This window comes from Trachinotus anak, unplaced genomic scaffold (genome assembly GCF_046630095.1).
Source record: "Trachinotus anak isolate AG129_WGS33_773 ecotype Australia unplaced genomic scaffold, CSIRO_AGI_Tana_v1 ptg000032l, whole genome shotgun sequence".
Taxonomy (NCBI): Eukaryota; Metazoa; Chordata; class Actinopteri; order Carangiformes; family Carangidae; genus Trachinotus; species Trachinotus anak.
The window spans coordinates 15,977,233-16,099,128 of record NW_027273883.1 but is presented as its reverse complement, the minus strand read 5'-3'; the positions used below and the strand labels follow the sequence as shown (position 1 = coordinate 16,099,128).

At 40.1% G+C, this 121,896-nt stretch overlaps 14 protein-coding genes across 27 annotated transcripts in view; 2 read left to right on the top strand and 12 right to left on the bottom strand.

Annotated features, from left to right (window-relative positions):
- Positions 1 to 1,101: 1,101 nt before the first annotated feature.
- On the bottom strand, positions 1,102 to 12,998 carry LOC139613771 (zinc finger protein 660). Of its 5 annotated transcripts, none has more exons than XM_071470655.1 (3): positions 11,817 to 12,998; positions 9,841 to 9,942; positions 1,102 to 2,896 (listed from the first exon to the last, which is right to left on the bottom strand). In XM_071470655.1, the coding sequence occupies exons 1-3, from the start codon at positions 11,932 to 11,934 to the stop codon at positions 1,578 to 1,580; spliced, it is 1,539 nt and encodes a 512-aa protein (XP_071326756.1). In that variant the 5' UTR covers positions 11,935 to 12,998; the 3' UTR covers positions 1,102 to 1,577. The 5 variants fall into 5 exon arrangements, with proteins under 5 accessions (XP_071326756.1, XP_071326755.1, XP_071326754.1 ...); XM_071470654.1 differs by having other exon boundaries at positions 8,353 to 9,942; positions 11,817 to 12,576; XM_071470653.1 differs by lacking the exon at positions 1,102 to 2,896 and having other exon boundaries at positions 4,381 to 9,942; positions 11,817 to 11,977; positions 12,073 to 12,326.
- A 148-nt stretch (positions 12,999 to 13,146) lies between these two features.
- On the bottom strand, positions 13,147 to 19,055 carry LOC139613774 (uncharacterized). Of its 2 annotated transcripts, XM_071470661.1 has the most exons (3): positions 18,618 to 19,055; positions 15,104 to 18,339; positions 13,147 to 14,941 (listed from the first exon to the last, which is right to left on the bottom strand). In XM_071470661.1, exons 1-3 carry the CDS (start codon positions 19,006 to 19,008, stop codon positions 14,741 to 14,743), a joined length of 3,828 nt encoding a protein of 1,275 aa, XP_071326762.1. In that variant the 5' UTR covers positions 19,009 to 19,055; the 3' UTR covers positions 13,147 to 14,740. The 2 variants fall into 2 exon arrangements, with proteins under 2 accessions (XP_071326762.1, XP_071326761.1); XM_071470660.1 differs by having other exon boundaries at positions 13,147 to 18,339.
- A 275-nt stretch (positions 19,056 to 19,330) lies between these two features.
- On the bottom strand, positions 19,331 to 23,345 carry LOC139613786 (uncharacterized). Its single transcript, XM_071470684.1, has 4 exons — positions 23,221 to 23,345; positions 22,184 to 22,922; positions 21,288 to 21,713; positions 19,331 to 21,174 (listed from the first exon to the last, which is right to left on the bottom strand). Exons 2-4 carry the CDS (start codon positions 22,437 to 22,439, stop codon positions 20,270 to 20,272), a joined length of 1,587 nt encoding a protein of 528 aa, XP_071326785.1. The 5' UTR covers positions 22,440 to 22,922; positions 23,221 to 23,345; the 3' UTR covers positions 19,331 to 20,269.
- Positions 23,346 to 24,174: 829 nt separating this feature from the next.
- LOC139613811 (trypsin-3-like) lies at positions 24,175 to 25,530 on the top strand. The gene is made up of 5 exons (XM_071470727.1): positions 24,175 to 24,331; positions 24,422 to 24,584; positions 24,749 to 25,002; positions 25,093 to 25,229; positions 25,327 to 25,530. Exons 1-5 carry the CDS (start codon positions 24,292 to 24,294, stop codon positions 25,474 to 25,476), a joined length of 744 nt encoding a protein of 247 aa, XP_071326828.1. The 5' UTR covers positions 24,175 to 24,291; the 3' UTR covers positions 25,477 to 25,530.
- A 1,474-nt stretch (positions 25,531 to 27,004) lies between these two features.
- Positions 27,005 to 28,417, top strand: LOC139613812 (trypsin-3). Its single transcript, XM_071470728.1, has 5 exons — positions 27,005 to 27,127; positions 27,287 to 27,449; positions 27,614 to 27,867; positions 27,958 to 28,094; positions 28,192 to 28,417. Exons 1-5 carry the CDS (start codon positions 27,088 to 27,090, stop codon positions 28,339 to 28,341), a joined length of 744 nt encoding a protein of 247 aa, XP_071326829.1. The 5' UTR covers positions 27,005 to 27,087; the 3' UTR covers positions 28,342 to 28,417.
- A 404-nt stretch (positions 28,418 to 28,821) lies between these two features.
- Positions 28,822 to 38,172, bottom strand: LOC139613775 (zinc finger protein 184-like). Of its 5 annotated transcripts, XM_071470663.1 has the most exons (4): positions 37,600 to 38,172; positions 34,833 to 35,832; positions 34,181 to 34,306; positions 28,822 to 33,661 (listed from the first exon to the last, which is right to left on the bottom strand). In XM_071470663.1, the coding sequence occupies exons 3-4, from the start codon at positions 34,295 to 34,297 to the stop codon at positions 30,131 to 30,133; spliced, it is 3,648 nt and encodes a 1,215-aa protein (XP_071326764.1). In that variant the 5' UTR covers positions 34,298 to 34,306; positions 34,833 to 35,832; positions 37,600 to 38,172; the 3' UTR covers positions 28,822 to 30,130. The 5 variants fall into 5 exon arrangements, with proteins under 5 accessions (XP_071326764.1, XP_071326767.1, XP_071326763.1 ...); XM_071470666.1 differs by lacking the exon at positions 34,833 to 35,832 and having other exon boundaries at positions 37,507 to 38,172; XM_071470662.1 differs by lacking the exon at positions 34,833 to 35,832 and having other exon boundaries at positions 37,600 to 38,171.
- Positions 38,173 to 39,581: 1,409 nt separating this feature from the next.
- Positions 39,582 to 42,661, bottom strand: LOC139613785 (uncharacterized). Of its 2 annotated transcripts, none has more exons than XM_071470683.1 (2): positions 42,214 to 42,661; positions 39,582 to 41,767 (listed from the first exon to the last, which is right to left on the bottom strand). In XM_071470683.1, exon 2 carries the CDS (start codon positions 41,721 to 41,723, stop codon positions 40,092 to 40,094), a length of 1,632 nt encoding a protein of 543 aa, XP_071326784.1. In that variant the 5' UTR covers positions 41,724 to 41,767; positions 42,214 to 42,661; the 3' UTR covers positions 39,582 to 40,091. The 2 variants fall into 2 exon arrangements, with proteins under 2 accessions (XP_071326784.1, XP_071326783.1); XM_071470682.1 differs by having other exon boundaries at positions 39,582 to 41,770; positions 42,214 to 42,659.
- A 1,056-nt stretch (positions 42,662 to 43,717) lies between these two features.
- LOC139613770 (zinc finger protein 616) lies at positions 43,718 to 78,462 on the bottom strand. Of its 4 annotated transcripts, XR_011686823.1 has the most exons (5): positions 77,462 to 78,462; positions 65,572 to 65,656; positions 64,841 to 64,907; positions 50,573 to 64,752; positions 43,718 to 47,300 (listed from the first exon to the last, which is right to left on the bottom strand). XR_011686823.1 is itself a non-coding variant. In XM_071470648.1 (3 exons), the coding sequence occupies exon 3, from the start codon at positions 47,245 to 47,247 to the stop codon at positions 44,308 to 44,310; it is 2,940 nt and encodes a 979-aa protein (XP_071326749.1). In that variant the 5' UTR covers positions 47,248 to 47,300; positions 50,386 to 50,462; positions 50,573 to 50,902; the 3' UTR covers positions 43,718 to 44,307. The 4 variants fall into 4 exon arrangements, 2 of the variants coding, with proteins under 2 accessions (XP_071326749.1, XP_071326750.1); XR_011686822.1 differs by lacking the exon at positions 65,572 to 65,656; XM_071470648.1 differs by lacking the exons at positions 64,841 to 64,907; positions 65,572 to 65,656; positions 77,462 to 78,462 and adding an exon at positions 50,386 to 50,462 and having other exon boundaries at positions 50,573 to 50,902.
- A 6,692-nt stretch (positions 78,463 to 85,154) lies between these two features.
- On the bottom strand, positions 85,155 to 94,374 carry LOC139613781 (zinc finger protein 791). The gene is made up of 2 exons (XM_071470678.1): positions 94,230 to 94,374; positions 85,155 to 87,847 (listed from the first exon to the last, which is right to left on the bottom strand). The coding sequence occupies exon 2, from the start codon at positions 87,676 to 87,678 to the stop codon at positions 85,750 to 85,752; it is 1,929 nt and encodes a 642-aa protein (XP_071326779.1). The 5' UTR covers positions 87,679 to 87,847; positions 94,230 to 94,374; the 3' UTR covers positions 85,155 to 85,749.
- A 4,069-nt stretch (positions 94,375 to 98,443) lies between these two features.
- On the bottom strand, positions 98,444 to 100,502 carry LOC139613805 (chemerin-like receptor 1). The gene is made up of 2 exons (XM_071470714.1): positions 100,030 to 100,502; positions 98,444 to 99,771 (listed from the first exon to the last, which is right to left on the bottom strand). Exon 2 carries the CDS (start codon positions 99,756 to 99,758, stop codon positions 98,739 to 98,741), a length of 1,020 nt encoding a protein of 339 aa, XP_071326815.1. The 5' UTR covers positions 99,759 to 99,771; positions 100,030 to 100,502; the 3' UTR covers positions 98,444 to 98,738.
- Positions 100,503 to 103,573: 3,071 nt separating this feature from the next.
- Positions 103,574 to 106,391, bottom strand: LOC139613801 (chemerin-like receptor 1). Its single transcript, XM_071470710.1, has 3 exons — positions 106,362 to 106,391; positions 103,874 to 106,087; positions 103,574 to 103,839 (listed from the first exon to the last, which is right to left on the bottom strand). The coding sequence occupies exon 2, from the start codon at positions 106,070 to 106,072 to the stop codon at positions 104,981 to 104,983; it is 1,092 nt and encodes a 363-aa protein (XP_071326811.1). The 5' UTR covers positions 106,073 to 106,087; positions 106,362 to 106,391; the 3' UTR covers positions 103,574 to 103,839; positions 103,874 to 104,980.
- Positions 106,392 to 107,198: 807 nt separating this feature from the next.
- LOC139613803 (chemerin-like receptor 1) lies at positions 107,199 to 110,219 on the bottom strand. The gene has a single exon (XM_071470711.1). It carries the CDS (start codon positions 109,112 to 109,114, stop codon positions 108,029 to 108,031), a length of 1,086 nt encoding a protein of 361 aa, XP_071326812.1. The 5' UTR covers positions 109,115 to 110,219; the 3' UTR covers positions 107,199 to 108,028.
- Positions 110,220 to 114,097: 3,878 nt separating this feature from the next.
- Positions 114,098 to 116,781, bottom strand: LOC139613804 (chemerin-like receptor 1). Its single transcript, XM_071470713.1, has 2 exons — positions 116,537 to 116,781; positions 114,098 to 116,207 (listed from the first exon to the last, which is right to left on the bottom strand). Exon 2 carries the CDS (start codon positions 116,192 to 116,194, stop codon positions 115,148 to 115,150), a length of 1,047 nt encoding a protein of 348 aa, XP_071326814.1. The 5' UTR covers positions 116,195 to 116,207; positions 116,537 to 116,781; the 3' UTR covers positions 114,098 to 115,147.
- A 3,324-nt stretch (positions 116,782 to 120,105) lies between these two features.
- The window catches only part of LOC139613796 (chemerin-like receptor 1), a 2,925-nt gene continuing 1,134 nt past the window's right edge, over positions 120,106 to 121,896 (bottom strand). The window contains exon 1 of the mRNA XM_071470703.1: positions 120,106 to 121,896. This exon is cut by the window's right edge and continues 1,134 nt beyond it. Within this exon, the coding sequence (XP_071326804.1) occupies positions 121,095 to 121,896 (802 nt within the window). The 3' untranslated portion in view covers positions 120,106 to 121,094.

The following is a 121,896-nucleotide window of genomic DNA, read 5'->3' as shown; positions in this document are numbered from 1 at the left end:
ACATGGAGCACAAAGGGAACCAGTGACATCATCAGCCTTGTGAAAGCCCCTCCCAGAAGTTAAAAATACCTGGGTCTCCACACCAGATAGTTGGACCAGTCCCAGCCAGGTCAGGTGCGAGAAAGAACTGATGAAGCCTCTTGGATGAGAGGTGAAACATCTTCCTAGACAAATAACCAAGTCCAGTCGCTTTCGATTCAAAACTCCTTTGATATAAAGTAGAGGAAAGTAGCAGAAACTAGAAATACTCAAGTTCCTCAAAATCATATGTATGTAAGATATACTTAGTAAGTTTGCAACACCAACAAGACCTATATCCTTCAACCCTATGTAAATAAATTTATATTCTAAAACTGTTCTATATTTTATATACAAGTACATTATATAGATAAATGTGCAATGTACTAAATGTAGAGGGGGTATTACATATACTACTGAGACCACTGAACTAAACTACCTACCAGTATGTGTAAGTGACTGAAGTTTTGGGTCATTTTGAGAAATCAGTTTGTTTTGAGCTACAGTTTCTTTGCTTGTTTGTTGGGCTTCGGCTCGATACTGACTTAATTCAAAAGACTTAAAATAGCTTTGGTGAGCATGCGGGATTTTGATTTTATTCCATCACTCACATCTTCATCTGAGTTTCAGCCATCTCTATTGAAATCTTCACGAAGAGATGAAAAACGGAGAACAAGGTAGCCTAATAAGGCTGAATATCTCATAGATCACATGTCATAGAAATGAAAGTCTTACAGATAAAACGACATTTATTTATAATAAATGTTTACATTTGTAACTTTAGTTTGGCACTTTTGGCAAAAGTGGTAAAAGATCAGAAAAGTTATTTGTATATTGTGTGAAGAACTATGTAAAACAATAAATTTGTAGACTATTCACACTTCAAATATGAATATGAATATAAATATTATTCAAAATTATTGCAGCCACAACTCTGATATATCTCACAAATATTTCCCTTTAGCATAATGGTTTTATGCTAAACAGTCCACAAGTGTCATATACAGTGTGTGCATACACTGCATTGTGTATAACAGTCCAAAATACATTATTTTACCCCAACACATGAAGACAAACACTGAAAACATTTTGAATGCATTTTATTTTATTTAAAGTAGAATGAGGTAGCTTTACTTCAGTATTTCATTTCCTCCCCTTTCCCGCTTTCATTCCTGACATTTTGCAACATATAGTTTTGATCTCAGTTTACATATGAGCCATAAACATTAAAAACATGCAGTATAATCTCCTAGCATCAGACTGTTGAGACTTAGTCTGTTGTAGAAAATCATTATCAATCTCCACAAGAATATTTCACCTTAAAGGTGTGAAACACAGTGACTGAGATTGGAAACTTGAACTTCAAAATTCAAGTTTCACAGTAGTTTATTAACCCCTTGTTTCTTCACCAAAACCATTCATCTTTGACTATGAAAAGTAAAAAAAAAAAAAAAAAGGATAAAATAAGGGATAAAAGCTATTGACTGTCCCAATTTGTATCAACATTACTGGGGGCAAGAAAGGCAACAGTGTGAGAAAATAAATGCCTCTAGGATCCTTCATCCCTCAATATCATCCTGTGGAAAAGGCAGCTCCCCGGTAGCATGTTTTATATAATGCAAATGCAGGCTTGCCACATCATCAAAACCCATATCACATTCAAAACACTCCCATTCCCAGTATTTGTGCCCTCTGTACATATTTGTTTCCTGCAACTCACTCTTGTCCAACTCCTGTCCTGGTTGTGGTTGCACCGTTTCTGATTTCAACTCATCAGGTGGTTCAGACCCAGCCGTGCCCACCAAGTAATGTACAGGCTCTCCACAATCTGACTCTTCAGAGTTGGTATGATCCCCAAATGCAGCACCTTCCTTTTGAGTTTCACTTCTCACCACACTTTCTTCCTTTTCCTGCAGCTCTTCTATGTTTATATCCATTTCTGGCTCTTCTTGAACACTAGTGAGAACAGGTCTCTTCTTTTTAATCATTCGCTTCTTTGTGAAAATCCCAGAATTCTTGTTACCAAGAGGCATCGTGCTGGACCCAACATAAACTCTAAGATGCTTTTTTTTGTGTGTACTAAGATTTCCAGCATAAGAAAAGGTCTTTCCACAGAATGAGCACTGGTAAGGCTTTGCTCCAGTGTGGGTGTTGTAGTGATTCATAAGCTGAGCAGACGATTGGAAACTCTTGTGGCAAATGTCACACTTATGTTGCCTCAGACTGTGACTCTGCAGGTGTTTATCCAGTGACACTTCATCTCTGAAGCCTTTGGCACAACTTAAACACCAAAATGGTTTCTCTTTGTGAATATCACTATGACTCATCCATGACTTCACAGAGGTGAATTCTTTGTTACACTGATCACATCTAGGAGGTTTTGATTTCAGTTGTCTGCGTGACCTGTGAACTCTCATGTGACCAAGTAGCCGTGTTTGCCTGATGAATGACATCCCACACTCTGGACACTCATATCTATGCAAATTCTGGGCACTCTGATTTTCTGCCACAAGGGACCGGTTTTCGTGTAGCTGTTGATGTTTTTGGTAAGAAACCAGGTATGTATAAACCTTCCCACAGACCAAGCAAGCGTAAACTTTTTGAAGTTTCTTCTTCATTGAGGCACTTTGTATTAAATCTGAAGGATTTGTTTGCAATGAGCTGCTTGTGTCACACCCATCAGCAGCACCACCCATGTCTTCGTCTCCGTCTTCTCTCCCAGGGAGCAGTTCTGCTGCAGGGTTTCCGTTGTCTCCTGTCTGAGCGTCTTCCTCCTCTTCCTCCTCTTCCATGGCATGCTGGTGCAAGTGAGTCTTGAAGACTTGCCAGTGTGTAAACTTCAGTCCACAATCCTTACACACAATGCTGCACTGTTCGACTACAAAAGAAGAAAAAGAACAAATACTTATTTAGATATTTTATAAGAAGTCTTCAGTTAATGTATCACCTTTTGAACTTCATGTATATAATAAGCTAAAATATCATCTGATTTTGTCAATCATGTGGGAGAAATAATTATTCTATGATGTTCCAGCTGACAAATTGCAGTTTGGTAGAAAAAGCCTGGTAATTACTGGTAAGTTTACTAATTTTTGATTGCAGCAGGTAAAACAAAACTTACAAGCCTGAGTCGTGGCTCTTCTCTTCATCACAGTTGATCAGAACATCTTAACACTCTTCATAAATGCAATCTCAATATCAGAGCACCTCACTTTAAAACATTTCTATCAAGCATTGCTGACCATGTCCGTAGAGCAACTGTTTGTGACCTAAAATGAAGCCTGGAATGTGACACTAAAATTATTATGGTACTGGTACTGGTACTGGTACTGGTACTACTACTACTACTAGTCTGTAGATTGGACTCCAATTATTTTAAACTGGTACATTTGATGTACATCTTTAAATGAACACCATCACAATATGGAAACAGTAAATATTAAAAACAAGATAAGGCTGCAACTTATCTTTATCAATAATATATTGTTTTCTCAACAAGTCGATTAACATCTCATCTGCCAAATTTAGACAATGGAGACTGACGCTTGGAGACAGAGGCAATGTCTTGAAATGTCTTATTTTGTCTAATTTATGGTCTAAAACCAAAAGATGTTTACTTATTTATTTTACTGTCAAAAAATGAAAAAGAGAAGCAGCTAGAGCAGGGGGAGTTTTGCTTGTTATCAAAATAGATCTTTTTCCGGTTAATCAACTAATCAAACAGTAAACAAATGAATTGTGAGATGAAACACTGTATGAGCAGCAGACAAATTACCAAATGGGATAACAAAGTGGTTAATTTAAAAGAGGTTTTAAAACTTGTTCCGTTTTTAAATTCGAGGTATTAATTGATTTTCATTAAAAAAACAAATGTTTAATAATTATTTTTTCTTTTTATTACATAAGTAGAATAGAATTTTAATTCAATGTTTTTAATTGATCATTCTTTTTCAACTGATTATAGTTAAATATGGTAAATGTTTGCAGCACACTTCAGGATTCATACTTATGACATGCTTGTATGAAACAGACCAAATCATTTCCATATGAGGACTAATATTTTGTAGTGATGAGTGAACAAAATGCTCCTTTTAAGGTTATGTTACTTTGGTGAAAAATGATTCTGCTTTGTGATTAACAGATGTAATTCATGTCAACATTTATTTTTATGTCTAATGCTCTGCTGCATTGAGCATGTCCTCAAAAAATACCCCCTACGCAACCCACATCATTATCAATAATGACAAATCAGTCAGAGGACGAATGCCAATAGGTGAACTAGAAATATTAAACCAGACTAATGAGTCTACAAACATGCAGAACAACTAAGCTGAAGCTGAATTAATCAGACAATCCAATAAGTCACGAAAAAAAACGCATCAATTTATTTTTTACTTTTTAGTGAACATTTACATCTATTTTGTTCCAGAAACAGCAAGTTAAACAAATAGTCAAAGGATAGATTGGTCATCTAGGGGAAAAAAGCTTTTCATAAATTAATTTAGCAAAGTAACATCTCTTGTACGATACAAATAATATTTCCACTACATGGAAAGTGGTGCAGTAAACTACCAACTATGCTACATGAACATAAGCACTATTTTAGTTTAAGCAATGAATAATCTTTCCACAACATAGAATTCTAACACGGAAAAGGAAAGAACATCGGCGCTTATAAATCAATTAATGCAAACTATATTGTACATAACGTACAATAGCTCAGCTGCGCAATTTATTTTATGGTAGTAACTGGCTGTAATGTTGGACATCATGACATCTTTGATGGATTCAAATAAACGGTGCACAGTCTGGAATTTCTTGTATATTCATCTTTCTCTGAAATATGCAAATAGTACCTCATTCAGCCAAACTTCAGGCATTTAAAATGACAGCAGCAAAATTAGTTTATATATATATATAAATGTGTGTGTGTGTGTGTGTGCGTGTGTTGTGCAGAATTGTTTCATTTTCTTCATAAACTTCGCAATAATTAGTGCATCAACAGCACCATTACTTTTTCTGGGAACTTTAAATGGAAGATGACAGACACATGCATGCAAATGTTTTTTTTCTTTTTGATACATGTTGTTATGAACTTCAACACTTCAGCCAGTGATCACCAAAGATACTAACAAGGTTCAACTGACATTCATGACAGGTCTTTTCAAGAACTGTCAAATCAACTGGTGGCTCAGACAGAACTATGCATTTGTGACATCTCAACACAAATTCATGAAAGGGATTATTCTAACCATTTGTACATTTACTAATCCAGTGTAAGAGAAAGCCTGAGAACAGGAAAATAACCTAAGGAAATGCTTTTTTTTTTTTAAATATAAAAAAATTCAAATAATATAGGAACAAATAATGAAAACATGTATCTACCTAGCCTAAACAAAGGTCTAATAAAGAACTTTCTAGCTTAGCACATGTGGCAATCTCTAAAAGAAAAACATAAATCCACAATCTACAGTGTCTTCGTTTCAGCTTTTTTCAGTTTATTTGTACTCTAAAACGCTCCATGGGCATGTTCAATATAGTGCTGGTGCAAATCAGTTTCTTGACAAAAAGTAGTTCCACATTCAAGGCAAGTAAGGCCATTGGTATCTCCTGATGAGATAGCAGCAGGAGCATCACTCTGCCCTTTATAATCACCGATACATTCCTGGTGATGATCAATAAGGTCCTGTATTTCACTGAAGGTCCTGGGGCAAATGGAGCAATGATACGCGTCATTGTTACAGTGCTGGGTTTCATGTTTTTGTAATGCAGTTGGTGAAAGAAAGGCTTTGCCACAATGTTGGCACTTATGGCTACTTTGTGACTGGCTGTCTGGGTTAAGTGTAGGTCGGTTCAGTGTAGAAGATGGAAAGGACTTCCCCCTGTTGGCAGCAGAAGGGATGTTGGGTTTAAGAGGCTTTGAAGTCATAGCAGCACTGAGCCTATAGCGAACCTCATTTGGGAGACGACAGCGGACTTCATCATGCCAGGCAAGGTGTTGCTGCAGCTGATTCTCAGTCCAAAAGCCGTGACAGCATAGAGCACAACAATAGGGCCGGCTCTTTGCCTTGGTCTTATGGATGGATAATTGTTCCTCTGTTTGGAACGCTTTTCCACACTTATCGCACTTGAAGAGGCATTTGGCTGTATGCTCTGACAGACGGCTGAATGGCGGGGAAACCTCAGTTGTGGCTTCAGGAGTCTGGATCTCTTGCTTGAACTCCTGTTGTACCTCCAAGCATACTTTCTTATGGTCGAGGAGTGCGCCTGCCGAACTGCACTGTTTCCCACAGTCAAGGCATGAGACAGATTTCACAGGTGGGGAGGCAGATCCGGTTTTCTTGCTCCCTCTGTCAATAGGGCAATTTTTCTTTGCAATGAGATAACTGCCCTTCACTGAGGTGTTGTCTACAGCTGATGAATCCCCTGTATTTCTTACTTCACTGCTTATGGCAATGGACTCCTTACTTTTGCCTTTTGAGCTGAGCTTTGAGTGCGCCTGCCATTTGTGGGCACGCAGACCTCGTGCTTTAACAAAGGTCATAGAGCAGAGGGGACACTGGTGAGCTTTTCCCTTCAAGGTCAGTGACATGGATTGACTCCCACTGAGACTGATATCAACCTGTTCTGGGACCTGGTCTACTGAGACGAGCTGATCTCCTTGATGACCTGCAGCCTCCCAAATTTTACTATGCTCATTTTCATAGTGGATAGCTAGAAGCGAACCTTGTGCAAAGGTCTCATTACATTCAGGACATGAATTTTCCGTCAGTCTGCTGTTGCTTGCCACACTTTTGCTTGAATCAGAATCTGGCTCAGTTTTGGTTTGACACTGAGGATTAAATATCTGGTGCCGCTGGAGAACACAATGGTTAAAAAATTGTTTGCCACATCTGTTGCACTGAAAAGGTCCGTCCTCTGTCTTGTGGCTAACAGATTTCAAATCCTCATCTTTTAGTGAGGACCGTGACAATTTCTTTTCTTTGTGCCATCGTTTGTGGGAGCCAAGGGCTGAGTTGGACATGAATCGCCTTCCACATTCTGAGCAGTGAAACAGCCCTTTACTTGGCTCTTCCTGTTTAGGTTTCTTAAGCATTACTGACACTGCCAATTTTGCTTTTGTTACAGATTTGTAACCCTCAGCATGAATTCTTTTATGAAAATTCAAAGCTCCAACCACTGAAAAGCTTCTGTCACACTTTTTGCATTTGTATTTCAAATCTGTTGTACCGGTATGATCTTCCCCACTGTCCATTTCATTCTTTACTTCAGTATTAAGTGTTACGTGCTCAAAGCTTTTCTGTGTACTTACATCCTTGTGCAATTTTAGAGTTACATTATTTTCTATGGGTTCTGTCTTACAATGAACTGCTTGACTATCTCTTTTCATGCAAAGTTTCTGATGAGCCCGCAACGAGGCCTTGTTGTTGAAATGTGCGAGGCATGTTGCGCACTGGAGATCTTCCAGCATGACTGTAGATCTGGGTGATGACAGTGAACGCCCAATCTCATAGCCATGGCTTTTCATGTGAAACTGAAGTGCTTTGGCCCGTGAAAACAGCTTCCCACAGTCAGGACAGCTGTATGTGTTTTTTTTCAACTGCTCCACCTGATGCTGAAAGGATTTAATGGGCGGTGGGAGTAACTGGTCATTATGCACAACCTGGTGTCTGAGGAGGCTGGAAAAAAGACGGAACGACCTGTTGCAGAGTTCACATTTATGATTTCCATTTTCATGCTTTCGCATGTGCAATGCCATAATGCCCTTGTGACGAAACTTTCTACCACACACTGGACATGCAACCTTTATACTGGAGCGTGGATGTCCATTAACAGAGTGCAAAGATCCTGCAACACCTTTTCTCAGCCGTAAGTCTGTACACTCTGTCTGATTTTGCTTGTGGTGGGAATAAGCTCCTAAAGACCAAAAACCCTTCCCACACTGTTCGCAATGAAAAGTCTTTGGGCCTAGAAGGGTTTTCTTTGGATTGTATTCTTTCTTGGTGACTGAAATATTCTCTTTCTTTTGTGCGGAGCAGTTTTTCATATGGTTAAACAAACTAGCTGCATGCAAATAAGACATCATGCAATCTGGGCATTGAAATTGCTTTCTTTTGGGATGATGTAACTGATGAGAAACTAAAGCAGACAAACGTGAGAAGCATTTGCCACACTCACTACAAGTCAAGCTTTTCTTCTCTAATCCCTCTGTGTGGTGCAGTGCATCATTGCTTGTGTTTTCAGCATTGTGTTGCTGTATGTGACTGCAGTGTGCTGCATAGCTACTGGATTCATTGCCACATGTGTCACATGTGTAAACTGCCACTGACTGACCTTGTGACTGTTGTCTTCTCTTATGAACGCCATGCCACATTCTGTGAACGCGCAGTGATGAAGCACTAGAAAACCAACGGTAACACTCTGGACAATCAAATCTTTCCCCTGTAGTCTTATTCTCGGTCTCCCTCGCTATCTGTGCATACTGCTCGTCAGCCTGCTCGTCAGCCTGCTCAAAGTCAATTTGTACAATTTTCAAGTCCATCTCTGGCTTGGAAACAAGACTACTGGGGGAAACTTCAGTGTCACCATCGTCTCTTACTTCCTGATCTGATTCACACAGTAGCTCAAGATCAGGATTCAGGTCTTGGACAGGCTCGTCCTCAGATTCACTTGCACTGATCACTTGAACATTAAAGTCCCCAGGTTCATAACTTTCCATGTCTTCATCAGTCTCATTTTCTTGTGAGTCTTCTTCCGTAACACTGGTAGGAAGCACTCTATCTGAGTCCACATTTTCCTCCAAGTGCTCAGTCTCTTTTCTTTCACTTTCCAAACTTTTTTGTTGAGGTTGCAGAGGGGTGGGCACTTGGGCCTCTTTCTCTGTTTCTCTGAAAACATCTGTGTGATGAAGCTGATGGGAGTGAAGTGCTGAAGCCCTGGAAAACTTAAGCCCACAATCTTTACATTCAAAGGCCTTCTTCTGTAGCTGACACACTTGATGAAGAAACGACTTTGCTGGGGTCTCGTCACTGTGTGCCATGCGCTGATGCCTGTAGTAGAACGTTAGCGTCATGAATACTTTTCCACATTCCTCACATGAGAACCTTTTTGCAGAGTCATCTGAGTGATTAGCATGCCATCGCTGATGGTTGAAGAGGGCAATATGGCCATTGAAAGACTTATTACACTCACTACAGTAAAACTCGCTGCAGTTTTTCTTTGGTTTTTCTTTCATTTCTTCTGGAGAACATTGACTGTTGCGGCTAAATCTTTGATGTGTTTTCAGACGCAACAGAGCAGAAAAGGCTTTACCACATGAACACTTAAAAAGTTTTTCAGAAGTATCGTCTGCCAGAGTTTCAGGGTGTTTGGCTTCAACTATTGACTCTTCAGTGTGAAATGAATCCCCAGAGTTCCTGTTTCGTGACTTGACTAACTTTTCCTCATGACAACGACGGTGTGCATCAAGAGCTGAAGCACGAGAATAATTTCGCCCACAAGATTCGCACTGAAATGACTTCTTTTTCAAATGTTCAAGGTCATGAAAAACTGATTTCGAGGCTTGTCTGTGTGAGCGCTGATGGTTGAGAAAGTGTCCGATCACACCGTAACATTTCCCACAGTCTTGACATTCATAAGTGTGTTGCTTTGTTATTCCAGAATTCATTTGAACACCAGTCTCATTTTGGGAGGTTTGACCGTGGTTCGTCTCCATGTGCAAGAGGAATTCACTCAGTTCAACAAATGACAATGAACATAAAGTACAAAAATTAGCTGTTTCACTGTCCTTTTCTGGATCATGTAAACCATCCAACTGGTCACCTAAATGCACATGTTCTTGTAGGTGCTGATGGCGATGCTCCAAGTAGGCTGCCTCTTCTCTGAAGGCTTCTCCACAATCCTGACAGCAGAAAACCCCAACCCCTAGAAATAGAAAGGGGAAAATAGGAGGTCAAAGCCACTCCTGTTTCCAGAAAAAGAAAGAAAAAAAAAAAAAAAAAAAAAAAAAAAAAAAAATCACAAAAACAAGTGCAAATAAGGCCTTTATTTTAAAGGTGATTTGAGTTTACAGTATAATCAAACAAAAGAAGACTTTCCAAATTAAATGAAAAAAATAAATAAATAAAAATAGAACACGTTGATTTTTTCCCCCTGCAAACTTGATGGTACTTTGACAATCAAATCTACAACAGCCCTAATTTAAAAGGATATAGAATTAATTACAGCCATTTCTTTACAACAATAGGTTGGCTTATTATATCAACACTGACTGCATTTTAACCTCTGAATCAGAAAATTATTAAAATTATTTTGCTGATCAAAGCTGAAGTTGAAATTAGCAGTAAAGTGCTCTTGATAGGTGAAATTAAAACAGCCATATTTATGTCCATTAAAGCATTTCTTACTGACAGAAAGGCACAGTGATCACCTGCACATCTAGAAAAGCTTATTTTAGTTTATTCATACCAGCTGGTAGAAGAGGAAACAACAACATTTGAGATATTCTGAGGCTTTTGATACAAATAGTTAAATACACAATAAACCTGGAGTGAAAACAGTTTAGTAGTAACAACTTTGATGACCAAAAAACTCACCATTGTTGTCTTTTCAAAATCACTAAAAGCTTTTTTGTTTTTGCACTGCTGTGCCAAGGAAAACCACAAGTGACTCCCACTAGCTCCATCACTGCTAAGAGTGCCCTTGTACTTGACAACAATTTCAATTAAGTTCTAAATCCAACATGTGTACGCCGTTTACGTGCATGATTTACATGGAGAGTCCATATAAATTAAGGCTACCATAACCTCATAAGTACTTTGGCCTCTGCTCTGCCAAATTATCATTTGAGGCTATTTAAGTTTTGCTGGGCTGCAAACAGTTATATGATCTTGTCAAGCTCTTACAAAGAATAAACTTACACCCTAAGTTAACATTACTTATTATACCCTTCTTACAAATCTTTAATAGTCACACACTATCAACGGGTATTCATTTTAAACCACTTATCGCATAAAATGTGAGGTAAATGGAGAAAGTAGTACTTTGCACACACAACAGGTGCCTGAATACAGTACAAACTACATTATCACATCATCAGGTGTATGTTCCTGGTGGTCTGTATCACGATCTGCGTCAGGAAGACTGTTAATGAAGCAAGACAAAAAATTTAAGCCCATGAAGATCGGATATTCAAGATGAAGCCTGTATAGTTGTTGCTGGACAGTTAATACTGACAAAGCAAATACCATGAGAAAAAACAATATCCAATTTCCAAAATGGTTTGTTGCTCAAAAAATACTAATAATTGCAAGTCAGCATTTCATCTGTATGGTTTCCCCAGCTTGGCCTGGCCAGATGTTGAGAGTTGTAGCATTTTCCCCCAACATTACATGAGTATACCGCTTATAAACCATTTATTGTAAACAAGCTCCTGTGGCAACAGCCCAAAATCAGACTTAAATGCAAACATTCTTGATAAAAATCCAACATGTATACTACCAACACTTTGTTATCCGTTTCCAGACGGGTGAGATCCGCTTAGTCTGTTGACTGTTGCAAGGTTTGTTTGATAAACAGAGTATCAATAAAACACGAAAAAGCCAAAAAGCCAAAAAGATGTGGATATGCAGCAGTGCAAGTTGATGCAAGTTTATACTAAACTGTCGGCGTTTGGTGTTATTTTCGAGAGGTAACACAATTTCACGTTGCTCTGCTGAGGTTAGTGTAGGGGGTCACCACGCCTGAACATGCCGGTGCTAACAACCTTAACGTTTAAGTGGCGGCTGCCGGATACTTACTGTCACTTGCGATGTCCTCAGCCGATGGGCCGACGTTGTCTTCTGATGCTCCGTGTCCATCGAAAGGTTTATTGGCAGCTTCGTCCTCTGTGATAGCCGCGGCAGCAGCTCCGTCCATCTTGGTGTGGCTGTTTGACGGTGCTAGCTTTCTCTAGCTAGTCCTCGTTAGCATAACAGCACAACGGTTATTGAAGTTTTCCTTATCGACACAAAGCCAGTCTGAAAACGAGAGAAAGCGATGTAAGTGATAGCCTACTTCGTCACCGCGAAACAGAGCAGCATCTTTTGTTGTTTTCACCAGTGTGAGTGATGATGAACGGCGCGGCTAGCTGAGTAGCACACACACCTGCGCTGTGCGGCTGTGCATCTGTCGGCGGAAGTGGATTCTTCTTCTTCTTCTGTTTTGATTCCTCCTACGAGACTGGACCAGCAGCGATTAACTCTGCATATAAATAATTTTATCCCCAAAGGTTTATGCAAACAGCTTCTAAAAACACAAAGAAACTACCATTCTGATTCTGTTTAGATAATTAATTACATTTTTGCACAGTAACTGATTATTTCCCAGTAAAATTCACACTAAGACAGGAAGCAATTTAATTTTCCACAAGTACTTAAGTATGGCTTGATTATTTTAAACTATTTTATACTTCTACTGCACTACATTTCTGAGGGGAATATCGTACTTTTTACTGCACTATATTTGTTTGACAGCTTCTCTTTTTCAGGTTAGGATTAAAACACGTAAACTTATAAAACGTAATACATTATAAAACATTTAATACCTCATAAATAACAAGCTGGTTGGGCCATTTTCTACATTGAGTACTTTAGCTTTTAATACTTTATCTAAATTTTCCTAATAATATTTAATTACCTTAAGTAACGTGGATAGTAACGTCTTGAATGCAGAACTTTTACTATTCAGTACCTTTTTTTCCCACAGAAGCAGATCTGAATACCTCCCCCACCATTGTTCACTGCTAGTGTAATGCTGCATGACAGCAAATTAAATGGAGTGTGATGAAAATAATTTGTTAAAGTAGGCTTATGTATGGGGGATTTTAGTTTCAATTTAACAGATAAATGAAAGTGAGTCTTTGCTGAGCAGTTTATCCGTCAGGCAACATTTCAGAGAAAAAGCTGACATTTTATCAATCTTGATGCATACTTGTTATTTGTACTTATAATTTTCACCAACCAAATTTAAGACTACTTTTTCCACAATTTTGTTTCGTAAAAACAATGCTAATATTTAAATGTTGGTTAATCATGAATTAGGTTTAACAAGTGCTGAAGAATTTAACAAGTACTGCACAACACAACATAGTAACCAAAGGCAAGTTTTATTTAATCCAATATGTAGACATCATGGGAAATTCCTATTTCTTTCCATGCTAAAACAGTGGATAGAGGTAGAAGGGCACATGTTTTTATATGTTAAGACGCTGATTTTTTTAAACGCACAGGAACTGTTTTTTTTTTTTGTCTTTTTTTCTTCTTTTTTAAACAAATGGACCTTGCGTTTAATTTACAGTAGTAATGAAGATTTTCAGTCACTAACTGGGTCACCAAAGCTTCCCAAATGCCCATTTTTATAACAGAGGAGATGGGATTCTGTAATCATCTACATCTACAGTTGTGGAATTAAATCATTCATTATTCACAAATAATACATTGAATTGCACTCAAAAGTGGACTTCATTTTTATAAAAAATTGGTACATTCTAATCTGAAATAGTAATTCTGGTAAGAGATACACATTACATGGCACTCATCAGTTTACAGTAGGTGCTCAGCACCGCCACCAGAATCTGTTTAGAATCTAATTATCATGTGTATGACATAGTGAGAAAAATTAGCTGAATTTGACTGGATCGATTAGAGCAAAACATACATTTTAGATCGTGAATTTCATGTTTGTCTTGCCATTGTAAACAAAATTAATGACAAAACATCATGTAAATCCAAATTGAATTTATTACAAAATTCACTATTTGACAACAGTGTCAGAAATAATTGTGTAATGACACTACTTTCTCCCTCTTTCATCACCCAAAAGTTACATTCACAGAAAATACTTACTGTGAAATGACCTTAAGTGTAACTGTCACCGTTTGTTTTTGAATACTTTTGCTCTGACCAAATTATCAAGATGAGAACTTTTCTTACAAGATATTGGGACTCAGCCAGTGGTCCCGTGAATAAAAGTGCTTCCTAACAGGACTATACCGTCGTCAGCTTTTCACTGTATACTCTGACACAGGTCATCTGTGAGCACTACAACTGCTCCCCAAACTCTCCCCCCTCTGCCCCAAAAGCAAAAAGATTTCTTTACAGTATCTTAGAAAGAGTTGCTCTGTGTTTTGGGAGTGAGGTCACATTGTTGAGTCTACCTTAAGCACAAACTAGGCCTAGAATACCAAGACAGCAGACATGCAGACTGTACTCATTAAAGGCACACAGTATACTGTACATGAAGAAACACAGTTCAAATGGTTCAGGACATATGATCAGAACTATAAAAGTACTAATATTATCTAAATCTAAATGTCATTGGCAATAACTGAAATGTAGTTCACAGAAACTCATTAACCTGCAACCCTCAGAAGCTATTTAAACCAGAAAAGTATTTGGATAACTGATAATGCATTTTTTAAAAAGTGAAACTAATTTAATGGCACAAGTATACACCCCTCTATTTCAAGCGACACTGTGAATTAATTTAAATGAAACGGGCATCAAGTGTGCAGACTAAATCAAGTTTCACTTCTATCTTTTTGTTTCTAATGCCCATCCACTCAACTGGTCAAAGTGCACATCTGAGGGTCAAATAAATGAAGTTCCATTGAATAAAAATTATATATATATATATATGTATATATATAAAAACATAACTAAGTCTTGCTGCTATTGTAGAAATGTCAAATCTCTCCTTGTGCATGTTGCAAGTAATGCATCTGTAGATCAAGCTCTCGCGGAAGAGAGCACCCGCATATCATGCACTGGAGAAGTCGTTCTGGGGCAAAAGGCAAACGGGGTCCAAGTTTGTGAGGTTCTGTCCGCGGGGCAAGCTGAGGTAGGGGCAGGGTCTGTGGCATGTGTGGCCTCTCGCTCATGACTGCCTGTGGTGTGAAAAAAATATTTGGGTGTGGAGGTCTTGGAAGTGCACCAACTGCGACAGAGTGAAGAGGGTGAGGGCCAGGCAAAGCAAGAGGAGGGAGCGGAGCAAGTGGAGGTGAGAAAAAAGGAGAAGGCTGATTTATTATTATTTGAGTGCCTGTTACCATTGGTTGTTGCTGCAGCTCCTGTCCATTCCCTGGTTTGAGTTGCCCAGTGAGCAGTGTTTGAGGACCCACGGGATTACTTTGGAAGCCCCAAACTGGTGTTCCCATCCCCTGTCCAAACCGATGAGGCTCGTATTGAATGGAGATAGGAACCTTCTGTGTCGCTGTCTGACTCTGTACATTGGCCCAGCCAGATGACACCTGCTTTTGCTGCAGCTGAAAATCTTGATTATTTACTAATTTCTCAGGAGCGTTTATAGTCTTTGGAATTCCCAGTGGTTTTTGTATGTCCCACAAGGTGCTACCTACCCCGAGAGAAACAGGAGTTGAAATTGGCATAGCACTGCTTTGGTCTATTTGAGCTGAGGTGGATGCACCTGCTAAGCCTGAAGCCCACTGCTTCTGCGGCTCACAGCCGTTCCACGGCTTCTCTGGCTGGCTAACAGTCGACGGTATTATTTGAGGATTATTCATGTCCCATACTCTACTGTCCTCTTTTTTAGGCGGCGTGGATGGCTCCTTTTTTGTTGACACTGTGGCACCTGGCCATCTTGGCAGCTGAAGCTCTTGACCAAGCTTATTTGGTGAATTCCTTGAATTTGCCAGTGGAGCAGGTCTGACACTCCACAGAGCTGCCCCGTCAATGTAGGAGGTGGGAACAGAAAAATCATGTTGCAGAGAGCTCGTGGAAGCTAGCACTGTGGATGTAGGTGTATTACTCCAAGTAACGGGCTTGGCCTGCCTGTGCTGCTCCATCTCACTCACTGTTAAGGGGCTGGATTTTTTTGGCACAGACGCCAGGTGGGAGCTGACAACAGAAGCTGTATTCTCCTTCATGTGTGATGACTCTGAAGTCTGAGCAGATATGGGGCCTGACTGAGTTATCAAAGGGCTATCTGCCCAGCCTGAACTTCTATGATGGTGCTGCTGTAGGCCTGGTTGTGGAAGGCTGTCAAACTGTGCTTGCTGTGGAGCTGTGTGTTGCTGCTGTGATGATGGGACAGGCATTACCTCTCCACCATCTACCTTCCACTGCACCGGTTGAGGGTGTAGCTCGGACAGCCACGGCTCCTTCTGCTGCCTGCTTTGTAAATCCATGCGAGATGAGAGCATGGAAGACTGTGGCTGCACTGCCCTTCTGTGCAACTCAGCCTCTCTTATTGCAGAAACTTGAAAGAGAGATGGCTGAGAGTTAACCATCCCTGAGCCTCCCAATGGTCTGGACCAGCTCCACATGGGCCTCCCCCCTCTCCTCCCCCTACTGCCCCTGCCTCTCATCCTAGCACCAATTTGGAAAGAATTATACTGGCTGAAACCTTGGCGCTTGCGAGCATGAATTTTCTGGTGTACTAGCAGGCTGCTAAACCAGGAAAAAGTTTTGTGACACTCATCACAGCGATGAGGTCTCTCTCCTGTGTGTGTGTTCATATGATCACGGAGAAGATAGGCCAATCCAAAGCTTTTCTCACACAGGTCACACTTATGAGGTTTGTCACCATTGTGTGACAGCATATGATGCTGCAATTGGGTCTCGTCGCTGTAGCCTTTACGGCAGCTAGTGCAGCGGAATGGTTTCTCCTGATGCAGCTTTTGATGTGTTTTCATGTTCTGCAGGAAGGCAAAGTCCTTCCCACAGTCGGGACATTTGTATGGCTTCTTGCCTGTATGAATGATGAGATGTTGCTGTAAGTAGCTACTGAATCTAAAGCCCTTTCCACACACTTTACACTGATAAGGCTTGTCCTTGGAATGTATGCGCATATGTAGCTCTAACACTGAGCGATGGCGGAAGGTTTTCCCACATTCAGAACACTTGTACGACTTAATACTTATGCCATCACTTCTCAGTTTTGCCTGTATGTTATCACTACTTAACAGATTATATTGTTTTTTAGGTGGCGCTGCCACCTTTTCTAAATATTGTGCTACGGACTTGTGGACACTTAACAAATGTACATTTAAACTGGATTCATCACGATAAACACATGGGCAGTGTGGACAAGTGTGTCCTTTTTCCCAGTACTTGTTAATCTCCCTTGGGGGTCTGGGTGTTCTCTCCAGCGTCTCATACTCGGCCTCGTGAATAAGCATGTGGGCTCTCAAGTTAGCTGGTACACAGTAAGTCTGGGGACAAAGAGGGCATTTGAATGTGCGTTTCGGTTCCTCGCTCTGGTGTGTGTTCTCTTTCCCTAGCCCTCTAACTGCCTCCTGTATAGGCACAGGGGGCTGCTTGCAGGGCTGCTCACTGGAAGAGTTGGTTTCATGCAGTCTATGCTGGCGGCAGTGTGCCTTCATGTTCTGGGCAAAGGCAAATTTTTTGCCGCATTCAGGGCAACGGAAGGGCTTCTGGCCTGTGTGAAGATACTGATGCTGATGGAGGAGACTACTGTACTTGAAGGTCTTACCACAGATGTTGCACAGGTGAGAACGTGTGTTATCTGTGTGTTTGCGACGGTGGTCTTCCATGACAGAGTAGTGTTTGAAAACCATGCCGCACTCAGGGCACTCATAGGGCTTGAGGGCGGTGTGACATCGCTGGTGATAGCGCAGAGCCATGGTGTTTGGGAAAGTTTGATTGCACTCTTGGCATGTAAACATGCTCTCCTGGGAGTGGGTCATCATGTGCTTAGTGACTGACACCTTAAACTGGAACTCTTGGCGGCACAGGGGGCAGTGGTAAGGCTTTTCGACTGTATTGCTGCAGTTGTGGTCTCTCAGCTTATCCACTGTAGAAAAGATCCTCCTACATTCTGCACATTCAAAACTGCCTTCATCCATTGCATGCACCTCCTTCTTTGGAGTGACAAGTTGCTCCTCCTTCTCTTTATGTTCATTTCTGTGTTTAATGAGGCTGCTGCGGTGCTGAAAGGAAAGGCCGCATTCTTTACAGGTGAGGGGCAAGAGTTCATCCTCATGTGCATGAAAGTGGCGGTGAAGGTTGAACATCTCTCGGCGGTTGAACCTCTTCCCGCACTCCTTGCACACCAAACGACACTTTTTTGGCTTAGTAACCAAATCAGCATCCCCCTCGCGGTCTGCCTCCTCCTCATCTTCAACGACATCCTCTGTCCCGTCCACATATCCCACCAACTCCTCAGCCAGTTCCTTCTCTGTGCTCCTCTTATCATTGAGTAAGTTTTCCTCCTTGTGGACCTCTTTTGCATCAGTGCCAATGTTATGATCGACATGTGCATCCTGCTGCACTTTTTCAGCACTCTCTGTAACGTTACCGAGGTCTGGAAGAGAAAAAAAGCACATCATAATAATAACTTAAATACACAGCAAACAACTTATCTGTTGATAACCAAACAAACTGCATGCAACTAACACAGCTATCCACTTTCAGTGCAGGTAACAGTCTACGGTGCAGGATTGTGGCGGCTAGCTTGGTTTTGTTAAGGTAAATAACGTTAGCGGAGTTGACAGGGTGTACTGAACCTTTAGTGAGAGCTACAGCCCAGGTTAGCCTGGAAGCTAAAGCTAACAGTAAAACACATTAACACTGTTAGCATACCACACTTATCATTTTCGCCCCTCCGTGTTTTCGCCTCTTCATCGTCATCCTCAGTTTCGGACCAGTCGAAAGCCCGCTGGTCGCTGCCAGCAGCCTCGGCCATTTTTTCAGCCAGCGTTAGGTCCTCCCGTGAATTACATGTCGTTTTGTCGGTTCCAGCACCGGACTCGACACTAACCCCAGAATGGCTGGCAATATAACCGCCGTCGTTACCAACATTGGCTCTCCGCTCATCGTCGGGGCTCTCCGCGGTTTTATTACATGTTGTTTCGTCTCTCTGATTTAAGCCGCATCCCGACTCTACCGCCTCGGTCTTCTCCCCAGATGTTTCCACCTCCTCCGCAGGGGATTTCTGTCGTTTTGGAGACTCCGATGGGTCTACGGCGGCCATGTTTCACCCATGCACCCCCTTGTCCAGAGCACACAAGGATCACGTTAGCCAGCATGAACAAGGAATGAAATTTCCGGGCAAAACTTTCAAAATAAAACACTCATTGCTGGCAAACGGCTGAAGTTCATCATTCAGAAAATATAATTCAAAGCCCTTAAGTTATAACTTTCCCTGACTGCTACTGCTGCGAGTTTGTTGTTGGACACACCAAACACTCTCTTCACAAGTTAATTAATTCAACATAAACTTTTCAACATAACTATTAGCAATACATCAACGTTTTTTATACGCACTGTGACAAATTCACAAGTGATCTGCTGGGTTTACTTGCGGTCCATATCTGGCTTTTATTAAAGTTTAGTTACATTTCATCAGAACAATAGCTATCTACAAAATATAGCTTGTGCAAAACTACGTAGATGATGGCCATATGCTTGTTCTCAGCAACTATCTACAAACACATCCATCATACTGCATGCAAGATTATAATAAATAGCCCCCACATACTTATGTATGCTTTTAAATTCCAAGAGAAACATGGTTTTAAGTCTGAAGCCTACTGTGAGGTTATGTCTGATGGTTTTTTTGTTTGTTTTTCATAATCACCAAAACTGGCAATTTTTTTGAATGTGATTTTTTTTGTCTCAAAACGCACTGAACAGAACACAGTCTAACTTTATTGTCCAACCAAAGTTGGCAAAGTTTGTACCATGACACTTAAAAAAGCACAAGCATACATTAGCAGGTAATTACAATAGCTGTATACTACAATGTATGGTAACAACTGCAGATTACAAGTAGTTTATGACAATCTAGTTAATTTATCAGGAGAATTGAGACAGTACTGAACTAGTTAGTACGAGCATCAGGAGCTTTGCAGTTTTTCCGCAAAGCATGTACAGTGACATGCATTTTAAACATCAGCACCTACAGTATGTTGTTGTCTGGGAATTGAAAGTGTCATTCGTGAAGTTGTCATTCCACAGAGGAAACTGTTTCTCACAAAGTCTTTTAGCACAATATGTACGTATGTCTGAGGAACCAAGCTAACGTTAAGGCCAACCCATTATTTAATGTGTCAAATTTTCTCATCCATTTCAGTCCTCTTTGAAGACAAATTTAAGTGCGAGATGATCACCAGTTTGGAGTGCACAGTAAAACTCCAAACAACTCAGTTTATTTTAACAGAAATACTGTCAATAGAAAAAGATCATAATTTCTTGTCACATTTTGATGAGGATGTGCAGGAGTTTTTAAGTACTCAGCGCCGTCTTCTGCGTCTGTGATCAACAGCTCTTCCTCGCCGTGGCCTCTGCACACTTCCATTTGTGTCTGTGGGTGGATCAGAGGGAAAAGTGCCATGTATGTCAGGGGACGATGGTGCAGGTACCACAGCTACAGCTGACTGATTATTTGGATGCTGGGTGATCTGCGGCTGCTGCTGTATTTGTGTTTGGTGCTGTTGTGACTGTTGTTGTACAACATGTGACTGCTGCTGATGCTGTAGCTGTGACTGCTGTGGTGTTTCATTTCGCTGTTGTTGTTGTTGTTGCTGCTGCTGCTGTTGTGGTTCTATATGCTGCAACTGCTGCAGAGCTGGCTGTGGCTGTAAGTGCTGTTGAGATGTTTGTGATTGATGCGCTTGTTGTACACGATGTTGCTGTGGCTGTGGTTGTTGTTGGGCCTCAAGCACTCCTAACAGCCTTTGTAAGAGGACATTGTTTTGTTGTAGACTGACTGCTAATGCCTCTTGCGAAGCAACAAGTGTTCTCATGTCTTGTCTGAAACCTTCCCCAAACTCCCGCAGACTCTTTTCTACCCGATTTCCCAGTTGAATTGCTGCTTCTCCTAACCCTCGCAGCTCATCTTCAAGCCAGGAGCTGCGTGGAGGGGCTTCAAGAGGACCCTGTTGTGCTCCAAGTGATGGCTGAGGACTGCTGGGCTGAGGGCTGCCATTGAGGAAAGGAGCACTGTAGAGTGGGGAAGGAGGCAGCCATCGTTCTGATGGAGGGGGTGGTCCAATGCCCAGACCTAATCCTAATCCTAATTTGTCCTCCATGCTGTTCTCTACTGGTTCACACTCAGGTTCTCCCATGTCTCTCTCACGCTCAGGATTGTCCTCGTCTTTCTCCAAAGCATCTCTCTCTGATCCTTCCACTCCTACACCTGTGAAAACAATTTTAAGTGGACATAACATAATGTTATCTTAGTTGCATCTATATATTCTACAAAGAAAATGCATCTGAGTAATTTATTTTACATATTTAACTTATTTTTACCTGTATCTGAGTCAGGGAAACATGGGAAACTGGGCTTTGGTCGGGTGTTTTGCTTTTGCCTGGCTTGCTGAAGCCTGGGGCTGGGCTGGGAAGGACGTCCAAGCATTGAGGCCCCCCTGCTGGATGGCAGGTAACAGCTGCGGTGGCGGGCATCTGCTAGCCTACCGCCATTGCGCCTCTTTAAGTCGTCCCAGCGCTTCTTCACCTCTCGAAGGGTACGCGGGACTCTGGACACAGCATTGACTCTCTCTAGGATTCCTGCCCAGATGCGCTCTCTCTCCCGCCGCCGGAGCCTCCCCGCAGGACCAAAGAGTTCTCCTTCACACCGAGTGACTTCTGAAACCAACACCTCCAGCTCTGCTCCACTGAAGCGACTCTTTCTTTTTCCTGCACCACCAGCAGCCAGTGCAGCTGACATAGCTCTGTCTGTAGAGATACAGGTGAGAGAACAGCCCAAAAGGGAGAGGGAAAATATCCAGCTAAATATAATGTATGAGGAAGAGAAATATGCTTTAAGAATGTCTTACTTTGTGTTACTTTTTACTGTGCTAATCCAAAATACATTCAACTATAACTACTTTTGGTAACATCAAGTATTTATCTCAATTTAACAATATTATAAGTTAATTATAAGTTTTCATGTCATTAAATCATTCTTCTCTGCAAAATGCTGCAGGTGTCTGCATAGATAAAATCTATTAATGCATATCCTGACTTTACTTCAGTACACTTGTAACACTTTATACACAATAAAATAATTTTATGAATTATTTCTTATAAGTGTACTTATTTTGCACGTTGTTCCCATTAGGCTCTACATGCTCTACAGTTTATAAATAAACAAGGACCTGGTCCATCCAGTTTCCCATAATGGTCTTAATCTCATTCAGGCTTACTTTGTTCAATGGACAAGAGGTCATCTGAGGACATTCCAGGTGCCATGATGTTCGGATGCACGACTACCACATTGAAGGGGAGCCCCCCAGGTAATCCACTGTTCTGGTCACAGCTGCCCTCCGAGTCCTCATCCTCCCTGGGGAAGCCGTTTTCTGAGGCTCCCCCTCCAAAGGGTCCCTCCGGAGACTCCACTTTGATGTGCATGGGAGGTGATTGCTCGTACAGCAGCCCCCCCTCCTCGTAGTACTCAGTCATGGGTCAGACCTGATTTACAGCAGAACTGACTGGCGGGCCAATTCTGATTCTGACAGCTGCTTCTCCATCAACATGAGTTCAAGGTATAACTGAGCCTTCTGCTAAAGACATTGCAAGTCTTCAGTATACTGCATCAGATAACTATGAGCTGCCACACACACACGAAGGTGATTTCTTAGGAAATATAGACTAAGTATCTGTACATGCTGTTTTTAAACAGTATTCCTGAAATTATTCAAGTCATTGCTGCAGCTCATTGAGAAATACAATCATGTTGTGTATGATTGGAGCATGAAGTCCACAGACTTTTCCAGCTAGCTGCAGCCCCTTAAATTCATTTCTGTCATTTCCATGTATACTGATAGGTTACTGAAAACATCTGTACAATGTGTAAAAACACCTGGAGCAGGCTGAGAGCTACATCTGAACGTCCAGCTGTGTTACAGCGAGAAGCATCATCCAGGCAGAGAATCGCCTCCAGAGCTGAAATACAACAACAAGACATAACACTGCTTACAACTGCGGTGCATTTTTGAATATCCACGTTCGTATTTCTCAGGGACGATCACTTCTGTATTCTGTCGCATCGATGCGCATTTTTTTCTGCACCACATCCGCAATGGTTGCGCATTCCGCATACATTAGGTGCTGATCTTGCAATGGAGCTAGCTGTTAGCTAACGGCTAACCACAGCTTCAGGTAAAGCAACAGCTTTATCTGAACTGCCAGCGACAACTGGGCGGAATTGAAGAGAAAGCTGACGTTGTTTTGTGTTTCTTACCTCATGATAACGGCACATGGGAGGCAAAACAAAACCAAAACATAATTGGTGCAGCTGTTAGCTCAGCAGCCGATACACAAACCGAGCGCAGTCGCTTTCTGTTGACGTCACTGAACGGGGTCTATTCAGGACCAATCACAGTTCGGACGTGTTGCACAAACGGACCTTGGTTTCATTTGTACTGGTCACGTAGTTTTCTCTAAATTCATAGAAAGGAGCTTATATGCAGTTGTTCATTCAAAACAAGGGCCCCTGGAGGATTTGAGTAATTCCGTCTTAATTTTAGGGAAATAGAGACACTGTTAAATGGTGACCCCTCAGATAAATTAATTCCAATTAAAACCAGATTAGCTGAACATGCAAAAAATATGACGTTTGTCCAGAGGCAGTTCAAAAATAAAGAGAATAAATATGTGATATAGAGAATAACGTCTCTTGATGATGACTTAATGAAGGATTTAAGTAGAGCAGCTCTATTCACAAAACCTAAATGACAGTCGCAATATTTTGTCTTTATTTCCCCTATAACCCATACCAGTTTACATCACATCTTTCAGAAAACTTTCTGGGACCTTCTTAGAAATGTACCTAATATATAGTAAATAGTAAATAATTTGATTTTTAAACTATAATAATTACTGACATTCAAAAAAGTAATATGTTGTAGATGAACGTTGTGGAAAATCCCCCTGATAATCAGTCACCTGTTTATGTCTAATATCACTGCAACTACACACTTGACAAATGAGTTTGGTTTGTCTGTGTCCCTCCACCCTTGTCTAACGTTGTCTTCCTATTTTTTATTCAGTATTTAATTCATAGGCATGTATTTTAAGACAATAGTACTAAGGGCTGTATTTCTTAAAAATAGATGACTCATGGAAATTCATGTGTTCTTCTTTTTGACCAAGCTGCTGTTTCCCAGGTGGGATAATATTTAAACATAGTTCACAGTGCATGGGAAAATCCTTGAGAGAGGGTTAGATAAAGAGTTGTCGAGTTAGCTACTCAAGTGGTATATAAGCCCACTCATTCCAGTCCGGTGGTGTGTGAATTCACTAGGTACAGATCATGAAGTACTTCATTCTCCTGGCCCTGTTTGCTGCAGCTTGTAAGTTCTTGAATATGTTGTTTGTGTTCTTTTTAAGTTTGGATAAGTTTGAGAACTTAAAACTATCATAACTCTCTTTTTATATCCAAGTTGCTGCTCCCATTGAGGACGAGGATGACAAAATTGTTGGAGGCTACGAGTGCAGAAAGAACTCTGTGCCCTACCAGGTCTCTCTGAACGCTGGATACCACTTCTGTGGAGGCTCCCTGATCTCCAGCACCTGGGTGGTGTCTGCTGCTCACTGCTACAAGTCGTGAGTATAGATTCCAATAAAACCATAAGCCTGTCAACATTCATGATGAAACTACTTCTTCTGGTTCAAATTGGAAGAATTGTTTCTCCAAACACATGGCGTATACTGGTCACCACACTACAAGTGAAGATGAATGAATTTTTACCCTCATGCCTCTCTCTCAGCCGCATCCAGGTGCGTCTTGGTGAGCACAACATCGCTGTCAACGAGGGCACTGAGCAGTTCATCAACTCTGCCAAGGTCATCCGTCACCCCAGATACAACAGCCGCAACCTGGACAATGACATCATGCTGATCAAGCTGAGCAAGCCCGCCACCCTGAACAGCTACGTCCGCACCGTGTCCCTGCCCTCCAGCTGCGCCAGCTCTGGCACCCGCTGTCTGATCTCTGGATGGGGCAACACCAGCAGCTCTGGAAGTCAGTAGAGTGCTGCAAACATATCTGAAAGACAACTTGCTAGAAGTTAGTGTATGAACAACATCACATCTTGTTTTTCTTCCTCTCTAGGCAACTACCCTGATCGCCTGAGGTGCCTGGATGCCCCCATCCTGAGCGACAGCAGCTGCAGGAGCTCCTACCCTGGACAGATCACCTCCAACATGTTCTGTGCTGGATTCCTTGAGGGAGGCAAGGACTCCTGCCAGGTACCAGCTAAAGTCATCATCACTGTTTCTCCAAGTGGACGAGTCAAACTTCACAACACCCCTACTCACGTCTTGTTTTCTATCTGTGTCCTGTCAGGGTGACTCTGGTGGCCCCGTGGTGTGCAACGGTCAGCTGCAGGGTGTGGTGTCCTGGGGTTATGGCTGTGCCCAGAGGAACAAGCCTGGAGTCTACGCCAAGGTCTGCAACTACAACTCCTGGATTCGCAGCACCATGTCCTCTAACTAAAGAATGTCAGTCCATGACAGTTTCAATAAAAATAAATTATAAACATGAACCTCACTCTCTGTTGTTCCCTGTTTTGTGCTATTGAATAAACCAATGAAGAGAAGCAGCAGGAAGGGAAAGAAGAGAAGTAGCATCTCTTCTCTCTAGAAATGAGTAGAAGATAAAGATAAATCACTCAGAACTCTGCATAAATATGAAAAATAAATAGAATATGAAAACTATAAATCTACATATCGAAAACGAATAAAAGTGCTGCAAAAGGGGCGGCCCGATAGTGGAGTGGTTAGGGGGCGTACCACATGAGCTGATGCTTCTGGCAGGTGAGTGCTGGTTCGACTCCCGACCAGCCCGACTCTTTCCTATGTGTCATTCCCCCTCTCTCTGTCACTCTCTACTGTCCTGTCAAATAAAGGCAAAAATGCCCCAAAAAAATCTTTACAAAGTGCTGCAAAATGAAATAGTTCTCACCAATATTTGAGAAAAAAATACCTCATGAAATAAAAATGAAAAGGATATATGTGTTTCTGCACGTCAGCAATTAAAATGTTGAAAAGGCAGAGTTCTGTACTTGCCAAATAAACATTAAGGGATTGTACAAGACTGCGCGGCATTAGATGGATTTTGAGAGAATGACTGCTTAAGATTTCTTGCTTCATAAATAAAGGTAAATGCAGACTGCTTAATGTTCAAATCACTAAAAATATATATTACAATTTAAGGTAACTCACTCACCTTGGACGATAACTACTGTGCTTATTTCATCACCCTCAGGATATTTAAAACAAAAAGAAAAATGTTGCCCTGAGATATATATATCCACGTGTTTGCTTCAGTTCACTGGTGTGACAAAAGAGGACAGTAATAAATACTGTATGGGAACCTATGATTTCACATTAAGATTCAGATGTTGGGTCATCACAGCATCCACAGTTATTAAAAACAGAAGCAGTGCAAACAACCCCTGAGACATATTTGAGGACAAGTGTTGTTCCCATTAAAAATAGAGAAATTAATTAAGCATGAACACAGTATTAATAATAATGATGTGTGACAGTAATGGCACAGAAGAATTTCTTGTACGTTTGCCATTAGACTGCATTAAAAAAAGCAGTTTGAATATTTTACACGAGTCACTACCTTGTTTGTAAGTAAATGTTTTATGAAACACAGCCCTAGGAGAGAGACATTTAAATGAAAATCTTTAAATAGAAGTTTAGGTGAAAGCATGAACACTATGAATTAAATACTGGCCACTGATGAATACTTTCAATTTAACGTTAAAGTTGGTGTTTTCCTCCAAATTACTCTTGCATGTGGCTATGAGATAATCCACTGTAGTACAACCCACTGCAATCATTAAAAAAAAAATTAGGTTATTGTTTTGTTTTTTTTCATTAATCAAGAGTACATGACTGGTTGTGGGACTAAAGCATACATTGTCAATGTCGTGGCCCTCGTCTTCCAGATGTGTTTTCACACAGGCTGGTCAGCAGCAGAAAGATGAACATGGAAGTTCATGTCCTTGGTCAATCAGATAACAGAGGGACAGAGTGGGTTTAAAAGGACCTGCAGTGGAGCTGAACAGACACTGAGGCTCAGACACAAACCACCATGAAGGCTTTCATTCTTCTGGCTCTGTTCGCAGTGGCATGTGAGTATCAGTATTGGTTTTTACTCAGTTTTGAAAGTAATTTTGTTCATTTTATGACAGTGAAGGACTAAAACACATTTTTTAAATACTAATTAAGAATTCTTTGAAAATTGCTGTCCTGCAGAACATAAACTGTGTCTATTTCTCTACTTTTATCAGTTGCCGCTCCCATTGAGGACGAGGATGACAAAATTGTTGGAGGCTATGAGTGCAGAAAGAACTCTGTGCCCTACCAGGTCTCTCTGAACGCTGGATACCACTTCTGTGGAGGCTCCCTGATCTCCAGCACCTGGGTGGTGTCTGCTGCTCACTGCTACAAGTCGTGAGTATAGATTCCAATAAAACCATAAGCCTGTCAACATTCATGATGAAACTACTTCTTCTGGTTCAAATTGGAAGAATTGTTTCTCCAAACACATGGCATATACTGGTCACCACACTACAAGTGAAGATGAATGAATTTTTACCCTCATGCCTCTCTCTCAGCCGCATCCAGGTGCGTCTTGGTGAGCACAACATCGCTGTCAACGAGGGCACTGAGCAGTTCATCAACTCTGCCAAGGTCATCCGTCACCCCAGATACAACAGCCGCAACCTGGACAATGACATCATGCTGATCAAGCTGAGCAAGCCCGCCACCCTGAACAGCTACGTCCGCACCGTGTCCCTGCCCTCCAGCTGCGCCAGCTCTGGCACCCGCTGTCTGATCTCTGGATGGGGCAACACCAGCAGCTCTGGAAGTCAGTAGAGTGCTGCAAACATATCTGAAAGACAACTTGCTAGAAGTTAGTGTATGAACAACATCACATCTTGTTTTTCTTCCTCTCTAGGCAACTACCCTGATCGCCTGAGGTGCCTGGATGCCCCCATCCTGAGCGACAGCAGCTGCAGGAGCTCCTACCCTGGACAGATCACCTCCAACATGTTCTGTGCTGGATTCCTTGAGGGAGGCAAGGACTCCTGCCAGGTACCAGCTAAAGTCATCATCACTGTTTCTCCAAGTGGACGAGTCAAACTTCACAACACCCCTACTCACGTCTTGTTTTCTATCTGTGTCCTATCAGGGTGACTCCGGTGGCCCCGTGGTGTGCAACGGTCAGCTGCAGGGTGTGGTGTCCTGGGGTTATGGCTGTGCCCAGAGGAACAAGCCTGGAGTCTACGCCAAGGTCTGCAACTACAACTCCTGGATTCGCAGCACCATGTCCTCTAACTAAAGTCACTTTACAGTCATTTGTTGTTAAGACAGGAGAGTGTATATCCCTTTAATAAATAAATAAAACTCAATACTCACTCATCTGTTTGGCTTCTTGGCAGAGCACTACACATTGCAATCAATCTCATGGACTTGGGCCATCAACACATGCTGCAACAGCGCTGTAATTAACTCTGAACGAAATAAACCTATTCTTTTTTAATTCTCCCAAGGGATTAAGGAAGCATTTACCTAACTAGCTTTTTTAGTCTACAGGTATAAAATCTGACCCACTGTATATACAATTCTCATTTACAAGTTACTTATCTTATCAGTTTATGTAAGAATAAGTCCTTCTTGCCTTAAACTTCAGCATCATATCGTCAGAAAAAATATTTTGGGATTGCAGCAGCAGCATCTCATGGTTATCTTCAATGTAAAGGTGCTTAACTATTCACAAATAGCCACAAAACCTAACCATGAAATAACAGGAACAATCAAATATGAATACAAAAGTGACCTTTATTGTTTTTAAGACAAACTATAGCATAAAACTATATACAACAGATCAGGGTGCCCATGTGCGAAACATCTTTTGAAGTACTGATTTGTGATTTCAACAAAACCAAGTCTGACATCAAAGCATGGAAATGTAGTTTTTCAGAGGCATTAAACAGCAATGGATGTTCAACCAAATTCACTTTGTGAGACAGGTGTGGACTGTGCATTTGTCAGTATACTGTCTAGAAGATTTAGCATAACTTGATTTCAGCCATCATATTACAGGTCCACAACAGAGCACACTCTTAGACAAACATGCTGCATGACAGAAGCTGACACTCACACTTCTTGTCGACCACAGGAAAACAAATTTGGAATCAGTACAACACATCCTCTGATACATTTTGAGCAACAGACTGACTTATAAGAGACCTGTGTGATATTGATATTTGAGATCAATTTCACAGTTGTACAACAGTAAGTGAATGCATCATGAATGATGCGTATTAGTGTGTTAGTTCAGTAAAATTACTATTTACTAAATAGATCATAATATTCATAGACAACATCATGAGAAAATCTGCACATTTAATATATACTCTTGAATGTATTGCTGCAATGTTTTTAATATTTATTGTTGTCAAGTTTGATAAACAAAACTTTTGTGACCTCTGATCAGTTGTTGATTTTGGCACACAATGGATGGGCAGTGTACTTTCCCCAAATATAAATAATAATAATAATTAAAAAAAAAAAAAAAGAGGCCCGGAGGATGCAGTGTAACCAGATGAAATGAAGATTCAAAATGTTTCAGAGGTTATGTCACAATGATCATCCATTTACATACAGTACAATTTCAGTGCTCAAATACATTGTTATATGGCCAATTAAATTATTCCAGGGCTGAAAGTGGGTGGCAACACCCCCCTCCCCACCCCCCAACACAATCCTCCTTTAAGTACTTTTACATTTTCTCTCCATCTATATCTCCTCTGTTCTTTTTGATTGACAGAAATGTTAATATAGAAACCAAAGAAAAGCTTGTTGCCTAATGAACTTCATTAAAACAGACAGCTTCATTACTTTGTACATTCAGTGTACATCTTCATAATTTGGAAACTGATAAACATTATTGGTTTAATAAGCGACTGAACAAATCTTCCAAATCATTTGAGTTGCCCTAAATTTTCCAGGTATGTAACAGACAATGTTTTTTTGTTTTCTGCTCTAGGACTACAGGGCCCCTGTATTAAACAATGCAGAACAGTTCATGTAAATATAGAAGGGGAACCAGATCTCCATTTAGGTTATTACACCTGGCCTCTAGCATGCTGCAAATAGTGGTGATAAAGGTCTGAAATGGCAGGATATGCATTACCACACACAGCGCACTTAATGCCATCTGAAGATCCTTCATTTGATATGCTGGCATTCTGGGTTGCGTGTCTTTTCACAGTTCTCAAAGGTGTAATGGGTTTTCCAAGTGCATGTTCAACTATACTGTCATGACTGGATTCTCTATCTTGGACTGAATGTGTGCTGCTGGGACACAGGGAAGTTTTATCCAAATCAAGAGCCTGATTTTGGACTAAAGAAACCATGGGCATTAGAGGGGACGATGGAGGAGCTGGTTCTGGATATTTGGATAAGGGGCTCAGGAGAGAGCTGCTGTCCTCAGGTTCAGGACGAAACATTGCTATATGGTTGTTCGTGGAAGGGCTTAATGTTTTCTTGTTCACTTGTGTACTATGATCATCTATGGATAAATCGAAAGCAGAGTCCTTGTGAATGTCTTGCGTTGAGGAATGGCAGAGCTGGTGGTTGAACAGCAAGTCTAGAGTCTTAAAGCTGCTTCTGCACTGCTCACATTGATAAGGCAGAAACACTTTCTTAGGCCTGACCTGAACCCACTGGAAGTCTGGGTGCTTGCTCATGTGTTTCCTGTAAGGCTCTACAAACCGAAAACCTTGCCCACACTGAGGACAAGTGAAACGGCCGCGTCTCTGTCGGTGGACTCTCTGGTGATGCCAGAGTTTTTTCCAGTTTTCTAGAGTCTTACCGCAACAGGCACAAGTGTAACCTTGACCTGGGGCGTGAGTCAGCATGTGGGCTCGGAGTCTGCCCATGTGTCTGAATAGTCGCCCACAGCTCGGACATAGATATTTCCTGGGGTCGGATCTGTTATCTAGTTTGTTTAACTTAGACACGAGGTGTGAGAGATGGTGAGCCGGTATGACTGTGGACTGGAACGGTTTCTTGAGGTTAGCATAGCGTTTCTTGCGGCTGGTTTGTGTCTGTTCTTTCTGTGTTTCACAGTTTGCAGCTGTGAGAGGAGAAGCTGAATTGTGTCCTGATGAACACCTCAGAGCAGGCACTGTGTACTGTATTAATGACATTGTCTCTTCCTCCTTTATCGCTGAGCTGGAGGCGTTTCTCTCTCCCATGCACTGATTGCGATGGGTGTTAAACTCAGAGAGCACACCAAACAGCTTGTCACAATACAAGCAGCGATAAAGCTTTGCACCAGTGTGGGCTCTCATGTGACTGTTGAACTCCTGCAAATGGTCAAAGACATTCTTGCAGATGTGGCACGTGTACGTTAGAGAAGGCTTTACGCGTCTGTTCGGTTGTGAGTTGTCGCCACTTCCTGTAGGTCTACATGTGTGATTTTTTGCATTGCTATAGTGAGTGAATGACTTTTCACAGCGTGTGCAGTTGTAACGCTTCACAGACCAGTGTGTCAGCTCATGAACGCGGAGGAAATAGGCCTGACCGAAAGCTTTGCCACATATATCACATTTATAAGGCTTCTCCCCTGTGTGGACACGCACATGACGTATGAGGGCAGACTGAAATGGGAATGTTTTACCACAGTACTGACACACTTTTCTTTCTCTCTTCTCTGAGGAAACTGGTGTATTAAGTCCCTGACTGTTTTCACGGTCGCTCTCTCTGCTCCGTTTTTCAGAATTCTTGTTCTCAGAGTCCTGGTCCAGCTCATGTGCATGCATCTTCATATGAGAGGCATACTCAGAGCAAGAGAATTTGATCTTGCAAAATGGGCATTTTTGATATATATTGCTCTTTCTGTGCGTCTTGAGATGAAGATTTAAGTTTGAGTTTTTGCTAAAACCTTTACCACATTCAGGACATTTGAAAGGTCTCTCCCCTGTGTGAATCCGCTGATGGATGATGAACTGAGACAGGAATTTAAATGTACGACCACAGTAACCACATTTCAGCAGAGTTTTACCTCCTTTTTTAGTGTAGATCACATTTGTGTCGACATTTGGTTGATTATCTATGTCATCATTGTCTGCTTTTTGTTCAGTTTCAACGGTGCCTTCATGGCCTTCTTCAAGCTGCTCACTCGGTAACAACACATGATTTATTCTCCTCCTCCTCTTGCCGCCTCTCTTGCGCCTGAAAGTGTTTCGCTGACTGTTCGGACCCTCAGACTTCACTGTGGTTTTGGCACTGTACTGTAAAGATTTAGGACTGTTTGACTCTGACACAGGATTTAAATTATCCAGTTCTACCTCTATATTCTCAGTTTTCACAGCAGGGGGGCTCCCAACAGGTTTAAGTGTTTCTTCAGAGGATGTCACAACATCAGTACTAGAGGGTTCTGTATTCTGTAAGTTTGCATTCTTTGGAGAGTCAAGATGGCTTTTTGATTGTAAATCATCGCTGCCATCCACATCCACTGACTGTTTTATTTTAGGTTCGTCACTCTGAGTAGGACTTGTTAAGCTTAGACTGTTCAAATCCTCTGAAGGAGTAACTTCAGGCTCAGCTGCTGCCTGGGAACTCAGTGTTCTTTGTGGTGATGCGCCTTCCTTTAGTTCTGTTTGTTGCACCTGATCTTCCCCAGACTGTGGGGAGCTGTGACTCCTCTTTCCATCTGCATCAGTCCCTTGTTTGTCAGCATTTAGTTCCACCTGCTTATCTGTCTCTGCTCCCTCCACATAGCCTGTGTCATTGCTCAACACTGACGTGGTCTCCTGGGAATCATCCAGTCTGGACACCTTAGCTGGAACTTGCTGATCGGCCAGTTTAGGCCTTCTTCTTTTAACAGCTTGTAAGTTGGATGTGTTACGATTTTCTGGAGGAGTCAGCTCAGCTTGCTTGGGGTCTACCCTGCTGTCAGATTCAGTGCTTCCCTCTTGTGTCAAAGGTTGCTGCTTTCCTCTACTCCTCAGCCTCCGTGCAGGACTGTTAATATTATTAACATGAGCGGAAGCAGCGGGGGCACTGGCAGCAGCAGCCTTAGCAAAGGTGTTTTTAAAAGATGTGATTTCTATTTTTTTTGGCCTTCCTCTTTTTTTTTTTTGTAGAGCGCCTTCTACTTCATTATAAGAAACTGTGTGAGGATCAGAATTATTGGTTAAAGGACCATCTACAGCATTAGGCACATCACCACTGTTGTGGTTTTCTAAGCATGCTGGCAAAGGTATTGTCGTGCTGATCTCCTTGTGCTGAACTGCGTCAAGACCAGCAGTGTCTGAATCTTCTTTGTCTTCAGTCAACAGAGGTGTTCTTTTACGAGGGCGTCCGCGTTTTCTGCGGACCTCCACAGGCTGTCCATGACTGTCTGTTGTCGAGCTGCACACTATTGCAGGTGTCGCTTGAGGCTTTGCATCCATCCCTACCTGTGATGATATGCACTCATTCTGCTGACTATTTGTTCTGCCTACTGTTTCAGAGTTAACATGGCCATCAGGCTCCAGGTGGGCTGATGAGCGGCACTCAGAGGCAGTTTCAGTCAGTTCTGTTGCTTTCATTTCCTCTCCCCACCTGGAGTCCAGGTCTTCCTCACTGCATCTCTTATCCTCAGGTATCTGTGAAAGGAAAAAAAGTATTTGTCACACATGTAACAATGGTAATGTTGCACCTATCCTAAAATACATTATATACAAAAATAAAAACATAATAAAAAAGCGTCATGCATTCACTTGAAAAAAAAGAAATCAGCTTTGTCTTTTTTTTCTCAAGAGAATGCATTATGCTTCTGTAACATAAATATAGAAAAAAGCACGAATGTTAATGTCTCTATAATTTGTTAAACTATACATATATATATATATATATATATATATCGTGACAAATAAATACATCTATCAAAACAGAGTCAAACTATATAATTAAATCTGTAGTTTCATTTACGTACAGCCTTCAAATGCCATTGGACCTACATAAACATTACATTATAATTCAAAGCCCTTCAAGTTTAGAAGTTTCAATGCAGACAGTTCATCCATATTCCATTTACAAATGTTACTCCAAAGATTATGCTGTATACTGTAACAGACGGCATAATTTTTGGGGGGATATGTCTATTTCTCTTTCTCACTAGCTACCTGCTTGCAGTCCGAAGGAGCATGAATGGAATTGCGAGGCTGAGGTGTCACAGAAGTTAACTCAGAGACTGTATTTTGGTCACTGCTTCCTCTGCTGAAGGACATTTTACTCCCCATGTCAAGAGTCTGTGGATTAAACAGTGACAAGGAGGTTGTAACTCATAAACATGGTGACATGTTTTCCTACAGCAAAATGCTGTCACGTCACAACGCCTGAACTAAAACGTAATTTTTCCTGGACTAAAAAAATCACAATTGTCCATGCTATGTTAATTTGTCACAATAACTGGCTGCATTATGATTGTTCAAAGGTAATAAACCCCCCCGTCCCCCCCAACTCTTTCAGTTTACCAAATTTTTACTCCACTACATTCACATGAGCGTTACAGTTAGTAACTCTTTGAAGATTTATGTTGTAATAGATTTTAATTGTAAATGATGTATCATTACATTTTATAAATTATATAACATTTCCATCAAAATTACAACATTAAAATGCCACTTATGTGTTAGGGCATCAGTAATAATAATAATAATCTACTAACATGACATGAAATAATAGTTAAACATATTAAAGCAAAGTAGCAAAAATCTCTCTATTCTGCAGAATGACTACTTTGGTACATTTTGCTGATAACACAAGTATTTTTACCTTAGTAAAAATCTCAGTGCAGGAGTTTCACTTGTAATAGAGCACTTCTGCATTGCAATAATGCTCCGTTTGCAATGCAAAACAGAGAGCATGTTAAGTATGTAAATACTTATGGGTCATTCATACCAACTCCCCTAAGACCTCCCAGTTCATGTCACCGATTTTCTTAAAAGAATTAATGTGAAAATGTCTGCTTATGTTTCACTAGACTGGGTTGAAATTTGTACTGAACATCAAAGAAACCCAAAGGAAAAAGCTGTAAATGTTTTTAATAGTTGCTGTGAATGCTTTACATCAATCAAATAAATAAAATCAAATAATTGTGAAGAAAGAAGAATCTATAATTTTAAAAAATTATCCACCAGGTTTAACTTTCTTACAACCAAATTTTGATTCTACATTGTATTAATATACAGACTCAGACATTTGTAGTTATTTGGTACTGCATAACAAGTGCCACAGATTTAGCTTAATATAGCTTCTGAGCTAAAAAGTCCACATTTTAAGATATTTTGATTGTATATTTTCCCTTGAATGATTGTTTTAATTTTCTTGATACTTTTTTATGGGATGTGTTAATATATTCATCATTCACTCCTTCATACATTAATGATTATTTTGAAAATTGCTAACTACTGAGTACTCATAGGTCAGACTGCAAAATGTTGACAGGCGTTGTGGCTGGTCCCTCTAGTATTTCACAATTTCAAGTTTTTCTTTACTAAACAACTAGTATCATTAAAAAACAATTAACCAAGTCTGGGCTAATCCCACCTGAAACAGGTTTGGGCAAATTAAGTAAAATGTATTTCTGCAGGTGTTGGTGTGTACTCTTCGTATTCAGTCTTCCGTGTTTCAGTTTTTGTTCCAACACTGAATTCTGAGTCCTATCACACATGGAGGACGCCACATCTGTCCAAGCTTGATAGACCTTCCTTTCCGTGTTGTTAGCTCCCTTGCTTTCCCTGTGTTTGTGATCCTCAGTGAGCGACTCCGTTTGCTGTTGGGATGCAAGTTGCAGGGATCACAACACTGTTTCTGAGGAAAGCTAAATTTCACCAAAGAGCACTTCTGGTGATGCAAACAATCTGTGGCATTATCTGTCAAGTCAGAACACCCAGTTCTCAACTTCAATAGTTCCTTTTCTGTTCCCAACTCAGCCAAACGTGAAAGATCAACTGTTCCACTAGTGTAGGCTGTCTTATGACAGTCATCTTATTTCTCTAAGCTTTTTCCAACAGAGCAGGGCTCCATGATCTCACTATCACATCAAACTGATAAATGAGGAGAATTATGATTCCACTCTTTTATATAGTTCTGGGTGTATTGCAATCCAAAAGAAAACAAGCCATTATAAGCTGTAACTTGTAACTCTCTGGAACCCAGTGAATATTAGGCTCAACAGATATCACACAGAGCTAGAAAACCTTTAATTCTACATAGTACAAACACAGACATGTGAAAATTAAAAGAAAAACCTGAAAAATTTGTGGAGAAACATGATGAAAATGCCCCCATCCATGGGACATGAGGGGTCAATTAATGAGTATGGAAATGATGTGAATCACATGCTATGGCCCTCTCACCCTCGTTAAACACCTATGCGTGTTTATGGACTGACATGATAGACAGCGCTCTCCACCACTACAATGGTGAGCTGTCCAAAAAAATACATCTAAATACATCAGTCTTTTTTTTTTTTTTTTTTTCAGGCATGTGCGTTTCTTTACTGGCCCTCCTTGTGTGCAAGTTAGTGCACAGGAAAATGTGCTAGATGCATGTTCCAAGACTGGGCTCACTGGCTAGATATAAAACTAAAATAATAAAGCTTTATTAATAAAACACAGAATCAAAATTTGGTTGCAAGTCAGAGAAAACTAAAGGAGAAATGAATGCATGGAAATTAAAGATGATTTTTTCTGATAAAAAATAATTATTTTTATCAGTTTGATTACTACCAAACATTCAGCAACAACCATTTACATGAATCCAAAGCATCCTTAGGGTTTTTTGGATGTTCAGTACAACTTTTAACCCAATATGGGATTGGTGAGGCTAAGAACACACACACACAAATAATGATGAAAGAAAGAAGATAAAATTTAACTTCAAGCAACAAACTTCATAACTAAAAAGGTATTTGGACATGACATGAAGTGGAAAAAGTTGTGAATACTGTGTGAGCGAGCATGGCATGACCCCTCTTCCACAGCTGTTCACAACAGATCACACATTACACACACTTTAAGGTTACCCCATGAACCACGTCTGAACCTGAGATCATCCTCTGTACCAAGGCTCAAAGTACTAGGTGCACATAACAGGTAATGCAATAATGATAATAATAATCTACACTGGTTTTGTGCAGATACACGGGGGTTTCTATCGTCAGCCTGCCTTTCATCTCCCCTGCAGACACATTTCATCTCTGATGCACACAGGAGCAAATGGCTTTTAATTGTGGCTATCAATACTCACACATAAACCCACTGAGCCCGAGCCCCACAATATATATTTTTAAACACCTATCACCAATATTTCAGTTATCATTAAAAGCCACCAGCTACAGGACCAACAATGTAGGCGTTATCTGTCGGTAGGCCAGATTGCTAGCCTCGGTTATTTAACATTACAGGCCACACGGACCTCACCGTTAACTACAATGCCAACTCACATGTCTCTCTGCATAGCTAGTAAGGCGTATGTAGACTATTTCTCAACACCGGTAACCAAATGTGATGGGCGGTAGTAAACACAAACTGCTTGCCTGCGTGGGAGAGAGTCAAGACTGGTCTCTGCGTAGCCATGCACTGACCGATGCTCCACTAGCTAGCTACTGGCTAGCTCCAAGCTATCATCTGCTCTGTCGTTACTTGGCTGCTTGGCACTTTTTCTTTACAAGCATGCATTGATCGTGGAGCTGCGCTACTAATGTTGACATGGCTTTCCCTTCCTTTCAGAGCAGTTTGCAGCGGTAAGCCACTCGACATCCACGCACAAAGCAGCCCCGAAGAATAGCAATCACGCCGAGCGCACGGAGTGGATACTTTACTGCCGTGGGAAATATCAGTGTTGCGAGGTTCTTCAGCGGAGTGAGTTCAAAAGAGGCAAACACGACACAGACATGGGGGATTCCTTGCGAAAGGTGTATTGGTGACATGTGACATTTAAAGACATACAGTTGGGAAGCTGGAAAAGTGATGTACACGGAGAATTTGCAGGTACATAAACTATCAAAATAATGCCATAAACTATCAAAATAATGCCTGACATTCCTCTTGGTTTTACGTTTAAATAGAGTGGGTCAGTGCCACATGGGCAGACCATATCAACCCAAATGTTTATGTGCCGGTTTCGGTTCTTCCGACATAGGTGTTTGATCTCTGATGCTTACAGAGGATATTGAGATCACAGGCAAACAGCACTCGAACGCCTCATGCATGTATTTGGGTTTTAGCTCATGATAAATGGACACACAACAGCGCCTTGTTTTTGCTTTGAAACCGCCCCCTCTGGTGGAAGCACAGATAATATACCCTGAATACATCACTGAAGAAAACGGGCTTTCATCAGCAGGAGTTTAGAATAAAGATGAGAAATGATGCACCGAATCAATTGCTAAAAAGGATTCATGCATTTTTTTCTAGAGAAATAACAAAAGAAAAAGAAAAAAAAAACTACATGTAAAGTCTAGATAAGCACACCTAGCATTTGTGGAACTGTAAACACAAAAAGTTGATTTGTCATGATTTTTTCATTTTTCTGCTACCAATGCAAACACAACATACACACACACTGCCAAATTTGTATATTACCTAAATCTAAATTACAGGTCAAAAGTTTTTGAACAAATGCATTTTTCCAGCTGTTTTTACAATTCCACGTCTCATTGTTTGTGAAATGAAAGCATAGAACAAATCAGTAAAGATTATAAAAACAAGGAATCATGGAATCATCTAGTTCGGCCAATTTTCATCTAAATTCAACAAACTCATGATGTTCAAAGATCATCTTAGATCCTAGATCATCTTGATGGGGTAAGTCATTACACTGTGCCACCATCAAGTTCTTTTTTATGGCTCATTATCTTGATGTAGGATGAACTCTTCCTTTTTTACGTTCCCTTTTCCCAGTATTCTGATAGCAATTCACATACCACTCCCTGCAGTACAGTATTGTTCTAATAATGCATCAGAGGATGTATTAACAGTTTGTTCCAACACTGGTTACAAAGTTTGTAAGTCATCACCAGAAAGTGGGGCACGTGTAGGACGTTTTTGCATGAACTTAATTTACTTCCATTGCTGCAGGAAGGCTGTAAATTAACCAATTTTGTAATCCCTTAAAAAGGCCTGTTTTGATTAACTAAATCTGTTTTTGTTATTTTTCTACCTGGGGCAGTTTAGTGCTTAATGCTATGCCATTTAAGCTTATTCTCAGGACCTGGACCACTGAAACGTCAAATAAAGACTGAAAAATGAGTGTGTTCTAAAACTTATTTTACATATTTTTCTAATTGCATCTTCATTTTAGTATTTCATATGATTAGTTTTTTCTTACCACGCTTGTCTTATGATCTCACTTGCATTTACTGAATCTGTTTACTGTACTTGTCAGGCACCATAAACTGCAATTATCTGTTTCAGTGTTACATATTTGATTAGTTTAGGTATTTGCACTGCTCAAATAATAATGAATAACCTCATTAATAATATAGCATGCTGCATTACCATATAAACACACACACGGTGAGTTTGAAAATATAGTTTAATACAACATATACTGTATTCTTGGAGTCTGCTAAAACTGGTAAGAACTCACAAGGTATCATAGTCAGTTCCCACAGCCTCACAACACATTCTGATCATACTAAAACATATTTAAAAAAAAAAAAAAAAAATTTCGATGCAGTACCTGGTTACCCCATCAAACATGGGTAAGCCATGCACATAAATTAATGAACATGAAGGGATTTGATTTACATCTTCTATAACCACTGCAAGGGCACCAACTTTAGATTTGTGTCCATCGTTAATATGAGATTGTTTGCTGTACTGGTGAGAGAAATCCAGTTTAATTAAGATGCACGTTTGTTGTCACTATACATCCAAAACTCAAGTCTTTTAAAGCAGTTTAGAACATTTTGTTCCTGTGTGATGAAACCAATGGATGTGGTTCAACAGGGAGACTGCAATCTTTATGCACTTGGTCCATAATTAACATAAAATGTTACATGCAAACTGGAAGTCTCTAGTTTTGTCAAATTTTAATAGGAACAGATGAAGTTACTTGGTAAATCATCTCAGCAGGTTTGTCTGGTCCACTTTCAACAATGTAACAATCATCGTCCATTTTCACTCCTGTCTTCCCATTCACAGGATCCACACCTTGCCCTCTGTCCAGACTTACAGCCACGACTTGATTTTTCTTCATGTTACCAACAGCTGAGACCTCCAGTTTTCTCTCACCATTCATCTGAATAGGAATGGGGCTTGCCACTGGTGTCACTCTCTTTAGTCTGTATTGTTGCTTGCCACCTTGCAATTGCTGTGCCATAAACTCCTGTGCTTTGACACATTTGTGCCTCTGAAGCAGCTGAGCAGTTTCAAAAGGAATATGACAGACTCGACACGTGAACCCTTTTTGTGCAGAGGACATCTGCGTAGATTTGCTCAATATGCCTGATGCAGAGTTTGTGGGTGTCTTCACCTTCACAGAGGGAGTGACAGAAAGTCCCAGACTGTTTTTAGTGGATGGACTCAGATTTGGACTCAGACTCTTTGATGGAAGGGAGACAATGGTATAAGGCTTGGATGTACTGGGATTCCAACTGTTTGACTGCAGGGATGGAGTGACATGACACCCCTGATTGTTTTTATTGTACGACCTGATATTCTGATTTTTCAACTGCAGGATGGAGGTGACACACGATGTCTGAATGCCTTTACTGGCTATACTGGGATTCTGCCTTTTCAACTGTACAGAGGAAGTGGCCTGAGGTTCCTGAGCACTCAGGCTCTGACTCCTGTATGTACTGATTTTGTTTAGCCTACTGAAATGCAGCGGTTTTGCAGTAATGAGTTTGAATTTGGTAGCAGTGTTGGGTGAGTTACAAACATGGAAGCGAGGCACTACCTTCTTGCTGGAGAGCAGCAGCCCACATCCTATACAGCCAGAAACTTTGTCTATGGCATGAGAGTTGTGATGGGAGATTAGAGAGGTCTTTGTTATAAAACACTGCCCACATTTACCACAAGAGTATGGCTTTTTCTTGTTAAACCTGCGCACTGTTTGCAACACGACGACGGGCTGGTAAAGTGTCCAAAGATCCACTGTTGGTGCACCTACACCTGCAAAAACATTCTGCATGTCTGTTGCAGAGGTGACAGGATTTGGGTGGAAAGATGCTTGTGACATAGAGGGGTACAACTCAGGCACTTGTGAGATCTGTGCAGATTGCATGGGAAGTGGCATATGAGCTGATGTAATGGGTACTTGCAGCATAGGATTCACTGGCCTAGAAACTGGCACATTGTTCGCTTTAGGTGTTTTCCAGACAACCTCACCTGTCTGCAATCTTTTCAGCTTCTCCTCCTCCTCAATGCGCTTCTCAATTCTGCGCTTCTTTATTGTTTCGTGATCAAGCACTTGGTGCCCTGGCTCATGTGTCGTGCTATGCTCCAACATGTCATTGTACTGGGTAAACTCAGTCCCACAGGAGCAGATGTAACTTGTAGCAGAACAAACGTGTTCCTCCAGGCTTTTCCGATCCGAAAATATCTGCTCACAGCTAAAGCAAAACCGGCCAGCGTTGATCAAATCTGTGCTTAATCCATCCTCCAGGACATTTAGCAGTTTTTGCTGTCCTCTCTCCATGATCAGGCTAGGCATGGATGTGTTCACTGAAGATGTGGAGCCCTCCAGAGCACCCCGTTCTGCTGATGGAGATAAGTTTTGGAATTAATACAATTAAACAGAACATAAGTGAATTGGACAAATGTTCAATTCAGGTACACCCCGTTATTTAATGGTACCCAAAATCATCTGACTCTGAGGAACTAGCTATGCTAATAGGAAATGCATGCTACGCTAGGAAGAGACGACTGTAATGTTTCATAAACACTTATTTCCCCTTAAAAAAAATACGTCATTTGTTCGTTGTTATCTGACTAAAACTTATGAACCGAGATGATGAACTCCACCAGGTAATTTCTTACTATATACCCCGTACCTTGTGAAATACACACCACCAACTAATACAGCGATGTCTATGTGTGTAGAGTCTATCTTATTCTCCAGACCACTAAATGTTTGAGAAAATGCTTTAGCGAGACACGTTTTACAATTTATAAGGTGATTTATTTGTTGAAACCGCGCTTACCTTGCTATGTTAAAGGAATATCATGCTAACGTTAGCCTCAGTTAGCTCATAGACAATAACGGTAGCGTACTTTCATATGGAAATCAAAGTAGCACCGTATCAATAGTCTGGTATGTCCTTGCCGATTGTCTTTTCGTGAGACATTCAGAGTCGGGCCAACTTGCCGGCGTTTCACAGGAGTAGGTAGCAGTTAGTCCATTAGCCACACCAAAACGTAAAAAAAAAAAAAAAAAAACCCCTGTCTTCTTCTTCTACGGATGGCGCGTTTCTACAACGAAACGTCGCAGCTTGCTTCGTCACACTGACACCTATCGCCTGGAGGTCCTGGTTCACCCTCAACGTTATGGCCATGGTCACAGTGGGTGAATTTCAGTCTTGACCATGGAAACAGCTCAAGGTCTCAAGCTTTCAACACAATCCCCATCAGCAGATTGACAGCTGCCCCGGTTGCCATGGAAACACAGATGTTTCAGAGCATCCCTGGGACTCATCCATGTTGACTTTGAAGATGAACTTGACGGTTAGTTTTAGTCCTGGATGTGGACTTCCTGAACAAGGGAGGACAAGCACTGTGGCCCCTAGAGTATAAACATTTTGGTTTTTGCCCCAATATGTATCTAGGCCTTGATAAAGTTTCTCAGGAACTGTGTAAATCAGTCAACATCTCTACCCTTACACTGTAAATGATTTGCTTACGAGTGCAGCTTGGTATATTTTTTGTGTTAACCCTCTTGTTTGCTTCAGGTTTCTTTTAAATCTGACTTTAAAATAATGTTAGTCTCTGTGGACATTTAATGTTAATTGGAATTCAACTTATTGTGGATTTGTGTGGCAACATTAATGTTATAAAATACCATGGCTTGATTAAGCTGCTAGGGGCTGCAATTAAGCCCTGTTCCCCAAACTCTCAATGCAATGTATATGGTTTTTATAATCCAGGAATACTCACTAGCCCAAGATCGGCGTTGTGGTAATTTGATTTAACACATCGATTTGGGAATATGCAACATGCAAGCACAAAAATTACATAAAGTAGGTCTTAAAACTGGGTTTTGACACTTGGACCCTCTTCACAGCCTCACGACAACTAAGCAGAAGCCACTTTAAGGCCCTCATCCTATCAGTTGATGTGCTTTATCCCAAATTTTCAATGAAATAGCCCAAACCATTTCACACAGTAATCCTCAAGCCCCCCCCCCCCCCAAAAAAAAATAACTACACAACAAACTCATGTGCACACAGGAAATTACATTAGTAATAAACAAAAAAAAAAAAAGCCTGAAACAGTAGAAGCCATCTTAAGGGTTGGACAAAATACAGTACCTACAGTCAATCCTGTGTAGTTAGAGTACAAGGCCCAGTGATCACAAGATTTGTCAGTGTCTAGTTTTTAGCTTTTCACTGAGATGCACTGTACAATTGCCGCAAGCAGCAAAAGGTGTACATACTCCCTGGCCTTACAGCTTCAACCTGTATCTTGATGAATAAAACCCAGACATGAAGCTGTAAAAAGATAAATTCCAGGCTTTATTAACTGCAGTGATTCACGTAAGTTTGAGGAATATAAACCTTGGTCATTGTGATACCACTCACTAATCTTCATGTTAAAACATGCTCTGTACACACAGTTTATGAAAAAAACACCCAAACATTTCTTGCGTTAATCCTGCACTTAAAACCTTTAAGGCAGATATAAGATCCCATATCGCACAAAAAGATGTAGTGTACATGTTTCAGATACTGGTATGTTTATTAACACCAGGAACAACAACAAGCTATATCACAACCTCTGTGATAAAAATTTGATTACCAAATACTCACACATTTACAGGCTAATAATGTTATGTAATATAGGGATTAACTTGACAGAACTAAAATGTACACTATATCAAAGCTTTTGTTTTTACAGTGGCAAGCTACTATGACACACTCCTAAGAGTTACTTAAAAAACATCACCTTATGCAGCTGTACAATGTTTCCTGGAAAGTAAAAAACAAGTGAAGTTCAACTGGCAAATATGGAAAGAACAAACTGTAAAAAGACACGCTCTGTTCTTAATGCACCGCTCCCGTGGTAGACATTTTTCAGTGTCATTAAGAAGTCAGCTGTTCTTGTGTCTGTGGCTTAATGTCTCCAGCCATGATGCGATGAATCCTCCTGCGGTGGTTTTTGAGCGATTTAAGGTTTGGGTATGTACCCTGACAGACATCACAGCGATATGATTCAGACTGTTTGTGTGTAAGCAGGTGTTTCTGCAAACCGTCCACAGTGCTAAACCAGCGGAGACAAACAGGGCAACGCACAGGCTTGATGGCTGGCTTGCAAGCCCCACTCCTCTGATGAAATGTCAGACTGATTGTGTTTGGGAAGTCAGAGTTGCAACGGGAACAGTGATAGGTTTTTAGTGCATTTGTTGGTAGATTTGTGAGGCGTCCACCTTTGCATCTATTCCAAGATATATGCCTTCGAAGGGAACAGCGAGTGGCAAACGTGTTGCCACATCGTGTGCACACAATCCGCTGCTGCTTTTTTGTGGGATTTGGAAGCTGCTCTGAGTGCGGTTGTTTCTGTGGAGGCTGATGCACTGACTGGGGTGGCTGCTGCTGAGCTGGTTGTTGCTGAAATCGAAGCAATAGAGGTTGGGATCGTTGTGGTTGCAGTCCCTTCAGCAGCTGGTGATGAGGATGCATATGAATCTGCAGATGAACTTCATAGTCTGCCCAGGAACTAACAGTCTCTCCACAAGTCGGACATGTGTAGGATTCCTGAGCATGTTTCTGTAGATGCTCCAGGAGAAGCCTTGGAGATGTAAATCCAACCCCACACTCACACGTCACCCTCCTTGGAAGTACAGACGGCAGTGACATGATGCCCCAGTTGCCTCCATCATCCTCCTGGGTTTGACAGTCTGCTGCATTGCCTGACAAACTCTGCTGCCCAGTCCCTTTATCTGCATCTGCCATTGTTCGTTGCAACTGACATTTCTTACTGTGAACCATCATGTTATCCTTGCGATTAAAGGTTTTCCCACAGACAAAACAAGCAAACATTGGTTTCACACTATTTGCATTCAGTGAAAGGGCACCTTGACTACCACTCTGTGTTACAGTCCCAAGTGAACGTGGCCTAAACCCACATAGTCGGAGATGGCGCCTCAAAGTAGATGCCCGACTGTAGGTTTTCTGACACCTGTTACAAGGGTAACGTTTTACACCATCTCTGACAAAGTAGCGCAGGCTAGCGGGTGTCGTCTCCGCATGTTCAACTGACAAAGGTGTTTTCACCTCTCCATCGTCACCAGCTTTCTCTGCAGAACTTAGCACCTCCATTTCATCATCCAAGGGCATTGTCCACTGTCCTTCATTACTGTCTTCATCATCAACAGTTGCTGCATCCCAGCTGTTTTCCTCTTCTTGCTGCAATGAAATTCCACTCAGAGAGGCATCCTTGTGCTGCTCCATCAATGAATGTTTGGGGTAGAATGGTGAAAAGCCTTTTGCGGGATGAGTCCAGGCCAACTGTGAAACTGCAGACTGGTCTGAATTTGGAGAGGTCACCTCTACCTTGATACAACCAGTTACTTCAGTTCCCACAGCAATACTTTTAGTAAGCTGAGATCCAGCTTTAACTTCTGTGTCTGTTTTTGCTGTATCCTGTGATCTCAATACTATCATTTTCTGAATGGGGGGATTGGCTTGCTGAGAGAGGGCTGAGCCTGTGCCCTGACACTTGTGCATTTTAAGGTTCCACCTGCGTGCATAGCTGTGCTTGCACAATGGACAAAAGAAAACCTTTTTCGTGTTGTTGAGCCTATGGAATGCCATTATTTTTGGGGCAAATGGTAACTTGTTTCTTAAAGAACTTGAGGGCTGTATAGTCTTGTTTCCTAACTGAGGACATACATGATTGTCAGGGAAGGGTAGCCGCCCAATGATCAGCTGTTTGCAGCGACGACAACATTTAATCCTCTCTTTTTTGTGCAAGAAATGATGCTCTGTCAGTCTGTCCAGGTTTTCAAAGACCCTACGACAGCGGCCACATTGATATGTCCCATATGTACCATTACCCATAGCATCCTTTAGCTTTTGACGGGTTTCCAGAACCACAACAGGGGAGAAAGTCTTGGTCAGAGAGACAACCCTCTTCTTACTAGACTCAAGAATCCTGCTAATAGATGGTGCTTTTGTCTTTATACCGGGTTTTGCAAGTAGTCGCCTCAACTGTGCAATAGAGAGATCGTTGATTGGGCAAACCTCAGTTTTTGCTCTTGGTGTTATATCAACAGGGGCAACTTCTTGTTTGGGGGTAACTGTGTTATTGCTCAGAGACCGATTAGGTGAAAAGCGCTTCATGTATGCTGATGCCAGCAACTTCATTAGGGCATTACTTTTGGGCAAACAGTCACTCTTTTCACTGCTGAGAACAGAATTAGTTTTGTCCTGGAAATGCATGTCCTCTACAGTCTCTGGTATTTGCTCTGCTGTGGCCGACATGCTGTCAAGTTTTTTTTCACTGTCATCCTGGGGGGGTGTATAGTGGCCTTGAGAAGTGGTTGCAATGGCAATACCATCCCCCAGGATTACATCCGCTTTATGGTTTGTTAATGTGGGCAGTTTGACAGGTGGGGACCTCGAGGTTGAGGGGCAGCTAACTGCCTCCCCACTTGGGAGAGCAATATTGTTATCAAGAGGCTGCAGTAGTTGAATTTGAGAGACATGTGAACGCTTATGCTCCAGCATAAGACCGAAGTCCTGAAATTCTTCTCCGCAATCACAAATATAAAAAGAAGGTGAAGGGCTCTCAGGCAAGAGCGGTGGTGGACTGGGGAGTTCACCAGATGAGTCCATACTTGCAAACAGTGTTTCATGTGGGCTTATATTAGGCTGTGGAGGAGGGGCAGGTACCTTGGAGAGTGCACTTGCATGGGTTGCTTGATGTACTAGCAAGGAGGCCAGTCCAGTGAAGGTGGCTGAACATGCCACACAACGATACACTTTGGAGGATGAAGTATTTCCCTGTAACCCAAGCATCATGGGAACCACATGTACGAGGCAATCCAGGTGTTGTGGTCAAGCAAGGCAGTCCCCTGTAAAACAACACACATAACTGTCACTGAAAACAACATTTTAACATTGTTTGCAAACGACTTAAAGACACATTTCTTAAGCTAAAATCTTTCTGCTAAATAACGACTTGCTTTTATATGCCAAAACACTTTTTCTCATTCATTTAACTGTTGAATGTGGCAACTCATTTCAAACACGGGTACTAATGCAAAGCAAAAGAAACATCAACTGTCAATTTGTTTTTAACAAGACAAGCAATGTAGTTTGTGCAAAGAAACATTTCAAAATTTCCTATTCAGGCAAAACATTGTTAGGTGATTGTTTTGCCATGGCACAGCTGGTACAATGCCTTACAGCCCTTTCAAAGGGCCCTAAATTTAGACCAGTAAGCCATATATGGACAATGCCATGATTGGTCAGTGCAGCCTTTTCTCCCAGCATCTCCTGTGAAAACCTAAAGGATGCCCTGGTTTGCAACATGTAAAGTGGTAGCTCCCTGCCTGCCATTGGTCTGCAAAACTATCAAGCTCTTCTGCAGAAACTGGATCACATCCCACACTTGTAGATTTACACCCCATTTCCCCTGGCTATGTCTAGCATGCTTTGGCCGTGTCATGATCAGGTGCATTTCCATTTTATCCACACAGCAGAGGAAAAAAAAAAAAATCATGCAGACTTGTGATACAGAGATTGTGTCACTGAGCAGGGCCAAAGCTGTACATTCTTAACTGAGCTGTGTTGTATTAAAAAAATCTAGTGGCAACAAATGTGGTCACTGTGACCTTGACCTTTGGCCACCAAAATCTAATCAGTTCATCCTTGAGTCCAGGTGGACATTTGGGCCAAATTTGAAGAAGTCTGTTTGTCTAGGCGAGATACTGTGTCCACGAGAATAGGATGCATATACGTACGTCCCTATGTATGTACAGACGGACAACCCGAGAACAATATGCCTGTCGCCGGCACAGAGGCATAATAAAATCACATATTAACATTAATACTATCAATCAGCTAATTTTAGGGGCGATGTATGTTAATAATGTGTGAATGCTCCAAGGGGTGTTTTTCCTTTTCTTCCTATTGTGCTAGTCCAGTGAACAACACAGCAGTGTAACACATCTATATCTGAATGACACAAAACATTATACATGCTCTTTATAAATAACATTCTTTATTTGACCTAACAATTGGCACTTGTCACTGCTATGATTAGTAATTTATATATATAATAAGCAATTTTTTAAAATTATTTTTGACAGTTTTTTTTCTGTATATTTACTGATTTCATTTGGTCCCTTCATTTTTCCATGAAGGGAATGTTTTTAACTTGATGTACTTTCATTCAAGCTCACACTTGTCTACATCTTGCTCTGTGTGCTTGGTGAAGTAACCTCCATGGACAGCTGTTCAAATCAAAACAAATCTCCCTATGCATAAATATGACATAGCTAGAGATGAAATATAAAATCATGGTATAAAAATTCTGTATCACAATTACAGTGACCAAAACTATCATGATTATCAGCATTACCGCAGTACTGTTAAAATGTGTTGAAAGTGTTGAAAGAGTAATAACACACACTGAAATAATTTCACCAAGTGAATGTTTGCACACATCTGTGTCACTGATGAGTACAGGGAACCAGGACCTAGGTTTACCTGGGTTTAAAAACACGCACTCAAACGCAGTAGTTTTGCTGTACTGCACTTTACTTGTCGCACATGCACCAGGGAGAGTGTTGCTGGTTAATGTGAGTTAAATTAACCACATTAATCAACCATGGTTATAGTGATAATTAAAATTTTAATAGTAAGACTAACTGTATAGCATTTTCACTGTGATTCAGCGTGAAATGGGTAACTATTTCATATGTAGCTAATGCCAAGTTAAATGTTTCCATTTGCACTGACACTGCAAAGCTTTTACTGTAAAGCAGCTACTGGAAGTGCAACTGTATTCATTACCAAAGATTACATTCAGTCTGCTGAGACTTGACATTTTTGCACGGCACCGTTTTATTTGTGACAGATGCTTTTCGCAATTTGGACAAATGTCATACCTCCAACATGTCATGAAGGCACCACAGAACTGAAACATCAGCACTAAAAGTCCCATATTAGGATAGGATAAACTCTAGCTCCAAATGATATACAATAATGTTGGAGGAATTGCATGAAATATCCTTTATCATACAAGTAACAAAACAAAAGGAACACTGATTGTTTCAAGTAAGCCTATTTGGGTGTGGCACAGAGACCTCATGTCGAACAAAAAGGTCTAAAATATTAGGGGAAGATGGTTTACATAAGGATTCAACAGTTTTGGGTGTGAAGCTCACTCCTCCTATGGCCAGTATGTGTGTCACTTCATGATGCTCCATAATTTTGAGGAGGAATGACAATGACCTGTTGCACAGATCTATCTTCTATCACAATAGGTAAACTTAAGATAGTTGAAGAGTATCATGTCCTTGTTTGACTTTTAATTCTGACAGGTGAAGTAACTCTCATACATATAGTCATACCTGTGTGATATCTACATTAATGGTTTAGTGTAGTCTTCTACTTCTCTAAATGCACAACAAACAAATGAAGTCTTTAATGGCATCATCAGAGTCTGATTAGTTTTACCTCTTTAATGTCACACATTTTCCAGCATGTTTGGACCCCTCTTTTTAGGACACATACATTTACAATTCTAAGCTTGTTTGATCAGTTATTTAAAAAAAAAAAAGACAACAGCATACACTTAAATCCGTAAACCTGAACAACTGAGGCATGCATCATTTGAATGAGCAGCACCAAACATGAGGTGGACCTAAACACAACACAGGAACGACACCGTCACTTAGAGAAGAAAAAAATGAAACAACAGCCACCCCCAGTAGTCACTGGGGAGCTCAAGCTATGCTAGCTTGCTAATGCTAGGCACACTGCGAACGGACGAAATGTTGTTTCACAAAATAAAAACAGTCTATCGTGGCACTGCTTGGAGCTCGTTTTAGCAAGCTCCAGTCTCAGGGAAACGGGCTTCTCACATTAGCTTTATTGATCTACCACATGTTTGCTAGCTTAGCATCAGACCCTACCCCTTCATATACATACCCCCTTTACGTCTTGTCCACATATCTCAGATGGGTTGCTAGTGAAAGCTAACCAGGGCGAGGTGGTCGGCCCCATTCCTGAGGAAGGCCGGAGAAAGGGACAACTAACGTTAGCAAGCTAGCTGCCATGACCTATGAAGCTGCTGCTGCTGCACAATAACCAACCGCTCGTATCTTCACCAACTCACCAGGCACAGGAGCCTTAACGATGTCCTTCAAAGCGGAGCCACAATGGCTGAGCGGGAGGAGGGGGAGACACGGCTCGGCACACATCTGTCCATGCAGAGGCACAAACTCTCGAGGGAAAAGCGGCTCAGCAGAGCTTTTGTGGGGAACAAATGTGATGCTGTGCCAGGAGGAAGAGCACCAAGAGCCGCAGCTGCAGCAGGCGCGGAGCGACAATGTAGGTCTATACCGCGCAGGCGCAGTTAACCCGTGCTTTTCAGGAAAGCTTCAGGTTGTGCGCCGCCGTGCCTGCGGTGCGCTCAGGGTGCGCTGCGATCTGGTGCTGTGGCCACAATAGGAAAAGCAGGTCATGTGAGGCGATCTGTACCACACAGACGTTTGCCCACGTCCAGCAATTACACTTTTGCATTTGAATTTTACCTAATATGTGTAAAATTAGGTGTGCTATGTGCGTGTTAGGGGCCCTAATAATGCCTGAGAAGATTTTTTCCTGCCTACCAGGTGCCAAGAGCAGTCTCAGATTTTGGGTTGCATGCAGACACACAAATTGGGCTGCAGATGCTTGTAGACTTGGAAGAAATTTACGTTATACATGCCCTCTTAACAAGACACAAAACATGAATTGGCCTTCAACTAGTAATTATTGATTAGCTTTTAACTCAGGGTCCCTATAAGATTGGGACTCCAATTTAGATGTCACCTTAATGCCCCTATAATTTCAGTTTATGATATGCTTTGATGGTGCACACAGTGACAAACTTAATTTGCAGTTTATTAAATTCTCACAAACTATGTGCCATATGGTGAACCCTCTGTGGGTCTGGCGCCTTGAAGCACTTATCCATTTACCCAGCTGGTGATTCAGCCTCCACAGCCTTAGCCAATACTGCTCTTTAAGATGAAAATGGAAGAGGTGCTCAAGTTCAGGTATCTTAAGGTGCCATTCTTGACTGAGGGTATCTTTTGCAAGAGACAAGGGACTAGTAAGGCAGTCACAGTATAGTATATTAACTGTGGTGGTGAGGAGAGACCAGAGGCATTGAGCATGGCTCTTGATTGAATGAGTGACAGCACCAACTTTCACTTGCAATTAGAGGATTTGAGCACAAGTAGAACAACTCACACTGTAAATAGTTGGTTGTGGTGGCAATTTCTTTAAATAATGGACTCACTCAAGAAAAAGTCTTCTGTGAATTTATTCAACACACTTGCAAATGGACTACAACCAGTGACATGGAATGTGAGAAGCCTTAAGCATATACAGGATGTCAAACGCTGAGAGCCGTTTCCTCTCACCTTGGTCTACTTTTATACATATCTCACACGGGTGCATATCATCAAGTTGTGGCATCTCTTAGAAACAGAGGAATAGATGTTAGCTTGACACGGAGCGTAAGAGAATCACAACTCCATACTTGGTAAACGGCCTTGAAAAGGTACAGGAAGAAATGTACTGGGTTGGGAAAGACCTGTAGCGCTGCTGTGAGTGCTGAATCCTAGTTGCACTTAGCTGAACTTTATTTGCACTCTATTTTCCACTACACTAATATAAGATTGTTTGCATACCTAAGGATGACGCCCCCAGGCACCTTTCTTGGAAATCAATCAACTGAAACGAGACCCAGGAGATTCAGCACACAGTTCAAGGAGGACAGCTTCTCGGCTATGGGAAAAGCCCACTTTTCTTGTATCCTGGGCATTTTTTTATTTGAATCAAGGTCAAGACCGTGAATAACAGGACAAACTGATGGTGTTGGTGGTGATGATTTATTAACTTCACTCATTACTTGATCCATTTGACTTACATTCAGATTTCCACTCTGCTGGGTTGGTCTTTTATGATGTCAAATGTAAAGCTGACCAAGCAGAGTAGCAAACCACTCCCCTGAAACTACATCAGGATCTTGTTTGGGGGAGTAACTGTGACCCAGGGTGTAGATCTGGACTTAGGTTCCTGATATTGTCATTCAGACTGGAGTGTGGGCCTTGATTTTGTAAAAACTGGCCCAGAACATACATGTCCATTCAATAATTAGGCACTGGCCAAATCAGAGAGATCCAAATGGCATACATTTATTAACAGTTATTAGCCTGCTTTCCTAACTTGAGGTACAGAAGGTTCAGTCAGTTCCAATGACCAGATAATCTGAGCTGCCTCTCCAGTACCTTACAAACATACATATCACAGTGTTGCCCAGAACTCACACTGCCTTACATTGCCTTACTCTTATTTGTTTGAATTAAGACAAACAATGTAACAATGCTGCTGGGGTGAGATGAGACTGAAAACTGTGGCAGCTTCTTCTCTGAAATGTACTTGTAATATGCAACAGGACTTGTGTTTTGACTTGGCAAGGCTGTGCCAGCTTGCTCTGAAAATGGCAACAGTCCTTCCTCTTACGCACAGCTGTTTCCATTCAACTTAAGATGCAAGGACATTTTCCTATACAGTGATGCTGTTTATGAACTGTATCTACATTTTCAGGATATGAAGATGGCATTCATGTTGTTTACTTTTCCAAACTACTGCCACATCTCATATACACCTTCTGGGGATCTGCTGCTCTGGCAGGTATAAAGATGTTTAAAGTTGTGGACCATGCAATGGCCAGTTCTTCTTAAAGTTATTAACTTAAACACTCTTGATGGTGTGATCCATTCAAGAAGTTGGAAGCTTGGTCTTTAGGTACTTCCCTAGCAATCTGCAGCTAAGAAAAAACAAACCAACACAAATTCGAATACAGTAGCTGAAACCCATCTTGATCATGACTTAATTTAGAGGTAATAACACAATATATCTTATGACACGGTGGAAGATTATAACTGTGAACTTACTTATCTGGTTTGGCTCTGCTCAAGAAGGATTTTGGAAAGAAGTGCATTTTCAGTGAGTACTGGTTCACTGAGTGGAGTAACCATTCACTGTGTCTCTACAAGAGAGGAATTTTCTTCCTCCTGCTTGAGAGAGTGACAGGGCGGCTCTCGGGTCCATGTTTCCTGATCTGGTTCAGTGCATCAGGATTTTGCTTTTCACTAGCAGGCATTAGTGGATGGGATGAGAGTCACTTATATTGAAAATTTGTCTTGTAAAATTCAGTTGTGGGGCAGATCAGTGGGACTGTTTTCACAAAACCTTTTTTAAGAAAATAAAAGTACATGGTATGGTGACCAAACCAAAAACCCCATATTATTAGGGTGATGCGGCACCTATGAAACTGTACACCAGCTGAGAGATATTCCAGACAGAAGGCTCAGCCAATTAATTGAACCAGATAAATCCACTTTTCATCCAAGCATAAGAAAAAAGGCACTTTTACAGAAAACAGGATTACTCTGTTATGACTGATAGAAATCCTAAAACTAACCTGCTGGGGTGCACTCTGTGGGATAGCGCTAATGTAACCATCATTCATCCAGAGTGAAGCAGTATTTTCTGTATCTCATTACACCTTACACCTACATTATAAATTGTTTTTTATGACAATATCACAATATGATATGGTTAGGATTACCTACTGATATGAAGATAAGGTTTGCATCAGTGTTAATCCATGCAAAGCACTTAAAATGTATCTTTAAATGTATCTGAAAAAGTATTAATGCTTTATGTATTTCAATATAATTCAGTTTGCAATGAAAACCACAAGGAAAGATAATCTTAGACCATGACTGAGTTACCACCAATAAATCTACTTTCAGATGTCTTTCAGGTGAATAAGAAGAAAGAAATGAAAATGGAATTATTAGACGGCATTTTAGGGTAAATGAAGGCAGCAAACCAATATATTTCGAACACCCATCTATTTTCTGTACCTGCTTATCCTGTTCATGGTCTATAGCCTATACCAGCAAGCATTGAATAAGAGGTGTGTTGCACCCTGATGTGTTGCCAGTTTAACACACATACTGTAGACAAACACAGTTTTAAGTCCTCCTTAACCTGCTTGTCTTAGACTGGAGGAAACAGGAGAACATACAAAGGCCCCAGGCAGCTGCTTGAGTCAAACTACAATCATCTTCCTACAGTGCTAATCACTGATCTACCACATTGCCCTTACACACTTTGGCGACTAGATTGTCATCTCCCAAGTGGCATACTCTAATTTATTTAACATTTTTTGTAGTCTCATAAAAGTAAACCGTTATATTTAGCCAAACTCAGTGTTCAAAGCTCTGACTTAAATGCAGTTTACTGTTTATACCTGATGACTGACAGATGATTTTTAGCACTTCTAATAGCCACAGAGCTGGTCTGAAACCAAGACAATCACTATAGATCTATAGATAATAGAATTTTGCTCCAGTAACTGGCACTGTTGATGTACAATATTACAAAAATATCTGCTGTTTTTGTTCGCAGCAGTAGTATTTACTCATAAACAAAACAGCATTTTTATTCCTCATACTAAATGCTTTATATATGATGCTCTGTGGGTGTTTATGTTAGAGATTCTTCTATTAATTAGGCTTCAGGTCTGTGATTTAAAATGATGCACCCTCAGTTTCACCGCTCATGTCAGCTCTAATATGGGTTAGTGAAACTTAAATCAACTGTTTGCGTTAAATGACATGGCTTTTGTAAAAATCCAACATTTCTTGAGTTCCTTTCTGTCAGCCTCCGCCATAGAACACAAAAATTGTAAACAAGACCAACAAGATGATTTTCTAGTTGACTTTACTTCTTAATTGAATGCATCAACTTAAATTTCTTAACAAAAGTAACATCCTTGGGTTGTGAAAAGGATATTCAATTACTAGTCTTTTGAGCATCTGTACAAGATACTTATCAATATCAAAAACTGCAACACATGAGCAACACAGTGAAATTAACAGAAAATTACAAATTTATCTATAGTACATGAATAATCATACCATAGAAAATACCAGTAGATTAAAACAACTAGTTTGAAGTCTATTTTACATATTGGCAACAAAACTTGCTAAAACTATTTTAAAATAAATGTCAAACATCAGAAATATCTGATTTTATCCAAGACATTTTATAAACATTTTATCCCATCATGCTTTGTCTGTATTCATCACAGAATAATAAACAGCTTTATACAACAAATCTGTCATAGATTTACAAACACTGTCAAGAAACTGTTGCTCATTTACTGTATACAAATCCCAATATTGGAACTAAAAATATCTATAAAACAATGTCAATAGAAACTCAGGAGAAGATATTCTGTCATAGTGGCATGAGTGAAGAGCTTTGTAAGTAATATAACAAGGACCAAAATACAAATTTATCTTGTGATTGCAAGTGAAGGTACAGTCAGATGTAAGGCATGGAATTTGAAGTTACAGTTATTCAGGGGGAAGATAAGGTAGATGGTATTTAACAATCATTACTGAGAGGAACCAGCATGAGTCTGTTGATGTTCTTCTAGTAGATGAGGAAAAGCAAAGGCTTTGTCACATTCTGTGCATTCATATACAACTTCACCAACATGACTTTCTTGGTGCTGCTTAAGAAGAGACCAGTGGCTGAATGACTTGTAGCACATATCACAGCGGTATTTTCCAACTTCTTTTTCAGCATGCAGTCTCATATGCAAAGACAGATCTTGTGCTGTATTGAATTCGGAGTAGCACTGGTTACATCTCAACTTAATTTTGGCCAACCGAGCTGCGTTTTGAGCAGCCAATTTTAAACGATGCCTTCGCTCATGCTCTTTCAGGTACCGTCGCGCTGCAAAAGTTTTTCCACAAAGCCCACATTTGAATGGCTTCTCATTTGGGTGTTGTTTATTTTGGTGCTCCAAGAGACCACTTTTGGAGGAGAACTGCATTGAGCAACGAGGGCAATTGTACAAGTCATCTCCAGTAACATCAATCTCCTCCTCGTCTCCTGCTGCTTGATAATAGGTTGGAGGGGACACCTTAGTTGATGGTTTTGAGTATTTGGACTCCGTTATTGCATGCTGTTGATGGGAACAGTGGTGCGCGCGGAAAGCATCGCTTCCCAAAAAGCTCTGGCCACACTCTGTGCATTCAAATGCAGTAGCTGATGTCAGATGATGCAGCTCATGTTCTTCAAGGTTGCTTGCAGAGGGAAATGTCATATTGCAAATTTTGCATTCAAATGTACTATCAGAATGTGTGGGGAAATGTTCAATCAGTTCAGTGGCACTGGCAAAACACTGATGGCAAACTGGACATATGAACCCGTGTGAAGGTCCTCCATCTATACTTTCAGTGTTGTGTATAATTTTTGCTGCAGTATCAACATGGGTCTTAAGATGGCTGAGGAAGTGCAGAGAGGAGGAAAAACTACCGTTGCACTGATTACACGGATATTCACTTCTCGACCATGATAGTTGATGTGTGATCCTGTGCTTTTTCAGGTGAGATGCATGCAGAAAGTGCTTATCACAGTCTGAACATGAGTATGGTCGCTCTTTGGCTGCCATGCAACCATGCTCTGAGAGCTCTTCTGGGTCTCTGTAACGCTCATTACAAACACCACAGCGATATTTAAGTTCTTTGGTGAATACTAATGAGCTTTCAGAAAGCGATGGAGAATTTTCATACTCTGCCCTTGAAAGTGAAGGTGGGGGATGGTCACCTGACTTGGAGTGGCTTTTCCGATGCTCAGCTCTACTACTCTTGGAGAGGAACACACGATTGCATATATCACATGGGAAGTTCTCTTCACGGTGGGTAGTCATGTGCTCTGCTAACTGTGAGGGTCCTGTGAAACTGAAGTGACACTTAGAGCAACGGTATGGACGGCTCTTGCCATGAGTATGCTTATGCTTACGCAGTGCAAAGAGAGAGACAAAACCCCTGCCGCATGCCTGACACTGAAACTCTGACTTGTGCATTCGTTGATGCTGCTGCAGCTGGGATGCCTGGAAAAAGCATCGACCACATTCCTCACATTCATGTGGTTTTTCTCCCAGGTGACACCGCTGATGATCCTCAAGACTTTCTGATGTCGGGAATGTCTTGCCACACACATGACACGGGAAGTATGGTGCAGAGTCTGAGTCACTGTCCTCACTGCTGTTATTTTCATCCTCATCACTTTCGCCAGTTGTACTGATTTGACTGCTGGATTGTTGTTCAGTGTTGCCCTTTTCCTGTAAAGTACTTGCAAGATCTTTCTGCTCTTTTTGATGCCACTTTCTATAGTGTCTTGTCAGGGATTTTTTGACTGAATAGGCCTTGTTACAGAAACGACAAGTAAATGCATCATCTGGATGGTCTTCACTGTAATGATTACATAAAGATGGTCTTGTCCAAAACCTTTGATTGCACAGTTTGCAAACATATGGTCTATTTGGGTCATGATAAGTTCTGTGGATTTCCAGATCAGATAAGGTGTAAGCAACCTTGGAGCAGTCAGGGCAAGGATATTTCTGGTCAAATCCATGTGTCTTCATGTGTTTTTCAAGATTTCCTTGACTAGTGCATACCCGTCCACACTCTGTGCATGTATTGCGCTTTTTCTCTTGTTCCTGTCTTCCATGGTCTTCAAGGTGACTAATAAGCAATAAGCCATCTGTGAAGCTCTTATCACATTCTGAACATTGGTACTGCACAGCTTTCTTCTCTTTACTTGAGCTGCTTTGTACCTGATTCCCTTCTACATTTTTTGAGGATTCTTCCATTAGGTCATCTTTGCAGGAAAAGTTGGTCTGCAAAACCCCAGTGCCAGTTGCTGTGGGGCCTTCTTTGAATACTAGAACAGAGTCAGCCAGTGCAAAATCAATCTCTGCTTTCAAAGGGACTTCGAGCTGTTGGGTTGTACTTCTCCCTGAAATATGTCTAAATCTACATTTCCTGTAGTGATTACGGAGAAGACTTTTATTCCAGAATCCTTTCTTGCATGTTTTACAGCTAAAAGGATGCTCCATTGAGTGTACACCCAGATGCCCAGTTAGTCCAGCTTTGCTTCTAAAGGACATATTACACTCTGGGCAGAAAAACCGTTGGGGTGCATCACCATCTAGCGCTGTATCTAATTTACAGATTACATTAGCACCATCACTAAGCCGTTTGTCACAAATCTCCTCCAAAGGCTCTTCTTTGATGTTTAGTATATTTGACAGGTGGTGTTGTAGGGGTGCAGTGGAGACTGGTGGAACCACTGTTTCCAGTTTGTGTGCATTTAAAAAATGCTCTTGGAGCTGCGAAAAAAGCAAAAACCGAGAACTACAGTATGCACAAGAAAAGCCTTTTGGTGGGCTTTGTGAGGTTGACTGAAGGCTTTGGCAAGCTGTCGACTTTGATGAGCTTGGAGTGCAATTTTTTTTGTGATCTGCAAGCTTGACTTTGGAGAAAAATCCCCCACACCTGTCACAGAGCACTTTTTTTTGCTGTTGCTTCTTAGTGCACTTTGCAAAATGACGTTGTACATAGTCCTTCCTTATAAATCTCTGACCACAGTACTCACAAGCAAATGGCTTCTCTCCTGTGTGCAGACGGGTGTGCACACCTAATTGCCAGCTGTTTCCAAAAGCACGGGGACAATAACTACATACATATTTGTATTTTTTGTCAAAACAAGGCTTGATCCTCTGCAGAATTCGATTTCTCACCCCATGAAGCGGTTCTGTCACATTTTCTGTTGGTGGATTCGTTTGTGGTGGATTAGTTGGTGGCAGAGAAGCATTTGTTTCATTGGAGGTCTTTCTGCACTTGTTCATCCTCCGATGCTTCTTGAGAGATTTTTCATGAGCGAATGAGGAACCACAGCGTGTGCACTTGAATAACTTTGTAACATGGAACATAGTGACATGTCGGGAAAGTTTAGACTGAGATGAGAAGCTTCTTGAACAGACTTTGCACTCGAATGTCTCCTGCCTTTGGATAGGCTCAATGCCAAACTTATTTTGCCATCCTTTGCCAACATCATCTAAACTGATTTTGGGAATACAGACTTCCAGTCGTGGTCTTTTGCCTTTACAACGAGTCTGATGTACTTTCAGATGGTCATACCTTGAAAAGCAGCTGTCACAGGCTTTGCAGCGATATGGTTTCACTTCGTTATGTGTCAAAATGTGACGTCTCAGGTTTCGTGATTTCAAGAAAGTCTTGGTGCAGAATTTGCACTTGTACTCAGCTTCACCTCCTGCTTGCTTCTCTCTGAGAGTTGGCATGCTTGACAAGTTTGCTGCAGCATCATTTTTGACTTTTGATGGCCCCTCTTTGTAAACTCCATCACAGAAAGCTTCATGCTGCAAACACATTGTCTGACTTCCATATCTGTGGCCACAATGCATACATGCATAGGGTTGCAAACCAGTATGTGACACAAGATGCCTGAAGAGTAACGATCTGTACCTGAACCTCTGTGTACAGTAGGAGCATTTGAAAGGAAGCATCTTGGTTGCATTGGACTGTAAAGGCATTTTATGGACACTCTGGTTTGTCTGAGAAGCGCTTTTACTGAACTCATCATTTGAAGAGCCAGTGCTGATCTCTGTAGTCCCTCCACAGTTCTTCTGATGTTGATTTAATTTTCTAAATCCAAAGTACTGGCCACATCTTGAGCACAGAAGGAGAGAGTTTGTCCTGTGGCCTCGGTGATGATTTTTCAGGCGGATCTTCTTATAAAATGTCCGTGGACAATAAGAACACCGATGTGGTCTCTTTGCATTAGTGTTGGACTCCATTACGACAAAATGCCTTGTTTGAGCAGACAAACACCTCTCACTGTGAAGTTTAAGGTACAAGTTGCGGTAAAACTGTTTCCCACAGTTTGTGCAAGAGAAGGGCTTGTCTCCAGTATGTTTGATCATGTGACGCAGCAAATAGCGCCGACTAGCGAAACTATGCTTGCAAAATGGACATTGGTTTGACGAGGACCCAGATATGTGTGTAAGACAATGTTTTCTTAGTACTTGAGGATCATCAAATATCTCTTTGCATAAGGAACATTGTAGCTGCTTTGGTCCACTATGCTCTTTCACAGATTCAGACCTCTGGGGTTTTAATAGTGCTCTATCCTCAAACTGAGGTGTCTTTTTTTCTCTATTTCTGTGGGTGCCAAGATGCCTAAGGAGATATACAGGATATTGGAACTGTAGATGACAGTCTGGGCATTGAAGTTTTCCCCTTTTAAGATGTGAGCTTCTGTGCTGGATCAGTTCTCCAATAGTTGGAAGAATCTTTCTGCAGACAGTGCACTGTATCCTCCTCTGGTGAACAGTTTTATGACCAATCAGATGTGCACGTTTCTTGAATCCTTTTCCACATTCCAGACAGCGGTATGGTCTTTCACCACGGTGATTGCGCTCATGTTTCTTTAGTGACTGTGATGTACTGAAATATTTTCCACAAAATTTACAGTTCAGTACAAGACTGCTATTTGTTTCAGTTGATTTTAAGTTATCCTCACTCTCTTCAGTGTTTGTACCACTCAAAGTCTCTGATTTAGACATAGTGAACACGGAATTCCTGTACCTGAACATTTTGCCAGTGAGTTTAAACATCTCGTGTTTCTTCATATGTCTGTATTTTCCGGATGCATGACAAAAAACTGCTGGACAAAGATTGCATTTATAACGTGGAACAGCCTTGAGGCCTGTTATAGCTGGGGTGTCTCGTTTTTTCTGTTCATTTTCCTTTGACAGTGTTTTCTGTTCATTTTCCTTTGACAATGTTTTCTGTTCATTTTCCTTTGACTGTGTTTGCTGCTCACTTTCCTTTGTTATTTTCTGTCCGGCATGATGCCTCAACTTTGCCCTCTCTTTGGCAAGCTGATTAAGACATTCTCTGAGGCATATTGCCTTAATATGTCTATATCGGTTGGATGGTAAAGTAAAAGAAGCATGGCACAACGGACATCTATATTTACCACCAACCTTTTCTTTGCCACCGCATATTGTATCTCTCACACAATCACGCAAATGCCGAGCTCTGTTGTAGGAGTACTTGAAAAGCCGTGGACAAAGAGGACATTTGTATTTTCCTCCTGACTCATTTTCTACTCTCCGAGTTTCCTCATCACTGTGTTTTGTGGTACACTTACTTGATAAATCTGCCAAACTCTTTCCCTCGTGTAAGTTGTAGAAGTGCTTTTTGGCCTTCTCTGCAGTTGAGAAGCTTTTACCACATAACTTACACAGGTTAGTCTTGGAGATGTCAACAAGCTTTACATAACATTCAGGTAGATTTGCATATGGTTTGTTCTTTACCAAGTCATTTTGTGGTGGCATTTCAGTTTCACTGGTAGCCGCATCAGAATTTGCAAATGAATGTTTTGCAGGCTTGCATCTACCAGGTATACGCTTGTGTCTTTGAAGGGTACCAGCCTGTGCAAAATATAATCCACATTCATTACACCTAAAAGGTGTTTTGCCAGTGTGGGTCCGCATATGTCTGATATATTGAACTAGTTTTGAAAATATGAGTCTGCACTTCACGCACCTGTGGCGGCCATGGCGTTTTCTTTTTTTTTGTAAGCTAGAATCAGAAGAGATCCAAGGGCTTTCTCTGGTGATATCACATAAATGTTTTTCTGCTTGCTCAGTCCCCATCAAATAGAGATTACAAGTCTTGCAAAACTGAAAATTATGCACTGAATGGCAACAATGGTGGTGTTCAATTAGGCTATCTACGTTGTCAGTTGTGTGTTGGCAATGTCCACAGCGATATGAGGTACTTATTCCATTTACTGACCCTAAGGTCTTCAATATTACAACAGGCTGCAGATGTTGTCTCATTTCTCTAGAAGACTGTAGTAGTATTTGTCCTTCTGTGTGGTCAACACTGTTCCTGTCAAGTTTGGCCACAGATGCTTCTTTATATTTACAAGTGCCAAGTCTTGTTTCATCTGTGTCACATGAAGAGTCTTCTCTCGACAGAGGTTCACCATACAGCATGTCAGGCGCTAACTGCCCCTCTGTAGATGTGTCAAACTCTTCAAATGACTCTCTTGCATTTTCTGCTACAACTCCACCAAGACCTTGTGGTTCTAGGACGCCTAGTGGAGTTTTATTCAGTAACTGTTCTGGTGAAGAGGTTGCATTTGTATTCCATTCCTTTTTTAGACACAGATTCACATCTGTGCTTGCAGCGTTTGACTGCAAACAGGATTCTAAACTTTGAGAAACACTTTGTTCATTACTGTCACAAGTCACAGCAGTGCTACTACATTCAGATTTTTTAGAGGTTGTATTTGTCTTCTCTGATTGACTTGCCCAGTCTTTTTCTACACAAGAGTGTATTTTTGTGGTTGAGTTGTCTGCCAGTAAGCTGAGTTCTGGATGATCAGCAACACTTTTCATGTTTTTGTCACTAGTATCAATAGAAAGATTGTCACTAGTGACACCAGGAACACTACAGTCTGGATCTGTAGAAGAGGTTGTAGTTTTCTTCTCTGTTGGACTTGTAATTTCCTTTTCTAGACAAGGATTTATGTCTGTGCTTGAGATGTCTGCCTGTAAGCTGAATTCTGGAGTATTAGCAGCACTTTGCTCTTTCCTGTGACTAGCATCAATTGAAAGACCACCACTAGAGACACTACAACCGCTACACTTTGGATCTGGAGAAGAAGTGGTGTCTGTCCTCTCTGCTGTACCTGTCCATTCTTTTTCTACACAGGGATTTGTGTCTGTGTTGGAGCTATGTGACTGTAAGCTTGATTCTGCAAGACTAGCAACACTTTGCTCTTTCTTGTCATTGGCATCACTCAAATGACCATCAGTCATCACAGCAGGCCTCCTACAAATCTTGTCCTGCGGTACGCGTTCATAAGACTGATGCTCAGGTAACTGCAAATAGGATTCAACATCATGAGTGTTGCTTTTCAAGGTACTTGTGCATTCACTCAGTTCATGAGGAGCATCTTTTGAATCTGACACCTTGTTATTGGGTGGACCTGAAGATTTAGAGGTGTTTGACTTAATTTCTTTCTCCTTACAGCCACTTTGCATATTTTCATCTCGACCCTCGGAGGAGTTGGAAATTGGGGTGCTCTGCTTATCAAAAGTCTCATTCTCTAATGAACCTGATTCTTTTCTTTCCCTTTTTAGGACTTCACTTTTGTTCTGCTTGTCCTGTCTCTTAATTTCATTTTTATCATGTGTGGAGTTGAGATTATCAGATCCCTCATTTTCCTCATTGAATGATTCCTTCATTTCCTTAATTAGTACTTTTTCTTCTAAGTGATCTTGTTCATTGATAAATGTAGTTATGATATTTGGAACAGTTGAAGTGATCTGTTCCTCATCATTACCATCTGGGCACTCCTCTAACCCATCACTAGTCAAGTTTTTATCGCCACTTACTGGGATGTCTGAATGATTTGCTTGCATGTGATCTCTCTCTACATCCACCTTTTGTTTCAGATCTTGACAACCATCACTATCATTCCTATCCTGTACAGTCTCACCCCCTGTAGTTGCCACCATGTTAGAAGATGTAAAGGACTTATTGTGTCCTGTGTAAGATTTGACATTTTTTTCTGGACTTTCCATCTTGCCTTGTGAACTTCCAACTATGTCTTCTCCTGTCGTCACATTTGATGAACTTGGCATAGTTACATTAGTCTCTGACATATTAGGGCACAGACTCTCAGTCGGAAACATATTTCTAGTTTGGCTGAAGAGCCATTCAGATGAATGGTGTCTCGTACTAACATCAGTTTTAGGTTTTGGAACGGAATTACTTGCCATGAATTTACAAGAGGGCCTGGTTTCACCAACGTCTGCATCTGAGCAGCTACTGACATCTGAGTAGTCCTCAAGAAACGATGTAGCTAGTATTCCACAGTCTTGCTTAAGTCCTTGTAAATCTGTTGCAAAAGATGAGGGAAAAGATCCTGATGTTGGTAATCCATCCGTAGCAAAATCCAAGTTATCACGATTTCCACAACTTGGCAAGTAATCTTTTTCCATTTGTTCTCCATCAGCTTGCCATGGTGTATCCCTGTAGTATCTTTGATAAACACAGCCTGAAGTGGAATTACTAGTACTGGAATTTGAGTAATAGTTTGAGTCGAGGTTCGAGTCTGTAGCAGGGCCTTCATTTGACGCTACTGTGTCGGTGAAGTCATGATGCCCAATGAAGTTCTCTAAATGTTGTGAAAGACTTCCTTCTGACTCTGATGTCCTTCTCAAGGTTCTTGGATCAGATGGTAGAGGTGGGAGGTTATGAAAGTATGAATCCCACCCATGAGCCATTCTCTGCATGGACTGGATGTTACGGCTTATTTTACCCAGTCCTGAAAACACAGAGAAGCATAGCTATTAAAGCAATTACAATCCATATACAAAACATTTGCCCAATAATTGAATAGAAAAATCACTCACCTTTTCTTAACACCTAATGAAATGCAAGGACTAGCCAGGACAGTATGAATTACATCTGACTGGGAACCTGTAAAAAACGGATTATTTCTATTAATATGAGCACTTTAAAGACACCAAAAAGCTAAAATAATAACAAAAAAACCCCCAAAAAACAAAAATCATGGTCTCTGGGTGGGGTCTTGGAGAGGGCCCTGCTAGCAAACTCAAGAGTCACATAGCTCAAAGACTTCAACAATCTAGACAACAACAGAGAAACCTGAATAGTAATTGGAAGGAATGGCCTGCCTGCTTTGCACTTGCGTGGTGCTTTGTTAATGGGTCTCTCTGCTAGTCATGGACTTTCCAAAACACCAGATTTGAGTATAAAGTATTGCGTGAGAGTATTTGGTTCCAGAACACCTTAAGACGAAGGCTGACCATTGACTTTGTAGTTGTTTTATCAAATCTGGGGCCACGTGTCTTGCAAACATGTTTGAAGAGTGAAGCAGATGTGTTAACTGATCATCACCATTGTGTGGGTCAGTTAGGCAGATAAGACTACCAGACAGACCTGAAAAACCCAGACACGTTGCAAGAGTGAATTAGGAAGACCTGGCAGTTGCATGGTTACACGGTTACAAGAACTTTTTTCCCATATCCCAGGGAGGTCAGGGACAATTAATCAAAAGGGGGCATGTTCAAATCGTACAATGGCAATACAAAAGGTCATCAGTGCCTGCTGATTCTCTTACCCAAGAACCATTTGGTGGACACCAACAGCATAAGGAAGCCACAAGCTGAGGAAGATGGCTTTTTGGGCTTGGCTGACCTATGGAACTCCAGAATGGACAAATCGATAAACAGGAGGCCAAAAGCATCTGTGGTTTCAACAAAAACTTGGGTATGGGATGAGTTTGGTGAGGCCTTTTAAAAGAGCTTTTGTAAAATCATTCAGTACTCAGGGTAAGCCTTATCCCATGTTTAGCCCTACATTAATTCTGTGTGAAAGAACACAGACATCTCATTCATTAATATGAGACCAGTCTGTTAATGCAGTGAGGGTGCCAATAAGGGGGGCTCTGGCAAAAAAAAATATGCAGCATTGTTCTGATTAACAGTTGATCAACGCTTACCTATTGCTCCAATGCAATGTCATTTGGCAAGGTGCTGTGTTGGCAAGTCACAGATATTCAAGTGCACACTTCCAGTGGATAACTTATATGAAAGGTGTATTTCTACTACTTAGGGGCATACCTGGTGATCCCTGCACCAAAAGAAAGAACAGTTGCCACTTTCCAAAATTTGGTCTGTGTATCATCAATGTTTTTCTTATAGATAGATAGATGACTTTATTCATCCCCGAAGAGAAATTAGTTTATGTGAACACCAGATTACCCATCTCTCTTGCATGGGTGGGTTGGACTCAACCAAGGCCATCCCGTCCCATGGCAGGAGATCCAAGGCCATACCCAGAACATGCTTGAATGCTTAAATATTCCAACTGGCCTGGGAAGGAATTTGGATTCTTAGGTAAAGCAGGAGGATGTAACCAATGAACTGGGGAATTTCGGGTACTTTACTTCATAGACTCGAATAAGTATCAGCCTTCTGCGAAGGACAGAGACTGGGGACAGATGTCAATTTAATGGAATAGAATCCTTAACATAGTCACATATGTTATATGTTAAGAGAAATAAGGGAACAGACAATCTTAAAGGTAGGATTAGCAATTCAAGACCAATACAGTGAACATCTCCTGACAGTCTGGTAACTAAGTTCTGTGTGTGCTGAAAGAAATCCTAGTGTACGTACACAGCTCTGGCTCTGTAAATTGGAAACAAACTGACTTGGATTGAGTCACACAACTGCATTCCAACGAGTTAGCAACAGGGGTTGTTCATGCTCATGCACAGGGAAGGAAGAAGAGAAGTGGGTAAATGAGGGAAAGGGGGGCAGTGGAAGCAAAAGATGAGAAATCTGGCACATGCTAACAGAAAGTGCCAATTTAAGGATCACAAGGGGAAGGAGAAGAGGCAATCTACCCTTCCATTTTTTTCCAGAACCAGACAATGGAGTTTTGAATGGGAATGTATTATTTTGTCCTTTTTGCTTATGTTTGTGGTAGCTAATTCCAACTGGTTCATAAGCAAGCGGGTACTGATGCCTGGTAACTGGGGCTGCTTGATTATGGCAAAAATCATACTCACGATTATTTTGATTAATATTGCCATTATGTAACACAATTACAATTTACTTTGGAAAGACCACACATTTATTTATTGTCTTTTAACAGTGGACTAGATAGATCATAATTCACATAGCATTTTTTGTTTAATGTGTAAGAAAGCTTAGTGTGCAAGCAACACACCAACCCTAGCAGCAAACTTGCTGATAGTTAAGATGACATCAAGCACTACAAAAAAAAGAAGAAGAAAAAACAAAACAGATTTCAAAGCAAATAATGTTGTGTCTATGTAGTTTTTTCTGGTTATACAGGATATTTCAGAGCACAGATACTGTAGACAGACCTGTCACATGTCCAGGTGCTGGACCGCAGCTACACTGCTTATGGGGATGAAAGAATGAGCGCAGCTTCCAATAAGTTTTAAAACCTGCAATCACCTATCGAAGCATCTTACCAAAAGTGTAACTTTTACAGTAGCACAACCTGGGGATGCACAGAAAGGCAAACTTGACTGGCGGTGGAAATGGTGCCAATCAGCTTTTATTAGCGGGGTTGCAGGCATTTAAAAACCCGCTTGTACTCGCTAATTAAGGTGGAAAAAGGCTATAAGTTAAAGATATCTGAGAGTGGGATAGCAGCCAAACAAAGCATGGTCTCTCCTGACTCTATATAAAAAGTCTCTTACCCTGCAAACTGTTCAAGACGAATGTGGCACAATAATCATGCTATCTCAATTATCATGTTTTTTATAATGGATTCCTAAATCGTAATCGAAAATAAAATTAGATGAATCATCCATCCATACAGGTAACATTACATTTCTTGCCCATGGACATTTGGTTTACTTTCTTGTTTGCCAAGACATGTGTTGGTGTACTGTTGGTATAGTAGCAGAATAGTTGTGAGTATTACTGTATGAAACTGTAACGCCATCTCTGCATGTTAGCTTGGCAGCAGCAACTGTAGTGACAGTTTGCTGTCTCATTGTTTGCTCTGTATCATGGTACTTGTCCATACAATGTGCTAAGGGTTTTGTGCTAAGACCTAAAAACACAAACTTTGCTCACAGAGTGGATAAATTTGGTTGGATGAATAATTCAAAATACTATGCCAGGTAATGTCACCTTCCGTGCTAGCTAGGCTATAAACGTACAGTCCTCTCTAATGTCACTGTAGTTGTGTAAGAACAATCTTAAAAACTAACTCAAACTAGTTTTTACCAAATACTAGTTACAGGTTTTTGGATGCTGTATCCGTGTGCATGTTGTTTGATTGATGATGTTTTTGGCTGGAGCGCAACAGCGGGGCAAGCCCTGTAATCACAAATGTCCATGACTGACTGACTGACGGTAATTTCACCACTGCTCAACAGAGTGCCAAGCCGCAGTCTCTCTGGTTACCCGGCTGCTCGGGAACTGCAGGGAAGCAGAGGAGTGCCTAAATACACAATACATTGAACCTAGCCTCCATTACAGCAAATAAACTACTTTCATTACACGTATCATTATTACTAAAGGAGGCAGAGGAATAAGTAACATTAGACACACCAAGCAGAGAGAGCATTAGAGAGGGAGGGAGAGAAGTCATCAGTAACAAGGCTTTGTACTAACTGCTGTGACAAATTCTACAAATCAGAGAGAGTTAAGTCTGCCTCTAATAAAAGTCTTATGTTCTGGAGTTGGAAGTAAATAAAAGCTAAACTATTGTGGATTCCAGACAGTGACTGTGCTCTGACTGAAATAAAGGCAAAAGCCTTAGAAAATAAATGACTTAAAAAAAGAAAGATACTCTCTCTTAACTTTCTCAGAGTGATTATTTTCTAATACATCAGAAATCACAACTCCATCTTTGTCTTTCTTAAATGTGGTCCCGCCACATACAAGGTTTTGACCTAGTCTTGTTAATTATAAGGTTTGTTTTGCTTCAGCTATGAGGAAGAGTATCCATGTCATATAAGATGCACTGGATTCTACCATTGTCCCTGAATTTGGGGGGCGGAGCTTCAGAAAGAGCACTGTAATGCTTGCTGTTGAGTTCTCGAAAATCATCAATCCTAGCTGCCTGTAAAAGGAAAATATTAGCACCCGTTTTGCATTTTATTTTTGGAAGATAATAAAACCGCATTGGTGGCTTTCAAGATCATTCCCGTCAAATTTTATGCTACATGTGTATCCATGGTAGCTTTGTTGATAGATCTTCAAAATCGACCTTCAACTTGACCTGAGAATGAAAATTTATGGCAAGAAACTGTCAATCCCCTTTTCAAATCTTTGATTAGTGCAGTTAGCTATTTACCTCTGTCTCAAGCAACAAAGTTGGTAGAGGATGACTTATTGCAAAGCTCACTGTAAATTAAAGCTATGTATTATTTTGTTTGGAACACAAACAAAGCATACAGAGGGACTAAGATGTGACTAGAATCCACTGCTGTTAAACCGAGTTGCCTACTCCTGCCATCTTCTAGCCATCAATAGCATACAATGCACAATATCACTGCCTCTGCTTTTATTGTAGACCAATACTACACTGGCAGCGGAACGACAGATTTTGCAAACCAGTACTATGCTGTATTAGCAGGAGTTTCAACACTGTGGTAAAGTTATCGTCTGACTGGTAAAAGTGACCCTGCTCATCAGGGCCGACCATATCATCCCACAGTCTTGCGGGGCCCCTGATCTTTTAGAAATTATAACAATGGCAGCAATAGATCATATGCTAATCCATGGCTCATGCTTCAGCAATCATACACAGAAACTGAGGACCTATTGTGTGTACATGCTTTTAATTAATGATGTTGGAAAATAAGGATAAACAGACCTACTGTCCACAAATTATTCATGCTTGCTTATTTCCACTAGATCATTTTTCTCTTCAGACTAGGCCAAACAGCTAAAGGAATAAATGTAATGATTTTGTACAACTTTTATGATCTGCAACTGCAGTGAACTGGCTGGATGAAAAGCTACTGGCCACAGATGCTTACTTTGTCAGGCTGTTTCTCTCATATGGAATACCACCCATGGAGTTCCATCAGCAAGGTCTTTATGCTACCAGAAACGCCAGTTAGCTAAAGACAACCAGGAAATTCCTACAAGAGCAGGAAAATAATTCAAAATCGTCTGACCTTACCCACTTAAGTGTTTTTTCAAAAATCTTCTTGATCATCTTCTGGTTGAAGAAGAAAATCAGGAATTTATATGAGTGGGCATACTTCTATCTGAGAGTATCTTTGCAGGAATAGCCCTTTTGTTGTGGTTTCCGTTATGATGAGAAAGTATGACAGACTTAACTTACATGACTGCAGTTATTAGTGACGGCAGAAAAGCAGTAGGGGAGCAAACACCATGCAAGCTCTAAGGTAGCAGGCATGTACCTGCACATTCAGCCAAATGGTTTAAGTACTGGCAGACTCCTTCACCATACAAGCCAATGCTTGCTAAGCCAAGCCAAGCAAACTAAGAGCGTGCTTATGAAATGAATTTTCACCATTACCAAGTGTCATTTCAACTTAAATGAAAAACATTTCACCTTTAACCAGTACATACACTAGTGTTGTTCATAATTACCTGCTTAACTGTTAACCCACAACAAGAATTTTGACTGATTAATACTATCAGTTAAACAGTTAAGATATCCTGGAGCAACGGTGCCATCTGAGCTAGTATTTTCTGCCATGGGTCTGACAGTTGACAGACTGTGCACCAGACTAACCCCACAGCATAAAAAAGTAGATAAGCTGTCCGCTACACTGAGGACTGACGTAGGCCTGGCCTGTTTATTGTATTTTGATGTTTAATGTCTGTTTGACCTACTGCTTTACTTCTTTTGTTGTTAAACAGAGCAAGAACTCAGTAGCTGACTGCAAAAGCTGGGCCAGCTCTGTTATTGCTCTATCAAAATGAATTTGCGTGAATGGGTTCTATTATGGGGGTTGTTTACAGCCTGCTGTGTTGACTACATAGCACATTTGTCACTAGATTTAGAGGCTTTTTTTAAACAAGAGCAAGTATAAACCTCAAACATGGCAGGACCGTGTATGAGTGCCAACCATGGGCTTTGGACAACACCTCATTAAGGCAAGTCAACTTGCTGCAGCGAAATGGAGCAGCACTTGCAATACACTGAGTCTTGCCTCCATTATGGCAAATAAACTACTTTCATTACAGTTAACTAAAGATAAAACAACGTGACCAGAGAGATTGGGAGAGTGGGAAGGAGAGAGAGAAGCCACTGCTAAGCTAAAGAAATGAGCAGGGGCCTCATGCAAATGTTTTGTATGCAAAACATTTTTTTATGTACGCCATCTCACGGTCAGATGTATCAAGAGTGAAATGAACATGAGAATTTGTGCTCCTCCATGCCAGCTTCCTAACTGGTGTACGCACATTTCTAATGGTTTCAGTCAATTGGAGACGCTTGGTGGAGGTGATGTAGTGAAATTACTGACATTAGGAATTTGTTTATAAGTCAGTCGGACACATGTCAAAACAACTACTGCTCAAACTACAGCACAGACACATGAACCTTATTGGCAACAGTAACACATCCATATGTAAGCTATGCAATTAAATAGGTGGACATAAAAGCATGTGCAACAATTCATAACAATGGCAACATTAGCGGACACAGCGAATCACAGAATTATGGGAATGGGTTTGTGAAGTTCTCATACAATGTAGTTGACAAGAGTGATATTACAGTGCAGTTTGCGGAGAAGAAGCCAGGGCCAGTTTCCCTGATGTTATTGGTGACATCGACAGCACACACACACACACACGACTATGAAGGCACCATCAGACGATGAAGTTGCCTATGTCAACTGAAAACATTTTCAGTCCATCAATGGTGCAAATGCACAAATGCGACTGACTACTATTGCGGTGAGGTGACTCATGATTCATTATCCTCACACACAGCTCATTCAGGAACAGGCTGCAGGTGAGGACAGAAGGCTTCTTGATAAGTAATACATTTATGAGTTAAATTTATTTAAAATCCAGCCCTCTGACGCACATACATATACTCCCAAATGTCACGTTGTGTTTGGAGCATTATTACTCCTCAGTGGTTCAAGTTAGAGACATGCCGTTTTCTTCCTCTTCAACTAAAGAATCAGCGCTTTCCGACAAGCTCCTGTTTGTCTGAGTCATTTACTTCCGACAATTAACTAATGCGATAAGTTGAAAAAGATTTGGATCGTCACACCGTTTGCCTGGTGCACTGCTACATTCCATCTGTGTGTATAGGCCTATTGAAAACAATGGGCTGTGGACGTATAGTGTGTTCAATGAACAAAATACTACTGTAAACCGTTTTACTCATCTCAACTAAGAGAATGTGTATAATGTACAAGAAGAAAACTCCGTTCTGCTGTGAGGCAGGTCAGGACCCCACGACATAAACTGCCTCTGCCGCATTCTTCCACTCATTTGTTTTCTGTATTGATCTCAGAGGACTGAGATCAGAATTTGTTTTGTTTTTTTCTGATCCATACCTCTGAAAACAGAATCTCACAGAATCGTACTGTGAAATTTTTCCGCTTGGTTTTGCCAATCAATTCCACATCAATTGGGATGTAAAAAGCAAATGTGCCTGGAATCCTACATGCGCATGGTTTCATACATCCAAGTTATTTGGTATATACGCAGCTTTCCAGCTTTGTGCGTATGCCACGTTTCATTATGAATTCTACGCAAGGCTTTGCAAGTGAGGCCACAGACCTGAATAGCATGTAAACTACGGAAACACCAGCAACAGAAAATGAGACAATACACTTACTTCAACGTCAGCACAGCAATCATTTCAAGTAAATGTAGCCAAAATGACAGCACAGTTTTTGTCTTTTACTTATATGTACAGTGATTTTGGCGACTTACAAGTAACATGTAACATGTCTTAATAGGTCACATTTCAGTCACTATTTCAAAGCTTTACTGGAAATTCGGCTGTATTAAAATTTTATATGTGAGCTCGGAGCAGGAGAGAAGGTAACAGATAAGGGGCTTGTTTATAGCAATTCCACAACTGTTTTCAACTATGTCCTCAATTGTGCACATTGACCATGCACGGTCTGGTCTCATACTAGGTTTTAACCTAGTCTTGTTTTTGAAACAGTATTGGTAGTTATTTGCTTTCGATTGTCCTTCATAAAATTACTATTGCTTCTGTCTGTGCTGCCTCATCAAGACTTTCAGTCTGAACATGTGAACAAGCCGACACGGATTCTCTGGAAAAAAACAACAACAACCAAACAGAAAGGATGGGGCTCTTGAGAAAACAACTAATCCAACCAGTGTAAAGGATATTTTTATTTACTGTAACAAGCATTATTGAAGGCTGTGTTTCTGTTGGGTGTGCCAATGCCAAGGTGCTATCGATGCCTCAGGACTGCAGATTTGAAATGGGGGATGTTGTATTTAATGGCTGACACGTTAAACCCCTAGCCCATGAGAAAGTGCTGTGTATGTCGAGCACAGACCTTTTATAAAGTACAACTTGACACTGCACAGAAAAAGTATGGTGACTGCCAGCAGCAGAAATTTAAGGCAACCTAAGTTGCTAAATAATATAGCCAAGCACAAACATGACACAAGACCAGAATGATCCTGCAAGACAATCAAGTTACTGTCAAACAATAAGTGATTCAATCTTTAAAAGCATTTAGAAATTTAACAATCCTCCAGCCCAGTCTGCTCCAATAAATGTATTAAAATCTCTAGATTTGTTTTTCAAGAGAGCATTTTCATGTTTAAACTAGAATTACTGCTTTGCGGTTGTATGCCTCTGTGACCTGTTTCAAATTGCATCCCTATTTATGTCATATAAAATTATAACTATTTGTGTGAAATTTTGTCGTAATTGATGTGTGAAGTCTTGACTAATGGCTAAAAAGTGTTTTGTGAGGTCACAGTGTCCTTGAACTTTGATCAGTTCATCCGTGAGTCTAAGTGGACAAGTTTGAATGGATTCCCTTGAGGAGTTCGAGATATTGCGTTCACAAGGCCAAAATCATGTTTTGTTAGGTCACCTTGACCTTTGAGCCCCAAAGCCTAATCAGTTCATCCTTGAGTCCAAGGGAACGTTTGTGCCAAATTTGGAGAAGTCACATCAAGGCGTTACTGCGCTATTGTGTTCACGAGAATGAGACAGATGTACAGACGGATGGGCAGACGGACAACCCGAAAACAATATGCCTCCAGCCCTGGCTGCCGCTGGCACGGAGGCATAAAAAAGGGACCAGGCACTCTGCACAGCTTATCAGAGTAGTCCTCCTTAAACAGATCTCATTATCAGTAGCCACATTACTGGATACCTGCTTGGTTTGGCTAATGACTTTCCACAGGGACTCTAATAAAAATTATGAAATTTGTGGTGTTAAAACCAACTTGCCTTTATGATTAACTTCAGCACAACTACACACACTATCTGAACTTGTTTTGGGAATGTTGTGCAGTTGAGGGGGCAGTTGAAAACAGAAGAACTGGCCAGGATTCAACATGACCTGACCAAGCAAGGGGAGTACTGGTTGCCATGGTGGGACAGCTTCCTGCTTACCGCTAAAAGTATGTGTGCATTTATTCCCTCCCACTTACTGAGGGCCATCTGCACCTAGTGACTTTTGTGGATTGACAGCAGTTGCACTGGACTGCTCAGACTTGACAAGAGCGGCACAGCCAGATTTAGCTGCTAAAAGAGCCAAAAGTGCTGTCAGCATACAACAAACACAGGAATGCAGAAAAATCATGTAAGCCAATAGAATAAACGTGTAAGATGCCCTTTCCCAAGACGAATACTTAATTTTGATTGACAATTTACAGCATTTCTTGTGTGAGCAACCGCCTAGAAGTGTTGTACCATATAGCACATGGGCAAAAGGACGGAAAAGCATTAAAAGCCAACACTGTCTTACAGAAAATATGATCCCTCACCAAAGCTATCTCCTGGGTAGACACAGAGGAACACTCTGTCCTTCCTTATGCCCTTGCTCACTGCTGTTCAACTGTGGCATGCCATTTTGCCTCAGTGTCAGCTTTGGTCTTGACCATCAAAGCTGAATGCAGGTCAGTTAATGCACACTGTGTCATGGCCCATTGCGTCATGGCCTTTTTTAACATTAATAGCTGACTCCCTCCATCGCCATTGTTAGAATGCTACTGTTTGAGGGCAACCTGTTTGAGGGCAGGCCTCAGAGTGTGGTTGGGGGTAGGGTGGGGAGACAACGTGAAGTAAAACCATTAAGACAGCATGTGAACAAAAAAGTAACTTTTCGCGCAAGTGCTTGACCGAATGGACTCTGTCACCTGGTATGAAAATATCTTATTTGCTGATTTACACTTATGACTATGGTAATATAGAAAACATTACCCAATACTCATAAGAGAAAGGGCCAAAACTATGCACAATGTTCCTAATGACCACCATTCCCACTCAAACCACCATTACTAGCTGATATAATCGCATTGAGCAGAGGCTTACCCTGCTACAGTGACAGGTCCACCATTTTGTGTTGCATTTATCAAACTGTAGTGAATAACAAAGTCTTATAAGGCTACAAAGCCTGACCATCCCCATGTGATAGTGGTGCAGGTGTCTGTTTTGTTTGTGCAAAATACAACTTCCTAGGTGTAGAAAATAATAAAATTAGCCAAGAACAATACAGTTAATGCAGCAAAGCCTAACATCAGCACAACCAGGCAAATCAGACCACACATGATTAACTACAAAACAGTGAGTATTATAGCAAATATCAAATCTGCAGAAATGAAAAATCCACAGATTATAACACGTGACATAGTGTACATCACTTCTGATTACAATTTAGCTTGCTTGTTATGGTGTTTTATTTGATAGTGATGTTTGTAATGACTTTTTTTTGCCCATGTTACAGTTTAGCTTATTTTTACTACTTAACAATAGTCTCTTCGGTTTTTTGTTTTTTTTTCAATGTGCAAAGTCAAAACGTGATCCTGAAAATTCCTTTCAAAGCAAAAGGGGTATCAATCCAAAATTTGAAAACCACTTTTAAAATAAAAAAAACAAACAAAAAAACATTCTGTCAGCATTTAAAGACATTCAGAGACCACTTTGTACACCTAGAAAATCTAATGCAGTCCCATAAAACATATTAGCCATAAAAATTCTACCTTTACAAATATAATAATGCTTAATTTTGAGCGACACTGCCAGAGAGGTATTTAACTAGATGGTTATTATCAAGGTTGTAGTTTGGAGTGGACTGCATTATACTCAGTGGTTTTTCTAACATGAGGAAAAACACAACAGTGTAATGCAGTACATCACCTCTACTTACGTTTCCCCTCAGTAATAAACATAGTTGAATTTATACCTCCCTGAAGGTTTTAAGAAAAACTTGCCATTATAAGCATCATAAAGTTATAATACATAGTGGAGATGTTGGACTGGATTACATTAGACTGTATAGGTGTACCTAATGAAGTGACCTGGGAATGTATGCTCTGACAGTGCTTCTCTTGCAAAGGGATCCAGAGATTAAGATGAAGGAAAAGTCTGCTCTACTCACTTTCTTCTAAGAAAGTGCATTTGTATCTCAGTATATAAACCCATTACCATGTTTAACCTTTGTACAGTCAGATAAAACACTATGACAAAATTCAGCGCTTGGCTGACAGTGTGGAACAAAGACTATTCAAAAGCGATATGTAGGACTTTTGCAGTCTCATCCAAGATGCTGGCCCTCTCTACCTGGAGAGTCACCTGGAATGCAGATCTCCTTCTCATAGATGCATATACTGGGTCTTCCAATGCAACAGCAACCTCAGAATTATGACTTTACCAGACCAGTGACTTGATAATAGAGATGCAAGATCCAAAGTAATGAAATTGTTATCTAAAATCTATGTGTGCTAGGAATACAGCATTGATCATTGAATTTAAATTTACAAGAAGATCCCAACCACTAGCTTATTGTGTATATGATATACAAACCATTTAAAAGACTCATCCCACACATCAGACCTGCCACAAGCCAGGGACTTAGGAATTATTTACTGGCAGGTATATATGACATTACCAAAAGTTTCTCTAGCAAACTTTATGGTTTGCTGTCAGTGATAATTTGGACAGAGATTAACATTTTAACTTATTACATCATACAAAAACCCCGTTAGTAGGAACCGACTATGTGTTAGCACCTTTAAGCTGTGCGTTGCTCCTGAGTGTTATTGTTTGATACTGTACTTTTAGCCAGCCTGGACTAAAAGGAGAAGGAAGGGTGCAATCAGCGCGACAAAACACATCAACATCCCCAGCAGCAGTGCGGTCTGTGACTCTAACCACGTGTTAGATCATGTTAAACTGATGGCTGAAATTCAGAAAAGAGCAAGCCAGCTGCAGTAGTGACTAGCACAAAGCTAGCTAGCATTGATAACCAGCAGCTAATGGCTTCTCTGCAGCTGGTCTTCTGCAGGACCTCTTACCAGGTCGGTGATCCGTGTGGCTCGTTTGCTTCGCCGGCTGACTTCCTCTGTGGCATATCGGCTACATAGTCTGTGTAATAATTATCACTTAACAGGCTTCATTCAAAGACATTACATCTCGGCTTTCTTTGCCAGTACACGGAGAAAGCGGTTGTCCTTCTTGCCGATGGCTTCCGTCTTCCCTTCCCCGTCAGGAGTCCTTTTTTCTTCTTCTCTGGACTCAGTCAATAGAGGCTGGTCAGTCTGAAAGCCTCGTGTTTTCCACCGCACGACGTGAGGCACACCGTCGTTATACTCCGGACAGCAGCGTTAGATTCAGATCCGCCTCCATTTTCTTTATTTGCGCAATTTCAGACAATGTGCACGAAATTGTGCGTACGCTAGACAACTGTCTGGTTGCAACCAATAACAAGCCGCGGAGACTCCCGGAGAGCCCGCCCCTCCGTGTTCTATGGCTGTCGCTGCTGGAGCCTGACGGGGGCGGTAGCACGACTCCTTCCGGGCGACCGCGCCGCGGTTGCCTCCTTGCTTCTGCACTCCCTGCGTGCCGTGGCAGACAGGCAGCACCACTTGTGCCGGGCAGTGGCTGTGCTGGTCAATGAGGTCCTCAGTGGGGCTTCAGTACTACACTGCTGATGTTTCATGAGTATCATCAAAGTTGGGCCCCCCCCCCCCCCCTCCCCCACCAGTTATGCGTGCCTACTTGTCTGCTGGACAAGGTGTGGGTGGTCTTTAGGGGGTTAAATTGAACACAACCATTTTGTGTGCAATACTTGTTACAAAATGGCGCCACCTCCTTGTGCTGATCTACTACAAACCCCTTTGGCTGAGGGGAATGTAAGAACCAGTTCCTGGGGGCTCGGGGGGCAGACCAATTGTAGAGATGGAAAAAAAAATCTCAAACGTGTATTTTGGCATAATGGGTGAACAGGATCTTCTGAGTATGTCTGTGAGCAGACAATTACTTCTTCAGACTGGTGCGTTTGTGCACGCACCAGGTTTACTTTTCCGTTACCACAGAAAGTGCAAGTCACTGAGCAACTTATCTTAGGTCACTGAATTTATTCAAGTGTGCACAACTAATTGTGCAAATGAATGTGGGACAACTTTCTTACTAAGTAAGCCCATCTTCACCTCTTGAATTTTAAACCTGATATCCAGAGGAGCAAAAAAGGTCCACTGAACTGGTTGAATAACTGCCTCTCTTGTGGGATTCAGTCAGTTATTGCAGCTTATGATTAAAAAAAGCTCTGGATCCTCTGAAACACTGTCTGTATCCTTATCACCAGGGTTTGCTCCTTAAATGTTTCTGTTATGTTCTGTTCTGTATCTGTATGACTTTGTTGGAGATTTTTTTTCCCCACGACTATTACTGCCAAAACCAAGTACTCACATTAACATCCATTCTACAAGCTGGGCAAAGAAGTTACCTCTACCCCTGAGAAATGGTAGAAATACCCCTCTTTTCTCGTACTAGATAGATAGATAGATGACTTTATTCATCCCCGAAGGGAAATTAGGTACTACAGCTCCAGCCTGCTGCCAGTACGCTCGAAGCTCAGAAGATGAAGGTTTTAGTCCCCACTGGCTGTAAATTACTGAGTTGGAATTAGGAAGTAAACATCCTTTCCCCCCTTTCGAAACTTCTAATTGCCCCTCCCCATACAATGCAGAGCTGCCCGTGTGCTACCTCAAAATTAGACAATACAAAACAAACACTGAAATAAATAACCCCAACTGTAGCTGCTACGCACATGTCATAGATGTCACCAGTACTTGTACTTGAATTAAGCGGGCCTTGCCTAGTCAAGTGTTGAAGGTTGCAATTTGCCTGAAACAAACTAGTTTGTATGACGTGTTGTCCAACCATGTCTGTCCAAAGGAAAAAGTGTTCACAAAAAACCTTCTGTCAGAGAGAGGGACTTTCATAGTAAACTACAACTGATAAAATTAATATAATAGCATGAACTTTCCGATTGTCCTAAGGGCTTTTATAGTGTTGCGCTAGAAATAGAGGCAACTTTGGTGCAGTGCCCACACTATCCCCAAAAAACATTTCCACATACAAAATCATTAGAAAAAAACATGCTCGATTGACTCTTTGTCAATCCATTTGATTCAATAAAGTCTGGAATACTCAGATCATTACATTATATCATGCAATTCATGTGTGCGGGGACCCAACAGGAAGTCAACTTCTTTAGTCAGAGGAAGACTCAAATGTCAATGCTCTCAAGTGGTTTGAGGGGAAAAGGACATTGGTATGCATGCTCCTGAGACTTTTTCAGCTTATGCACCCAGTCAGCAACTTTCACAGGAATGAATGGTACAGATTTTCCTAATACATAGGTAAGAGTGGACACTTGATTCCCCGTCATATTATAATGCCTGCTCTAGGTTCAGTGAGGTACAAAAGTCTGAGACTGCTTTCCAATTCACTTGAACAGACTTTTGGACTCCACTGTTGCCCATAAAATCGTGATCCATGAGTAAGTACTCCTGTCCAGTTCCTCCTTGGTTATGGCTATTGAACCCACAGAGTCAGAAATGCCCCTGACTGCTCCTCAGATGATCCCTTTTCATCTTGGGACATTTCACAATGGTTCAATTTCCTTTCCTTTTGCTTCTGTTGTATCTTCTGTAATGCTCAGTTCACATGGCATTCAGAATATTGCCATCATGAAAAATTACTTTTGTCCTTGGGGTTGTCCACACAAAACAATTGGCCACTACAGCAGAACTGCAGGTCCAGTTACTAGTAGATGTTCTTCCAGTTTGATGAGCAAGCAGATCCCCACTGGTTGCTCCAGAAAATGACTCAATGGACCCCCTTCTGTGTGCACACCACGTATTCGCACCATACACTTTTGATTGAGGCTTAACTATCTAATCTGTCAGGTTACATGATTTGCATGTATGTTCATGTTGCAGTATAAATTTTTGTTTTAACTAAGTCTTACTAGCTAACTAACTTCATAAACACACAGGTGTCACAATAAAAATGGATGTTCTTCACTCTTCTGTCAACTCCTCTGATCTAGCCTGACTTATGTAAACCACAATGTGGATTGTTGTAGATCAGGTAATGTGATGACCAAAACTAATTCCAAATTAGAACTGGTTCCAAAATCCAGAGAACTGAGTATGTGGTAAAAATGATTGAATTTTGTTTCTGCTTATCAGTTTTGATACATCTACAAAGACATACATAGCTATCTGCCAGGACCTGTCTCTGTCCTATATCCCCTGTCAGCGCAACAGCAGTTTTGTCTCAATTTAGGGGTCGCATCCTTCAAATAATGTTTTGTTTATATACAAGCTAGCATACACAGCCTCAGCTGAGGGACAGCATATTATATATATATATATATATATATATATATATATATATATAATATATATATATGGCCGTTTCATTTGGTTGCCTGTCAATTATGTCATATCCCCTATGCGCACGCGTCAGTGTTGTGTTTCCCCTGAATGGTTTTCCACAAAGATTGAAAAAAAAAAAAAAAAGTGTTGCAGTTGCTTGCCACAAGCTCAAATTTTACATTTATCCTATTTTGCGCCATATCTTAAGATATGATTTTACATCTTGGTTGTTTTCAACTATATATTTTAACCGGATGAAGGATTTTAGTCATTGGACATCGCATCTTAAGTTATCAGAGAAAACAGCCAGGCAAATGGCAGCTCAGGTTCCATCCACTCATGGTGCGTCCACTCTGAAATGCTCTGTGTCCGCTAAAGAGCGTTGTCAAATCACTGATTTTTAAAGTGAAACTGCTTTATTCTTTTTTTTGTTTTGGTTTTGTTTGGTCCATTTTTTATGGAGAGGAGGACTTCTCTGTGGATAATTCAGCTGGCTGTAAAACCATCCTGAATGCCTGGTCATAAGTTATCAAAGAAACAAAAGGTAAGGAGTCTCAGTTTCCAGCCATTCAAAGGACTGTGTCCAACGAAAAGCATTGATGAATCACTGATTTTTGAAGTGACACTGCTTTATTCAGTGTTTCTAACAGTTTTAGTCCCTTGGTCTGTTTGTTATGGAGAGGGGGACACCTCTGTGGATAATTCGGCTGCCGGTAAAACCTTCCAAACATCTGGTTCACAAGTTAGTTAGTTAGATTAACCAGTTCTTTCTGCGTCCTGCGTCTGCCATATAGCTTTGGCAAAACACTGACTTTCAATGTGGAACTGCTTTCAGTGCTTTTAACGCTTACTATCACCAGTTCAGATTTATTTTGGAGAAAAGACAACCTCTAGATAATTCAGCTCCAGGTAAAAACCTCCTCAACAAGACACTGATGGAATCCAAACCGAGAGAAGCTTACAGCAATGGTGGTGATGACAAAAGATCCCATGTTATGCTATTTCATGATGCCACCCATCAACTTTTGTTATTGTTTTGACTGAGAGACCCCTCGTGGCAGAAGTGACATACTGTGCGTTTAACTACATAAAAAACAAGCTAGCATGCATGGCTAACAGTGTGAAAGATGGACTGGGGAAAATGGTCAAAAATATGGCTTCACTTTAGAAAAGAAAATGACAACAAGGCAAAGTGCGTATGTGGGAAGCTAATTAGCCCCAAGTCAGCTTGCACATCAAATCTGTCCAAACATTTTAAGCAGCAGAGCGTCGATCTGAAAGACAGTGCTGTTTGATGTCTTGTTGCTGCTGCCCCAGTATAACATAAAACAGAACTACTGTGCATCGGTTAAGGCTCAGTTCACCTGGTGCAATAAGAGTAGTTTGACATTCACTCCTGTTTCTCTTGCTGGAGTTGATTTACTTACAATTTGGCTGATTTTTGGCTTTTTTTTCCCCTTAAATATTTTTCAGTGTATTACTTTCTTCTTGAAATGCCACTGTTTAAGATATAATCTCTACAATGTTTATTTTGACTGTTAAAATTACCTCTGGATGAGGTCTTTCTGTGTTGATAGTGGGGACAGTGTGCGATGTCCTTGACTAGTAAAATATAGGACAATGATGCATGTTTGTCACCAGAAGACAAAAATAAAAATAACTAGAAGTTAGTTTAATTAACAGCTCTAGACTGATCTTTATCTGTTATTTAATAAGAAAAAGGTCAGGTTCTTGGAGAGTTTTTACCATTTAGTAGCACCAAGTGTATCAGATGAGGCATATGGTCTACACCCACGAGTAAGCAGTCAACCAAAGTTGAGTGGACACCTCAAGTAGCTAATGTACCCTAGTAAGTATGTGCCATGCTGTAGATTATCCATTATCATGGCAAATATTTCAAGTTTGTTTTTTTTTAACATTAAAATTGCAGACAATTGCACAGTAGTGCCAGCTGTACCTGATCATGTCTGCTTGTGCACATAGTAGCGTATAGAACTACCTGTATACCTGGTGTCTGTGTCTGTTTTGGAGTAATGTAATTCTGTCTGAGGTGTCCTTACAATTGTATATTTTGAAGTGTGAATAATGCACATTTAATGAAAACCTGTGATTTTTGAAAGTACAAAGCATACTAAGATGTCTCGACTCAATATTTTGACAGAGCAGAATACAACTGGATAACCTGTTGGAAATTGCTTAAATGATTTATAGACCTAGCAACTTACATTCTTCTGTACAGGACAAGAAAAAAAATGCTTATCTGCAACTTTCTGGTCAATTAATTCTGGTTTGGTCTTTTAAACAAGTCTTTTGTTAGCCTTGTTTAGAACAAACACTCAAAAACTATTCTTTCAATGGTCTTTGTATGGCCTCTCCTTAATGACATCTCAAAGGAGTTTTAAATTGAAAGCAACTGGACCAGGCTGGGACTGGTCCAACAAGTCCCAGCCTGGTCAGGTGCGAGAAAGAACTGATGAAGCCTCTTGGATGAGAGGTGAAACGTCTTCCTAGACAAATAACCAAGTCCAGTTGCTTTCGATTTAAAACTCCTTTGAGATACTATGACCTGGACAAATGAGAATATTCACAGGCCCCTCCTTAATGACAGGATCTTGTGTGTAACCATGTCTGTCTTCTTGGCTTGTTAAGTATAAGTTCATAACTGAGCTGTTGACTGAACTGTTGAATCTCACAATTCGTCTATGGAAGGGGCATATGCATGTTTTCTGTACTAACTGTTTTTCTTACTGTCCAAACCTTATGCCAAAAACATGTCTAGTCAGTACACATCTAAGACATTCTTCTAATTTCATGGGAAAAAAAAAAAAAAAACCTGATTCAGTAGTAGTAGTCGGCTTTCCACTTTTGGACTTGCAGGCCTTCCATATTTGGAGTAGACCTCCTCCATACTCAAAAACACATTTTGAATTTGTGGATTATTTTGTTTTAGACAAGAAATGCTTTTTTCCCCCTGAGTGGCAGTAGTTTGTCAACCTGTTAATCCCTGGCCAAATCCCTGCCATTGCTATGAAATTCTGTATGGATGTCGTTGCCAGAGGATGTTACACACAGCACCACCAAATACAACCATTGTGGCCCAGACAAGTCAACACAATGCTCAAGCCACAACTCAAATAGAAAAAACAACACGAATGCAAAAGCCAGAACACGAATATAAAAGTTACAACACAAATGCAAGAGCCACAACATGAATAAAAAGCCATAGCATGAATGCAAATCAAGCCACAATGGAAGTTAAGCCACAACAGAAGAGAACAGTCGTCCATCTATACTATTACTATAACAATGAACATGAAAATGAAAAAGTATGACAAAAGTCCATAAATATGTGATAATCACATAGCGACATCAGTTATTTAGCAATAACATTTTCACCTATTTCTGCTTCAGAAACCTTTCAAGTCAAAATAGAGTAATTTAGCATAAGTGTTCCAATACCTGAGTGGTTAGGATTCATGCCATTTTCTCATCAACAGTCTCCGGTTCAACTATTGGCCGGATGGACTTATTGCTGCATGTCATTCCACTTCCCACTGCCCCCGCATTTTCTGTGTCTCTACATTGTTCTGTCAAGTAAAGGAATAAAATGGCTAAATATTGGGCAGACAGAAAAAAAAAAACTTTTAACTCCCTGACGTGAGAGTCAATCTGGTGACTCACTGCATGTTGTACCTCTTGCATTTATGTTGTTTTACTTTGTGTTGCGGCGTTTGCATTGTGTTGACTGAGCCACCATATGTGTATTTGCGGCACGTGTTGTTAAATGTGTTTTCTTAAGTTGCAGTGTGTTCAGCTCTCAGGGCCACCGTACATCTACTACCAATGACAAGTCCAGATTTACCAATGAATGGCGGTGCATGAAAACAGCATCTTTAACTGGTATCTGGTTCCGTCAGTGATGAAATACCCAGGGGACCAACAGTTCTGAGGCTATTTAATGCCCACACTTTCCTTAAAGTCTTTTACACTACCACTGATGCAACTTTTCAATAGGGACTGGAAGTACCAATATTGTATCAATGACAGGAATGGTTGCATGAAATGCACCCAGAAATCTCAACATTGCTCGGTATCCTTGAAACCCACTATATTTGCCTATATTCCTAATCCATAATTTGTAACGCCCCATTAAACCCACTCTACACAAGGATTCCTTTGTGCCGTGCTGTTTCATCTCAATTCCTATATCACACTTCCATAAAAATGTGAACCATGACACCTAAACTACTTATAGAGGAAGCAAAAAGGTTAATGGGGATTATTTTACTGTTAAAAAAAAGCAAAGCAATAGCTCATAAAGTAATTTCTCTGTACAGTTTTAATGGCACAATTAAAAATCTACTCAGTGGCTTTCCTTTAAAAAGGCAGATATACATGATATATTAAAAAAAATCTCAAACATATTTGCAAGTAAGACATAATTAAAAATGCAGCAATACAATAGACAATAACCACATATGTAGCCACTGAAAGAAATACAATAAAAAGCAATATGCTAGTTAGTCAACACTTTGTGGGACTTTTGAAATTAACGACAACCATAGCCTGTGGAAGAATACTACATTTAAACTTGCATTTTACCCATGTCAGACATATATTGTAGTTGAGTCTGTTTTTTTTTTTTTTTAATTTTGAGATGAACTAAAAAGTCATTTGGTATGGTCCTCGCCCTTACATCTTGCTTCTATTGGTTTCACATTCACCGATTAACATAATTTTTTCTCCTCATGCCAGAGAAAGTGTATAAAAGTAGTTATGGAAAATAACCATTACAAACAAACTTTACATCAATTCTTAACCTATACAGTTATTCAAATATTTGCATTCAAAGAGTCAATAACAACTCCTGAGAGTTTGATTGTTGGCAACAATGACTGAAAGGTCTGGCATAATAGTTACCCGTTGTTTTCGGAGCCATGAGAGGTCTGGTGCTGAAGAAATGTCTCCAAGCATGAGAATGTCTCAGTGCACTCTGTGCATTCGTAAATAACCTCTGAGGAATTTCCTTTATCATTTTGAGTATTGTCCATGTAGTCATCCTCCATGTCCTCTGCATTACCCTTTTCTAGGACAGCATCCCCATTGGTTCCACGGTGAGAAGTTTGTCCAAGATCATCTGCTTCTCCAGTGCTTGGGTGATTTTGAAGGTGAAGCTCAAGGGATGAAGAATTCCTGAATTGAGCTGGACATTGGGGGCACTTACTAGGTTCCTTTTTGTGATAACGCAAGTGCCGTTGGTACACACATAACAGCCCAAATCGCTTTCCACATTCCTGACACTTGTAGTTAACACGCCCCGCTTTTCCTGATTGCTTTCCCTTTGAAGGCTGCTCTGGTGATGAGGTTTGTTCATTATCAGAAGAGCTCTTGGTTTTCTCGTCAGGAGAACTTGGATTTTTCTCACCATTAAGAGAATTAGGGGTAGGGCCATTTTGTGGTGCCGTATACAAGTGTTTCAAACCCGGTTTCTTTTCTAGTTCAGCTTTGTGGTACATGGCAACATGCCTTCTCAAATCACAGCGCTGTGGAAAGTGTCTACCACAAAATACACATGTGTGCATAGTACCCTTATGGTATCTCATGTGCCGAGATAAACTACTAGAATGATTAAAGACACGATGACAGTGCTTGCAAGGATGCAGCTTGCCATTTGGATTAGCCCCTCTTCTACGTCTGCCTTTAGGCGGCATTCTTCGCTTTAAAGTTCTTTGTGATTCTTGATTCAGTTGATCTATTTCCTCTTGAGTTTGATGTGTGAGGTGATGCTCTTTTAGAGCTGTTAACTTTTGGAAACGATCCCCACATAAACCACACCTATATGGTGTGAAAGAATATTCTGTATCAATGTTACCACCTGTATCCCTAAAGATTTTAGTGTCCACATTCTTGAGATCAATAGATTTGCCATTCCTGTGGAAGTTTTCCAGTGGTAGATCATCTAGGTTTTTAGAGTTCACTTCAGTTTCGACTTCAGATGCAAAAGTAAAATCAGGCTCTTTTCCTTTGCAGTGGTATAGTGAATGTGTCTGAAAATCTGACATCCAGAAAAAATGAAACTTGCACTTCCTACAAGGATATGTTTTTTCAAATTTTTTTTCCTGCTTATTCTCTGATTTGCCCAAAGCTGTAGCCTTGGGGGAGAAGTGGTTCTCTTTCTGATGAGCATTCAGTGCATCCACTTTTAGAAATCGCTTACCACAATGATCACAGCAGTGAAACCTTTCATTGACATGGTCCTGGAGGTGTTCCTTAAGGTCCTGTCTACCTTCAAAGATCTTACAGCATAAAGTACACTTGTAACCTCGCTCTGTGTTTCGATACTGCTGGTGACGATGTAAACTCTGCAGGCTGTTAAATGATCTGCTACATATTTCGCAACGGTAATGGCCCTGACGAGACCTGTCCAAGGTCAAGTCAGATGGCCTTGGCCTGAACACATCTCTGTAAGGGGAAGGCTGTGGCCTTAAGGTAGGAGACATTGGTTTAATAGGGGATGGGAAATGTGAAGGCAGGACTCCTGGAGATACTGGTTTCACAGAAGAATGTGACTGTGTTAAGCCGTTCACAACTGTCAGTGTACCATTTTCTTGAAGCACATATTCTCTGGGGACTTCAAATCCATTGGATGAACCATCAAAGGAAAATGACTCCAAAGGTCCATGAATGGCCATGTGGGCCAGCACATTAGAGTACTGACTGAACCCATCACCACACTCAGTGCAGATGAAGGTACTTGGTTCTCCCCCCAACTGTGCTGAAGCAACACTATTCACTGATTTCTGCTTTTCCATTACAATATTTGGTCCAAATGCTGATGGCATCATTTTTCAATCTGTGAGCACAAGATGAATTCAATCCAAACACCCACAAAATTAGTCTCCATGTGGGAATCAATATATCCACTCTCTTGCAACAGACTGCTTGTAGAAAGATGTCCTTCCGCGCTGTATGTTGACCTCTCTTCTGAGGTTTCTTTCCATGTTGTGTAAGCACCTGGGGGTATTAAAACAAATAATTATCACACCACTGAAGATGATGTTTGTTTTACAACATTTAAAAAACACATGCCAAATGACTATGCAGTGTTACTTTGCAGTTACTTCAAAATAACATAAACAAGGTTGGATGACTGCCGGGATGACTCAGAATGACTTCCACTACAGGTTTAACCTGCCTCACTGTGGCTGGAAAGGGGTTTTATATTGATTGTCTACCGGATGCAGCTGTTTGGCCAAGTAAGATCTGTTATGAGTGGGCAATCCCATATTCAAGCAAGGTGACATAGTGTTGTATTTCTTGTTTTAAATGTTTCTTGGTGAAAAATGCATTTAATTTGATATACTGGGGAAAATGCATTTCCCAAGTCTTCAGTACAGACAAGGATCTGGACATCTACTGCATTAACTTTTTTCTGTTTTAACCCCAGCAGAGCAATGATGACTTCTAGACACTTGAGAGCTTGCCCACATCACAGTTTCTGCACTCATTCTTCTACTTATTCCCTGGAATTCTATCAGCCCAGTTTCAGTCCTGGAACTTTCTCCCCTCTCCACACAGGATCTCTGGAGCTCAGCCAGAGTGACCATCAGATTCTTGGTCACCTCTTACCAAGGGCCTCCCCCCCTGAAGAATAATAGTAATAATAATAATAATAATAATAATAATAATAATAATAATAATAATGAAGTTATGAGTAATGAGATTAATTGATCACAGCCTATGAACTGCACAGATGTTTTACAGCATGTCAACCAGCAATGACTCATTTTTCAAGTTATTCAAGTTAACACAACACAAATTTGTCAGGAAACAGTTATTTTAACATCCAGTATTTACAGAGCAACATTATTTATTTGAAGTCTTGTTTATGGCCATCTGGTGAAGTCCAATCTTCAACTGCTAAGGAATATGACTGTTAAGATGCAAAATCCTGCACTATGTTCTCCAGCTATTTGCTAACCAGGGCTGGATTAGAAATATTTTCTAATCAATCTCAAATTTTATTTGAATGATCCAAAATTGATTCTTAAAATCCCAAGATCGATCTTTCGCATTTATGCCTAGTCTCAGTCAACGTACACTCACCAGTCACTTTATTAGGAAAACCTATACACCAAATCCAATCATGTCACAGGAGCACATTATATAAAATCATTCAGATGCAGATCAGGACCTTCACATAATGTTTACAACAAACATCAGAATGGGGAAAAAGATGTGACCTCACTGGTTTTAACCATGGCCTTATTCTTGGTTCCAGACTAGCTGGTTTGGCCATTTCTGAAGCTGCTGATCTCCTGGGATTTTCACATACAACAGTGTCTAGAGTTCACTCTGAATGGTGTGAGGGCGAAAAAGGCTAAATGTATGCCTCTGCCAACCAGCCAAGTTGCAAGAAATAGTTACAGGTCACTGTGACCTTGACCTTTGACCACCTAAATCTATTCAGTTCGTCCCTGAGACCTGTTTAGCCCAGTTCAGATCTGGTGTTAACATGCTTCTATAGTGATCCTATCACAAGTGGTCAGCTGTATGTCTGTTCGCACCTGGCATTAAAATGTTTCTCCACATGCGTCTCGAGTGACCACTTGTGATCGGATCTCACTTCCCCACTTCATATGCAAACAGGTATGTGGCGTTGTTAGTCAATTCGACAGACGGGTCTGTCGTCGATGCCTGTATATGTATATGTATATGTATGTGTGTGTGTGTGTGTGTGTGTGTGTGTGTGTGTGAGTGAGTGAAAGCGAGTGGTACAGAGGGGTTGAGCGAATCAATGCACTGCTTACAGCTCTACAGTGAAATAATGGTTTAGCCATTAGAAATAGTAAAATAATTTCGGTTCATTATGAAATTGTGTGACAGGACTCATTAGCCTGTGGCCTGTGTCCTAAATGCGTCTTGGGTGCATTAACACCTGCACTTAGAGCTGTCCACTTGGGATCAGATCGCTCAGGATGGACTGTTAATACCAGGGCTGAGCAGGGCCTTTGTGTCAAATTTGAAGAAATTCCGTCAAGGTGTTACTGAGATATCACATTCATGGGACTAGGACGTATGCATACGTAAGCAGGGACAACCCCAAAACAATGCCTTCAGCCCTGGAACGCCCTGAGTGGGGTCACAATAGAATGGCCAGACTGGTTGGAGAAGGCAGAAAGCCTGCAGTAACTCAGAAAACCACTGTTTATTGCTGTAGTTAGCAGAGAAGCATCTCAGAATGCATGGCATGCCTAACCTTGAGATGGATGGGCTACAACAGCAGAAGACCATAACGGCTTCCACTCATGTCAGCCAACAACAGAAAGTTGATGGTGCAGGGCTCACTGGAAAAATGCAGCTTGGTCTGATTAATCTAGATTACTGTTCAAGCATGCAGGTGGGACATAATTTAGCATCAACACCATGAATTCATGGATCCAACATGCCTTGTGTCGCCAATCCATGGCGGTAGTTAAGGATAGGAATCGAGAACTGGATCCAGTTGAGAATTGGTTCCATATAGTCTGAACCATCTGAGTTGTCTGCCCCCAAGCTTATCAATTCCTTTTACTGACGCCAGTTGTTTTAGAGCCAGACAGCCTATACATTCACTACAGAAGTTGAGTAGAACTCCGCAAATTCAAAAGGACACTGCTCCCCCTGGTGTTTAAGTGGGTGTCAATGACATTACGATATGAAGGAGAATGATCCTTCTAGTCACAAAAGGAGAAAAGCACCATAATACTTAATTGTGGGAACAGCAATCAGATAACCTTGTTGTCTCCTCTCCAAGTTTGATGTCAGTAGACCAACATATAGGTGCTAAGTTTCAGTGCATCTCCATGTAGTCTGACTCTCCTAGCTGGGCAGAGCATCTCTTGGTCTGTCTAGTCTTGCTTCAGCGGTCACTTCCAGGGCTGTTCTGTGACTGCATCGTGCGTGAACACACGTCCATATGTGCATGCACCAAATGACCGGTGGAAACAATTTATGACGCACATAATTTTGAAACAAGACTGATTATCTAGTGTCTCAGTCAATGTTTAGTTAGAGTTCTTGACTAATGCAAGATAGACTGACATTGACTATTAATTAAATGTTGATTAGCTGGCCATACTGGGCAGTATGGATGCACATCTCTCAATAGGTAATAATCATCATGTATTCAGTCAAGACATAGTACAAATAGTATTTTATATTTAAACATTTCCAAAAGGAAATTTGTGGGAGCCTGTTGGAATGGGCCCAATGTAGCTAATAAAATAAATAATAATGTTGCAGCCACAGATAACAGGCTAATGTTTACATTGTATAGCCAAAGCTAAGTCAGGTGTGACTGTGTTGTGAGTTAGGGCTGCACGATGTGTAAGGCATTACAATGTGCTCAAAAATGTTACTAGAAAAAAGCTGGCTCTATGTCATGATGGTCAAGTCATGACTGTCTCAAACTGTGACGCGATTACAGTCTGTGCAAACCAATGGCAATTTGCAGGTCTGTTGTGAGTAAGGATTGCTGTTAACCGGCCCAATTTTAACTGTTAAACAGCTAGCTCACTATCTGCAGCTGCACACGGCAGTCCTTCCTCTGCTCTGCAGGCTTGGCGAGCTTGTCCAACTGGCAAATTTAACAGTATACACCTGAGCAGAACAAGAACTAGCGTCACCAGCTGCAGTCCGAGATAGAAGAGATACATAGATAGAAAATTAAGTTCCCAGGGTGGATTCTGAGAAGTGCTTTTTGCAACATTTGCATTTATCTGATTTATTAAGACTCAAATATGTCCAGCTCTAATGTACACTACAAGTACTGGACACTACAGGTAGTGTACAATGCAGTTTTAGAGCTTTTTTGATGAAAACAGCTGCCTGCTCTGGCCAAAAATAACTCTTTAAGAGCAGTGAGGGTGAACAAAAAAAGTTGCAGGTCAGACAATTAAAAATTGGCTGAAACTAGCTGTGGATTTGGACAATAATTCTCTGTAGGTTCATCCCTATGAGCATCCCCTTTCACACTGTCACTTTGTTTACATATTGTCATTTGATACACTCAACATTAAAGCCACTCTAAGGAATATACAGTGTGCATACATTCCACTAAAGATGTGGTCTCCAACTTTTTCTGTCATGCCCAAATGTAATTCTTCTCAAACAAATTAACAACCTAAGTTGAGCTGTTTGTAACGCATAGTTAGAATTTTCTGGGTGCATTAAGTGCATCAGGGAAGACAAGCAACAAACTGCTAACAACAGGGTTGTAACCAATGATTGTTTACATTTTTACTTAATTTGCCGATTATTTTCTTGATTAATTGATTGTTTTGTCCAGAAAACATAACAAAATAGTTTTAAAAAGTCTCATGATTTCAAACTGCAACTGATGTCTTATGTAAATTGTTTAATTCAACCAACAGTCCAAAACCCAAAGATAATCAATTTGCTTTCACGTGACAAAACAAAAAGCATCAAAACACTTACTTTTAAGAAGCTGGAAACAATGACTTTTTGCATTTCTACTTAAAAAGATGTCTAAACAATAATTTATCAAAATGGATGCTGATTAATTTTCTGTCAATCAACTAATTGATTTTCCAAATAATTGTTGCAGCTCTAAAACACTGTTAACACAATGCAGTATGCCAGAAAATACTGGAGGAACCTTTTTACTGCAGCATCATGTGACATTTCAGATAATCTGAAGACAATATTGCAATCAGTTTAATCTTATTGTTACTGGCAACACACGCAAACCTGAAAAATGCAAACTACTTTGGAATGTAGAGATTAACACATGCACATTTTCAAATGGTGCAAAAGACAAAAAAATGACACAACCACAAATCCAAATAAAATTCTGCGTGAAATCCACCATAGACACTACGGGCATCAAAAACTGACCTTGTGCAAATTTAAAGTCCTTCATTGTACACCTGGGCCTGTAGTATGCACATGAAATGACCCACTTGTGTGTTGTTCTGATTTACTATTTTTTGCAGGGAATTCCTCAGGGATCAAGTTGAGCCATATAACGGATGAACGTATAAAGTGAAAGCATGTTCAAATTTAGGTGCAAACCTAAAAATTATTGCAGTTTGCACCTGTCTCAGTAAATCAGTCTATATTTGTACTGCAATACTGAGGATTAAAACTTACCAACAGAGCAAACTCACTATAATTCCAGAGTCTCTGCTATAATGTAGAAAAATATATTTATTATTCATTTGTTCATTTTTACTTATTTGCAGGGATTTCCCCCGGGATCAGGTTGAATCATAAAACTTATATGAATTTTATGGAGTGCCAGCCAAAGTGCAAAAATTAAAGATGGGTAAATAATACAGAACAATTAAATAATTCAGAATCCTTATATTGTTATTGAACCTTTTTATCCTGTCTCACCAGGCACATTTTGGTCAGTTTGGTAGACATCGTCCAACCCTGATAGGGATGCCCCAACAAGGAAAACCCAAATCAACTGGCAGCATCAGGAACAGGCCTGATCCAGATATTTATTTGATTGATAGAAACAATCTATATGCACTAAAAACAACGGAATCACAACCACAAAGTGTTGTGAGCAAATTAACCACGAAGTGCACATAAATTAACAGTGGTTGGCAGTTTCAGCTACTTTCAGTCCATCTTAGAAATATAAAGGTAAAACATATTTCTACTGTGCTGCTGCTGTTTGAAAACTGCTTAACCTCTTAGCCTCAGTGGGGCATTCAGTGATGAAGATAGGATGGTTAAATCCTGTTACGGCCTTGTGTTTCTTCCCACAAATAATACAAATTTATAAATCTATAAAAACAAAGCCATTGATATGGTTATACTTTTATGATGTCAGATATCGAAATGTATTACTTTGATGATATATTTTATGATGGTATTGTGTAGTCAAGGTAAGCACTATTTGCTGTTCAAACATGATTTGAATAGCAAAGAAAAACTATATACTACCATACAAGCAATACAGCATACTAAATAATAAAACCTCAAAGAAGTGTCTCAACAAAACATTTACCCTGAACAGTATTTTTAAAACGCAGAGGCATGCCGCCAGAGGGCGACTGAATGCTTCACTAACTATCTATTGTATTTAGGGAGCGGGCTAACGTTAGCCTACTTCAAAAAGCTAACGTTAAATTGGAAAGAAATACGCTCTGGCGACAGCTCCTTGAAAGCCACAATGCTACAGACAGGCGTGCAGTAAGAGCAGCCCATAACTTGAATCAACGTAATGTGAAGCTGTGGGCTAATACTATAGTCAGGCGATAGCTGACGTTAGCTGCTGCTAGCTAACGCTACCTAGCAAGGGGAGAACTGTGATTTCCACACAACCAGACATTTAGGTGTCAGTGGGTTTGCGCAAACAGTCAAATTAGACACGACTTACCATAAAATCAACTAGTTCTCAGGACACCGTGTGTCTCGTTTGCCTCATCTGGTTCCTGCTCTGTGGCCGATGACTGCTGCAGGCCAGAGGCTGTCTCTCCCAGACCTTCTTGAGATGGTAATGCCTATGACATCATGACGCATACTGCTTACGTATACGTTGTTTTTACAAAAATGTTCAAAAATACTCCTCACAGTAAAATGTCACTGTAAATCATACATTAACTTTTTATTTAATCCAAAAAACCTTAGAAGACGAACACATGCATTGGATTGTAATTGTATTTTATTGAATGATAATACCCTATATCTATTAACAGCTGCAGATGAAAAAAAAAAACAGAAAAATAAAATCTGCAAATAAAATGAACATATTCATTGCAAATCCTGATAATACAGAATAATCCTAGGAAGAATACTAACACAATCACAACTAACTAAACCATTTCCCATATGTAAAACAGCTTTCTCTGCTGGTCAAGGAACATCATGAAGAAAATCATTTATATAAGCATGTCAAGTCCAAAACAAAATAAAACAAAATGACTATACGTATTTATTAGGTATTAAATAAAGATATGCAAATATGTTTGTCATAGTAGCCTATGTGGTAGATATGTAGCAATTAAAGGTCATTTGATTCATTTTCTATGACATCTCCACATGTGGCAGGTGGGAAGTGAGGCAATGGTAATGGCGTCCAGGCATCTGTGAGAAAATTACTACACAGACCAAAAGAGGAACAGTGTACAGTTTTTCTCATGCCTTGATAGTAGTGGAAGTTGGGTTGAGTTGCAAGGCAAAAGTGGGGTAGCTGGGCAGTGCTACAGAAATAATATTTCACACTGTAGATTCTATATTCTGTTTCATAAATTTTACAGTCTACAATAATCTATAAAGGCATAATGTTTCTTGTCAAATTACTATTATGACTGTCTTATTTAGGTTATGTGCAAGCTTTTTTATTTATGAATGTAAAATGATGTGATTTAAATAACTAAGTTGTTTTTGTCTCTGCTGACACATTTAGCAAAGAATAAAGTCAGCCTAATAAAAATCTGTAATACACTAATACAAATAGAAGGAGCATAAATTTGAGATAGATTTGTCAAACAAATCTTATTTTTGTTGCTGGTTTTGCACAAATGTCAATAAATAGAATGTACACAAATTAATGTAATAAGTATGATTTGATTTTTGATTTTTCTATTGGGTTCTCTTAACCACATATCAATCATTTCTGTTTTTTTAAACAGCTAAAACAGGTTTTAATCAGTAACATTTGTTATAATTATTTGTACAGATTCAGAATTTGTTTCTTCATGTTATGGACAACCTTATACCTCAGCACTGGTGTCAACTGACTTTGGCTCAGTATGGGAATGTGCTCTTAATGAAAGGCTGTTACCTGTACAGTCAGGATGGACATTATCCTTTAAGTCTTGGTCCATGAACACATACAGTAGTGCGTTCGGGCTACGGTTGAGAAATGACAGGTGACGTAGTCTAATGTTTCACTTTAATTAGAAGCCATATAATTCACCATCATGTGACAGGGAGGAAAAGAAGTTCTGATAAAGGAAGTGGTGAACACTTTGCAACGTCTGATTTTGGTCATAGTTTGAAAAATACTTTATCCCACAAATGCATCACAAAATATTCACAAATCTACAGCGTGTTGTACAATATCACGATGAGTCAGCCTTACAATGTGTGATTAAGAGGTTCATCTGTTTTTTAGATCTGACCAGTTAGCCAATCATAAAACTGATTTTAATCAAATTGAAACATGTGACATGTTCTAATCACTTGTCTTGACTGGAAGATAATGCACTCAAAATATTCTATATGAAGTGAACAGTTAAATGGATATTGGTTGCTGGAAATATTTTCACATCTCTCCCTCCTGAATTACAGCATTCAATAATGGCCAGAGGTGTTTTTGCAGAACATTATGATGTCACAGTAAAGTTGACCTTTGACCATTTGGATATAAAATGCCATCACTTCATTCTTTCCATAGAGACATTTGTTAAATTGTGTCATAATTAATGTATGAATTTGTGAGTTAATGGGCTCACAGTTACTTTGAACTTTGACCATCAAATTCTAATCAGTTCATTCTTGAGTCCAAGTGAATGTTTGTGCCAAATCTACACAACAGTCCCGAGGTGGACTTGCGATATCATATTCAAGAGGACAAAACCATGTAAGGTCATCATTACCTTGACCTTTGACCACCAAAGTGTAATTGGCCCTTCCTGACATTACTGAGATATCATGTTCATGAGACTAGGATGGAGGAACGCAGACAGTGCGGAGACATAAAAGGCACATGAACGAAATAGATAAATTAAGTATGTAAACGCACTCAAATACGTAAATACTGTTTTTTTTAGTTTGTTTCTTTTTGTTAAATAACTATTTTAGTCCACAACTGAGCTGTGATACTGCAGTTTAGAGAATCAAATACAAGTTTTGGAATAGATGTCAATGCTTTGCAATGGGCGGTTGGAAGGAGTTGCAGAGCAGCCGGAGCACTCCCTGGAAGCAGGCACAAGAATTAAATTGGGCGGCTGACACATATGACTTGAGTGTTCTTTGTTCTGTATCCTGTGCTTAGTCTTTGTTTGACTTCATTTCAGCTGGTTCAGTCTATTGTTTCACCTTTGTGCTGTGTTAGTGCTTTTCTATGCAGCAATTAGGAAATATATTGTAATTTACCATTTGAAAGCACTGAGCAGGTCATAAATTAGATCATTTTCTCTAAATTTGGGATTCTGTCTTTGGAGGGTTAGGACTGTGTTTTTTTTGGAATGTGGGATTCAGATTTTGTAATTAGGATTATTCAACTATATACAATACAGATATCACATACAGAATTAATTTCTGATTTGTTACGTATGATTTGAACCTCCCCCTCCAATCTGTGAATCTTCTTCAATTCCAATAACTTTGTACACTTTTGTTTTACCCCCCCTCTTGGTTAGTTTTTATTCCCAAAGTGCAATTACAAATAGGATATTCTCACTCATTTCCCAGTTTACCCTAACCCCAACCAAAACCTAATTCTAACCCTAACCCTAAAACCAAGTCTTAAAATGATAGTTTGGGTTATTTGACCTGTGGTTGTATAAGGGAAATTATCCATTGTCAGTGTATTCTCTGCAGTAGGTCCTGGTCTGAGTGCTCCCAGTTGGAGAAGCAGCCAGTAGGATCAAACCAGAAGCTGAGCAATGTACTGCTATGGACAGAGACAGCAGAACAAAACATACCTAAAAACACGCCGACCTAAAAAAACAGTATCAGTTTAAGTGTATGCTATATTTTGAATATTTTCACCACTTTATCTCACTGTCAAAAAGACCTTTATGACTCCAACAGCTGATCTACATTGCACAGTGTAAGTGTGCTTATGTGTAGGTATATGGATGTTCAAGAGATAATGTAGTGTCATATGAAAACGTTTTTTTGATGGCAAGATATAACTGTAAAAAAAAAAATTAAAATATAGTATACATGTAAACTATTTTTAGGTGGGCATTTTTTTAATTTGCTAAAATACATTCTTTCTGCTGTCCCCATCCACCGGAATACATTGCTCAGCTTCTGTGCCCATATTCTTGCCTTTTTCTCCAAACTGGGAGTGAGCAGAGCCAAATCTATTGCAGTTAATATAAGTAGATAGATAAGTACCCCATATCAATTATCCTGAATTGTCAATTTTAATCCGCCAAACAGGGACCTCAAGTTTTGTCCCCACACTAATAACTAACTAGCCAGTACCCGTGGGTGTATCCAAGTTCCCCATTCCCACTAAGATATAAAGACCAACCTAGATGTACATAAACCTAATGTATATTTGTGTACAGTATGTTTATATTTACATCTGTGACCACCAGGTGGAACATCCTTCTTCTGAGACAACAGTAGCCTAGCTGATCAATTTAATCAAATGTTGTTACTGTGTGAGTGAGGCTTTTTCAAGCATAATATTAGAACTTTTAGGTTAATTTCACAGATCAAGATAACAACTGTATGTTCATTTCTATAGACATACAACATGTTCAACATGTTACTTTTGATCCTGTTTCACAGTCTTAATTAGATTTCCTTTGAAATTTAGAAACACAAATGAAGAGCATCTACCTTTAATGTGCTGGAGAAGAGTTTTTGATATGAATTTTTTATTTTTAAATAGGTTGTCACAAGTATTTTTTCCCCATGAATAAAGAGTGTGAAAATGTACATCTGTTTGAAAATAGCACATTCAATATAAGACAAATACAAGATACATGTGAAATACATATATTTCATTATCATCAGAACAATAGGACATGTGATGTTAAAGCTACTGTTAACATGTGAGGTTGGGACAAAACGCCTATCCAAAATGTAAAGACTTAATTTTGACTGACTCATTAGTTGCCCACTTCCTAACCAGTACATGCTATAACAAACAGTACTTCAGTTTGCGCTGAAGACTGAAAATTTTGTGAGTATAAGAGCATCACTCTTCATCCTGGAAGGCAGTCTCCAACACATTCAGGATGGATTTGCAGACTTTATTCTTGAAATCTTGGCCCATGAACACATACAGCAGTGGGTTGAGGCAACTGTTGAGATACATCAGGCTGGTGGCTATTGGAAAACCAATAGTGATCACATAGTCTAATGTTTCACTTTGATTACCTGTGAAATTAATCAACTCTATCAGACACATGATGTAAAAGGGAGCCCAACACAGGAAAAAAGTGGCCATAATGGCAGCGATGATCTTAAAGGAGCGACTTGACTGGCTGGCCAGGGTGCGGGACCTCCTGATACGATGGATTATCACAGCATAAGAGGACACAATAACAGGGAAGGGAACAACAAATCCCATTAGGAGGCGGGTGATGGTCATGGACTGGTGACGTAACTGTATCAGCTCAATCACAGATGATGTGTAATTATCAGTAAGAGCATAGTTGTTGAAGCAGTTGATGATTTCCTCACTAAAAAATGATGGTGCAGTGTCCCTGAAGACGAAGTATGGAATGCTGAGAGTCAGAGCCAGTACCCAAACACCCAGAATCACAAAGGACGCCTTGCGTACATTTCGGTGGTTCCGGGCCCAGACAGGCCACACCACAGACACACATCTGTCCACACTGATCACCATCAGGATGTAGACACTGGCAAACATGTTCAGGTTGGTTATGGTGGAGTTAAGTTTGCACATGAAGTTGCCAAAAGGCCAGTGGAAATTCATGGCCGTGTACGTCACACTCAGGGGGAGGAATGCAGTGAAGAGGAAGTCGGCCACAGCGAGGTTGAGGAACCAAACTGTGTTAACGGTTTTCTTCATCTTGAACCCAGTCACCCAGATAACCACTCCATTCCCCAGCACACCAAAAATGAAGGCCAGGCAGTAACCAATGATAGACATGATGTGGAGAGACCTTCTCAGCTTGGCATGCTCATCCACGTAGTTGTCATACAAAGAGCCATTTCCACCATATAAATCTGTTGTATTACTTTTCTCCATCCTTGAAAGCAGGCTGAAATAGCAACAAAAAATAATAAATATTTTCTCTATTTTTGCTTGAGCTCAACAACAACTTCTGACACAATAGAGCATAATTTTCTACAAATTAGATGACAATATCTGAACTGTGCTTCAGTGGCAGTGTTGTTAAATTCCAGGTAAGGCATTTGCCATTGTAATTAAAACCACTATTGGTTATTTACATGAATTATCTACTTTTTAAAAATCTCAGATTCATGCAAATTCAAAATATAACATATAACAGCACTACCTTTCTCAAAGTTTGTCACTCGGATGAGGATGTGTCCACAGCAGAAGTAACTCAGCTTAATAAAAGCTGTGTGTCATGAGGACTCATAGCCTTTGTGTCAAGTCAGGGCGGGACCTCATGTATCACACAGCAATTTATCAAAAGAAGTAACCCACACACTTTCACTGCTTCTCCTGACAAATTCCAGCTGCAATTTCCTAAAATGAACAAATTTAATGTTTGTAAGTTAAGATCTGGTGAAAAGAAAACTTCATAAATCCTAACTGTACTGACCCTTGAGTTAAAGACCACTTTTTAAAAATATTAGGTGTAAAGTGAATTCTGTCCACCAATGATCCTGATCCTGATCATGTGGGTCATCTGCTCCCTCTTTACCTGTGTACATTCGACACATAGAATATGCTGCCTTTGTAGATCCAAGCAAAAGACGTCTGAAGCAGGAACATATCTTTGCCTGACATATTAGCCTCACTTTGGTATTGAGTACCTTACAAAACTCTCTGCTATCTACATGTTCCTTCCTCTTTTGCACTCTTTATCAGATGAGGTTCAACTGCTATTTTTAGCAGAGAAACAACTTGTCGGTTAAACAAGCACAGACTTGCAGTATTTTATTATACTTTTCACAAACAAAATTTGATTGTAAAATTATATAGAATGCCCTACACATCCATCCATATTCTATATCACTTATCCAAACTGGGTCACAGGTGGGCTGGAGCCAATCCCAGCGGACAGTGGGCGAGAGCAGGTTACACCCTGGACAGATCGCCAGGGCAGGCTGTCAGCCCTGCCTATCACAGAGACATATAGAGACAAACAACCATTCACACTCACATTCACACCTGCAGGCAATTTAAAGTCACCTAATTTTCTCCACACAGGCCCCTGGGTTCAAACCCAGAACCTTCTTGCTGTGAGGTGACAGCGCTAACCAATGCAACAACATGCTGCCCTTAGGCCCTTCATGTGTTTTATTGTAAACTGTCCAAACCATTTCACTGATAAAATTAAGAAATTTACCATAAAATTTTCACAGTTGAGAGTATTAGAACAATAGGAAAGGATGTAAAACTACTCATCATTAAGTGACTTTGGCACAAAAAACCTTCTCAAGACACACTTTATTTCCTTCAAACACTCACTGCCTTGGGTCTGAGAAGGACCTGATCCTGCAACATATTACTGAATGTTTGACTATCAACATCAGACATATATCTAGAGCATGTGTTAGTATATGACAATAGAGAAGGAAGTTCCTGACACAAGCTTTTGTGAAATGGGTTGCATACAACAGTCATCATAATCGATGTCATTTATTGTTCAAATAAAACATCAAATCAAATACATTAGAATGAAGCTTTTATAAACAGGTCCATGTCACATCTCACAGTGTTCATACCCACAGTCTTACATATAAAATTAGTGTGGTATTCTAGTTTTCTGTTATGTTGTCTAACAGTTAAGGAGTAATGGGCATCTTAAGTCAGGAAAATCATGCAGTGTCTACATTACAAACATAAACCTGCAAGCTAACTAGACTAGAGCAGCCTGTCCTAACAATAAATCAAAAATATATATATTGATGATGGAGTGCCAAACTAAATCAAAAGTTATTGTGCAGAAATGCAAAAGTATTTAAGGTGATGTGACAATTTATACAGTGCATTTATTGTTCATTCCTCCTATCAAAAGGCTGAGCTGAGCTCTGACAATATACAGTCGCTGGATGTGAGCATAGCTGCAGCTGCTCTGCCTGGCCGTGGTGGTTTTGGTATGGGCACTGTAGCTTCTATTTACTGGAAGCATTGTTTTACTATATAGGATCTGAACCACTGCTTTTATCAGATATGACGGATGTTACCAATACACCACAGGAATACAGTAGCTTCAATGCAACACTAAGCCATCATGATGTAAACTAATGTGTCACAGCCATAAACATAACAGACAGAGAAGCACCTGATTACTACACATAGTGGAAATCCATGGCCGTGTCCATCACTACTGCTGCTACTGTGTGAGCGAGGCTTAAAATTTTTAGCCATCATTTGAAGGTTTATTTTGGTTGAGCTCACCTAACAAGGAAACAAATGCAGCAAAATCAATGATTAATGAGGTCTGAACAGTATTTTATACTGTTGAATTATATTTCATGTAAATTTAATTTCCAACATGAAGGACTAAATATTGTAATGCTGTTTCATAGTCTTGTCCACAGTTGCTGAAATGGGCAATGCTTCATTTATTTACTTAATCTGCTAAAATTCCCCCTGGTCATAAATACAGTTTTATATTATGTTTTGGCCTCAAAGTAATAAGATTTAAATATAATAGAATACCATCCATGTTTCAATGCAAACTCTACCCAGGATACTTATACCCTCAAATTTCCGGAAGAAATAGTGAGGACATGACCTCAGTGTTCTCATTGTTACCTGCCTCACTTAACAGTTCATCTGCAAAAGCTGCACAGTTGAGTCCAATACTCAATTTCTTTCCAGGGCATATCTGTCTTCTTCAAATGCCACATGATAGAGTCTCTGTCCTGCAGGAAACTCCAAAGTAGAAGTCACTAAGCAACTAAATGACTTGAATTGTGGGTTGTTGAGATGAGTACCTGAGAAAGAGCTGAAGCTGTGACTTTTCATGTTCACCAATGATCCTGCCGCATAATAAGGAACGAGCCCATGTTTGCTTGAGGTTAAGTGTAATCACTCTGTGTTGAACATGTAGGTTATATCTGGCTGGTGCAGAGACGTGACAGTGATCCTGCAGCACTGTTCTCCTGACCTGGAGACTTTCATCATAAACTGCAGGCCCTTCTACTCCCCCCGTGAGTTCACTTCATTCATCCTGGTCGGTGTTTACATCCCACCACAGGCCACAGCAGATACTGTGTGTGGAGCGGACCAACCCGGACTCCTTAGTTATTGTCCTTGGTGACTTTAACAAAGGGAACCTCAGCCACAAACTGCCCAAATACAGAGTGTCTGTTAATTGCCCGACCAGAGAGGGGAACACTCTGGACCACTGTTACACCACAATCAGTGGTGCTTATCACGCCGTCCCCCGGGCTGCACTGGGCCACTCTGACCATGTCATGGTCCACCTGATTCCCACATACAGGCAGAAACTAAAACTGTGTAAACCTGTTGTTTACAAGAACCTCCAATTGCACCAATCACCAAAACAAATTCCTTGTATGTGGAAACATACTTGGCAATAAAACGGATTCTGATTCTGATTCTGATTCTGATATTAACAATTTTAGGTTAATTCCACAGATCTAGATTAACTGTTTTCTTACTGTAAATATACAATCTGTGTACTTCTGATCCTGTTTGGCAGTCTTAATCAGATTTCCTCTGAAATTTAGAAATACATAGGGGATCTACCTTTAATGTGCTGGAGAAGAGTTTTTAGTTTGAAATATTTTTCATACAGAGGTTGGCACAACTGTTACATCTACGATTTAGGTAAGAATAAGTGTTTTAAGCATTTTTCCCCCTAAAAAAGAGTTTAAAAATTTAAATCTGTTTGAAAAGAGCACATTTAATATAAGACAAATACAAGATACATGTCACACACATATATTTCATATACTGTATATGGGATACATACATTTGAAAAAGTGGGGCTTTATCTTACATTCAGGCAAACATTTCAGTTATCAGAAAAAACAGTATGTTCAAACTATATCACTGATTAAATGAAACAAACAAACAACAAACACATTTATGATGAATTTTACTTAATGGAGCTCATCAGAACAATAGGACATAATGTGAAAGCTATGACTTTGTAAGCCTACCCAAAATATATGTATGTAGTCATAAATGACTGATGAGGTATCCACTTCCTACATACTGTAAAACACTGCTGTGTAAACAGCTGAAGACTGAAAATCATTGTGTTCCTGTCTTTCTTTCCTTTGGTATTTGGAGTCTTAGTCTGAGATGCATCTGAGTCCACCACACATTGACCAGACTTTTATATGCAACTTTGTGTGGCTTTCTGTGGCACAAAAAAGGAGAAATGCATTGTTAAGAAACAAAACAAGACTAACCCCAGCATGGCTGGACCGCTTATGGTCAAATCCTGATTTTATAACTGAAATGTTATCTGACAAAATCACCAAGAGGAACTTGCTATACCAAGTGAGCCACTAGGGAGAATCAACACTGACAGGGTATCTTTCTTAATTTGTCTCTCACACAGATCACAGCTTCTGTCTGGGATCCACAATAGTTTATCCTTATTTATCTCCAACACCAGACTTTTATTAGAGGCAGGTGTTCATGTCTGACTCCCTCTGTTTGATATGTAGAATTGGTCATAGTGGTTGAAACAAAGCCATGTTACTGATGACTTTACTCTCTCCCTCCCTCTCTCCTGCTCTCTCTGCTCAGTGTGTCTTATGTTTAGTTATTCCTCCATCTCCTTTATTAATATTGATACATGTAATGAAAGTAGTTTTTTTTGCCGTAATAGAGGTGAGGTGCAGTGTAATGGAAGCGCTCCATCTCTTCCCTGCTGTTCCCAGGCAGCCAGGAAACCAGAGTGGCTTGGTGGACTGCTTGTAACAAAAGGTGTAGCCCTAAGAGCCTGGACAGTGTCCATGCACAGTCCAGTCATGTACCAGGTTTATCGGCAGTTTGTTTGAAAAATCTCTAAATGTAGTGACAATGGACTAAGTTAGCAACACTGCAGGCTATAAACACCCTGCTAATAGAACCTGTTTGCACCAGAAACACCAACTGGGTGACATGGCACTAAGCTGACCAGTGGTGGAAATATCAGCCAGTCAGCCAGTCAGCTGGGGACATTCTAGGTTGTAGGTTGTAGGGCTGGCTCCGCTGTTGTGGTCCAGCCAAAAAGAAAAGTAAAGGAAACCAAACTGCTATTTTCATACATTTGCATGACAATTATTTTCATATCATGGGCAACCTTATACCTTGGCATCAGAAATGGACTTCTCTTTACTCGGACTGGTAACCATTGAGTCTGAGTGAGAGTGTGTATTCTCCTCCTGGAAGGCTATTTCCAATACAGTCAGGATGGATTTGCGGACTTTATCCTTGAAATCTTGGCCCATGAACACATACAGCAGTGGGTTCAGACAGCTATTGAGAAAGGCCAGGCTGGTGGCTATAGGGGCACCAATAGTGAGGACATAGCCTAGTGTTTCATTTTGATTAGTACTTGTCAAATGAACCAACTGAATTAGACGCATGATGTGATAAGGAGCCCAGCACAGGAAAAAAGTGATGATAATGGCAGCGATGATCTTGAAAGACCGACTTGATTTGCTGGCCAGGGTGCGGTTCCTCCTGAGACGATGGATTATCACAGCATAACAGGAGACAATGACAGTGAAGGGAACAACAAATCCCAGGAAAAGGTAGATCATGGTCATGGCCTGAAGACGTAACTGTTCCAGCTCTTTCACAGATGGTGATTCATCATCAGAAAGGGAAAAGTTGTTGAAGCAGTTGATAAGGTCTTCACTATATGGTGCAGTGTCCTTGAAGGCCAAGTATGGAGAACTGAGAGTCAGAGCCAGTACCCAAACACCCAGACTCACATAGGACGCCTTGCGTACATTTCGGTGGTTCTGGGTCCAGACAGGCCACACCACAGACACACATCTGTCCACACTGATCACCATCAGGATGTAGACACTGGCAAACATGGTCAGAAAAGTTATAGTGATGTTAAATTTGCACATGAAGTTGCCAAAAGGCCAGTGGAAATTCATGGCTAGGGAAATCACAGACAGGGGCAGGCATACTGTTACGAGGAAGTCGGCCACAGCAAGGTTGAGGAACCAAACTGTTTTAACTGTTTTCTTCATCTTGAACCCGGTCACCCAGATAACCACTCCATTCCCCGGCACACCCAGAATGAAGGCCAGGCAGTAAATAATGATAGACATGATATGGAGAGACTTTTTCAGTTCAGCATGCTCATCCTTGAAATGGTTACCAAACAAAGAGGCAGGTCCACCATATAATTCTGTTGAATTACTTTTCTTTATCATTGTCTTGAGAGCAGCCTGTGATAGAAACATGAAAAATAAATTTTTCTTCTGTTCTCCTCAACAAGCTCAACAGCAACAACTTCTGATGCAACAGAACATCATTTTTCTAAACATATCAGTTTATCAGATGACAGTAGCTAAAATGTGCATCTTTATAAAAATATTTATACACTTAGAAAAGCAGTAAGGTAACATCAGATGTCTTTATTGTCTTATTTTTTTCAATTCAGTCCCGCTGGATTAATCTTAAATTTATGCAAATTCAAAGGATAACACATAACAACATTACCTTTCTCAAAGTACTTCAATCGGATGAGGATGTATCTAAAGCAGATGTAAGTCTGGTACATATTATCATCACATTGGTATTAGGTAACTTTCACAAGTCTTCCTGTGTTGCACTCAGACTTCGTGTGAAATTTAGAAAGACGTGATGTGCAACTGCTGTTTTCAGTTTCCCAAACACTACTGGCAGTATTTTATTAAACAAAATTAGGCTGTAAAATGATATAGAAGGCCCTAACGTTTTATTCTAAACTGTCCAAACCGGCTTTTTAGGCTTTTCTGCCTTTATTTGATAGGACAAAGGAGATTGACAGGAAAAGGGCAGGGAGAGGTGAATGACATGCAGGAAAGAGTCGGGCCAGTCGGGAGTCAAACCGGCGACTCACCTACCTAGAGCATTTGCGCTCACGTGGTATGTACACTAACCATTCGGCTATGAGTCACACCAAGATTTGCACAGTTGAGAGTATTAGAACAATAGGAAAGGATGTAAAACTACTCATCTGGAGTGACTTTGGCACAAAAAGCCTTCTCAAGATACAATTCATTTCCTTCAAACATTCACTGTCCTGGGTCTGAGAAGTACATGATCCTGCAGCATATTACTGGATGTTTTGTATTTAAATATGTACAGTAGTTCCCTCTGCTGGTCAATTCATATCATAAAAAAGTTTACAATAATAATTAGAAAGACTATCAACATTAGATGTATATCTAGAGCATGTGTTAGTATATGATAATAGAGAAGGAAGTTCCAGACACAAGCTTTTGTGAAATTATGTGGTGTTGGTGGGTACAACTGCAATAACAGTCATCATCATCATTTATTATTCAAATAAAACATCAAATCAAATACATTAGAATCAAGCTTTTATAAACAGGTCCATGTCACATCTCAAAGTATTCATATCCACAGTCTTACATATAAAATAAGTGTGCTATTCTATTTTTCTGTCTGACAGTTAAAGAGTAATGGACACAACTGTTACATCTACGGTTTAGGTAACAATAATGTGAAAATAGTACATTTAATGTAAGACAAATACAAGATACATGTGAAATACATATATTTCATATATGTGAGATCCATATGTTTGAAAAAGTGAGGCTTTATCTTACATTCAGGCCAACATTTCAGCTATCAGAAAAAAACAGTATGTCCAAACTACTTCACTAATTAATGAAAAAAAATACAAACAATCAAACAAATAAACAAAGAAACACATTTATCATGAATGTTAATTAACTGAACTCATCAGAACAATAGGACATATTGTGAATGCTACTGTTAATTGATGACTTTAGGACAAAAAGCCTATCCAAAATGTACATATCTAATTATAATGGACTGATGAGTTATTAACTTCCTACATGCTGTAAAACATAATGTAAACAACTGAAGACTGAAAATCATTGTGCTCCTGTCTTTCTTTCCCCTGATGTTTGGAGTCTTGGTCTGAGATGGACCTGAGTCCACCACACATAGAATAAGCCTTTATATACAAGTTTGTGTGACATATCACAGTATTAATAACCACAGTGATACAAAGAAGAAGTGTCTGTTTTTCTGTGGCTTTACTTTATGTTATCTATGGGTTAAGAAACATAAAAGTTAAGAAAACCATATTACAACTACTTCATAATTAGTTGTTATTCACATCATGGGTAACCTTATACCTCAGTGTCAGAGACTGACTTCTCTTTAGTCCGACTGGTGACCATTGAGTTTGAGTAAGAGTGAGAGCGTGTTTTCTCCTCCTGGAAGGCTGTTTCCAAAATAGTCAGGATGGATTTGCGAACTTTATTCTTGAAATCTTTGCCCATGAACACATACAGCACTGGGTTCAGGCAGCTGTTGAGAAAGGCCAGGCTGGTGGCTATAGGAAAACCAATACTAAGGACATAGCCTAATGTTTCACTTTGATTAGTTGTGAAATAAATCAACTCTATCAGACACATGATGTGAAAGGGAACCCAGCAAAGGAAAAAAGTGATAATAACAGCAGCAATGATCTTAAAGGAACGACTGGACTGGCTGGTCAGGGTGCGGTTCCTCCTGAGACGATGGATTATCACAGCATAACAGGAGACAATGACAGTGAAGGGAGCAACAAATCCCATGAGGAAGAGGGTGATGTTCATGGACTGGTGACGTAACTGTTCCAGCTCTTTCACAGATGGTGTTTCATCATCATCAGAAAGCGAAAAGTTGAAGAAGCAGGTGATGAAGTCTTCACCATCTGTGTCTCTAAAGACGAAGTATGGAGCACTGAGAGTCAGAGCCAGTACCCAAACACCCAGACTCACAAAGGACGCCTTGCGTACATTTCGGTGGTTCTGGGTCCAGACAGGCCACACCACAGTCACACATCTGTCCACACTGATCACCATCAGGATGTAGACACTGGCAAACATGTTCAGGGTGGTTATGGTGGAGTTAAGTTTGCACATGAAGTTGCCAAAAGGCCAGTGGAAATCCATGGCTGTGTACGTCACAGTCAGGGGGAGGAATGCAGTGAAGAGGAAGTCGGCCACAGCGAGGTTGAGGAACCAGACAGTGTTAACGGTTTTCTTCATCTTGAACCCGGTCACCCAGATAACCACTCCATTCCCCAGCACACCAAAAATGAAGGCCAGGCAGTAAACAATGATAGACATGATGTTAAGAGACTTTCTCAGTTCAGCATGCTCATCCTTGTAGTCGTCATACAAAGAGCCATTTCCACCATATAAATCTGTTGTATTACTATTCTCCATCCTTGAAAGCAGGCTGAAATAGCAACAAAAAATAATGAATATTTTCTATTTTTCCCTGAGCTCAACAGCAACAGCTTCTGACACAACAGAGCATAATTTTCTACAAATAATTTGAACTGTGCTTCTTTATAAAAATATTTTCACACTTACAAAAACAGCAAGGTATGTGAAGCAGATGATCTTTACATTATAATTCTAATTAATGGCAGTGTTGTTAAATTCCAGGTAAGGCATTTGCCATTGTAATTAAAACCACTATTGGTTGTTTACATGAATTATCTACTTTTTAAAATCTCAGATTCATGCAAATTCAAAATATAACATATAACAGCACTACCTTTCTCAAAGTTTGTCACTCGGATGAGGATGTGTCCACAACAGAAGTAACTCAGCTTAATAAAAGCTGTGTGTCATGAGGACTCATAGCCTTTGTGTCAAGTCAGGGCGGGACCTCATGTATCACACAGCAATTTATCAAAAGAAGAAACACACACACTTTCACTGCTTCTTCTGACAAATTCCAGCTGCAATTTCCTAAAATGAACAAATTTAATGTTTGTAAGTTAAGATCTGGTGAAAAGAAAAACTTAATGAATCCTAACTGTACTGACCCTTGAGTTAAAGACCACTTTAAAAGAGTATTAGGTGTAAAGTGAATTCTGTCCACCAATGATCCTGATCCTGATCATGTGGGTTTAGCTCATATTTGCTTGATGTTAACTAGAGTGTAATGTCATCTGAGCATGTACTGTATTTACAGTATTTGACATTAATTGAAAACAAATCTGAAGCAGGAACATATCCTTGTCTAACATATTAGCCTCACTTTGGTATTGAGTACCTAACAAAACTCTCTGCTATCTACATGTTCCTTCCTCCTTTGCACTCTTTATCAGATTTCCTCTGAAATTTAGAAAAAATATGAGGTTCAACTGCTATTTTTAGCAGAGAAACAACTTGTCGGTTAAGCAAGCACAGACTTGCAGTATTTTATTATACTTTTCACAAACAAAATTTGATTGTAAAATTATATAGAATGCCCTACACATCCATCCATATTCTATATCACTTATCTGAACTGGGTCACAGGTGGGCTGGAGCCAATCCCAGCTTGGGCGAGGACAGGTTACACCCTGGACAGATCGCCAGGGCAGGCTGTCAGCCCTGTCTATCACAGGCGACAGTGCTAACCACTCCAACAACGTGCTGCCCTTTGAGCCTACACAAATCATGTGTTTTATTCTAAACTGTCCAAACCATTTCACTGATAAAATTAAGAAATTTACCATAAGATTTACACACTTGAGAGTAGTAGAACAATAGGAAAGGATATAAAACTACTCATCATTGATTGACCTTGGCACGAAGAGCCTTCTCAAGATACACTTTATTTCCTTCAAACATTCACTGCCCTGGGACTGAGAAGGACCTGATCCTGCAGCATATTACTGGATGTTTTGTAGTTAAATATGCACACCAGTGTTCTCTGCTGGTCAATTCATATGATGAAGAAGGTTTACAATAATAATAATAATTATTATTATTAAAATATTTGTCCACCTAGAAAAGCCGCAAACTATCTGAAAAGTAGCACATACTTTTACCTCATCTTTTTGATGAATGCTTGTGTTGTTAAATTCCAGTGACGGTACTTGTCACATTTGTTAAAACAAACATCAGATGTCTTTAATGTCTGATATTTTTCAATCCTACCCCTTTAGATTAATCTCAAATTCATGCAAATTCAAAATATTACACATAACAACTTTACCTTTGTTAAAGTTTGTCAGTCAGATGAGGATGTGTCCACAGCAGAAGTAACTTGGTCAAACTCTGACAGCGTAATAAAGGCTGTGTGTCCTGAAGACTCATAGCCTCTTCAAGTCACCACCACACTGAGGTGGGACCAAACATAACATGAAGCAATTCATGGAAAACAAACGAAAAAAACAAAACAAAAACACACACACACACTCACACACACACGCACACGCACACACACACACACACACACACACACACACACACACACACACACACACACACACACACACACACACACACACACAGACACACACACACACACACACACACACACACACACACACACACACACACGCTTTTTATAATGAAATCCAGTTGAACTTCAATTCCCTAAAATTAATTAATGTAATGTTTATAAGTTAAGATTTGTTGAAAAGTAAAACCTAACACATCAGATCAGATAACTGCACTGACCCTCGAATTCTTCCTCAACCTACATGAATACCTGAACTACTGAGAAAGAACTGGTGCTGTGACTTCTCATGTCTCCCAATGATCCTGCTACATCATGTGGATTAAGCTCATATTTGCTTGATGTAGACTAGAGTGTCATTTCTCTTTGTTATTGTTTGAACCAACATCTGAACACGTATGGAATTTGTAGCGTTTTACATTAATTGATGGTTAATAAGTGTCTCTGTCGGCTGCTCCCTCTTTATCTGTGTACATTTGACACTTAGAATATGCTGCCTTTGTAGATCCAAGCAAAGAGATCTGAAGCAGGAACATATCTTTGTCTAACATATTGTCATCACATTGGTATTGAGTAATTTTCATAAGTCTCTGTCTACATGTTCTTTCCTCTTTTGCACTCTTAATCAGATTTCTTCTTAAATTTTTAAAACAAATATGAGGTGCAACTGCTATTTTTAGCAGAGAAACAACTCTGAGAAGCAAGCACAGTCTCACAGTATTTTATTTTACTTTTCATAAACAAAATTAGATTGTAAAATTATTCAGAAGGCCCTATACATTTTGTTTTATTCTAAACTGTCCAAACCATTTCCCTGATAAAATTAAGAAATTCACCATGAGATTTACACAGTTGAGAATATTAGAACAATTGGAAAGGATGTAAAACTACTCATCATTGAGTGCCTTCTCAAGATACACTTTATTTCCTTCAAACGTTCACTGCCCTGGGTGTGAGAAGGACCTGATCCTGCAGCATATTACTGGATGTTTTGTAGTTAAATATGTACAGTAGTTCCCTCTGCTGGTCAATTCATATCATGAAAAAAGTTTACAATAATAATTAGAGAGTCTATCAACATCAGACATATATCTAGAGCATGTGTTAGTATATGATAATAGCGAAGGAAGTTCCTGACACAAGCTTTTGCGAAATTATGTGTTAATGGGTTGGGTACAACTGCAATAACAGTCATCATTATAAATTTATTGTTCAAATAAAACATCAAATCAAATACATTAGAATGAAGCTTTTATAAACAAGTCCATGTTACATCTGACAGTATTCATATCCACAGTCTTACATATAAAATGTGTGTGCTATTCCAGTCTTCTGTTATGTTGTCTGACAGTTAAGGAGTAATGGACACCTTAAGCCAGGTAAATCATACAGCTGCTACATTACAAACATAAACATATAAGATCATTGTAACTTCCAGGATTACTGATTAGACTAGAGCAGCCTGTCATATCAGAAAGTCAAAAAACATAAATGTTTATCAAACCAGCAAGTGAATGACTTTCTATGGTCATAGAAACTTTCTATGGTCATAGAAAGTCATTCACTGCCAAATGGAAAGTAACAAAGTAGACTGATGGCATCCAGGTGCTCAGTTCACTGTATAAATATGCATTTCAGAGTGGTCTATGTAAACAAGTAAACAATGAGGGCCATGGTGTGAAGAGACTTCCTCAGCTAAGCTCAATTTTTTTCTATATACATCTGATGTGTTTCTGTGATGGAAAGGGTTAGCGGTTGTTTCGTTTCAATTCAATTCAATTCAATTCAATTCAGTTCAATTCAATTCAATTCAATTCAATTCAATTCAATTCAATTCAATTCAATTCAATTCAATTCAATTCAATTCAATTAAGATTCAAATTCAAATTCAAATTCAAATTCAAATTCAAATTCATTTTTGTATTGTGCCAAATCATAACATACATTACCTCAAGGCACTTTACAGCTTTCATAGGTGAGGAGGAGAATTTTAAATTCTATTCTGGATTTTATAGGGAGCCTAGCTAATGGGAGAGGTACGATCTATCTTCCTAGTTCCTGTCAGTACTCATGTTGCAGCATTTTGAATCAGCTGGAGGCTTTTCACGGAGTTAAAGGAGATCATGATAATAATGAATTACATTAGGGCAGTCTAGAAGTAACAAATGCATGGAGTAGTTTTCAGCATCCTTTTGAGAAAGGATGTTTCTAATTTTCTCAATATTGCACAGGTGGAAGAAAGCTGTCTGTATGTGAGGCTTTTGAGTGAAATGTCAGTTTTGTCTAACTTTAGAAGTAAAAAGTTGCTGGTCATCCAGGTATTTATGTCTTAAGGACATGCCTAAAGTTTGACTACCTTATTAGTTTCATCTGACTTCATCATAAATACAGCTGGGTATCTACGAAACAATAGACATTTATGTGGTGCTTGCTGATAATATTTCCTAAAGGAAGCAAATATGGGGTGAAAAGCATCAGTCCTAGAACCCTGAGGAACTCCATAACAAACTTTTATGTGTGTGGAAGAGCCATTATTAACATGAACACACTGGTATCTATTTGATAAGTATGATTTAAACCAGCCTGGTGCAGTTTGTTTATTGGCAATGACATGTTCCAGTCTCTGTAGTAAGATCTTGTCATCAATGGTATCAAATGCAGCACAAAGATCTAATAGCCCATTGTCTAAGGCCATGAGGAGATCATTGGTAACTTTAACCAGAGCTGTTTCTGTGCTATGATGGGCTCTAAATCTTGATTGAAAATTCTCAAACAATTCCTATGCAAGTAATTACATAACTGGTTTCAATAGCATCATGTAACATCATGCCTTGCTTTAAACTTCATTGTGAAATGAATCATTAATGATAAAAACAAACAGGGCTCACTCACTTTGTTTAGAAGATACAGATTTGTCTGAGACTGTTCTGTAAAAAACAGATTTTCAAGCAGGGCCATAGCCGGGATTCTAGTAATACTGAGGCCATGAGTCTAAGTGTCCCCTCAAAGAAGAAAGACCAAAAATAAACACATGGTATTTACACCTGCGGCCACCAGGTGGCGCATCTGTCTTTTGAGATAAATGATGGCCTACCTACTTGAGTTGAACAATGTAGCCAGATACTACTGCAGTGTGGGAGGGGCATTAAGTATTTAACCATGCCTCAGACTTAGAACTTTTACATTAATTGTTTGCTTCTGTAAACATACAACATATTTATTTGTGATCCTGTTTTGCAGTCTTTTGTAGACTTTCCCGTGAAATTTAGAGACACACATGAAGGGCATCTACCTTTAATGTGCTGGAGAAGAGTTTTTAGTCTGAAATATTTTTCATACGACACAACTGTTACATCTACGATTTAGGTAACAATAATGTGAAAATAGCACATTTAATATAAGACAAATACAAGATACATGTGAAATATATATATTTCATATATGTGAGATCCATATGTTTGAAAAAGTGAGGCTTTGTCTTACATTCAGGCCAACATTTCAGTTATCAGAAAAAACAGTATGTCCAAACTACTTCACTAATTAATGAAAAAAATACAAAGAATCAAACAAATAAACAAAGAAACACATTTATCATGAATGTTAATTAACTGAACTCATCAGAACAATAGGACAAATTGTGAATGCTACTGTTAATTGATGACTTTAGGACAAAAAGCCTATCCAAAATAATAATAAGAAGAAATACTTCTTATATGCTGTAAAGCATAATGTAAACAACTGAAGACTGAAAATCATTGTGCTCCTGTCTTTCTTTCCCCTGATGTTTGGAGTCTTGGTCTGAGATGGACCTGAGTCCACCACACATAGAATAAGCCTTTATATACAAGTTTGTGTGAGTACAGTATTAATGACCATAGTGATACAAAGAAGAAGTGTCTGTTTTTCTGTGGCTTTACTTTATGTTATCTATGGGTTAAGAAACATAAAAGTTAAGAAAACCATATGATATATTACTTCATAATTTGTTGTTATTGTTATTCACAACATGGGTAACCTCATACCTCAGTGTCAGAGACTGACTTCTCTTTAGTCCGACTGGTGACCATTGAGTTTGAGTAAGAGTGAGAGCGTGTCCTATCCTCCTGGAAGGCTGTTTCCAAAATAGTCAGGATGGATTTGCGAACTTTATCCTTGAAATCTTTGCCCATGAACACATACAGCACTGGGTTCAGGCAGCTGTTGAGAAAGGCCAGGCTGGTGGCTATAGGAAAACCAATATTAAGGACATAGCCTAATGTTTCACTTTGATTAGTTGTGAAATAAATCAACTCTATCAGACACATGATGTGAAAGGGAACCCAGCAAAGGAAAAAAGTGATAATAACAGCAGCAATGATCTTAAAGGAACGACTGGACTGGCTGGTCAGGGTGCGGTTCCTCCTGAGACGATGGATTATCACAGCATAACAGGAGACAATGACAGTGAAGGGAGCAACAAATCCCATGAGGAAGAGGGTGATGTTCATGGACTGGTGACGTAACTGTATCAGCTCAATCACAGATGGTGTTTCATCATCATCAGAAAGCGAAAAGTTGAAGAAGCAGGTGATGAAGTCTTCACCATCTGTGTCTCTAAAGACGAAGTATGGAGCACTGAGAGTCAGAGCCAGTACCCAAACACCCAGACTCACAAAGGACGCCTTGCGTACATTTCGGTGGTTCTGGGTCCAGACAGGCCACACCACAGACACACATCTGTCCACACTGATCACCATCAGGATGTAGACACTGGCAAACATGTTCAGGTTTGTTATGGTGGAGTTAACTTTGCACATGAAGTTGCCAAAAGGCCAGTGGAAATCCATGGCTGTGTACGTCACAGTCAGGGGGAGGAATGCAGTGAAGAGGAAGTCGGCCACAGCGAGGTTGAGGAACCAGACAGTGTTAACTGTTTTCTTCATCTTGAACCCAGTCACCCAGATAACCACTCCATTCCCCAGCACACCGAGAATGAAGGCCAGGCAGTAAACAATGATAGACATGATGTTAAGAGACTTTCTCAGTTCAGCATGCTCATCCTCTGTTGTATTACTTTTCTCCATCCTTGAAAGCAGGCTGAAATAGCAACAAAAAATAATAAATATTTTCTCTATTTTTGCTTGAGCTCAACAACAACTTCTGACACAATAGAGCATAATGTTCTACAAATTAGATGACAATATCTGAACTGTGCTTCTTTATAAAAATATTTTACACTTAGAAAAACAGCAAGGTATGTGAAGCAGATGATCTTTGCCTTTTAATTAATGGCAGTGTTGTTAAATTCCAGGTAAAGTATTTCCCATGGTAATTAAAACCAGTATAAATGGATTGTTCATTGATTATCTACTTTTTAAAAATCTCAGATTCATGCAAATTCAAAATATAACATATAACAACACTACCTTTCTCAAAGTTTGTCACTCGGATGAGGATGTGTCCACAGCAGAAGTAACTCAGCTTAATAAAAGCTGTGTACCATGAGGACTCATAGCCTTTGTGTCAAGTCACCATCAAACTGAGGCGGGACCTCATGTATCACACAGCAATTTATCAAAAGAAGAAACCCACACACTTTCACTGCTTCTCCTGACAAATTCCAGCTGCAATTTCCTAAAATGAATGAGTTTAATGTTTGTAAGTTAAGATCTGGTGAAAAGAAAACTTCATAAATCCTAACTGTACTGACCCTTGAGTTAAAGACCACTTTTTAAAAGTATTAGGTGTAAAGTGAATTCTGTCCACCAGTGATCTCGCCACATCATGTGGGTTTAGCTCATATTTACTTAATGTTAACTAGAGTGTAATGTCATCTGAACATGTACGTTATTTGAAGCATTTGACATTAATTGATGGTTAATAAGCAGTTTTGGAGGCTGCTCCCTCTTTACCTGTGTACATTTGACACATAGAATATGTTCCTGCTTCAGAGATCTGAAGACTGAAGACACTCACTTTGGTATAGTGACTTTCACAACTCTCTGCTATCTACATGTTCCTTCCTCTTTTGCACTCCTCATCAGATTTCCTCCGAAATTTAGAAAAAAATACGTGGTGCAACTGCTTATTTTTGCAGACTTTATCTTTGAAATCTTGGCCCATGAACACACACAGCAGTGGGTTCAGGCAGCTGTTGAGAAAGGCCAGGCTGGTGGCTGTAGGGATACCGATGACAATGACATGGTTTAATGTTTCACTTGAATGATTTTCCGTGTGATTAACCATCTCAATTAGAACCATGATATGATACGGAGCCCAGCACACCGAGAACGAAGGCCAGGCAGTAAACAATGATAGACATGATGTTAAGAGACTTTGTCAGTTCAGCATGCTCATCCTTGTAGTCGTCATACAAAGAGCCATTTCCACCATATAAATCTGTTGTATTACTATTCTCTATCCTTGAAAGCAGGCTGAAATAGCAACATAAATAATAAATATTTTTTTCTATTCTTCCTAGACCTCAAGAACAACAACAACAATAACAACAACACGATTATATCTGAACTGTGCTTCTATATACAAATATTTTTTACTTATTTTATTATCTTATATATTTGATATGATTTATATTTATTTTCACTTAGAAAAGCAGCAAGGTATCTGTAGCAGATACTCTTTGCCTTATACTGTAATTTTAATGAATGGCTTTGGAAATTCTAGGGAAGTTTGCCATTGTAGTTAAGTTTATACTGATTATCTAATTTTGCATTGCAATCCTTTTGCATTAATCTCAAATTCATGCAAATTCAAAACATTACACATAAGAACATTACTTTTGTTGAAGTTTGTCAGTCTGATGAGGATGTGTCCACAGCAGAAGTAACTTGGTGAAAAACTCTGACAGGTTAATAAAAGCTGTGTATCCTGAAGACTCATAGCGTCTGTGTCAAGTCGCCATCACACTGAGGTGGGACCTCATATAACACAAAGCAATTCTTGGAAAAAAAACCTGCCTCGCGTAACAAATTCCAGTTTTAGCACGAGTTCCTAAAATGTATGTCATAAGTTATAATCTCTTAAAAAACTGACCCTCAAATTGAAGACCACTTTTGTTTTTTCTGGCTTTTTATGCCTTTATATATAGGTACAGTGAGAGTGAGACAGGAAAGATTGGAGAGAGAGAGGGGATAACATGCAGCAAAGGGCCGCGGGTCGCATTCAAACCCCAGGCCGCTGCGGTTAGGACTAAGCCTTGGTATGCGCGCTACCAGGTGAGCCACTGAGGTGTCCCCAGAAGACCACTTTTTAAAAAAAATAGTAGGTGTGAAGTGAATTCTTGAACCTCAACCTACATGAATACCTGAACTACTGAGAAAGAACTGGTGCTGTGACTTCTCATGTCTCCCAATGATCCTGCTACATCATGTGGATTAAGCTCATATTCGCTTGATGTAGACTAGAGTGTCATTTCTCTTCCATGCATTGAACCGACATCTGAACACGTACGGTATCTGCAGCATTTGACATTAATTGATGGTTAATAAGTGGCTCTGTCGGCTGCTCCCTCTTTACCTGTGTACATTTGACACATAGAATATGCTGCCTTTGTAGATCCAAGCAAAAGAGATCTGAAAAAGGAACATATCTTTGTCTAACATGTTAGCCTCACATTGGTATTGAGTAACTTTCACAAGTCTCTGCTATCTACATGTTCCTTTCTCTTTTCAACTGTTATATAGATTTCCTCTGAAATTTAGAAAAAAATATGAGGTGCAACTGCTATTTTTTTTGCTGAGAAACAACTTGTTAGTTAAGCAAGCATTGACTCACAGTATCTTATTATACTTTTCATAAACAAAATTAGATTGTAAAATTATACAGAAGGCCCTACACATTTCATATGTTTTCCCCCCTTAAACTGTCCAAACCATTTCACATTTCAAATAAGAAAGGGTATAAAAACCTAATCATCATTAAGTGACCTTGGCACAAAAAGTCTTCTCAAGATACACTTTATTTCCTTCAAACATTGACTGCCCTGAGTCTGAGAAGAACCAGATCCTGCAGCATATCACTGGATGTCGTGTAGTTAAATAAATATGTACAGGTGTTCCCTCTGCTGGTCAGTTCATATTATGAGGAAAGTTTATCATAATAATTCGCAAGACTATCAACATTAGATGTATATCTAGAGCATGTGTTAGTATATGATAATAGAGAAGGAAGTTCTAGCTCTTGTGAAATTATGTGGTCTTGGTTGGATACAACTGCAGTAACAGTCATCATCATCATGTTTGAGTCAAATAAAACATCAAATAAAATAAATTAGAATGAAGCTTTTCTTAACACATCCATTTCACATCTCACAGTATAAGAGGGACCTGATCCTGCAGCACATTACTGGAAGGTGTGTCGTTAAACATGTACAGCAGTTCCCTCTGGTGATCAATTCATATTAAGAAAGATTAAGAAAGTTCATAATATTAAGTACACAATGCAGTTATTGTTCTTTCGTCCTTTCAAAATGCTGAGCTCTGCCAGTATACAATCACTGGATGTGAGCACAGCTGCAGCTGCTCTGCCTGGCTGTGGTGGCACTGTAGCTTCTATTTAATGCTCCTATTACCATTAGCCATGAAAGCACTGTTCTGCCATGTAGAATCTGAACCAGTGGTCCTTTTATCAGATGACAGATGCTGCCAATACACCACATGAGTTCACAAATGCAGTGGCTTCAGTGCAACACTCAACCAGTACAATGTATTGGCTGTATAGGCTGAGATGTAAAAAAGCTCACCCTTCTGGCCAAGTATATACAAAAATGATAAAAGGCGGCAACATTAAAATAGCTGTCAGTAACTGGCTACTTGATATGGTAGATCATTATCAGGTGTTTCATCAGATGAGTTGTTGATAAGAACATGCCTCTCTCTGCAGACATTCATAATTGCGTGACTTGAGAGGAAGATAAGGCAAAGTGTTATGAACTTCTGTGGGGATTATGAGATGAATGTTATGAGTGGACAAACTGTGAAATCAGAATAATATTTTAATAATGTAAATAATGGTAACAACAAGAAAATAACAGTCATCATCAGCACTCTTGATAAAGTTGTATACTCGGGCTAAAAAAAATAGATAAAAAAATTAAAATCAAATCTTCATTTACATTGTTTTCATTAGAATGAAGCTTTTATACAGAGGTATGCATGGTATATTGTGATTTAACTTTGTGATGTTGAATATGCCATATATACTTAAATCATACAGTACATAAGTGTATAGTTTTGTGTGTGTGTGACAAGTTAATTCAAAGATTATTAACCTGCAACATTTTTTATGGCTGATTGATCTTTTATGTAAATGTCTTTGGGGCAAAATTACCAGCTAAATAAACAATGGAGAAATTACACATTAAAATTCTCAGATTACTGCACAACATGTAGACCTATGTACTCAGGGTGGAGGTCATAGACAAATCCCCTCAAAAAACAACTAACAATGGTCAAAAGACACACACACACACACACACACACACACACACACACACACAAACACACACATGTACTGTCATGTACACATACACATACACATGATGTTTTTTTCTGCAGAGACTACACAACTCTATTTCACACTGTAGATTTAATATTCAGTAAAGTTTTTTCCATGCGTTAGTTTACAGCTTATTATGTTGTACAGTAAAGAAGGCCTGATTTTTTTGTTGTCAAAATACCCTTGTTACTTTGTTATTTAGGTGATGAGCCAGCGTTTTGATTATCATTGAATTTTAAAATCGTGACCAGTAAACAAATGATAATGTATCGCAACCGTATTTTCCTTGCTGTTACCTACAGGCAAGGACATGGTCATCAAAATCTGCTGTGCACGACACACAACAAAAGCAAAAAAACAAATACAAACAAACAAAAACTGGACAAACAAACAAAACAACTTGAATGAAACTCTAAATTATATTCTATGTACAGTTTCAGTATTTTTTTCTTCATGTCATGGGCAGCCTTATACCTCAGTGCTAACAGCTGCCTGGTTGTTGCTCTGACTGGTGCCTGCTGACTTTGAGTCAATGTAAGAGCGTGTCTCCTCCTCCTGGAAGGCTGTTTCCAATACAGCCAGGACGGATTTGCGAACTTTATCCTTGAAATCTTGGCCCATGAACACATACAGCAGTGGGTTGAGGCAACTGTTGACAAAGGCCAGGCTGGTGGCTATAGGAAAACCAATAGTGATGACATAGTCTAACGTTTGAGATTGAGTGCCTGAAAAATGAACCAACTCAATTATAGACATGATGTGAAAGGGAACCCAGCACAGGAAAAAAGTGATGATAACGGCAGCGATGATCTTAAAGGGCCGACTCGACTGGCTGGCCAGGGTGCGGGACCTCCTGATACGATGGATTATCACAGCATAAGAAGACACAATGACAGTGAAGGGGACAACAAATCCCAGGAGGAGGCGGGTGATGGTCATGGACTGGTGACGTAACTGTATCAGCTCAATCACAGATGATGTGTAATTATCAGTAGGAGCATAGTTGTTGAAGCAGTTGATGATTTCCTCACTAAAAAATGATGGTGCAGTGTCCCTGAAGATGAAGTATGGAATGCTGAGAGTCAGAGCCAGTACCCAAACACCCAGAATCACAAAGGACGCCTTGCGTACATTTCGGTGGTTCTGGGCCCAGACAGGCCACACCACAGACACACATCTGTCCACACTGATCACCATCAGGATGTAGACACTGGCAAACATGTTCAGGGTGGTTATGGTGGAGTTAACTTTGCACATGAAGTTGCCAAAA

What these genes read in the sequence shown, in the direction of transcription:
- LOC139613771 (XM_071470653.1), bottom strand. Translation starts at nt 11,934, where the DNA reads ATGGACGGAGCTGCTGCCGCGGCTATCACAGAGGACGAAGCTGCCAAT. An exon ending in TGAGGACATCGCAAGTGACA is followed by an intron (nt 9,943 to 11,816) that starts GTAAGTATCCGG and finishes TTCTATTTCTAG; the next exon opens with GGGTTGGGGTTTTCTGCTGT.
- LOC139613774 (XM_071470660.1), bottom strand. Translation starts at nt 19,008, where the DNA reads ATGGCCGCCGTAGACCCATCGGAGTCTCCAAAACGACAGAAATCCCCT. An exon ending in GGGCGAAAATGATAAGTGTG is followed by an intron (nt 18,340 to 18,617) that starts GTATGCTAACAG and finishes TTTCTCTTCCAG; the next exon opens with ACCTCGGTAACGTTACAGAG.
- LOC139613786 (XM_071470684.1), bottom strand. Translation starts at nt 22,439, where the DNA reads ATGACTGAGTACTACGAGGAGGGGGGGCTGCTGTACGAGCAATCACCT. An exon ending in CCTCTTGTCCATTGAACAAA is followed by an intron (nt 21,714 to 22,183) that starts GTAAGCCTGAAT and finishes GTATCTCTACAG; the next exon opens with ACAGAGCTATGTCAGCTGCA. An exon ending in TTTCCCTGACTCAGATACAG is followed by an intron (nt 21,175 to 21,287) that starts GTAAAAATAAGT and finishes TTGTTTTCACAG; the next exon opens with GTGTAGGAGTGGAAGGATCA.
- LOC139613811 (XM_071470727.1), top strand. Translation starts at nt 24,292, where the DNA reads ATGAAGTACTTCATTCTCCTGGCCCTGTTTGCTGCAGCTT. An exon ending in CAACACCAGCAGCTCTGGAA is followed by an intron (nt 25,003 to 25,092) that starts GTCAGTAGAGTG and finishes CTTCCTCTCTAG; the next exon opens with GCAACTACCCTGATCGCCTG. An exon ending in GAGGCAAGGACTCCTGCCAG is followed by an intron (nt 25,230 to 25,326) that starts GTACCAGCTAAA and finishes GTGTCCTGTCAG; the next exon opens with GGTGACTCTGGTGGCCCCGT.
- LOC139613812 (XM_071470728.1), top strand. Translation starts at nt 27,088, where the DNA reads ATGAAGGCTTTCATTCTTCTGGCTCTGTTCGCAGTGGCAT. An exon ending in GGCTCTGTTCGCAGTGGCAT is followed by an intron (nt 27,128 to 27,286) that starts GTGAGTATCAGT and finishes TACTTTTATCAG; the next exon opens with TTGCCGCTCCCATTGAGGAC. An exon ending in GCTGCTCACTGCTACAAGTC is followed by an intron (nt 27,450 to 27,613) that starts GTGAGTATAGAT and finishes CCTCTCTCTCAG; the next exon opens with CCGCATCCAGGTGCGTCTTG.
- LOC139613775 (XM_071470666.1), bottom strand. Translation starts at nt 34,297, where the DNA reads ATGGGGAGTAAAATGTCCTTCAGCAGAGGAAGCAGTGACCAAAATACA. An exon ending in CTCCTTCGGACTGCAAGCAG is followed by an intron (nt 33,662 to 34,180) that starts GTAGCTAGTGAG and finishes TTCCTTTCACAG; the next exon opens with ATACCTGAGGATAAGAGATG.
- LOC139613785 (XM_071470683.1), bottom strand. Translation starts at nt 41,723, where the DNA reads ATGCCTAGCCTGATCATGGAGAGAGGACAGCAAAAACTGCTAAATGTC.
- LOC139613770 (XM_071470648.1), bottom strand. Translation starts at nt 47,247, where the DNA reads ATGATGCTTGGGTTACAGGGAAATACTTCATCCTCCAAAGTGTATCGT.
- LOC139613781 (XM_071470678.1), bottom strand. Translation starts at nt 87,678, where the DNA reads ATGATGCCATCAGCATTTGGACCAAATATTGTAATGGAAAAGCAGAAA.
- LOC139613805 (XM_071470714.1), bottom strand. Translation starts at nt 99,758, where the DNA reads ATGGAGAAAAGTAATACAACAGATTTATATGGTGGAAATGGCTCTTTG.
- LOC139613801 (XM_071470710.1), bottom strand. Translation starts at nt 106,072, where the DNA reads ATGATAAAGAAAAGTAATTCAACAGAATTATATGGTGGACCTGCCTCT.
- LOC139613803 (XM_071470711.1), bottom strand. Translation starts at nt 109,114, where the DNA reads ATGGAGAATAGTAATACAACAGATTTATATGGTGGAAATGGCTCTTTG.
- LOC139613804 (XM_071470713.1), bottom strand. Translation starts at nt 116,194, where the DNA reads ATGGAGAAAAGTAATACAACAGAGGATGAGCATGCTGAACTGAGAAAG.